At 37.2% G+C, this 144,179-nt stretch overlaps 2 protein-coding genes across 4 annotated transcripts; both read right to left on the bottom strand.

The window, feature by feature from the left end:
* Positions 1-24,293: 24,293 nt before the first annotated feature.
* On the bottom strand, positions 24,294-74,174 carry thbs4b (thrombospondin 4b). 2 transcript variants are annotated; one of them, XM_030150648.1, is made up of 22 exons: positions 73,852-74,173; positions 64,265-64,462; positions 62,019-62,269; positions 61,802-61,904; positions 61,562-61,644; positions 61,396-61,447; positions 61,158-61,309; positions 58,095-58,232; positions 50,653-50,730; positions 50,390-50,542; positions 48,222-48,326; positions 48,027-48,134; positions 45,612-45,771; positions 43,526-43,644; positions 43,392-43,444; positions 40,235-40,428; positions 29,963-30,141; positions 28,925-28,973; positions 28,090-28,286; positions 27,767-27,939; positions 27,522-27,661; positions 24,294-24,925 (listed from the first exon to the last, which is right to left on the bottom strand). In XM_030150648.1, exons 1-22 carry the CDS (start codon positions 73,928-73,930, stop codon positions 24,867-24,869), a joined length of 2,823 nt encoding a protein of 940 aa, XP_030006508.1. In that variant the 5' UTR covers positions 73,931-74,173; the 3' UTR covers positions 24,294-24,866. The 2 variants fall into 2 exon arrangements, with proteins under 2 accessions (XP_030006508.1, XP_030006507.1); XM_030150647.1 differs by having other exon boundaries at positions 48,027-48,326; positions 73,852-74,174.
* A 22,983-nt stretch (positions 74,175-97,157) lies between these two features.
* Positions 97,158-120,303, bottom strand: LOC115429956 (BCL2/adenovirus E1B 19 kDa protein-interacting protein 3). Of its 2 annotated transcripts, none has more exons than XM_030149796.1 (6): positions 120,078-120,303; positions 111,231-111,381; positions 110,894-110,975; positions 105,211-105,284; positions 101,650-101,799; positions 97,158-97,935 (listed from the first exon to the last, which is right to left on the bottom strand). In XM_030149796.1, exons 1-6 carry the CDS (start codon positions 120,118-120,120, stop codon positions 97,887-97,889), a joined length of 549 nt encoding a protein of 182 aa, XP_030005656.1. In that variant the 5' UTR covers positions 120,121-120,303; the 3' UTR covers positions 97,158-97,886. The 2 variants fall into 2 exon arrangements, with proteins under 2 accessions (XP_030005656.1, XP_030005657.1); XM_030149797.1 differs by having other exon boundaries at positions 101,650-101,796; positions 120,078-120,300.
* Between the last annotated feature and the right edge of the window lie 23,876 nt (positions 120,304-144,179).

Raw genomic sequence — 144,179 nt, 5'->3', positions numbered from 1 at the left:
TGTGTTGTTTCTGTTTTTGTTCATGTCTTTTTTTTGATTCTGTAACTCAGGGAAATGCACAGGAATTCCAGTGTACCTATACTGCAATGTATCTGTGCACATGACTATTCTATTCTATTCTATTCTATTCTATTCTAAAGGTGAAAGGCTGTCCACAAAATAAAGACACAAAGAACAGAGACAGGTGATGCCAGACTACAGAATGTGAAGGAAGGAAGATTAGACTCATAGAAGTGTTTAAACTGAGGCCGAGGCATGAAAAGAAAACTGATGATAAAAGAGGAGAGGAAACAATAGGACAGATTGGAGTACAGATTGCATTGATGGATTAGACCTGGCAGAGGAGAGGGTGTTTTGGCTGAGGGAGGCCACTTAATGAAATCTCACCTCAACCTCCCGGTCTGCACTGATGAAATGCATGGTTACATTCTACATCATCTCCCTAGCAACTGCTACAGATTCGCTGCCATGAGAGTAGAGACCGTCTCTAGTTTTTGGATTTATACGTGTAATACATGTAAGGAGCAGTTTTGCTTGGAAAATGCAACAGTTAATCAGATGCATATCATTGCTATCGGCTCTGGTGTACAAATGGTGTTCATATGTGCTCAGAGTGTTCCCTGGGTGTTAGTAGATGTACTGGCAGCAGCAGTGCTTCTGTTTATCATGGAGACTGCTGCCCTCTGCTGTGGAAGGCACAAACACTACATGCACAAGGATATACACTATATTGCCAAAAGTATTGGCTCACCCATCCAAATAATCAGAATCAGGTGTTCCAATCACTTCCATGTCCACAGGTGTGTCAAATCCAGCCCCTAGGCATGCAGACTGCTTTTACAAACATTTGTGACAGAATGGGTCGCTCTCAGGAGCTCAGTGAATTCCAGCGTGGAACTGTGATAGGATGCCACCTGTGCAACAAATCCAGTGGTGAAATTTCCCGGCTCCTAAATATTCCACAGTCAACTGTCAGCTGTATTATAAGAAAGTGGAAGTGTTTGGGAACGACAGCAACTCAGCCACGAAGTGGTAGGCCACGGAAACTGACGGAGCAGGGTCAGCGGATGCTGAGGCGCAGAGTGCTAAGAGGTCGCCAACTTTCTGCAGTCAGTCGCTACAGACCTCCAAACTTCATGTGTCCTTCAGATTAGCCCCAGAACAGTGCGCACAGAGCTTCATGGAATGGGTTTCCATGGCCGAGCAGCTGCATCCAAGCCATACATCACCAAGTGCAATGCAAAGCGCCAGATGCAGTGGTGTAAAGCACGCCGCCACTGGACTGTAGAGCAGAGGAGGAGCCTTCTCTGGAGTGACCGATCGCGCTTCTCCATCTGGCAATCTGATGGATGGGTCTGGGTTTGGCGGTCGCCAGGAGAACGATACTTGTCGGACCGCATTGTGCCGAGTGTAAAGTTTGGTGGAGGGGGGATTATGGTGTGGGGTTGTTTTTCAGGAGCTGGGCTGGGCCCCTTAGTTCCAGTGAAAGGAACTGGGAATGCTTCAGCAGACCAAGACATTTTGGACAATTCCATGCTCCCAACTTTGTGGGAACAATTTGGAGCCGGCCCCTTCCTCTTCCAACATGACTGTGCACCAGTGCACAAAGCAAGGTCCACAAAGACATGGATGACAGAGTCTGGTGTGGATGAACTGGACTGGCCTGCACACAGTCCTGACCTCAACCCCATAGAACACCTTTGGATGAATAGAGCGCAGACTGAGAGCCAGGCCTTCTGTCCAACATCAGTGTGTGACCTCACAAATGCACTTCTGGAAGAATGGTCCAAAATTCCCATGAACACACTCCTAAACCTTGTGGACAGCCTTCCCAGAAGAGTTGAAGCTGTTATAGCTGCAAAGGGTGGACCCACGTCAGATTGAACCCATAGACTAGGAATGGGATGGACCTGAAATTCATATGAGAGTCAAAGCAGGTGAGTGAATACTTTTGGCAATATAGTGTATTTGACATTTGGGATCATTATAAAAGATAAGTGAAAGTCATGTTTACTTCTCTGGGATTATAAAGGACCTGGGTTGACCCCCCCAGTGATGAACATGGAAACACCGTCCTCTGCTACAACACTGATTCGCCAGTGAAGCCCATGGAGTTGGATCAATGACAGTGAATGGAGACACTTGTTTTTACATTCAGTTATTAATATCTTTGCTGAAAAAAGTTATTTTTTCAGATTTTTTTTCTGTTTGTAATATAAAAACCTTTGAATTTACTTTTTTAGTTTCCATGAACATCTTCATCAGGGGTCTCAAACATGCAGCCCAGGGGCCAAAGGTTTCAGTCCGGCCTGTGGGTTGAATTTGCAAAGTGCTAAAATTTCACAGTCAAGGCCATTGAACTTATTTTAGTTCATGTTCCACATACAAACTAATATGATCTACAGTAAAATAATAGCATAATAACCTACAGACTATAATGACTCCATATTTTCTTCTCAGTTTTATGTGGAAAGAAAAAAAAAATCTTACACTATGCCTATAAATAATGACGTCTAATTTTTGTCTTTGTTTTACTGCAGAAAATATTTACATTTACAAACTATCCTGAAACAATAAAATGTGAATAACCTGAACAAATATGAACAACTTGAAATGTCTAAAGAAAATTAAGCACAATTGTAACAATTTTCTGCCTGTTACTAGTGTCTTTGTAGATCCGATCCATAATGCACATGTAGAAATGATAAGTTGAGGCATAATATTGTTAAAATTGCACTTATTTTTCTTAAGAAATTTGATTTTTTTCAGGTTATTCACATCTTTTTTGTTTGGATAGTTTAAAAAAGTAAGTATTTTCATAATTTAATGGGTTTTTTTTGCACTAAAACAAACTGAATATTAGAACAGTTTACCGCTCAGCATAAGACACTCACCATCATATGTCTCCTTCAAATCACAACTTAAACACTGGATGAAGGAAAAACAAACCTGTGACCATCAGCAGATTGTCCTCACTATGTTGTTCTGTGTGTTTTTATGATGTTTGGCCTTTTTGTCAACTGTCTTTCCTGTCACCTGCCTAGGGACTACAGATGGAAATTAGCACCGCTGCTACAATCTGGCATATTTACAGCTGCAATTGTTGTCGATGTTCATTAATATGCACTGTCCCTAATAAATAGATAGATAGATAGATAGATAGATAGATAGATAGATAGATAGATAGATAGATAGATAGATAGATAAACAAACACAGAAAACATTAAATAACATGGAGAATATTATTAAAATTCCATATACTTCTCTTAAGACATTTCAGATATTCACATATTCATTTCAGATATTTTTTGTTAAAGGCTACTCTGTAAATGTAAACATTCATTCATTCATTTTCTGAACCCACTTTATCCTCACTAGGGTCACGGGGGTCACTTGGAGCCTATCCCAGCTACATAGGGGCGAAGGTGGGGTACACCCTGGACAAGTCTCCAGTTCATCGCAGGGCTGAACATATAGAGACAAACAATCACTGTCACATTCACACCTATGGGCAATTTAGATGAACTAATTAACCTATTAGTGCATGTCTTTGGATGGTAGGAGGAAGCCGGAGTACTCGGAGAGAACCAACGCAGACACAGGGAGAACATGCAAACTCCACACAGAAAGGTCCCACCCCCCATCGACTGGTGTTGGAATCGAACCCAGGACCTTCTTGCTGTGAGGCACAAGTGCTAACCACTGCACCAGCGTGTTGCCCTAAATGTAAACATTTTTGTGTAATTTTACTGTTTGTTTTTTTTTTACACTAAAACAAAGACAAATTTACAGTTTTCATTATTTATAGGTTATTATGATAGTATTTGACTAGTCTTTTTTTTTTTTTTTTAATTGAAAAGTATGGCACAACAAAGACAAACTCAACAATTCAGGCAGTACAAATCTGACAGAAAAATACAATAGTCACTGTCCTGTCAAAAAAAAGAAAAATAACAAAAAAATAAATAAACCCTGAATTCAGAGCCACACAGCATTTTTCTTTTCTTTTCTTTTTTTTTTTTTTTTTAGAACAAGGTGTACAAAAATCAAACCCACAATGAAAATAAGAAAAAGAATAAATTTAAAAAAAAATTACCCTGAAAACCAGAAGTAAAATCACACATGTACAGGAAAGAAAATTCTGTAGTAAAATGGATATGTGTTCATTTATTTATTCATTTTTTGAACCTGCAGTTGGGATAGGCTCCATGCAAAGAATATATACATATAAGTATTTGACTAGTCTGATCCACTTTAGATTGAAATGACCTAAAATGATTTGAACATCCTTGATTGTTTATATCTTCAGTGTAATTTTTGCATTTCACAAATTCATCCCAGGGGTCGGATTGAACCCTTTGGCGGGCCGGTTTTGGCCCCCGGGCCGCATGTTTGACACCTGTGGCCTGAAGGATACAGATTCCCTCCAGTCCATTTTAAGGACCAGCTGGAGACATGGCTCTGTATTGTCCTTCAGCTGGGCCTCGTCTGTGTGCTGAACTTTCTCGGAGGCCTTTAACTCTCTCTGGTAGGACGCCACAGACAGAGGCGGTCTGCAGATGGCTGGGATCTCAGAGGAAATGAGGAGGAAGATAAGAGGTGACAAGCAGAAAGGCCATGTGCAGGCTGGTAATGCAAGCTGAAAGGGGATGTCATTGGAGAGGGGACTATGACACATGATATGACAGACATCTGGCTGTTCACATGACATTTATAGGGTCTGATTTGGGGAAGGAAGTGTATTACTTACCATAGTCATCAGCTGCGAGACTGCTGAAATCATGTATGCACAGACAAATGCCGCAGAGAAACATGCTTTTATAGGGAAAAAAAAAAATCTGTGTTCTATGCGATTTTGTGCAGTGTTAATGGAGCAGCTGACACGGTTATTGGTCAATAAACCATCTGCATTTTAAGCCCAGTTCATTGATTTGCCATGCTGTGCCATAAAAGACCTATTCAGTTTTAGTACAGGATGGTGCAGGATGTTAAATCCTCCAGACCTGATTAGAAGTCTATGTGAGAAGCTGCAAAAACATGTGCACCACAATATTCTACATCAATTGTATTACTGAGGAGCAAACAATTAAACACAAGTCCGTTTAGAGAGTGAAGTCAATACACGCAGACTAAACGGCCCATGGTTCATTCACCGTAATGCTGCACTGCCCTTTGAAGAGCCGAAGCCTCAGTGCACATTATGGGTATTTCTATGCAAATCAGAGAGTCCTTTCTGCCGCGCAACACACTAGAAACAGAGTTCAGAGAGTGGGTGAAGAGAGCAGCAGGGCCAGGAGGACAAGGATAAAACCTCCTGAGTCGTACAACCTGGTCACTACAAACTGGAGACAAGAAAAGCTGCAAATACAAAGCTTCAGTTAAAACCAGGATGAAAACATGTTGAATTCAGAACAGCTTAAATGTACAGAACCCATGAAAATATATATAACTTTTTTTTTTTTTTTTTTACACAATAGGGGACAGATAATGCTATTTAGTGATGGAGGAGTATTCTGTGCTGAAAGTCCAAAGTCCAATAATGTGGAAGAAAAAAACAAAACAAAACAAAAAAAAACAAGCAGATCTCATATTTCTAAGTTAATTTACAGTTCACTTATTTTTTCTAATAATAATAATAATAATAATAATAATAATAATAATAATGCTAAACTTTATTTCGAACGTAAGTAGGAATAAAATATAAAGGTGAACAAAAAAAAAGTCCAATAATACAAAAACAAAAAAAAAAACAGCAAGTAGATCTCAAATTTCTAAGTTAATTCACAGTTCACTTATTTATTATTATTATTAGAAATAATAATAATAATAATAATAATAATAATAATAATAATAATAATAATAATAATAAAAGTTTTATTTCAAACATAAGTAGGAATAAGATATAAAGGTGAACAAAAAATAAATAAATTTTAAAAATAAATAGATTACTAATTTAAACAGGACATTCCAGAATACTGAAGGCAATAAGTTAACCAAAAAAAGAAAAAAATGTAACACAATATACAACTATTTGATTGTCGTGTAATAACACTTTATGTCTGAAATGGAGTAGGAAGAAGCCCAGCTTATATTGTCTGACCTCAATTTTACATTGACTTCAATAATCAGCTAATATATACAGTCCATAAAAAAGAATAGGTCAGCAATTAAATTACTGAAAAAGACAACAAATGATTACGTCCCATCAATAACTATTACTGTTGTACTCCTGTTAATTGTTACTATATCTCTGGAAAATAAGATTTTGCCACATCTTAAATTTTGTGATGTTTTCACACTGTTTGATATTTAGTTCCGTTGTATTTCACAAAACGACTCCACAACATAAAATGCACTTGTTTTTATTTATTCTTGCAAAATGTTGTTTCATATTTAGTTTCTCTCTTTAGTTATAACCCGTCTCTCTATCTGTGAATAATGTCTGTGTTACTTGGAAGTAATATTGTTTTGTCATATGTATAGTATTTGTGCTGTTTTAAATGTATTTAAAACTTTTTTCTTTGGCTCATTTGGACGTTCAGAGGCTCCATAGTGAGTGTGAAAACATCTACAACATCATCATCAACATCATCTACAACATCGATTCACCAGTAAAACCCACGGAGTTGGATCAATGACAGTGGATGGACACCCTGGGTTTATGTTCAGTCAATGATATATTTTGTTGAAAAAGTCACTTTTTGTTCAGTTTTCTGTTTCTGATATATGAACCCCCAACTTTAATCTGAGCTTTGATGAACAATAAATTAAATATGGGAAAATACCTGATTTTCACTGAAAAATGCAAAATACAGAGGTTAATAAAATAATAGACTAAATCAGTGTATTTTCAGCCTTAGGGTCGGGACCCCACGTGGGATCGCCTGAAATTTCTAGTAATTGATAAAACAAACAAACAAACAAACAAACTGTTGTGTATAGCGAGTAATAAATGAAGAGGCAGTTCAAATTCTGAACGGTGTTTTTTATATATATATAAAGCAGGACAGGCACATGTCAAGTCTAACAACAAAAACATTTCCTGTTTACGTTTTGTGCATGATGACGTAGTTGCTACGGTGGCCTGTAGGCTCTTATCATGACATCTCCCCCCCTAAGGAAAGATTATCATTCTTGCATACATTTTTTTTTTTTTTTTTTAAACATTAGCTGTGTTCAAAACATAAATACCTTAAACCTCTGCTATGTAAACATTGACTTTTTTTTTTTTTTTTTAATCAATACATGTAGCATTACATACAGTATCACAAATTAAAATGCTTATTCCAAAATGCATCATCTTAAATCTTATGAACAAAACAATAACATTTCAGTGTAAACACATTTGTTCAACCCCTTTTTTTTTTTCTTTCAAACAACTTTGACCTTAGTTTAATCTGTGTACCTCTGAGGAACTCTTATGGCTCGACCTCTGGAGGTCACTTGCACAACTTTGCGTGGTGTTGAGTGTTGTGGCTGTTTTAAAGTCTCATCAGATTGTCCTGTGTCCAAACCATTTTGGTCATTGGGAATGATCACAAGAGGGCTACTAGACGGTTTTACTGGGGAGCCCCCTGGTGACAGTTCCTGTGGCTGTGTTGGATCTGGAACAAGTTGTAGATGTCTCCTGTTTCTGCGTGATACTGTACCATTATCCATTTTCACCAAGTAAGAACGTGGTTCATCACATTTGCTGAGGACTTTAGCTGAAGTTTTCCATGCTTTTTCTCCATCCAACTTCATTTTGACATCCTGTCCAGGCAGTAGCTCAGGCAGCTGTTGAGCTGAGTGGTGGCGATCATGGAAGAACTTGTAGGATGACTTGGTCTGAGTGTCCTTATGTAGAATGCTTTGTTTGTTTACAGGCTCACTCTGCATTTTGTTCTCCAGCATTGGTAGTGTGGTTCTGATGTGTCTGCCTGTCATTATCTTTGCTGGGCTCACACCAGTTGCAGTATTTGGAGAAGCTCTGTAGCACATTAGAGCTAAATGCGGGTCTGGTTGTTTCAGGATATGTTTTGCAGTCTGGACAGCCCGCTCTGCAGCACCATTTGCTTGTGGAAAGTGTGGGCTGGAGGTTACGTGTGTGAATCCGTACTCCGCACAAAACTGCTTGAACTCATCGGACGTGAATTGCGTGCCATTATCAGTAACTAGCTCCAGTGGTATTCCCCATTTCACAAACATGCTTTTTAGTCTACCAATGACCTGTCTACTTGAAGTGATTGACAGGTGACTTATCTCAATGTCTCTGGAATAGTAGTCAGTGACAATCAGATAGTTTTGTTTCTCAAACTCACATAGGTCAGCTGCGATACGCTGCCAGGGTCCTTCAGGTAGAGGAGTAGGGAGGAGAGGTTCATGTCTTTGTGAAGGTTTGTTCTCAATACAGAATCTGCATGTAGTAACAAGCTGTCTAATATCTGTGCTGATGCGAGGCCACCATACTGACATCCTTGCTTGGGCGCGACACTTAGTTAGTCCTTGATGGCCCTCGTGAATGCGTTTTAGAACATCAGGCCTGAGAGCTGCAGGAATGACTAGTCTGTCCTGATACAAAACCAGTCCATCTACCTCTGAGAGTTGTGAACGCGATGAATAGTAGCCATAGAGTTTAGGATGTAGTGACTGTCTGGGTGGCCAACCTTTCTGTATTAGGCTGATTACTTTTTTCAACTCTTCATCCTGTTGTGTGGCTGCTCGGATTTCTCTTAGCTTTTGTGGTGGCACGGGTGCATTTGACACAACAGATTGTAAGTAAACTTGTACCTCTTTGTCAGTGCTGTTGTCACTTGTGTTGCTCAGTGGGTTTCTGGAGAGAGCATCCGCTACAGCCAGTTGTTTCCTGGGACATGCTCTGCAACCACCTGAAACCTCTAAAGACGCATTTAAAGTCTTTGACACCTGGGAGGGGCTTTGTCCAAGTCATAAGTGTTTATTAAAGGGACCAGTGGTTCGTGATCTGTTTGCAATCGGAAACTGTCCATGCCCTGTACATACCGTGCAAATCTCACAGGCCCATACACCAGCTAGACACTCTTTCTCAATTTGTGAGTATCTTTTCTCTGAGTCAGTTAAAGTGCGGGAACAGAAAGCTACTGGCTTTAACTTACCCTCATGTACCTGTAGTAGAGTGGCTCCCAAGCCAAAGCTGCTGGCATCTGCACTAATGACTGTCTCTTTATTAGGATGATAGTACACAAGTGCTGGTGCTGATACAAGCATAGTCTTTACCTCCCTGAACGCTTGCTCTTGTGCATAGTCCCAAGTCCACTTGCTCTCCTTCCTGAGCAGTTCAGTGATCGGATGTAACTTGGTTGACAGGTCTGGGAGAAACCGTCCCACGTAGTTGACAAGGCCCAGGACCTGGCGAAGCTCTTCCACATTTCTTGGGCTTGGCATTTCGGTAATGGCCCTGACTTTGTCGGGGTCTGGTTTCATTCCCTCAGCACTGATTATGTGGCCAAAGTACTGTATTTCAGATTTTGAGAAATGACACTTCTGTTTGTTCAGTTTCAGTCCACTTTCTTTGATTGTTTTCAGAACTTTGCTCAGACGTTTGTCGTGCTCTTCTTTTGTTGTCCCAAAGACTAGTACATCGTCCATCACAACTACCACACCGTCGTGACCCTTTAATAACTCTGACATTTGTCTCTGGAATATTTCAGGGGCAGACGTAATTCCAAAAGGTAAGCGTTTGAAACAGAATCTGCCCATGGGTGTGATGAAAGTAGTTAGTTTTCTGCTGCTTTCTTCCAAAGGAATCTGCCAGAATCCACATGACGCATCCAATGTTGAGAACACTTTAGCTCCTGCCAGTTCTGGGGCTACGTCCTCCAGCGTTGGCAGAATGAACCTTTCACATTTAACTGCATTGTTTAGGCGCTTCAGGTCAACACACACCCTGACTCTTTCTCTGTTCTTCTTTTCGACTGGTACCATCAGTGGGCTCTGTGACCTCTTCGATTATCCCCAGTGTTAACATGCGCTTTAGTTCAGCTTCGACTTTTGGCAAAAGGGGAAAAGGCACTCTTCGTGGTGTTGTTAGGGAGTAGGGCTCAGCATTGGCTTTCAGTTCAATCCTCACCGGATCACATTTTAGAAGACCAATGTCCCCAAAAACGTCCTCCAATAGTCCAGAGTTTATCCCATCAACTCGTTTGACGAGACCCATTCTCTTGGCTACGCTGCCACCTAGCAGGTTGTGTGCGTAAGGGCCAGTGATAACAGTTATCCAAAACTTATACTTTTGTCCCTTGTAGTGACTAGTGGCCAGGAATTTTCCTGTGCACTGTACTTTTCCTCCTCGGCTTGTAATATGTGGTGACTTTCTCTGAGCGACCAGACGGGGGCAGTGTTGTAACTTGTTAACTTCACTCTCTGCCATGACTGTAATGTCGGCTCCTGTGTCAATTTTGAACTCGACCGTGCTGCCATTGACAGGTAAGTTCACAACCATTCCTCGTCTGTACCATGTTGCTCAATGACACTGTCCTCATTCACAGCTCCAGGAAAAACTGATCCTCTGTGTCCGACTCTTTGGTAACGACAGTTACTTCTTTCAGTGTTTTTGTGAAACAAGCCACCTCAAAATGACCAATTTTGTTGCATTTCCTGCACCTTTTATTTCTTGCTGGGCAGGGCTGTGCTTTTCCATGTTGCCTTTTCCATGTTGCAGCTAGTAGAACTCTGCTCGCGGTCCTCAGCTCTCCCTCGCTGGCTGTGCACAGTTCCCTTTTTATCATATAACTGTCGCCTGCCTTGTTTCATTGCATCCAGTGCACAGTCCGCCCGCATACTGGTGTTCTGCTGCTTTATCTGTTCACTTTGCCTTGCTATTTGAATAGCTTTCTCAAGTGTGAGGTTAGTTTCAAGCTGCAGCTTCTGTGACACATCGCTGTCTGATATGCCTATCACAATTCTGTCTCTGATTTGTTCATCTTTCATACCTCCAAACTCGCAGTACTGAGCCAATTTGTATAAACTCCTCACGAACCCCTCCACCGATTCGCCGGGCTTCTGCACTCGTTTGTAAAAGCATGCACGTTCGTGAATCACGTTGCGCTTTGGCACAAAGTGGTCGCTAAACTTTTTAATCACTTTGTCATAGTCCAACTGTGGCCTGGGTCTTTCCACATCTTCCTCTTCTTCGTTTTCATTATCAGTCTCCTCGCCATCACTAAACACAAACGAGTCAAATATGGCTTCTGCCTCTCTTCCAATGGCATAGAGAAGCGTGTTTACCTGGACCTCACCGCTGTCTTTGTTTAGCTTCGAGGCTATTCTGTAGCGGTCGAAACGGCGGCGCCACATTGTCCATTCAGCCGGTCTTGAAAAATCAAAATGTTCTGGTGGTCCGAACTTTGCCATCACTCCGTTATGCAGGCGTCCTGTCGGCCACTTCTGACACCATGTCGTGTATAGTGAGTAATAAATGAAGAGGCAGTTCAACTTCTGAACGGTGTTTTTATATATATATATATATATATATATATATATATATATATATATATATATACATATATATAAAGCAGGACAGGCACATGTCAAGTCTAACAACAAAAACATTTCCTGTTTACGTTTTGTGCGTGATGACGTAGTTGCTACGGTGGCCTGTATGCTTTTATCATGACACAAACTTACTAATAAAAAATATATGGTGAGTTGACAGAGACAATCACAATCCATAAAGACATGACAAACTGTGGTTCTGAAACTGCAGCACTGTGGTTCTGTTTATGTGTCAAATGTTCATTGTGGTCAGTTTCAGATGCTGCAGCTCTTTCATAATTCATAGTTTGAGTTCTTGTTTGTTCAGTATTAATTGTCCTCCTTGTAAATCACAGCTGGGCTGACTGTACATATCCTGACCAAGGAAAATCCAATTCTCCCTTTGTACAGTAATCTACACCTGGATTTACTGCCTCCGTCCATAATAATATACATTATATAGACTAAATGTCAACAAAAAATTAACGTTTATTTGCAACATAGTATAGCAAACTATTACATGATCAAAAATAAATTAATTTTGGCAAAAAAAAAAAAAAAAAGGCTCAATTTGGAATGTCTGGAATCACCGGAAATTCGTGATATTAAAATGGGGTCACGGGCTGAAAAAGGTTGGGAACCTCTGGACTAAATGGAGATAAATGACTTAAGAAAGATTAAATAGAGAGAATAATTTATTTGGGAACTGACACAAAAGTAGCACTGCATCTTTATGTTTTAAGGATCCTAGTATTTTCTCTGTATTTGTGACTAAACAACACAGTAAATCAGTAAATCTCCTCCCAACCCTCCCAGAGTGTTCTTGCATATGTCTCTTAACCAGAACATGCTATAACTACAATGCCATAATCAAACTAATTATCCTCATTTTAAGATAACTGCTCTTCCCACAACATGAACAGGAATGAATGTGGGAGTAAAAGCCACCGGCACCAGTTTCCTTTGGCAGTGAAAACAGCCATCAGTGCTCCATTGTAGCCATCTAAACCTGCTGATATGGCTTCCCTGAAGGGGATGTGACAGATGTAGCTGACATGTGTGCAAAATACAGTCAAATGAGGAACAAACTGTGAAAATAGCACAGAGTGAAAGCCATACAAAGTGTAGCCCCGGGGAACCACAGTGACAGACACAGTGACAACAGCTTCATGGCAGGAGGAGATTTTTTTTTCTTCCTATGATGATAAGGATAAACGACCTGTTTTATCCCAGCACGACTACAGACTCAGTAGAGATGAAGTGGAGCCATAAGACTGTTCAGACCCCACCATGGCTCCTACAGGAGGAGGCCAGATGCATTACACCTCTCTGAAACACTCTCACGACAAGACACTCATCTCATCAAAAAATCGGATCCGTGCCGCTTGTACTTCGCGGAAGTTAAGTGAAACGTAAGGCTCATTTCCCTTTTCCCTATCTCCTGAATCTGTGTAAACTTTCATTTGAGTGGGCAGGATGTTTGTCCTGGCCTATGATACAGGGGTTGGACAAAATAATGGAAACACCTTCACCTCAAGATGATAATGCCCCAATCCATACAGCTAGAATTGTTAAAGAATGGCATGAGGAACATTCTAATGAAGTTGAGCATCTCGTATGGCCGGCACAGTCCCCAGACCTCAACATTATTGAGCATTTATGGTCAGTTTTAGAGATTGAAGTAAGACGTCGATTTCCACCGCCATCATCTCTAAAAGAGTTGGAGGGTATTCTAACTGAAGAATGGCTTAAAATTCCTTTGGAAACAATTCACAAGTTGTATGAATCAATACCTCGGAGAATTGAGGCTGTAATTGCCGCAAAAGGCGGACCTACACCATATTAAATTATATTTTGTTGATTTTTTAAGGTGTTTCCATTATTTTGTCCAACCCCTGTATATTAGACTTATGTAGAATCAGTCTGGTGAGGATTTTTTTTGGATGAAATTTCTGGTGTGGTGGCAAAGATTAGTGGAAACACGAGTAGTAGACGCTCATGCTGGATCTGTCAACCCCTAGTCTGGGGGGAGGAGGAGAGGATACCACGCTCTACAGCAGGGGTGTCAAACTCATTTTGGTTCAGGGGTCATATTTAGCCCAATTTGATCTCCAGTGGGCCAGAACCGGTAAAATAATACCAGAATAGTCTATAAATAACAGCAACTCTAAATTTTTCAGTGCAAAAAAAAAAAAAAAAAAAAAAAATTATGAAAATTTTTACATTTTACAAACTATCCAAAACAAAAAAGATGTGAATAATCTAAAAAAAAAAAAAAAAACCCAGAAATTTCTGAAGAAAAATAAACAAAACTTTATCAATATTATGCCTCAACTTATGATTTCTACATGTGCATTACAGATCAGATCTACCAAGACACAAAACAGGCAGAATATTGTTAAAATTGCACTTATTTTTCTTTAGATATTTCAGGTTGTTCATATTTGTTCTGTTTATTGACATTTTATTGTTAAAGGATATCAGAATTTAATGTTCTTTGCAATAAATCAAAGACAAAAAATTGGTGTTGCTATTACGTATAGGCATAATGTCATTTTTTTTTTTCACATTAAACCAAGAAGAAAATTTATAGGTTATTATGCTATTATTTTCGAGTTTGATGCCCTTGACTGTTACAGCAGTCGCTGTACCGGTCGGTTGTGGTAAAGAAGGAGCTGAGCCGAGAGGCGAAGCTCTCGATTTACCGGTCAATCTACGTTCCTACCCTCACCTATGGTCATGAGCTTTGGGTCATGACCGAAAGGACAAGATCCCGGATACAAGCGGTCGAAATGAGTTTCCTCCGTCGGGTGGCTGGGCGCACCCTTAGGGATAGGGTGAGGAGCTCAGTCACCAGGGAGGAGCTCGGAGTAGAGCCGCTGCTCCTCCGCGTCGAGAGGGGCCAGCTGAGGTGGCTCGGGCATCTGTTTCGGATGCCTCCTGGACGCCTCCCTGGGGAGGTGTTCCGGGCATGTCCCACCGGGAGGAGACCTCGGGGAAGACCCAGGACACGTTGGAGAGACTATGTCTCTCGGCCGGCCTGGGAACGCCTCGGGATCCCCCCGGAAGAGCTGGAGGAGGTGTCTGGGGAGAGGGAAGTCTGGGCATCCCTGCTTAGACTGTTACCCCCGCGACCCGGCCCCGGATAAGCGGAAGAGAATGGATGGATGGATGACTGTTAATATCTTCAGGGTAATTTTTGCACTTTGCAAATTCATCCCGCAGGCCAAATTGAAACCTTTGGTGGGCCGGTTTTGGCCCCCGGGTCGCATGTTTGACACCTGTGCTCTACAGTATTTGGAATGTGATTGCAGTACCAGTTTGGGCCACAATCCAACATACGGCACCTTTAACATTTTCTAACTTTATTACATTATCATTTTTCCTAATTGTAAAGTCAAACTGGTTTTAATTCACTGTGGGAAAAACACGGAGGAAGGAGAAAAGGAAAAAAAAAAGTGTGTGAGATTCAGAGGCCACAGCACAGGTCAGTTCAATCAGGACCACACTGGGCTCAGGTGTGCGCTGTGTCATCATGCACACTGTGAAAGGCTACAGGTGTGTCCAATCAGACAGCAGCAGCAACTGACAAAAGGGTGGAGCAGACGCCGCTGTGGCTCCTATGCAAACTTCAGACTGCTGAGCAACAGACGTTTGGAAACTGCGGAGGGGCAGCCAGTGAGACTATTTATGAAATGTTTAGTTTATGTGCTGCACTAGAACTGCGATTATTTGATCATAATGATAGTCTCACATTAACCCTTTCATGCATAGTGGTCACTACAGTGGATAGCTGTTCAAAGGTCTTCTCTTGTATATTTATAGATTTTGTTGTTTTAATAATAATAATAATAATAATAATAATAAACTTTATTTGTATAGCACCTTTCATACAGAAATTGTAGCTCAAAGTGCTTCACATTGATTGAAAAAATACAATATTAAAATACATTAAGATTTGATTAGAAATACAATAAAATAAAAATAAATATAAAAACAGCGCACATTAAAATATTTGATTATGCATAGAATTTTTGAAGTGCAAGAAATAAGATGAAATTTGAGAGAAATACAATAAAATAAAAATAAAAATAAAAGCAGCGCACATTAAAATATTTGATTATGCATAAAATTTTTGAAGTGCAAGAAATAAGATGAAATTTGAAATACAATAAAATAAAAAATAAAAACAGAAATACAATAAAATAAAATAAAAACAAAAACCGCACATTCCTGGTTCCTGAATTGTGACCCCATTTTTATCTCCTTTCAAAGGCTAATGAGAATAAAAATGTTTTTAATTTGGTTTTAAATATATTCAGTGAACTGGCTTCTCTAATGTCTTTTGGAATTGTATTCCATAACTTTGGTGCATAGTTAGTAAAGGCTGCGTCCCCCATTTTCTTTGTAATATTTCTGGGAGTCACTAGTAACCCTGTGTTTGAAGACCTTAGTGTTCTAGTTTGTACATATCAGCAAACACAGAGGACACTTATGCATCATCCCATACACTGTAATTCATACAATTACTGTAAGTTTGCTGTTCTAGATAAACCTGACCTGCAGTTACACATTTGACATTTAAAAAATTTAAAAAAAAATTGCTAATTGTTATTAGACTGTAATTAACAAATTTTTTTTTTTTTTTTTTAAACAAAAAGGTTGTTAAAATGTGAGAAAACATCAGAATAGCAGCATTAAACATGTTTTATTTCATAATTTTCACACAGTATATCAGTAAATACATATTTCTTTGCTTCTAAAATTGAACGAATGGTGTCCAGCTGAGGGAACATTTTTGTCACTCCATGAAAAATAGGTTCATAATTTTAATTTTTTTTTCATGTGTAAAAAGGAATAAAAAGACTCAGGAAAAAAATCTTCAATAATGTTCTCATAATTCACGCATGAAAAGGTTAATGTGCTGTTGTGTGTGAGCGCAAACAGGGTTTAAAGGGTTAAACTTAAAGCTGCCTGTGTGTAACTGCAGCGGTGGGTGGTTTTTGTTAAACAGGTGGGTTATTTGTGGTTTATATTAAAAATAATCATGTATTTTAAATGTAAGTTGCCTGGGTACAGAATTTCAGTAGTCTAATTATATCAGTTAATTATAGTTAAAGTAGTGAGTGTGTTGGGTTTAAATATTGTTAATTGAGTGTAATTAATTGGATTTTCTGTTTCTGCTTATTCTATTTATTCAGATGTGTTGAATATATTATATATTATATATTTCTTGTTAATCAGTTTAAATTAAACAATTCTTGTATTGTATTTTAGCTATATGTAAATATCTATTTTTCTATATAATGGTGATTTTGTATTTATTGCATTTTGTACTTATTGGTCAATTAACTGTTGTTTGGTTCTGTGTTGTTTATTGTTAAAGGTTTTCCACCTAAAGATTAAAGACCATTACAGCATTCAGTGTATGTGCATCCAAACCACCTGTGCCTCTGAACTTTAATAAGGAAAAAAAAGAGGAAAAGATCGTCCTGGGAATCTTCTGAGTGAAGTCCCAAACCTCCTCCAGACGTTTGTGCCTTTTTCCAAGTTGGGGCAAACAGCAACAAATCCAACAAACCAGAACGACTTGACACTAACTTTACCACCTTTGTCCTGGTCCTTATGTTCGGTCCTCTACACACTGTAAATGTTATATGTCAATTTAGGGATAAGACAATATAAGCTCCGTTTCTTCCGACTCCATTTTGGACATAAAGCACTGTTAAGGAGCCACAATAGTAGTTAAACATTGTGTTCTTTTTTTGCCTTTGATACTCTGGAATGTTCTCTTTAAGTGTGTGGCTTCTCTTTGCCTTTCGTTCATCTTTGTATTATGCTTCTACTTTTGTTCGAAATAAATTTCAAATTATGGAAATGTAAGGCTCACAAGTTAAAATAATTTATGTTGAAGGAATGTAAGGTTTAATAATGGAATGAATTACAGGGAATAAGTTAATTCATGTATTTGTTAAAAAAATCTATTGACAGTGTTTACCCAAATAACTATTTACATTTATGTTTGCAGAATTATTGTTTACACATATTGCAGCATACCCCCCCCCCCGATATGGAGAGAAATTTGTTTCTTTATTCATCAATCAAAAAGAATGAATTTGCAACCAAAAAAGAGATTTGAGAGCAAAAGACAGTAAGTGGCAATCAAAAAAACACATCATTTTACTTATAAATCAGTCCTCTTTGCTTGTGAGTTAAAAACTTTTGCTTGCAACTTCAGAAGTTTTGCTTGCAAATTTAACTGCGCTTAATGGGCGGGGCCTATGCTGATGGATGAGAGAAGAGTTTCTATTGGTGGGTTTGACCTGGCTCCAGCGCCGGCTCCAGCTTCTGCCTTAAACCCACTTCTCTCTGTTCTGTTACTGGGAGGTCAGTTGGTAGTCTGTTACTCGTTGAAATTTAAATGTGTCCCATAAGTAATGAATTACACTAAATATCGTCGGTTACAACCTGTACATTCACAGCCTGAGCAGAGTACGGAATGAGTGAATGAGTTACAGGGAGGAGTTGAGAGACAGTGGGTGTTGGGTGGTTCGACAGGACACCTGGACCACAGCTGGTGCCATGGACAGAAAGAGAAATAATGACAGAGTGACATAGGAGCCCATAGGATACCCACAAACACAACTGAGAGGCAATCAGGTTAGCAGTTCTTAACGACTATCATTTTCCAGCACGACGTTTTCTGGTTTTCACTATGTCGCGTCCCGACTGGATCCAAGCTCACCTCGGACCCGGTCCGAATGCACCACGGACCGGGTCCGAGGTGAGCTCGGATCAACAAAAAACAAAAGCATAGGCTGAAAATTTTTAAGGCCTTCAGCTAATGTGGCTAATGCTAACGAAGTAACACCCTGGAAGTGGAGTTTGGTGCCTTAAAGGAAAGTCGTTCTAAAAATATATAGTGGGTAATTTTTTGGGCTGTTCTCTTTTTTTCTTGTAGTAGATAATTTTTTGGGCTGTTGCCCATACTATTCACTTCAAACCAGTTTATGGAAAATCACATAATTAGCATTTTTGTTTTTGCAGCTTTTCACACATTTGTTCCAGATTCACTTCATTATAAACTGAAACACTGTTACAGCCTCCATCCTTCCTTTTCTCCACACAGATGACAGAAGTGGCTGCTTACCTGCACACACTAAATCACTGTGACCCTGTTTGTTCCTTGAGGTGGAAATAGTTCCAGCTGAGATCTGTATGTAGCTCATATCAAACCTCACTGCCACTTTGCACATTGTTTTCTTTTCTTTGTATTTTCCAACTTTCTGGAGGAATGATCAAAGACGGCTTCCCATAGAGCTTCCCGCCGTTATCGTCAACATCCTCAGACGCAGCTCTCTGCATGAAAGCCTGGCTGTGTTTATGTTGTGCACTGAGCAGTGATCCTTGATTTTTTTTTTTTTTTCCCTTGCTACAATATTTCTTAAGCACCAACAAATAAGGCAACTACCGCAGGAACTCTTGCTGCAAATCAAACCAGCCGGATATAAAATCATCAGTACTGTTTCTTATGAACCTTTGTGTTTCAGTGAAGAGGGTCCCAGAGTCCCAGAGCTGACATCCAGCCTCCACCTTTCATGTTGTCATGGCTTTGCCACATTTGAATTTATGATTATGCTCTGAGATTTGCATCATTTGTATGAATGTTTTGATAGAGACCAGTGAATATATTTTTACCACTAAAATACAGAAGTACTCTACTCACATATTTACTGATCTTTGAATAAACAGATTCTGCTGAGAGAAAAATATGTGTGTATGTGTGTGTATGTATATGTGTGTATGAATGTATATATGTATGTATGTATATGTACATACTGTTGGTTTAGACAAAGGGGTGAGAGCTAATAAGCTATGCTTCTTGTCACTCCTTTCCGAATATGACTTTTGTTTCTTTTTCTTTTTGTGTGTATTATTATTTTTTGCTTCCTTGAATTTTCATTTCTATATTATGTTGTGCAAAGATGTCAATTAGTAGCAACCAGGAAGCTTGTATCATTTCCATATTCGAAATAAATCAATTAAAAAAACAAAAAAAAAAAAACCCAAAAAACTTCATGTTAAATGACTTGCACATTGCACGCTTAGTCCAGTTTCTGTCCTCCTACAGGTGATCAGTATGAACTCCTGGACCTGCTGTTTATCCTTCAGAGCCTTGTTTTAACAAACTCTGAACCTAATCCTAAGTTTTCCGTTCCAGAACAGCCGCACACATTCACTCAGAGTTTAGTTTGTGCCTGTGAATGGAAAAAGCTGTTATAAAATGAAGCTGAGATGATGATTCATCATGGCAATGGATCATCAAAAGGCTGTGGCGCCAGCGTAATCCTATGGAAATGAAAAACAACATGCATATGCATGTGTTTTCAGCCTATTTGTCTCAAAAAACCATTAGCAACCATGGAGAATAAAGAGCCTAAACATAGAGAAAAAAAATCAATATAGGCCTCCTGAAATCAATACCTTATTTAGACCTGGCCATTCATTTGCTGTTTACCATTCACTTCTTTAATGTATTTTTTTTTTTTTTTGCTCCAACCAAACCTTACAGGAACAGAACAGAGGACACTGAAAAACTATAGATTACATAGACTCATGAAATACAGAGGACATTATGCAACATAATTTTTAACTAATTAATCACCATTAATTAAAGCAACACTTTGTTTTTGTGAAACATACAGTACATGTCTTGAACTATTCTTCCGACTGAGATGTTTATTTATTATTCATTCATTCATTCATTGATCAAATAGATTAACAATATGTTTACTGAAAGGTTTCATGAACATCATAAGAAATCTGTCTGAATGTGTCTGATGTTAAAAATTCTATTCATGAACAGAGAATGAAAATGCATAGATTTAATTTTTAGCTGAAAATGAATCTAACACGTGAATACAGTTTCCAGTTTAAATTAACCCATAAAAACCCAAACATCCATCACCGACCAAAACCATCTACTGATCTAAAGTTTTTAATACCTGTTGATCCACTAATCCTATCAATACATGTAAAAAAATTGGTGTAAAATACAGTTTGTCACAGTTTGTTCAGAGGCTCTGTAGTTACCGTGGAAACACTGTCATCTTCTACAACATTAATTCACCAGTAAAACCCATGGAGTTGGATCAATGACAGTGGATAGAGATACTTGGTTCATGTTCAGTTATATTTGACTGAAAAAGACACTTTTTCTGCAGTTTTCTCTGTTTTTGACATAATAATCCTTAACTTTAATCTAAGATTTTATGAACATTAACATGATCAGTAAATCGAATACAGGAAAATACCTGATTTATACTGACAAAATATAAAATACAGTGGATAACATTATAAATAGATGGTGATAAATCATGTAAGAAAGGTCACGTATAGAGAAACTGTCCTTTGGGAACTGACATAAAAGCAGCGTTGGGTTTTTATGGGTTAATCTGAATGCATCTGAGTGATCAAACTGGTATTATTTTGGGATACAAACTTAAAATCAGTATTAACAAACCCCATAGAGAATCTATGGAGGACTGTCCAGAGGAAGATCAGAGACACCAGATCCACCAATGCAGATGACCTGAAAGACACTATCAAACCAACCTGGGCTTCCATTCCACCTGAGCAGTACCACAGGCTGATCACCTCCATGACACCACACACTGATGCAGTAATTCATGTGAAAGGAGAACCAACCAAGTCTTGAGTTCATAGAAATGAACACACTTTTCAGAAGCCTGACATTTCTGTTTAAAATATCCTTTTTTATTGATTTTATGCAATACTCAAATTTTCTGACACAGAATTTTGGGTTTTCATTATCTGTAAGCCATAAACATCAAAATTTCAAGAAATAAGGCTTAAAATATTTCACTCTATGTCTAATGAGTCTTTATAATATATGGGTTTCGCTTTCTGAAATGAGTGACAAAAAATATTGAACTTTTTCATGATATTCTAATTTTTTGAGCTGCACCTGTATACAAGGAGGAAACCAGTGAGTAACAGTGACGTAACACAGTTGACTGGGGGCTCGTCCGGGATTGTTGTGGTTGTTGCAGGAGAGAGAGTTTTGGAATTTTGGCATTTGTTTTTAATCAAATTGTAAATAGTTTGTTGTCACCGCAGCAAATGTTAAGGGTGAGATATTTATTTTATCACATTTTCTCCTGTTTTGAGTTCAGAGGCCAGGTTAGACCTGTGTATTTTGGTTTCTTTTTTATGATTAGGGAAGTATAGAGTGCTTGAGTTGGTTTTGTTTGTTATTTTGCCACTGATTACCCTAAAAGAAATAAATTGCTCCTTGGTTTTAATTTAACATCTACTGTCACGGTCTTCTTTGGGAGTGGGATTCGAGTGGGAGTCATTTTATGTGATGCCTTTTGTACCCCTAGACTAGGGCATAACACAGCGGATTCCAAACAAACAAGCAAAAACACAACAACTGTTATTGAATGAACTGAATGAATATGATAATCCATTCATGTGACCAGATGTTTGTAAATTGTCCATGGTAGACCTTTAACGGACCAGAGGGACCCGGTGTCCACACATATCTGTTTGTGTTCTTTGTTTGTTCTCGAGTCTATTTTTACAGCACAATAAACACACTGCAGTTCACCTTCAGCCATTTCCATCTTACATAACTGGCATTACAAACTCATCCCACTGTCTAAGAGCTGACAGTAAAACAGTCCAAATGAATAAACACAGTCATGTTTTATGGAATTACTGAAGGTTTTCAATAGACTCCTCAGTGACAGTTGACAATGATGCCATGAAAGTGATTTATACGTTTCTCGTTTCCTGTGAGTTTACTGACAACAGCACACTTTCAAATGATAATACTAATAGACAGTATTCTAAAAGTAGTGCTTTAAAGTGACATTAAATGTCTGGCCTCTTCAGTGTAAAATATCACGTCCCTTCAAGGCTGATAAAGGCCACAACGATGAAAAAAGATTTGCATAAAATCCAGATGACACTTGATAAACAGCCAAATATAAAAATATATCTGTATTATGGTATACAGCTTCTCACTTTCTACATTAGAGGTATATTAAAATTGTAACATACAGAGGGCCTGTAGTAACACGTCTATATCCATCACAGGCCTTGGTTTAACCCAGGGGTGTCCAACTCATTTTAGTTCAGTTCCACATTCAGCTAAATTTGATCTGCAGTGGACCGAACCAGTAAAATAATAACATAATAATATGTAAATAATGTCAACTCCAAATTTTTCTATATGTTTTAGAGTGAAAAAAATAAATTTACATTTTGAAAAGGTTTACATCTACAAACTATCCTTTCAAAAGATGTGAATAACATGAACAAATTGAAAAAATAAGTGTAACTTTTACAATATTCAACCTCAGTTTATCATTTACACATGTACATTATAATTTATAGATCACAGTGGATCTGCAAATACACACAACATTTAGTAACACACAGAATATTAATATTGTACTTAATTTTCTTAAGACATTTCAGGTTGTTCATATTTGTTCAGGTTATTCACATTTTTTGCAAAATTATACTTTAGTGTAAATACGTGAAAATATTTATATTTACAAAGAGAAAAATTTGGAGTTGTCATTATTTCTACGTTATTATGATAGTATTTGACTGGTCTGATCCACTTTAGATTGAATCGGTCTGAATGTGGAATCTGAACTAAAAGGACTGTTAATATCTTAGCGTAATTTTTGCATTTCACAAATTCATCCCATGGGCTGGACTGGACCCTTTGGCGGGCCGGGTTTGGCCCCCGGGCCATGTTTGACACCTATGCTTTAACCCATAAAGACCCAGTGTTATTTTTGTGTCAGTTCCCAAATACATTTTTCTTTCTATTTTAACCTTTCTTAAGTGATTTATCACCATTTATTATGACACTAACATGTTGACCTGTGGGGATCCACGGGTTCTCGATGTGGTAGTTTTTATGCTGTTGTGTATTCGTGTGTGCTATACCGTATTTGTCCTGCAGTCACCGCCAAAACATTCTGGGCATAGCAAAGTGATTGCAATGCTATTGTATTCCAAAATTACTAATATCTCCCAAAATATTGGTCCTATCAATTTGCTGTTTTTGCTACTGTGGTCCTTGACCAAAAATACATATGTATGCCAAACTGCAGCAGTCAGCTCTGTATGGATTTTGGGTGATTCCTGAGACACACACACACACAGAGGCTACTTGGCTTTTATAATATAGATTATCCTCTATATTTTGCACGTTTCACTGTAAATCATGTATTTTCCAATATTTAATTTCATATATTTAATTTAGATGTTCATGAAAACTCAAAGTAGATTCAAAGGTTATTATCAAAACAGATAAAACTGAAGAAAAAGTCACTTTTTCAGCAAAATATATTAATAACAAAACATAAACCCAGTGTGTCCATCCACTGTCATTGATCCAACTCCATGGGTTTTACTGGCGAATCAATGTTGGAGAAGATAACGCTGTTTCCACGGTAACTACGGAGCCTCTGAATGTCCAAATGGGTCATATCTGATGACCATGAAAAGATGACAAACTGCATTTTACACCAATTATTTACATGTGTTGATAGGATTAATGGATCATAAGATATTAAACATTTTATATCAGTAGATAGTGTTGGTCACCAGTGGATATTTGGGGCTTTATGGGTTAAAGATGACCTCATTAGCAAAAGGAAAAACAGAAAGGTTTTACATTCTGGTGGTTTGTTGGTGTAAAAATACTGTTACTGATAATATCACAATAAATCAATAAATCAACATTAACACAGCGGTTAATATGTTAAAGCTCTTTATTTTGACCAAATTCATCACTACACTTTTATGAAATGATCAGGGTCTGTCAAATCCAGTCACCTCCAGGATTTTATTTATGTTAGAAAAAGTCATGTCGGTTGTTATGAAGGTTGTTAGAAAAGGTTTATATGGTTTAAAAAAAAAAAAAAAAAAAAAAAAAAAAAACAGTAAATATGTGGTAAATGAGGGATGCTGGATATTGTGCTAAAAAGAAAAAAAAGCCACTGCAAATGAAAATATGATCTTTTACAGCTTTACAGTCAGCTACACCTCAGGACATACCATCTTGAGTTTGCAAAGAATCCATTATAACTTATAATTTCTTTCTTAATGCCAGTACAAAAGAATCGATTAAAAGGAAGACTGAGGGGAAAGTAGAACGAGACATGATTGTACAGTACAAAGATGGTCATATATGCACAGAAACTGTACACATCAGTACAAACAAATACACACACACACACATGCTTATTCTCATCCACACACATACACACCAACACACAGTGAAACATCCTTTGAAGGTTGGGTGTCATACTTTTTTTTTCTTGACATTAGAGTGAGTCGACGCCGTGCTGAGTACTGAACTCCTGGAAATCCTCTGGGATCGTGTCTGTGGAAGTGAGAAGTTAGACGTCAGGAGGCAACAAATCTCAAACCCAGCGGGTCGGAACTATTTCTGTTTTCACTTATCGTCTTGTTTTTGTAACGAGATGAGACGTAGTGTTGTCCCACTAATTTAAATACAGACTATAGTCGCTGTCAAAACGCCATGTTCACTTCATTACAACAATAAACACTGGACTATAATGGGATGCGGATAGGGAATTCATGTCATCTTTTGGAATTTCAAGAAATTAAAAAAAGTCGCTGGTAAAAGAGTCTTATTTTTTTCTAAATAACAGAATCCTATCAAACTAATTTGGAGTCAGATTTAATCAGTTACAATCTATAACAGATAGAGACTACTTCCCAACAACTTCTTAGGTTAAAATAACTGAGACTATTTGTGTTTCTTTGCTGATTATTGAGCACAACTTGCTTAATCCTTTATCGGGTGAGTGACTATTTTTGGTAATTTCCACATACATTACAAGACAGGGAAAGTAACAGGAAGAGTGAGTCAACAATCTCAGGTCCAGTGTGGTCTCCAGCAGGGGTCTCAAACTCAACTTACCTGGGGGCTGTTGGAGGTATAGTCTGGGTCAGGCTGGGCTGCATTAAATATTCCACAAAAAAAGAGTTTCTTTACTTTACTCTCAGCTAGTAACATGCACTTTGGGATGAACTCGCTTTCTTCCACCATCTTTCCAGCCCTAGAAATCATCTCACACACCACATAGCTAGCTTCGACTGCTGCTTCATTCTCTTTGTTTGCTTTCTTGAATAAATCTTGTTGCCTCAATAGATGTTTTTTCAGACTGGCGACCCGGTTCTTTCTCTCGTCTCCCTGGTATTTTGTAAACTCCTCAGCATGTCTAGTTGAGTAATGACGTCAGGCGGTGGCACATTTTGAGAGAGACATGACCGGAACTGGTGATGGCAGATATTTTCCGTCCATTTGGTGTCACTCCAGAATATGTTTCAACTAAGTGACTGTTAGCGTGTTCTTTTGTTGGAAGCTCCAAGAATAAGTCCGGATTTGTCTTGGTGTCATTTTTATAAATTTATTTCGACTTGATCTGATCACAAACAAATCATTACGTTCATACTTCCCCAGGTACTTCACGGTTGGCTAGCTTGACAACCGTTGACAACAAATGCCGCCGGAAGCTTTTCACGAGACTATCTATGGTAGCCCATAAGTGATAAAGTAAATAAAATAAAAGCGTGGCAAGACTCAGCAAAAAGGTGGGTTTGAGAACTACGTGTGGGCCTAAACTTTGATGTCAAGTAGAGGGCCACAAAATATCATGCTGCGGGCCACAATTGGCCCCCAGGCTGCAAGTTTGAGACCCCTGGTCTCCAGGGTCTGTAAGGTCCACCTCTGCATGAACAGTGAGTGGACCTGGGGCTTGACTAATCTGAATGACAAATGGCGACCACTAGGGTTAGGGTTAGGGGTTAAGGGTTGGGGGTTAGGGTTACGGTTAGGGTTAGGTCATTCGTTATTCAATGCCATTTGTCATTTGGATTAGGAAGGCCCGTGTACCTGCTTTGTTAGGTACCACTGGTCTACAATTTTTTAGAAATGATTTGCTTCAGAGATTAAATGTGCTAAATGTTATGTATTTTAATAAGATTAATTGGAAAATAAATGACAAAAGTGCCGGTTTGCTGATGTTTTCAAGGTATATGATTAAGTGTTATTACACATATATATTGGTTTATGTACATTTATATAATAGTTTTATAAATCTTCCACTAAATAGAACCTGTAAAGTGAATGTATTCTAATGTGCAGACAGTGTTTTGAAGTAGGTCTTGTAGCTCTGAGACAAATATTCCTTTTGAGTCAAACCCATTCTCTCGTTAATTCTTGAATTTCACATTTTGACACAAGGCTGTATCTTGGAAAGTTCAGCCAACCAGCATTTTTGACTTGATTTTTCTTTATCAGTGACTCGTGTGGTAAAATTTCATTACTTTTATTCTGGAAGCATTTTCCTTGTAGACCAGTGTACCATGAAGCAATGGTACTAATGTAAGGAATGATGTTCAAAGGGATCATGTGGATGTGGACAGGGGTCTGGACCAGCACACATGTTATTGTAATGTTGTTACATGTGTTTTTCTTGTATGTTTTATTTTTTAAAAAATCCTTTATTGTCAGTATACAGTACAATTTACCACACGCTGCTTTCAACCCATCTTGAGAACATGCAGGAACACACCACACACTGCAAACTAGGAGCAGTGGGCTTGCCATAGCAGGCGCCCAGGGAGCAAATGGGGGGTTAAGTGCCTTGCTCAAGGGCAGCAACAGCCAACAACTTTTTCTGCCAGTCTGCAGAATTGACCTGGCGACCCTTTGGTCACAAGCCAACTCTCAGCCCTCTAGGCTACGGCTGCTCCCCTTTTATATATAATTCTTGGATTTTAGTGGATTTCTAACAGCCGACAGTTGACTTAACACACTGAACATAAAAGCTGTGGAAAATCTAACGTTTTTTGAGTCTGAAAGTCAGAAGTTTGAAGTCTGAAAGGCACCTTTATAGTGCCATAGACCCTAATATGTCTTGTTTCTAAAAAGGCTGTTGTTTCCTTACCATTGCAGCGGTACTTCAAATTGGACCAGATGATATTTTCTTGAGAGAAACAGAATACACCCAGTCTTCCTCCTCTCATTGTCGTGTCAATAGTGACACCAGAGTCAGCCACCAGCTCAGTTCCCTCATAAAACCTCGCCCTTCACAAAAAGAGAAACACAAGCTTTTTTTCCACTCTCCTGTTTAACACTGTTTAAAGTATAATCTGGGTTGTAGGCGAACATGTGAAGCGTATTTTGTCGTACCTGATGTAGCCAACCTGTGGACGGTGCTGTAGGTACCAGCGGTAAGACACCTTGTCCTTCCAGCCCACGTTCCTCGGGTCTTTCCACAGCAGACGCACCTGGTCGTTGGTGTCTCCGGTGTGCCACAGTGAGTTTCTCAAATGCTCCCCGGGGCCTGTCCTGGACTTCACAGCCTGACAAAAACAGACAGAGCCACAAAAAGTGAGAGGCTGATGCTGACACAGACTGACAAGATGGATTCAAGAATGTGGAAAAATATGTCAAAGAATAAAAATAGGAGGAGGATGAATCTGCTCCTGGAAATTTAGTGACATGACGTTGACCTTAAGCTGGATGCCGGGCTCCGCCACAGCTCTGAAGGGTGTCGCCTGCCAGTAGGTCTGTTCGGTCTGCTTCCACATCACCACGTAGAACGACGACGAGTCCTGGTAGCCGAAGATGAAGCCGGCGTAGTCGTCATCTGTCACCGTGTTCACGTGAAAAGTGCCCTCGAAGTCCACTCCGCTGAAGGCAGTGTAACCTGAAGAAAGGAAAAGGAACCAGGGAGCCATTAGCACACAGTCACAGCTAATAAAGTCAGACAATAAAGTCTATTCTATTCTATTCTATTCTATTCTATTCTTCTATTATATTCTACTCTATTTCATTCTATTCTATATATTCTATTCTATTCTACTCTATTCTATTATATTCTTCTATTCTATTCTATTCTATCTATCTATCTATCTATCTATCTATCTATCTATCTATCTATCTATCTATCTATCTATCTATCTATCTATCTATCTATCTATCTATCTATCTATCTATCTATCTGTTTCATTCTATTCTATTCTATTCTATTCTATTCTATTCTATTCTATTCTGTTCTATTCTATTCTATTCTATTCTATTTCATTCTATTCTATATATTCTATATATTCTATTCTATTCTATTCTATTCTGTTTCATTCTAGTCTATCTATCTATCTATCTATCTATCTATCTATCTATCTATCTATCTATCTATCTATCTATCTATCTATCTATCTATCTATCTATCTATCTATCTATCTATCGATCCTATTCTATTCTACTGTACTCTACTTTACCCTGCTCTGTTCTGTTCTATTCTATTCTATTCTATTCTATTCTGTATGTGACTGTAGGAGACCTTACCAACAGCAAGACCTGGGTCACTGTTCATTGTCTGAACAATTTCCATTCCCTGTGTGAGACAAAAAAAAATCGTTATGTTGGTGAACTAACAGATGCATTTATTTGTAAATGTAGTGATATGCATTCATTGCTAGTTTTATATCATGACTGGAGTCTCATATACTGCATATCCAGGTTGTATCTCAATAAAGCAGAGGTGTCAAACTCATTTTAGTTCAGGGGCCACATACAGCCCAACATGATCTGAAGTGGGCCAGACCAGTAAAATAATAACATAATAAAATAGAAGTAATGTTAACTCCAAACCTTTCTATATGTTTTAGAGTGAAAATAAAAATAAAATTATATCCTGAAAATGTTTACATCTACAAATTATTGTTTAAAAAATGAGAATAACCTGAACATATTTGTACTGTTTTCGTAACAAGATAGTTTGTAAATGTGAAATTTTTTTAGGTGTTTGTACTTTTTTAAACTAAAACAAAGAGAAACATTTACAGCTGTCAGTATTTATAGGTTATTATGATAGTATTTTATTCCAAACCACTTGAGACTAAATTGGGCTAAATGTGGCCGCTGAATTAAAATGATTATTAATGTCATCAGTGCAATTTTGGCATTTAACAAATATATCCCAGGGGCTGGACTGGACTGTTTGGCGGGCCAGTTTTAGGCCACGGGCCGTATGTTTGACGCTCATGCAATAAAGAGACCGAAAAACGCATGTGTGTGGTCATTAGAACTTTAGTAAACCAACAAACCTAATGTTGGACCAGATAGACAGACAGACAGATAGATAGAGAGAGAGAGAGAGAGAGAGAGACACGGATAGATAGATAGATAGATAGATAGATAGATAGACTGTATTGAAATGTGGATGTATGTGACAATAACATATTTTCTTATACATAGCACAGAGGCGTATGAGTCATATATTACACATCTGTAAGAGACGATTGTCTAGTTTCCACACACTCTACTTTAAATCTACAACTGAATGTGAAAATGATTTGCGAGAATGTTCCTCAATAATCTCACCTGGTTCAGAACGACCCAGTTGGGGTCGATCTGAGCATCACCTTCGGGGTCCAGTACAACGGTCTGATAGGCCCTGAAGTCCGTCAAGGTAACCTCTGCATTCTCAGGGCAGTTGTCAATCCGATCAATAACTTTATCCTGGTCAAAGTCAGACTCGCACACATCTCCAACTCCATCATCTGAACAAGGAGACGGATAGAAAAAAAACAACAACAACAACTATAAGGTCATCATTTAACTCGTAAATGAGAAATCAGATTTTGTGGAATCCAACCTACAGAACTTAGCACCTTACTGTTTCCTTCTTCAGTAAAGGAAGTGATTTTTAATGGAAAATGCCATAAAGGTCAGAGTCTATAACAGAATTAGTCCAGAAGCTGCAGAGTTGCAAAGTGTGAATATAAACCTTCTAAAGAGGCTGCTAAATGCCAGTAGGGTTTATTCACAATTTATTGAACGAACAAGGCTCAATGGTGCTTTTTCCTCTGGTGATGGATTTACTCTGGAGCGCCCTGCTGTGTTTTCAGAATTAGAAATTACTTTGAGTGCATGCAGAATAAACTACTCTGTTGAAGCCTCCCAGCTCACTTAGTCACACCTATCTGCTAAGAAATACAACACTGGCTACACAGATTTCAAGGTATGTTCGCAAAAGAGTTTAGTTTTGTGTTCGAAAAATCCATCCATCCATTATCTTCCGCTTATCCGGGGCCGGGTCGCAAGGGTAACAGTCTAAGTTCGAAAAAATATATAGATAATTATACAGATAATATACAAGCATATATATATATCTATATCTATATCTATATATATATATATATATATATACTGTCATGTCGGCTTCTGGACTTTGTCTGTCTTTTCTGTTTTGTTTGTCATTTCCTGTTTTATTTTGTTAAGTTTCCCTCATGTGTCTTGTCTGTTGTCTTTACTTCCTTTTGTGTTCACCTTTCACCTGATTACCTTGCTCCTCCCTGATTATCTCCACCTGTGTCTCATTGTCTTCCCGCCCTCTTGTGTATTTAAACCCTGTGTCTTCCCCTGTTCCTTTGCCAGTTTGTGCTCTGCAACTCGTTGTATTCACTTACCAGCGTTTCTTGGATCCTGTTTGTTCGTCTGCCGTGTTTGACCTGTTTTCGTCCCTCGACCTTCGATTCAGCCTGACCTTTTCCTGCCTGCCTGTTCCCGACCTGGTTCGTACCCGACTTCGTCTCTGCCTGCTCCCTTTTTTACCTCAGCCTCCAACGTTAACCTGTGCTTCGACCTCCGCCTGGATTACTACCGTGAGTTTGCTCGTCCCCTATGTACCGTTGCTCGATTGATTGTTTTCCCGTGTATGACCTGGCTTGTCTATTGACCACCCTCTGTCTGTCCCTAGTGGGGATTCCGTGGGGGTTTTCCCGACTCGGCCGAGTCGGCCGTCTGTCTATCCCACCCGCAGCCCAGACGTTTACCCCCGGAACCGGAGGCCTCTCAGAAGACAAATATTCTCTGTGTAGAGTTTTTTCTTCTGTAAAAGTGTTTAATAAAAACACTAAATCTTATTCGGTATTTGTGGTCTTGCTTTTGGGTTCTGCCTCTGTACTCAGTCTATTACAGTACAAACTGGCCAATACCATGAACCCAGCAGACCTAGACCAGGTCCGGGAAGCAATCCGCCTACAGGGGCAACGCATGGGGGGACATGAGCAGCTCCTGCAGTCCCTTATGGATCAAATGTCTCAGCTGTCCTCCCAGATTTCCCAGCTCACCGGTAATCAGGCGTCCGCCCAGAGTCCACCGAGCAAACCTGAACCTTCTGATCCTCCTGTGAGGGCCTCGGAGGAGCCTAACATCCCTCCCCCCTCTAAATATTCTGGTAATCCGGACACATGTCGTAGTTTTTGTACCCAGATACGTCTAATTTTTGATTCCCAACCCAGACGTTTTTCTTGTGAGTCTGCTAAGATCGCTTATATAGCAAGTCTGTTAGAAGGACCTCCTTTAAGTTTTTTCAATTCCCTTATGGAACAGAATTCCCCTCTAACTCGGTCGGCGTCTAGTCTGCTGACGGAACTTAAAAGAATATATGATCATCCTGTTCGCGGTCAGCAAGCAGCACTGAGGCTCTTGAGGCTGAGGCAGGGAGACCGCCCGATCAGACAATATGTGAGTGAGTTTCGTTCTCTGGCAGTAGAGTCGGGTTGGAATGAGGCTGGATTAATTACTACTTTTCAGTCAGGACTGAACCGCACCATTGGACGAGAGATGGCGCTCCGTCGGGAGCTACATACCTTGGATGACGTTATCTCTGCTGCTATTCTGGTCTCGGACCAATGGGGCATCTGGCAGTCGGAACCGTCTGGGGTCCATCCTGCTGGTCGTGACAAGAAGGGTGTAGATCCTCCTCTACCAGTACCGGAATCTGGCCAAGCCTCGAGGGAGGAGCCGATGCAATTAGGCCGCACACGTCTGTCCGCAGAGGAGCATCGCCGTCGTTTGACTACCAGACTTTGTCTATACTGTGGTCAAGAGGGACATCGGGTCGCCAGCTGTCCGCTGAGGCCCAAAACTCCGGCAGGTGAGGGCTCTCTTTTGAGCCGGACTGTGTGTATGCTAAACTCTCCTCGGGTGCAGCCATTGGTCTGTTTGTCCTCTGATTCTGTTTCTCTACAGCACCCCGTCCTGATAGATTCCGGCTCGGACGCTAACCTTATGGATGAGAGACTGGCTAAGCGGCTTAGACTGACTCTGGTGCCAGTACAGCGTCCCCTGGAGGCACGGGCCATAGACGATCACATCATCTGTCGTGTGGTGTTGCGTACTCAACCAGTCTCTCTCAGTTTCAATGATGGCCATTCAGAAGAAGTATGTTTTCATATCTATCACTCAGACTCCCAACCCCTTATTCTGGGTCACCCGTGGCTTACCATACACAACCCGCGGGTCAATTGGAAGACAGGAGAGATTCAGTCCTGGGGTGAGGGCTGTGACACCCACAGGGTAGAGACCCGTACCCAGGATTCTTCGTCCGTTCCTGTCCAGCCAGTGGTGGCTTCAGTGGAGACCGTGAAGGAACCTGAGACTGACTTTCCTGCTCTTAATAAGGTACCTGAGTGTTATCATGATCTCAAGGAAGTGTTTAATAAGGCTCGTGCTACTTCTTTGCCTCCTCACAGACCTTATGATTGTGCCATAGACCTGCGCCCTGGTACCAATCCCCCAAAGGGACGATTGTATTCCCTGTCTGGCCCGGAAACCACCGCCATGAAGAAATACATCGATGAGTCATTGGCGGCTGGTTTAATTAGACCCTCTTCGTCCCCTGCTGGAGCAGGGTTTTTCTTTGTTGACAAGAAGGATAAGAGTCTCCGCCCCTGTATAGACTTCCGTGGTCTAAACGATATAACTGTCCGAAATAGATACCCATTACCACTCATGTCATCGGCTTTTGAACTTTTACATGGCGCCAAGGTGTTTACTAAGTTAGACCTCCGCAATGCCTATCATCTGGTCAGGATCAGAGAAGGTGATGAGTGGAAGACAGCGTTTAACACCCCCAGTGGCCATTACGAGTACTTAGTAATGCCGTTTGGTCTCACAAATGCCCCCGCTGTCTTCCAAGCATTAGTGAACGATGTACTACGTGACATGCTCAATGTCTTCGTGTTTGTCTATTTAGATGACATACTGATCTTTTCCCCGGATGAGACGTCACATGTCCAACACGTCCGTCAGGTACTCCAGAGACTCTTACAAAATCAGTTATTTGTGAAAGCAGAGAAATGTGAGTTCCACCGCCCGTCTGTGTCTTTTCTGGGGTTCATCATTGCGGAGGGAAGTGTACAGATGGACCCGGACAAGGTCAGTGCTGTGAGGGATTGGCCAACCCCTAGCTGTCGGAAGGATGTGCAAAGATTCCTTGGTTTTGCCAACTTTTACAGGAAGTTTATTAGGGGGTTCAGCAGTGTGGCTGCCCCCCTGCATGCCCTAACCTCTCCTAAGTCTGTGTTTAGATGGGGTTCTGAAGCCGAAACCGCCTTCAAGAGGTTAAAGGACATCTTCACTTCGGCCCCTGTCCTGTCGGTCCCGGATCCAGCCCTCCAGTTCGTCGTGGAAGTGGATGCCTCTAACCTGGGGGTTGGAGCGGTCATCTCGCAGCGGTCACCTAAAGATAACAGGCTCCACCCTTGTGCTTTCCTGTCCAGAAGACTAACTAAAGCGGAGAGCAACTATGACATCGGCAACAGAGAGCTGTTAGCCATTAAAGTCGCGCTGGAGGAATGGCGACACTGGCTGGAGGGAACGGAGGTGCCTTTTCTGATATGGACTGACCACAAGAACCTGGAGTACCTGCGGACCGCCAAACGTCTCAACTCTCGTCAGGCCAGGTGGGCGTTATTTTTCACCCGTTTTAATTTCTCTCTTTCCTACCGGCCCGGCTCAAAGAATGTGAAGCCTGATGCTCTGTCCAGACTATTTACTCCTGATGAAGTGAGTACTGAACCTGAAGCTATTTTGCCTAAGTCCTGTGTGGTGGGGGCGGTGCACTGGGAGATTGAAAAGGCTGTGTGTGATGCTTTAAAGGACTGTGTCATCCCGGCTGGCGTCCCGCCAGACCGTCTGTTTGTTCCCCCTAACCTCCGCCCACAGGTCATTCACTGGGCTCATTCTTCTAAGCTGTCCTGTCACCCGGGAGTCCAGCGGACCATGTTCGTCATTAAACAACGCTTCTGGTGGCCGGCCATGGAGAAGTTAGTGACGGAATACATCGCATCCTGTCCCGTCTGTGCCGCATGCAAGTCTTCCAATAAGCCCCCGGTTGGTCAGTTACTTCCTCTTTCAGTCCCTAGGAGACCTTGGTCGGATATCTCATTGGATTTTGTAACCGGCCTACCCCCGTCTGAAGGTAATACCACTGTCCTTACTATTGTGGACCGTTTTTCTAAGATGGCACATTTTGTCCCGTTACCTAAGCTCCCCTCTGCTAAGGAGACCGCAGAGGCGGTTCTGTGTCACGTTTGTCGTTTGCATGGGTTCCCTAAGGATATTGTGTCTGATAGGGGCCCTCAGTTTGTGGCACGTTTTTGGCGTGCTTTTTGTTCCCTCATTGGGGCTTCTGTCAGTTTGTCCTCGGGCTACCACCCTCAATCTAATGGTCAGACTGAGCGGCTCAATCAGGTGTTGGAGACCGGCCTTAGAGTGTTGGCCTCTCACAACCCCTCGTCCTGGAGCCGCCAGCTGATCTGGGTGGAATACGCCCACAATTCGTTACCCTGTGTCTCCTCTGGTCTGTCTCTGTTTCACGTAGTTTTTGGTTATCAACCCCCTTTGTTCCCGGCTCTGGAGAAGGACGTCAGCGTCCCGTCGGCCCTGGCTCTGATACGGCGATGCAAGAGGACCTGGATTCGTGCCAGACAGGCTCTGTTAAAGGCGTCGGGAGTCTATAAGGCAGCAGCCGATCGTAATAGGACCCCGGCTCCGGTCTACCAGCAGGACCAGCGGGTGTGGCTATCTACCCGTCATCTCCCTTTGAGGGTGGAGAGCCGGAAACTGGCACCCAGGTTCGTGGGCCCGTTCCCTATATCTAAGGTTATTAATCCTGTTTCTGTGCGACTCAGATTACCCAGGACTATGAGAATCCACCCATCTTTCCACGTCAGTCAAGTCAAACCCGCCAAGGAGAGTCCACTGGTCCCTCCCACCCAGCCACCGCCTCCACCCCGGATCATCGATGGGGATCCAGCCTACACTGTGCGCCGGCTCATGGCGGCTCGCCGGCGAGGGAGAGGGTTCCAATACCTGGTGGACTGGGAAGGATACGGCCCTGAAGAACGTTCCTGGGTGCCCGCCTCCTACATTTTGGACCCGGACCTGATTCGGGAGTTCCATCAGCGCCACCCGGAGGTTCCTGGGCCGTCCGGTGCCGTCCCCTAGAGGGGGGGGTACTGTCATGTCGGCTTCTGGACTTTGTCTGTCTTTTCTGTTTTGTTTGTCATTTCCTGTTTTATTTTGTTAAGTTTCCCTCATGTGTCTTGTCTGTTGTCTTTACTTCCTTTTGTGTTCACCTTTCACCTGATTACCTTGCTCCTCCCTGATTATCTCCACCTGTGTCTCATTGTCTTCCCGCCCTCTTGTGTATTTAAACCCTGTGTCTTCCCCTGTTCCCTTGCCAGTTTGTGCTCTGCAACTCGTTGTATTCACTTACCAGCGTTTCTTGGATCCTGTTTGTTCGTCTGCCGTGTTTGACCTGTTTTCGTCCCTCGACCTTCGATTCAGCCTGACCTCTTCCTGCCTGCCTGTTCCCGACCTGGTTCGTACCCGACTTCGTCTCTGCCTGCTCCCTTTTTTACCTCAGCCTCCAACGTTAACCTGTGCTTCGACCTCCGCCTGGATTACTACCGTGAGTTTGCTCGTCCCCTATGTACCGTTGCTCGATTGATTGTTTTCCCGTGTATGACCTGGCTTGTCTATTGACCACCCTCTGTCTGTCCCTAGTGGGGATTCCGTGGGGGTTTTCCCGACTCGGCCGAGTCGGCCGTCTGTCTATCCCACCCGCAGCCCAGACGTTTACCCCCGGAACCGGAGGCCTCTCAGAAGACAAATATTCTCTGTGTAGAGTTTTTTCTTCTGTAAAAGTGTTCAATAAAAACACTAAATCTTATTCGGTATTTGTGGTCTTGCTTTTGGGTTCTGCCTCTGTACTCAGTCTATTACATATACAGGGTGGGAAGCAAAATTTACAATGAACATTTAGTTGTTTTTTCTCAGCAGGCACTACGTCAATTGTTTTGAAACCAAACATATATTGATGTCATAATCATACCTAACACTATTATCCATACCTTTTCAGAAACTTTTGCCCATATGAGTAATCAGGAAAGCAAACATCAAAGAGTGTGTGATTTGCTGAATGCACTCGTCACACCAAAGGAGATTTCAAAAATAGTTGGAGTGTCCATAAAGACTGTTTATAATGGAAAGAAGAGAATGACTATGAGCAAAACTATTACGAGAAAGTCTGGAAGATACTATTAAAGAAGAATGGGAGAAGTTGTCACCCCAATATTTGAGGAACACTTGCTCAAGTTTCAGGAAGCGTGTGAAGGCAGTTATTGAGAAAGAAGGAGGACACATAGAATAAAAACATTTTCTATTATGTCAATTTTCTTGTGGCAAATAAATTCTCATGACTTTCAATAAACTAATTGGTCATACACTGTCTTTCAATCCCTGCCTCAAAATATTGTACATTTTGCTTCCCCACCCTGTATATATATAGATCTGAAAAAAACCCACCAACAACAACAACAAAGACATATATTAAAACACTCCATTAACCCTTTATCAGGAAAGTGACTATTTTTGGTCATTTCTGCATACATTATAAGACAGTGACAGTAACAGTTACAGTGAGTCATCAATCTCAGGTCCAGTGTGGTCTCCAGGGTCTGTAAGGTCCACCTCTATGAACAGTGAGTGGACCTGCTTTGTTCGGTACCATGCAGTAATGGTACTAATGTAAGGAATGATGTTCAAAGGGATCCTGTGGATGTGGACAGGGGTCTGGATCAGCACGCATGTTATCATTTGCTCTAAAAGTGATGTTCTAAAGTTCTAAGATATGTCGTCGGCTTCCTGATAAAACTTGCTAAGTGACATTTTTGGTTGGGAATAAAAACCTACTATCTCCCCTATTATAGCTTCAAATTTCAGTCTCCTGTGAAATTTGTTAACATTCCATCATAAGTACCAACATGAACCCTTTCATGCATAGTGGTCACCACAGTGGACAGTTCTTCTACAGCTGTTCTCTTGTATATTCATGGATTTTGTTGTTTTAGTTCCATATCAACCAACACAATGGACGCTTCTGCATCATCCCATACACTGCAATTCATACCATTACTGTAACTTTCCTGTTCTTGATAAAACTAATCTGCACTAACATGTTTGAGTGTAAATCAGTTAGACTGTTATGAACAGTTTCTTTTAAAAACAAAAATTTTTTTTTTTTTTTTTTTTTGCATATTATCTGAGTAATAGCTAGTATTATAGTATGTTAAAATGTGAGAAAATATCAGTTTAGCAGCATTTAATTTTTTTTTTTTTTTTTTTTATAGTTTTCACACAGTATAACAGTAAATATATGTTTCTTTGCTTCAAAAATTAAACAAATGGTGTTCAGCCTAGTGGACATTTTTGTAACTCCATGATAAATAAGTTCATAAAAACATTTCAATCACTTTTTTTCATGCCAAAAGAGGAATGAAAACACTCAGGGAAAAAAAAATCTTGATTAAGGTTCTCATAATTCATGCATGAAAGGGTTAAAGGAACAGATATTTTTTTTTGTCATATTTCAGCAAAGAAATATACATAAGTGTGCAGAAATATAGAATTTTTGTGGTGCATTTAGGTGGAATTTACAAAATCCAACCCACCTACACTGCACACTTTAATCATCTATCTATCTATCTATCTATCTATCTATCTATCTATCTATTAGGGCTGCACGATTTTGGCAAAAAGAAAAATCCCGATTTTTTCCTCTAAAAACTCGATTTTCGATTTTGATTTTTGGGTAAAACTACAAAAGACAACAGAAGTCAGCATGTCATTTTCGTGAGCAGCCCACAATGCAAGGCACTGCTCTGACCTCAAATCTGTGATGGTATCACGTGATGAACCCACAGAAGTTTATTTTTTCTTAATTAAATCTTTATTGAATGAAGTAGAGTATACAAACAATGTATACAACAAGAAAATAACATAAGTTTGCCAGGGGGAATACGCTATAATACAATGTCCAAATCAGAGCAAATACTTATGTTTTTTATACCTGCCGTTTTGTTTCCAGATTTATCTAACAGCTTTAAATAAAGTTCAACATCTTTCAAAAAATAAATAATATTTGGTTTTGTGTTACAGAACTTACATTTGTGAATGAAAAATTTAGCAAGAGGACAAAATTAATTATTAAAAAAAAAAAATATATATATATATATGTATATATATATATATATATATATATATATATATATATATATATATATATATATGATATTATTTTATTTATTTATTTATTTTTCCCTGGGTATCTGGGCCCACAGAAGTGATACCAGTGTAAGTCAGTGACAGGCATCAGTCGTGCGTGCGTGGACCACGTAATAAGAGTGATCCACATGCGGTTCTGTTTAAACTGGAGGATCTGTGCGTGGAACAGACCGACCCAGGACACACTGGAGGGATTCTATCTGTGGAGCTGGTGGATGTGTGTGGGCACAGGGCTGTCTGGGCTCCTCTGCTGAGGCTGCTGACCCTGAGACCCGGACCCGGTTCGGAAGAAAACAGTACAGTACGGATCTGGGACAACGTAAGATGAGTGATCTGCATGCAGTTATATTTCAGTTGCGGGATCCATGCATGAAGCCACGGCTTACACTGCTATAAGTACTGCGGGCTCATTAACACATTTAAAGTCCGGTCATTACACGGACTTCTGTGACAGACCGCTATCACAGATAGGAGGAGGAGCCTACGGGAGCCCGCAAGCACGCGGCCCAGAGGCACGAGAGAGATGAAATCGATTTTACGATTTCCCTTTTTTAAAAATCGTCCTAATTAAAAAATCCGATTTCGATTTAAAATCGATTAATCGTGCAGCCCTACTATCTATCTATCTATCTATCTATCTATCTATCTATGTCCTCCAATAACACCCTGAGGTTGACATTTTACATTTCAGACTATTTCTATAAAAGGTTAAGACACAATTTGGGCAATATGTACTTGACAATATCTTATCAATATGATATTTAAAGAAATATACATAAGTGTGCAAAAATATCGTTTTAGTGTGTAATTCTAATTATGTGATCCACAGTTATGTACCTTTAATATAACAGTGTCGGGGCGTTGCGAATGTGTTCACTTGACACAACAGCCAGACAATCAGCGCTTCTTCTGCCTGACTTGCATTAAATTGTCACTTGACTCCCATTGACTTCAGCGACAATTTTCACACAAGTTATGTCACAGTTAGTCACGGATTTTGCCGATTAGGTGGAAGCACAAAAATGTACTCTCACCCAGCAAAATGTTATGGCTTCAAGGTTTCTGTACTTGATCTGTGTGGGTGTGAAAACTGAGCCCAAACACATTAGACTGAAAGATTAGAAACGCAAGAGGGAGAGTCTAGTCATTTTCAGACTAAATCATGAAGATTTCAGCGTTAAAACGTTCCCATTCTTCTACATCTGACAGTGCTGTGTATGTTGTAACTGTACCCACTGTTGTCATCGGTCTGGTCTGGGTTCGGCACCAGACGGCAGTTGTCCGGTCCAGGTGGTATAGTGTCTGGGATGCCGTCATTGTCGTCATCGTCGTCGCACTCGTCACCGATCCCATCTTTGTCTGTGTCCAGCTGGGAGCTATTGATCACCAGTGGGCAGTTATCCTTGGTATCCTGGTGACCGTCGCCATCACTACCGGACAAAATATAGTGACGGCATCATTAGTACTGAAAAGTATATGATAGATCAGAGGTGGCAAACTCATTTAGATTCCACATTCAGCCCAATCTGAACCCAAGCGGGCCAGACCAGTAAAATAATAGCATAAATATCCCCCTTCACATGTCCGGTGGGTACGTGAGGTGCTTTACAATCTTAAGGTTGAAAAGTTGAGATTTTCTCTTAGAGGCTCAATTAAATCATTTCATACCACTTGGGATCCATTTTTACGGTATTTCAATTCTTTAAATTTTCCTCAGAATATAGATGATTAAACATCATTGAGAAAGAGGGAAAGGAGAGGAAAGGAGGGAATGAGAAATTATGTGTAGTCTTTTCCTTTCTTCTCTTATTTCTGTGTACTATACTACCTTTTTACTTTTACGATTTGAGTTCCTTTATCATTATTTATGGTTTCTGTTTTTGGTTTTCTTTTATGTTTTTCCTTATTATTTATTTATTTATTGATTGATTTTTTTATTTATTTTTTTTTGGCCTGTGGGTTGGGTGGGTGGGATGGGATGGGTGTTGACAGTCAGATATGTCAATCTTGATTGTGCATTGACTGTTACGAATTGATATGTCTGTCGTGTTCATTGAAAATGTTCAATAAATATAGTTGAAAAAAAAAATAAAAATAATAGCATAAATAAAACGATAAATAATGACAACTCTGATTTTTTCTTTTTGTTTAAAAGGGGTCATATTTTGCTAAACCCACTTTTACTAGTCTTTAGAGTCAAGGTTTGTCAAGGTTAGAATAGTTTTTGATTTTTAATTACAGTTTAGTTTTATTTAGTTTTGACTTTTTTTTTTTTTTTTTCTCTAATTCAGTTAGTTTTAATTCGTTTTTAGAGCAGGTTTGCCAGTTTTTATTAGTTGTCGTTTTTTCTGAATGCTTAGTTTTAGTTTAGTTTTAGTATTAGTTTCAGTTGTTTTCATATATTTTATCTTCCGTGCCATCCTATTCAAAGAAACTAGTGAGGTGCGGATCAGTGGGTTACCCTGGACACTTTATTTTGGGGGTGGGGTTAGGGCGGCTCTGACTGAGCACAGGCACAAACACATGTACAGTATGATGTATAAATTCCCTATAGCTGGGTGGTGGTGGTGGGGGTAATGTAGGTGGGGGTTCGATCCATACACAACATCACTTATGTGAAAACGAAACTTTCCATTCTTTCACCGTTCACCCCGACTTCTATACCTCTGTTATACCGCTGATCTTAGACGAAATTTTCACATGCTCTATCCTATATCAACACTGACAAAGACGAAAACGAAGGGAATTTTATCCATAATTTTTATTCGTTTTAGTTAGTTTTGTAAGCACACAATACACTTTCAGTTAGTTATCACAAAAATGTGTTTTCAATTTTAGCTTTCGTCATTTCGTACGTTTTCGTTAATGATAATAACCTTGAGTTGTTGGTTCATTTATTTGTGTATTTGGACCCTAATAGTTCGTACAGTTTGAATTTGAACCCTCCAGCTGCTGCAAAGCTATCTTTATATTCATTTTGGCAAAAATCAAGTGGATTTCTACAACCTGTTTTAATTCCTGCTTACTTTGTTGCATTTTATAACTAGTTACGTCATAACATTTGCACATGTAAGGTCAAGACTTCCGACGAACATTTCTCCGAATACGATATAATTGTTTGTCAGCAGCAGCGGTTGTAGTGAAAACTGGAAATATGTCCGAACTCGGAGCCGATTACCTAAAATGTTCAGTTATTGGTTGAACTGGACAGAGCAGCACGGTGAACAACCTGGAGGGGGTGGGGCCTGAAGTGGCTCATTTACATTTAAAGGGCCAGCGCTCAAAATGACTTTTCTGATGTCATTACTCAGAAAAAGGGTTGAAGATGGACCTGTGGAGTTGAATTAATGAAGAATTCAGACCCATGTAGAGCATTTACAGTTTATATAGACCACAGGGACATGTTTGAAAATGCATAATTTCATTTAAAAAGGCAAAACATCACTCCTTTAATGCAATAAATAAAATTAAATTACAAAAATATCCATATTTACAAACTGTCCTTTCACAAAAAATGGGAGTAATCTGAACAACCTGGAATTTCTTTATAAAAATACATTTATTCAACAATATTCTGTCTCAGTTTATCATTTATACTTGTTCATTAGAACTTAGATCACAATGGATCTACAAATACACGCAATATTTAGTAACAGGCAGAATATTGGTCAAATTACACTTACTTCTCTCAAGACATTTAAGGTTGTTCATATATGTTCAGGTTAGTTTGTAAATGTAAACATTTTCATGCAATTTCTTTTCTTTTTGCACTAAAATAAAGACAGTTTTGGAGTTGTTATTTATGAGTTTATATTATATTATTTTACTGGTCTGGTCCAGTTGAGATATACGGTCACGGAAAAAATTATTAGACCATCAAAAGTCATCAAAAACAATAGTTATGCAATCAAGTCCTAACTCCTGTGTGTATCATGTGACTAAAACAGACAGAAAAGAAAACATGGAATGAATAAAAGCACTGTTTTTGTCAGTACAATGCCATAGATATTGATGTAAGAACTGAAGTGATGTTGGTTATTATCAAGAAAACATGGAAAATGTCTAGATATCAGCTCTGAAATTAAATCGTTATGAGGTATTGTTGTTGTTACCATTATATTTGTCCAAACAAATGTACCAGGCATTAAAATGAACAAGAAACTGAAGAAAACAAGGGATGGTCTAATAATTTTTTTCACCACTGTATGCGTAACTTGAACTAAAATGATTTTTACACCATCGATTGTTAATATCTTCAGTGTAATATTTGGATTTCACAAATTCAATCCATGGCCCAAAGTGGACCCTTTGACGGCTCGGTTTTGGCCCACGGGCCGCATGTTTGACACCCCTGTGAAAGATTTTCTCAGTGTGCAGGATCTTTAACTGTTACCTGTCTTGGTTGGTGTCACAAGAGTCTCCTACCAGGTCATTGTCAACATCCGACTGAAATGAGAAGAGAAACTCGACTAAAAGGCTGTTTTCACACATGCATCTCCCCGTCTGTCTGTCTGAACAAACGCTGACCTGGTTTGGGTTGGGGATGTCGGGGCAGCTGTCGCAGGCGTCTCCCACGCCGTCACCATCTCGGTCCAACTGGTCTCTGTTCTGGACACGCTGGCAGTTGTCCAGGAAGTTCTTCAAGCCTGCTCTCCAAACAAGCAAGATGTTGTTGTTCAGCAATAGAATAGAACAGAATAGAACAGAATAGAATAGAACAGAATAGAACAGAATAGAATAGAACAGAATAGAATAGAACAGAACAGACGAGAATAGAATAGAATACAATAGAACAGAATAGAATAAAATAGAACAGAACAGACGAGAATAGAACAGAATAGAATAGAACAGAATAGAATACAATAGAACAGAATAGAATAGAACAGAACAGAATAGAATACCTTTATTGTCATTATACATATATACAACGAAATAAAAAGAGACAACTCTCTTGTGGTGCGTCGTGCAAAACAGTTTAAAAGAAAAAAAAGTGTAAATATATATACAGAATAAAAACAAGCATGCCAACCAACCAAAAAATGGTAGAAATACATATATATTGCACTTTTACCCTGACTGAACACTGAGGATATATGTTAAATATATATCCTTATTTGAGGTATTGTTACTGTAATGTGTTCAGTACCCATATTGCATTTGGGTAAAACGCGCTGCTATTATAATAATGATCATAAAAAAGATATGAAAAGTATGCTAAAAGAAAAACTAGAAGCACTCGGAGAGCGCAGACCTCCGCCAAGGCTGATCAGTGGCCCCCCCCGTGGGCCCCCCCACCCCCGATCACCACCAAAGTTTAATCATTTCTTCCTTATCCCATTTCCAACAAACCCTGAAAATTTCATCAAAATCTGTCCATAACTTTTTGAGTTATGTTGCACACTAACGGACAGACAAACAGACAAACAAACCCTGGCAAAAACATAACCTCCTTGGCGGAGGTAATTCTATTTATTGATATAGAGATAGATGCATTTTTTATCATTAAAAACCATGTATTTTTATACCAATCCACATGCCTCTGTTTTCAGTGTAAATCATGTATTTTCCTGTATTTATTTCATCGATCATGTGGATGTTCATACAAGCTCAGAGTAGATTTAAAGGTTATATAAAAACAGAAAAAGCTGAAGAAAAAGTGACTTTTTCAGTAAAATATATCATTAATTGAAGTGTGTCCATCCACTGTCATTGATCCAACTCCATAGGTTTTACGGGTGAATTAGTGTTGTAGAAGATGACGGTGTTTCCACGGTAACTGCGGAGCCTCTGAAGGTCCAAATGGGTCATATCTGACGACCATGAAAAGATGAAAAACTGTATTTTGTACCAATTATTTACATGTGCTGATATAATTAATAGATCAACAAGTATTAAGTATTTTAGATCAGTGGGTGGTTTTGATCCCCAGTGGCTGTTTGGGTCTTTAAGGGTTAATGTCAATGGATATTTTCTAATAAAGGTTATGAAAAAAAAAAAAAAAAGATAAAATAGCTGATCAGTACATGCAGAGAAGAACTGAGTCACCAATATGACTGTGAGTGGTTGTTTACATATCATGCTGTTTTTAATATGACCACTAGGAGGCACTGTAGCATTTTCTATGTGGCTAAACCTCAGTTTTTTCTCCTGTTTTTATTCATCACAAGGAGGCAGCAACAGCACCAGAAATGCATAAAGGTCAAATAGCAGGGATAGAAAAAAAAATATCTTCTCTCCTGTGAAGGTTTGAGGTGTAATCATACTGGAGAATGATCAAAGCTTGTGTTCGCTCTGAGGTCATAATGCTATTGGCTTTTTTCCCCATTTTCCTTTTTTTTTTTTGCTTTTCTGTAACTCATGCTTCAGCAGGCTTTAAAAAAAAACATCCACACCCTTCTTCTGTGCCACCAAACCAGACAGTGATAAATTTCCCCTTTCAGAGATGTGAAAAGCCACAATTAAAAATCTATCTGTATTTTTAATGAGGTTCATTACATTATAAATTCATTTAGCACTTGGTGGAAATGAGAGTGAAAGAGCAGAGTAATAAGGCATAACAGTGAGTGCTTGTTATGTAACGCCGGCGTCAGTGTGATGTCATGTCTCTTCGTACCGTCCCCGTCCATGTCGTCATCGCAGGCGTCCCCTTTGCCGTCGTCGTCGGTGTCCCTCTGGTCAGGGTTCTCCACCATGAGGCAGTTATCGCATGCATCGCCGTGGTTGTCCTTGTCGCTGTTCCTCTGGTCCACGTTGGGCTTTAACCAGCAGTTGTCCTGGAGCAGACAGTGGACAGAACACACCGGCCTCATTTACAGCCTGGATTTTAGGGAGAGTTTGTTTCAAGCTGGCATGTGAATAATAATATAGTTGGTTTTCTATGTATATGAGCATGTGGGACATCAGTAGGGGACAGTGGGTACAGAAACCATGCATTCACCTTTAACTCTTTATAAGGCACTCATAGAAATAGTCTGAAAAACCAAAATTTAACCTTAGTGTGTTATTGGAGGACGTAAGAAGACTTTATTACTTTTGGGAAAATTTTCTACATTTTTTATAGTAATTTAGAAAATCAAGGTGGTAATTAGGGATGTAACGATTACCGGTATAACGATAAACTGTGGTAAAATTGCAGACAGTTAGTATTACCATTTAAATTCTAATTATCATGATAACCGTGTTTGATTACCGCATTTTTAGGGGAGAAAACGCCTATGTAAAGATCTGCTTTTATGTCAAATATTTGAGTATAGTTTTAATTTATTACAATTTTAACTTTATATACCTAATATTTGGAACCAATATTCACTTTTAAAGTCTTTGAAAAGGTTCGTTAAGCATCTTTATGTTATTTATGCAATAAAGTATATACATTTTTCAAATTGGATTTAATTTTTTTTGAGAGTGTTTTCTGGCCTTTTATGTTTTTATAGTAGGTTAAAGTGAAAAAATAATAGACAGATGATATAGATGAAGTTGTGCTGGAAAAAAAGATCCCAAACATGGGTATAGTAAACATTTATGTGTATAGTATATAAAGACAAAATCAAAAGTACTGAAAAATGGCCAAAATAGGCTCAGACCACTAAGGGTTAATATTTGAATGTTTCTGCAACAGAAGGGACATTGTGCCGATTATTTTGTTGTTGTTTTTTTTTTTTCAAAATAGAACTTGGTTAAATTATTTCAGTGTGTGTATTAGTACTTTTTGAACATTTTGAGCACAATTTCAATAATACCACGATAATAATGATAACAATAATAATAATAATAATACAATAATAATGATAACAACTAAAGTCAGATGAATGAAAAAAACAGATGTTGACGGGCATTATAACAAGCGAAGAAGAAGAAGAAACATGTTGCAATATGTGTGGACACACCAGGAAACCCAATCACTTTTTAACTCTTTCATGCATGAATTATCAGAACCTTAATCAAGATTTTTTTTTCCTGAGTGTTTTTATTCCTCTTTAGGCATGAAAAAAACAATGTGATTGTTTTTTTTGTTTTTTTTTATGAACCTATTTTTCATGAAGTTACAAAAATGTCCACTTAGCTGAACACCATGCTTTTAATTTTTGAAGCAAAGAAACGTGCGTTTACTGACATGCTGTGTGAAAACTACGAAATAAAAACATTTTTATCCTCCTGAGACCAAGCAACGCATTTTTGTCTTCTCTAGGGAAAAAAGTTTGACAGTTTTACATAAAAAAATGCAGTCCATTGCAAAGGACATTCCATTAAAATAAATAAATAAAAATAATTTTAAAAAATGTATCTGGAAAAAAAAAAAAAAAACTGTTGCATTATGCAGTTTCCTATCAAGACAATTGTTTAATGGAAAGAAGCTAAAATTTTCACTTTCCTGGGTCTCAGGAGGTTAATGCTGCTAATGTGATATTTTCTCACATTTGAACACACTATAATACTAGTTATTACTCAGATAATATGCAAAAAAAGAAAAAAAAAACATTTTTGTTAAAAAAAAAACCCTGTTAATTACAGTCTAATAACAATTAGCAATTGATTTAGATAAAAGAACAGGAAAGTTACAGTAATGGTATGAATGTCAGTGTATGGGATGATGCATAAGAGTCCACGGTGTTGGTTGATATGGAACTAAAACAACAAAACCCATGAAAATACAAGAGAACAGCTGGAGAAGAACTGTCCACTGTAGTGACCACGATGCATGAAAGGATTAATTTAGTACGAGATAGAGGGGTAATATATAAGAATAATGAATATATCTGTAAATCAACACCATATTTACGTTTGTCGTCGTGTTTATGGAATGACTTCTCGTGTCATCTTGCGATAATAAATAAACAAATCATTACTTTTGTGATTTAATGGAAAAACCGACATTATGCACTTCTGTTTTTTCAACACTTAGTAAATATCGGTAAAGTTTTGCTCAGATGTCCAATGGAAAAGTGACTACTGTCTTGTAATGTGAGTGTGTGTGGAAATGATCAAAAATAGTCACTTGTCCGATAAAGGCTTAAACCTCTGAACCAACCTGCTCGTTTAGAATCCCATCACCATCTGCATCATTATCACAAGCGTCTCCATGACCGTCCCTGTCTGCATCCTCTTGACCAGAGTTAGGAACAAAGATGCAGTTATCCTGTGGAAATAGGAGGTTGCACAGAATGAAAGAGGCCGGTCTCCATTTAAAAAACTTGTACTCGTTAACAGTTGGCACCTCCGTTACCTTTCTACAGGTTGGATCCTTGCATTTGAGTTTCTCATCTGGGTATCCATCAATGTCAGTATCCTTCCCGCACAGGTATCCATTACCAGCCCAACCAATTCCACACTGGGAAGATGGGAAACAAGTCAGAAAGTCAAGTGTCTATATGAGCTACTGTCCTGCAACCAAAGAATTAATTTTAAAAAACATCCAGATAAGCAAATCTTAGATAATTAAGATGCTTAAAATAATGCACAAACTATGCAAACCCTTTTCCAATGCACAACAAGGACAAAAAAATTACCCCAAACATATTTAATTTGTTTTTGCATGCATGGCTAAAATAAAAATAAATGATTTGCAGACATCAGAAACAAGATATATAATGAATACTTGGAATATTGAATGATTTACTTTAAAAATATTACAAAGAAACCCTGAGACTGGAAATGAATATGGGTCACTCCGCAGCCAAGTTGTGTCTTAGAACTATAGTCACAAAAAAGTGCCTTTTAATCAAAAAATAAGAAAGGAATGATGAAAAAAACATCTGCGATGGCAAAGAAAAGTGAGCATAATGTCAGTGTTTTTCAACCTTGGGGTCGGGACCCCACATGGGGTCGCCTGGAATTCATATGGGGTTGCCTGAAATTTCTAGTAATTAATAAAAAAATAAAAAAAAGACAAAAAAAAAAACTTACTAAAGTGGCAAAGTTTCATTGTAAAAGGATCAATGTTATTCCAATGCAAACTTTGGTGCTGCTGGTGGATATCCACCCCAGGTGAGCCTCTAAATAAGACCCTCTTTCCTCCTCATTTCAGTTTAACCCCTTGAACACTGGTTTCAGATGTTTGTGGTGCAAGATTTTATCAGTTTGAGAAAGAACAGACTGTACCACACAACTTAAAAAGGGGATTGGGAACAGTTAATGCAGTGTTTCTTAACCTTAGGTTTGGGACCCCACTGGAATTCAAATGGGATCGCCTGAAATTTCTAGTAATTGATAAAAAAAGTTTTAAAAATTAAAATTTACTAATAAAAATTTACATTATTTAACCTAAATGTCATGTAAAATTAACGTATATTTGCAACATATAGCAAACTATAACATGATCAAAAAGAAATTAATTTTAGCAAAAAAAATTTCTCCATTTTGAATGTCTGGGGTCGCCAGAAGTTTGTGATGTTAAAATGGGGTCATGAACCAAAAAAGGTTGGGAACCACTGGTGTAGGTTCTCATTTGCATAGGTCATCATTCTTCTTGTTTAGTTCTTCTCGGTTCAACTGGACTGGTTTAGCTCTTTTGAAAACGTTTTGTCTCTCATCCAAGATGTTGGTGCTTATATTTGTAGTGATAGTATATCCACTGTTCATACTTGTGTTTGTAGTAGTATTAACTGTCATGGACATTTGTTCTGGTTGTTGGTGGTTGTGCCAGCACCAGCTGATCTACGTTTTGACAGCTCTAGTTCAGTTATCTGATCATCAACTGCATCCATGTGTGCCCCCCCCCCCCCAAGGGAAGGCTGTTCCATACACCCTGTGTGTTTAGTGTGTAACCCAGTGGTTGTCACCCTTGGGGTTGAGACCCCTCGTGGGGTCACCTGGAATTCAAATGGGGTTGCCTGAAATTTCTAGCAATCGATAACAAAAAAAAAAAAAACACAAAAAAACCCCACAAAAAAAAATATTAATAAAAATCTATGGTGAGTTGACAGAGACAATCCCAACCCATAACAGACATGACAAACTGAGTGTGAAACTGCAGCACTGTGGTTCTGTTTATCTGTCAAATGTTCATTGTGGTCGGTTTTAGATGCTGCAGCTCTTTCATAATTCATAGTTTCAGTTCTTGTTTGTTCAGTATTAATTGTCCTCCTTGTAAATCACAGCTGGACTGACTGTACATATCCTGACCAAGGGAAATCCAATTCTCCCTTTGTGCAGTAATCTACACCTGGATTTACTGCCTCTGTCCATAATAATATACATTATATAGACTAAATGTCCTCTAAAATTAATGTTTATTTACAACATAGTATAGCAAACTATTACATGATCAAAAACTAATTAATTTTAGCAAAAAACATGTCTCTGTTTTCAATGTCTGGGGTTGCCAGAAATATGTGATGTTAAAATGGGGTCACGAACCAAAAAAGGTTGGGAACCACTGGTGGAACCTCTTACCTGGCAGGTGACAGACCCGTCTCTCTCCACAGTGCACTGGGCGTTGACGTCGCAGGGGTTGGTGAGACTGTTGCTACAGCTGATCTCAGGTTTACATCCCTTCACCTGATCTCCTGTGAAGCCCGTCTTACAGCTGCCGCAGTGGTACGAACCCTGTGCATGCAGAAAGAAGCTGGTCACGAGCGCCTCTGGACAGAAATTAATGATCCACAAACATCAAGCATTCATCCCACATCAGTCCACAGATTATGTGTCAGTCTTACCATAGAGTTGTGACAAATTGAATTTGAAGTACAGCCTCCGTTGTCTGGTCCTTTGCATTCATCAATGTCGTCACAGACCTAAGTTGTGCAATATGTTAGAAGTATGTTACATGAGATATTTAAACACATTTTCCAACTTTATCGCTTAAGATTTCATTGTTAGAATAGTTAAGAATTTTTTTTCACTCTGTATAAAAACTAATTTGCACTATGTAAAATACTCTGACCAATATGCACTACAATAACATATACATAAACATATTTGTGTCTTTAATAGACCGGATCCCTGTACACATCCACTCACTGTATACAACTAAAGTTTGCACTCTGCACATCAGGGCTCTCAAACTCATTTTCTTTCAGGGGCCACATTTAGCCCGATTTGATCTCAACTGGGCTGGACCAGTAAAATAATAGCATCATAACCAATAAATAATCACAACTCTAAATTTTTCTGTTTGTTTAAGTACAAAAAATCTTATTAAATTATGAAAATACTTACTTTTATAAACTATCCAAACAAAAAAGATGTGAATAACCTTAAAAAACTGAAATTTATTAAGAAAAATAAGTGTAATTTATCAATATTATACCTCGATTTATCATTTATACATGTGCATTATGGATTGAATCTACAAAGACACAACACTTTTCTTTAGACATTTCAGGTTGTTCATATTTGTTCCGGTTATTCACGTTTTATTGTTACAGGATAGTTTGTACATGTAAATATTTTCATAATTTAATGTTATTTTTTGCACTAAAACAAAGACAAAAATTTGAAGTTGTCATTATTTATAGACATAATGTAATATTTTTTTTTGCATCAAAGCAAGAAGAAAATCTGGAGTCAGTCTTTTTTGTTGGTTATTCTGCTGTTATTATTTGACAGTAGATCATATTGGTCTGTATGTGGAACCTGAACTAAAATGAGTTCCACAGCCTTGACTGTGGAATTTTTGCACTTTGTAAATTTGTCCCACGGGCCGGGTTGGAACGTTTGGCGGATCGCATTTGGCCCCCAGGCCGCATGTTTGAGACCCCAGCTGTACATATTACAAATCCACTGTCATTCTCATCCCATTGTTGTCCTTGTCTCTGGTTGAATGTTTATCTATATTAGGTCTATGTTCAACTGTGATTGGGTTCATATTGTTTTGGGTTTATGTCGAAACGTGTGCAAAGAAAAACCGAGGCCAAATTCCTTGTATGTGTTCACATACTTGGACAATAAAGCTGATTCTGATTCTGATTCTGAATAATATCAACCCATGAAGTCCCCAAGTTACTTTTGTGGCAGTTCCCAAATAAAATTTTCTCTCTTTCTAACCTTTCTTAAGTGATTTATCACCATTTATTGTTATATTATCCTCTGTATTTTGCATTTTTCAATGAAAATCAGGTATTTTCCTAAATTTAATTCACTCATCATGTACTTTAATCATCATGGTGAGATTACAATTGATGGTTATTATCTCAAAAACAGAGAAAACCTAAAAAAAAGTGATTTTTTTCAGCAAAATATATACATAACTGAACATAAACCAAGTGTCTCCATCCACTGTCATTGAGCCAACTCCATAGGTTTCACTGGTGAATCAAAGTTGTCGAAGATGACGGTGTTTCCACTGTAACTACAGAGCCTCTGAACGTCCAAATGGGTCATATCTGATGACCATGACAAGATGACAAACTGCATTTTACACCAATTATTTACATGTATTGATATAATTAGTTGATCAACAGGTATTAAATAGTTTACATCAGTCGACGGTCTTGGTCGATGGTGGATGTTTGGGTCTTTATGGGTTAATGTCCATTATTTATCAATTATAAACCATTCACAACCAGTTTTATCATTAGTTTAAGTCATAATTCTAATAAATGTTAAATGTGCCCATGATGACACACTGACGTTATACACATTCATTCATTATTTTACATTTTCATGAGTATTTATATTATATATGACAATAATAGGATTATTGAAAGACTTAACTTTTCTCAGCATAACAAGATACACTATGTAATAACTATAAGAACTTTTCTTTTAATTATGAGATAAGGGGAATGATTTTTCTGCAGTGAACGGAATGCGTTGCCATATTTATTACCTATTATTACACTGTGAATATGAAAATGCATGCTATATTTAATTCACTGATCATGTAGATGTTCATAAAAGCTCAGATTAAAACTGAGGGTTTTTATGTCAGAAACAGAGAAAACTGAAGAAAAAGTGATTTTTTTTAGCAAAATATATCATTAACTGAACATAAACCAAGTGTCTCCTTCCGCTGTCATTTATCAAACTCCATAGGTTTTACTGGTGATTCAATGTTGTAGAAGATGACAGTGTTTCCATGGTAACTATGGAGCCTATGAACATCCAAATGGGTCATATCTGATGACCATGAAAAGACGACAAACTGTATTTTACACCAATTATTTACATGTATTGATAAGATTAATGGATCAACAGTTATTAAACAGTTTAGATCAGAAGATGGTTTTGGTCATTGGTGGATGTTTGCGTCTTTATGGGTTAATACTTTGGAAAGCTATCGCTGCAAAGTGATTCAAGACAAATGAAAGAAGGCAGAAGATAAATCAAATACATAATCACAGTAAGTTGCTTCCCACCAATTTGCATCTTAGCTAAGTGTGCAAGCTGCCTCATTTAATTACTGTGTAATGTAGTGTTAGCTTATTGAATGATTAAAGGGACAGGACATGAGGAGACAAACTGTCGTTCCTGACAATAAACTATATGAGAGAAGCAGGCAACATACAGCTATGTACATAATAAAGCTACTAATATATATCTGGTTTAAGCCTATGAAGTTACATTAACATGATTAATGTTAGCTGTGGTTCATTTACTGCAACAGTAGATGTTAGATACTGAAAAGAACATACACATCATTGTATTAACAGTGCTGTGGTATAAAGAAATGAAGTGGAAAGGCTATATCATATGATATCAGTCACTGTTTACCTATGGGCACAGATCTGTTTGGCATTAGAGCATGTGTTGTGTGTCTGCTTTGGTCTTGATCATGACTTTAGGTCAGGGGTCTCAAACATGCGACCCAGGGGCCAAATGCGGCCCGCCAAAGGTTCCAACCCGGCCTGTGGGATGAAAGTGCAAAAATTCCACAGTCAAGGCTGTGGAACTCATTTTACTAAAGCTTCCACATACAGACCAATATGATCTACAGTCAAATAATAACAGCAGAAGAACCGACAAAAAATAATGACTTCATATTTTCTTCTCGGTTTGATGTGAAAAAAATAATATTACATGATGCCTATAGTTAAATAATGACAACTTCAAATTTTTTGTCCTTGTTTTAGAGCAAAAAATAACATTAAATTATGAAAATATTTACATTTACAAACTATCCTGTAACAATAAAATGTGAATAACCTGAACAAATATGAACAACCTGAAATGTCTAAAGAAAATGAGGCACAATTTTAACTATTTTCTGCCTGTTACTAAGTGTTTAGCGTCTTTGCAGATCCGATCCATAATGCACATGTAGAAGTGACAAGTTGAGGCAGAATATTGTTAAAACTGCACTGAATTTTCTTAAGAAATGTCAGTTTTTTCAGGTTATTCACTTCTTTTTTCTTGGATAGTTTATAAAAGTAAGTATTTTCATAATTTAATGGAGTTTTTTTGCATTGAAACAAAGACAAAAACATGGAGTTGTCGTTATTTATAGGTTATTATGTTATTATTTTGCTGGTCTGGCCCACTGGAGATCCAATCGGGCTGAATGTGGCCCCTGAAAGAAAATTAGTTCGAGACCCCTGCTTTAAGTGGTTTTAACTACAACACTCGTCCAAAACCATTGACCCATAAAGACCAAATGCTACTTTTGTGTCAGTTCCAAAATGAATTTTTCTCTCTATTTAACCTTTCTTAATTGATTTATCATAATTTATTCTAACATTATCCTCTGTATTTTGCATTTTTTTAGTGTAAACCGTCTTTTTTCTTATACTTAATTTCCTATATTCAATTAAGATCTTCATAAAAACTTAGAGTAAATTTGAAGGTTATTATATAAGAATAGAGAAAACTGAAGAAAAAGGGACTTTATCAGCAAATCTATCATTAACTGAACATAAAATAAGTGTCCCCATCCACTGTCACTGATCCAACTCCTTGGGTTTTACTGGTAAATTAATGTTGTAGAAGATGACGGTGTTTCCACGGTAACTACGGAGCCTCTGAATGTCCAAATGGGTCATATCTGATGACCATGAAAAGATAATAAACTGCATTTTACACCAATTATTTACATGTATTGATAGGATTAGTGGATCAACAGGTATTAAACATTTTATCAGAACATGATTTGGGTTGCCAGACGGTGTTTGGGTCATCATGCATTAATATGACTCTTTACATCTGCTCCATTCATTTACATTGACACAATTCATCATCCTTATATGTGCTGCTAAAATATTTCCATATCGTAGAATAAACACTGTCATAATCTCATTGTAATGTGATTAGGGGTGTTAGAAAATATTGGTTCTGCAATATATCACAATATTTCATTTCACAATACTGTATCAATATTAAAAAGTACTGTATCAGCATTTTTAGGTATTTATTCAAATGCAGATATTGTGGAGGTTAATTTTTAATTTTTTTGTTTTTCTTTTTTGTTTATATTTTATTTATTATTATTTAACACTAATGGTTATTTGAATCGTCCTAAAAGCACTTTTTACTGTCTGAAAGGCAGATGGTAGTTCCTTTGTTGGGACAAAAATAATATTATGATGTTAGTTCTAAACTAATAGAATATGAACATTTGAACAGGATCTTAAACTGTAATGTCTGTAAAACATAATTTCAATTTGAACACAGGAACATTTTGTGATATAGCATTAGATCCTGTTCCGATCAAATAAAAATGTGTTTAGTATTTGTACATATTTCAGGTGTAATTCAATTCTTCCGGGAAATAATCATTAAAAAAAAGAAACAAACAAAAAATTGCCTTTTCAACAGTATCATGATATATCGTATCGTGATCCTAGTATCGTGATTTGTATTGTATCGCCAGATTCTTGCCAATACACAGCCCTAAATGTGATCATATAAGACCATCATTTCACAAGAAAATGTAATTGTAAATGTAAAAAGCTGAATCCAAATCATCTTTTGCAGTTAAGTTCTTTTTTTTTTAATCCTTAGATGCATAACTGGGTCAAAAATGATGACGGTGTTTCCATGTTCACTACGAAGCCTCTGAACGTCAAAACTATTCAAATAATGTATAAAGCAAAGAATAACTTACTGCCGGGCAATATTCAAGAAATATTTTGTGAAAGAGAGGGAGTCTATGATGTACGGGGAAAATTTAATTTAAAGATTCATAAAGTACGCACTAGGTTAAAAAGTTTCTGTATCACCATCTGTGGAGTAAAAATGTGGAACAAATTGTGTGTGGAGATAAAACAAATATCAAACATAATTCAGCTTACAAAAAGATATAAAGAACTGATTCTTACAGTATTTAATAATGACAGTGAGGCCTGTTTGCTTATGGATAATGTTGTACTGATAAATCTGCTGTAATTACTGAGGAAAACTGTTGAATTGTTGAGTCTGTTTGTATGACTGTACTGTCATGATCATTTAGTTGTGTATAATTCAGTTACTGCATCATGTATTTGTTGTGGTTTGATGCCAATATTAGGAAAATTTTATTGTTTGATTCTTGTATTAAGTTAGTGATAAAGGTGTGAAAGCAGTGAGGGGTTGGATCAAATAAGTTTATACTTCTTCCTAGTCCTTTTGCAAAATTCAGACTTGTATGTACTGGAAGATAGATTCTGTTCCTTTAAATGTTATTTTATCCATCCATCCATTATCTGCCACTTCATCTGGGGATGGGTCGCAGGGGTAACAGTCTAAGCAGGGATGCCCAGACTTCCCTCTCCCCAGACTCCTCCTCCAGCTCTTCCGGGGGGACCTCGAGGCGTTCCCAGGCCAGCCGAGAGACATAGTCTCTCCAGCGTGTCCTGGGTCTTCCCTGAGGTCTCCTCCTGGTGGGACATACCTGGAACACCTCCCCAGGGAGGCGGCCAAGAGGCATCCGAAACAGATGCCCGATCCACCTCAGCTGGCCCCTCTGGATGTGGAGGAGCAGCGGCTCTACTCCGAGCTCCTCCCTGGTGACTGAGCTCCTCACCCTATCCCTAAGGGTGCGCCCAGCCACCCTACGGAGGAAGCTCATTTCGGCCGCTTGTATCCGGGATCTTGTCCTTTCGGTCATGACCCAAAGCTCATGACCACAGGTTATATTGTTTTTGTCTTAATTTGCTTCGGTTTTTTTTATTTTGTTTCTTTGCATGTTCTAAATAAATAAATAAATTAAAAAAAAATGTCCAAATGGGTCATATCTGATGGCCATGAAAAGACAACAAACTGCATTTTACACCAATTATTTACATGTGGATCAACAGGGATTAAACATTTTATATCAATTGCTGCAGTGGTGATTTCTCACAGACTGCAAGGGAAGCCCGGCTTCCCCTAAAATTATGAAAATTAAATGGTCAAATATGTTCGGTTGTGTTGACATTTCATTGACTCCAAATGTGTAAGAACATGTTCATCTCACAGACGAGTTCGTTCAGAATCAGTTTTATCACAAATCAGTGGACTGGATGTTGTTCACTTCTCCATTCCCGTGTCTGTGTTTTCTCATTCGATCTCTGCTCAGTGCATTTGTCCGTAGACGCTCAGCGTCCATGCACTTCAATGGGACTGAGTGGAACAGGTTTTTCATTGCCTCAAAACTGGACGGTAATTGGATAAATGCCACGATGTTGTCCCGCCCCCGGATGCTCTGCGTCTCTGGGGGTGAATGGAGCTGTGGGCGGAGCTCGGCCGGACTGGACGCTCAGCTTCCATGTGCTGATTGGAGGATCGGTCGAAAGGCTGAATCCCGTTTGATTGACAGCTATTTTGTGATCTACTCCTTCACTTGACAGAGTTCAGTTTAATACCATCACGCATTCTGCTGTGAAACTGAGAGAGAAACCACTACAAAATTATTTGTTCATTTCTTGCTCTGTAAATAAAACACACTCATTGTACTTCCTTGTTTCAATTTAACATAATTTCAACGTTTTCTTGTTTACTTGGTATGATAAGGACACTGACCATTTTCTTAAAAAGGAATGGAGGGCCGAATTTATGTTTAAATGACTTGACTTTTTTTTGGATGTGAGCCAACAATGAGCTTCCCCTGTCTGAAAGACGAGCAGCCGCCACTGAGTAGCTGGTTTTCGTCTTCATAGATGTTTGGGTCTTTATGGGTTAATTCCACTACATTAAGCCCTGCTGAAGGCAATTCAAGTATTCCAGATGTTTTCTTTTCCCTTTGATTTCATTATTTGTCTTTTACCTGTTTGTTGGTCTGTGCAAACAGAACGCCCACTCCCTCCACTGCCAGGCCAGTGTAGCCCAGTGGACAGGCATCACAGCGGAAGCCCGGGGCCGTGTTCACACACTTCACTCCAGGGAAGCAGGGGTTAAACTGGCACTGAAGAAAACAAGACATGAGCTCAGATGAAGCTGCAAAATGTATGTGGTTCTCTCAGGGCTTCAACCCCCCCACCCCCACCAAAAGCTTTTAGGTTTGATGACACTTTTGCTCATGCAAAAAAAAAAAAAAAAAAAGAATGCTGAAGGGGCCGGTCCTTAGAAAAAGGGGTCACTGCAAACGCAAAAAGACAGGCAGTCTAACACACACACACACACACACACACACACACACAGCCGCATCCTGCTATTCCTTCGAGGACCTCCGCTAATGTTATTTAACTCCTCTGAAATTACTGAGCTGAACCTCAGTCTCATAAAGGTACTGGTTTCTGTAAAGTGCCTTTGGATCCCCTGTGCATGACTGCACTGTAAGCCTGGACTTTGTTTTTACTAAAATGCTTTAATGACAATGCACTTAAATGATTTCAGTTTTATTCCATTACTATAAAATGTTCAGTATATTCTACTAATTTGCAGACATAGTCGAAAGTATGAAAAAGTTTCAGTTGAATGGATTTAAATCACTAAGTTTTAGTCATGACCACACCTTTTTATCTCCACATTGCATTGTGGGTATTGGGCATGTAGTTGTAAATGTGTTCTTCTTCTGTGCAGGGGTTCAGCGGGGTTGGGCTGTTAGTGTTCATTTGGACTGAATGTGTGTATGTCAGTGTTTATTGTCCTTTTTGTGTTTGTTTTTGTATTTTTGTAGAGCTGCACCATGAGTCAGAGCCTGAGGAAGAACTATGGATTTACTGTTCATCTAGGATAGTTATGTTGCAATATAAGTTATTAAGCCTTACCAAACTAAAAGTACTTCCTGTGTTGACAAAGTGCAGTGAGCTAACTTCCTGCCTAACTTCCATCAATGTTACAATATATTAATTCAAATAATTATACAAAGCAATTTATATTGCAGAAGATTTTAGTTACAATCAACTTGGAATTGAGTCCAATGAACTGATGATATTAAGTCTAATGATTATACAAAGCAAATGACATTGCAACAGATTTTAAGTTAAATGAACTTGGCATTTAGTGTGTTGTACTTAAAATATCAATTCCATTCAAATCAAGCATTTAAGTTTAATACACTCAAGTTTTCATTACTTACATTTTTTAAGGCAACCGGTTACCTCAGAATTTTTAAGTAAACTCAACTTATCCGGTCTTACAGTGTAGATCTTACTTCTAATAAAATCAGTGTGTAATATTTCTTATATCTACATTAACCTGCATTAATTGAATTTATTTGTCCTCAGCGTGAAGTTGAGAAGACCATAACAAATAACTAATATTGGCACCTAAGTACATTCTCATTTAACTGGTTTGCCTGCAGGATAGAAGCACTTTTGTGTAAATTATATAAAATCCATGAGCAACCGCCTCAGGCTCACAGTTACCTTCTGTGAACTGAACACAATAATTGTCCTTTACCAGTGCCCTCCCACTGCTATTAATAATGTAGCTTGTCTTACATAAATTATATTGCAAATGGAAGTAAAACAACAGAGACACTGTGATTCCCTAAACCAGAGGATCTGCTATGGATGGTTTGAATAGTTGAAACCAGACTTTGTTTCCATTATTATTATTATTATTATTATTATTATTGTTATTATTATTATTATTGTTTGTTTTTTTAAATTTATTTTTATTGTTTATTTTATGTACATTACAAAATAAGACAAACATAGGGGACATATGGGATACATTGACTACAATAAACCTTGTGACTAACAATTGTTTTTAGTAATGTGATGTTGAGATGAAAATTGTCCATTTCTGCCATTTATCATGACTCTGTTCTTCTTCAGTCCTCAGTCTACGGGTCAGAATCTCCATCTCAAATATTCCATTCACAGTTTGTATTCAGTCGTTAGTCGTAGGTGGTTCTAATCGACACCATTTTTTTGGTAATAGCCTTTTTACAGGCTGCTAATAGTATTTTAAACAAATATCTATCATTTTTTTCTTACACTATTACCAATAATACATCCAAAATACATCACCAAACATGTTTTAGGAATTGCATAACCCTAATAATAATCTTAACAATTGTTGAATATACATCATCCCAGAATGATGCAAGTTTAGGACACAACCAAAAGACATGTGCATGATTTACACTGATATCTCCACATTCTATTATTATTATTATTATTATTATTTTTTTTTTTTTTCAAGTATAAGTTTTTTCAAGTAAAACATGGAACAGTTGTAAATGATTGTGCTTAAATAAAAATTATGTGCTGTGTTATATGTATTAACTCTGCACTATGTATAGCAGTGATCATAATGTCACATGATAAATACCAGAACATTTCTGTGTAAGTAAAAAGACAGCAACTTGATTAAATTTACACCATAAATTTGATTACATCTCATGTATTTTTCTTCCAGCCTTAAATGAAATCTGATTTCTGCCTTTCCTATTGTATCACTCCATACTATCCTCATATTGACAAAATGTGAACACAGCAACGTCATATTATCTATTCATTTTCTGCATGTGATTTTATGTTGCACATGGAATCTTTCATACAGAAAAGATAAGATAGGACTTTATTTATCCCATCATGGGGAAATTTCACAGTTAACAACAACAAAAATACCACTATCAAGTGCAGAGAAAAAGACAGGTAGAAAAAAACCCCACAAACGAGTGGAAAAAATGAAAATATAAAGAGAAAAATGAGAAATTTGGTATTTATATAAATAAAGAACTAGAAATAAAAACAAAATATTATTTACATTTTTACATCATCATATCTGCACATGTACAGGATGTGATGTGGGGGGTGAGGGCACCTATAAATCTAAGTCTAAATGGTAAAATATGAATGACAGTGCAATGTAGAAAAAGCTGCAGGTCTTATATTTATCATATGGGATACTGTGAAACAAACACACTTAGTCTTACCTCATCCACATCATCACAGTTAAAACCATCTCCAGTATATCCATCAGGACACGGTGCACACTCGACTCCATTCACCGTCTCTATGCACATATCGTCACGGAAACAGACACCTGGCCCACACCTTGGCTTCACCTCCTCAGTACCACCCAAACCTTTACACAACGCAATAAAAACATCTCTGAAAGTTATGCCATATAAAAATAAAATGAAAATATTCTGTTGTTGGAGATCATCTTACCACAGGCCTGACATTCTGAGATGGTGTTTCTTAGAAATGAGGTTTCTTTGACCTGAAAAGGGTCATATATAAACAAGTTTATATGCAGTCAGGGAAACAGTTAGGGAGGTCAGTGGGGAGGAAATAGGGATTAAGTGGTCCCAGAGGAACTGTTAGTGGGTTTTACCTGTTGAATAAGGACGTCTTTCAGTTCATTTATCACTTTGGTTAACTCCAACATTTGATTGGACAGCTGCTTCGTGTTGACCCCTAAAAGAAAGGGGCTGTTATGTGTTAAACTGAGGCAGTGGTGGGGGCTTCTCCAAGCCTGCTCTCTGTAAAACACTGACTGTTGTTTTCCAGCCAAAGACTGTTTATCTAGGAAACATTTGTCTATCTCCTCGGACTCCCACTGAGAGAATCTTACCCAGAGTTTGAACAGCATCTCTTTGTTGGAAATGGCAGTCCTGTATGGATGCAACATTCTCAAAAGTGTCGCCAACGACCAGCTTGAGCTCCTCTAAACTCTCCTGTGAATAAAACAGGTCAGAGTTATCAGCCGAGCCGTTTGGAAACCTCCAGCTCAGTCATTGGAACAGCAGTGTATTTACTATTGTATGGAAATTATGAAAAGGATGCTTCACCTGCTCCCTGGCTTGCATCGTCTTTAGCTCAATTATACCGTAGCCTGCTGGCAAACCCTGGAACACAGCGGGCAGATCCCTGAGTGTCTCCACCAGCCTGCAGTCCAGATGCAGCTCCACCCCCCCTGGCCCCTGCTGCTGCAGACCCCTCAGGTGAAACAACAGTTTGTGCATCTGGCCATCTGCCAGCACCAGGTTGTTGAAGGTTACAGAGCTCATCCTCTTGTCACTCCGCAGATAACGCAACACCGCTACGAGAAGCAGCGGAGGGGAGAGAAGAAGGGGGAGGTACAAGTGGAATCAGTGGATGAGATAACTGTTTTTTGTTTTTGTTTTTTTTTTATTTTACAGTAGTCAGCAGCAGCGTATTTCCCCTTCATCTCTCCATTTATTCTGGATAACTTCAGACCTCACTGTGATCACCTTGCCATCCATCTGGCGTCAGCAAAATAAGTTGTAAAAACAAATGTATTCGCATCTAAAATCAAGGAGTACGGACCGCAGCTCAACAGTGAAGCCCATGTGGAAATATGAAGTGTAATACCACTAGGGATGGGAATCAATAAGAATTTAACAATTCTGATTCCATTATCAATTTTGCTTATCGATCAAATTCCTTATTGATTCTCATTGGGTGAGAGAATAAAAGAGTACAAACGGGTGTGTTTGCATTTACTGTATTTTATATTTCCATCTCTGCACAGAAAATATAACATATACAGTATGTATGAATTATAAGAACAGATGATGCTGGGCCCTGTTCGGGGGGGGGGGGGGGGGGGGGGCACCGCACAGTGAAAGTGAAACTTAAGATGCTTTACTAATTCATCCATGTCTCCCATTGTTGTGCATCTAATTTCCTTTCCCCTCCCTTCAGAAACTTTTATTTGAGGGGGCAGGACGTTTGTTGCCCGCAGCGGAACTGGCCTGGTGTTCACTCTGCCGCTAGATTCACAAGCGTCGCTAAGTAGCGTATCAAATACGTGACATTCCTGTAAATGAATCCCATGCCGTGGACAAATGTTTGAGCATGTTGGAGGGATTCCACCCTTTTGAAGAAATGGAAGCTTTGACCGTGTTCCAGTGGACCTGGTGTGGTCTGTTTAGACCTGGTGTGGTCTGTTTAGACCTGGTGTGGTCTTTTTGGACTGTTGCTGCCTCAACACCATGTTGGCTGCGTTCTCACCAAAACAATGCAGCGCGTGTGACGTCATCACGCATGTGCAACGAAGGCGTTCTGTTCTGGTCCATCTTTAAAGTATTTATCTGTTGATAATATTTCAGCACCTGCTTTTTAGGAATTGTTGTGTTGGATGACACCTTTGATTGACATGAGTAACTGACAGCTCACCAGAATGCTGTGTCCGACTTTGGCAGCTTCTGTTCATTGAACAAAACATTTTTTTTTTTTTCGTGACAGTTGAAGTGTAAAAGAATGATCTTCAGCTATTTTACCATGTCAGCAAATTTGTATTTAACATTAGCTCATCACCCATCACCCCTTGTACTCCTGCAGCTCTGCTATTTTCTCCAAAAACGTTAACATCTGGGTTCAAAGAGCCAAGAACAGTCCCTCCAGAAAAACGTGATTATGCGAACAAACTGGAAAAAAAATTGCAGTTTTAACACTCTTATGCTTTAGTTTATCATTTCCACATGCACATTATAACTTACAGATCACAGTGGATCTACAAATACACAAAAGATTTAGTAACAGGTGGAATATTATTAAAATTGCACTTCTCTGAAGACATTTCAGGTTGTTCTTATTTGTTGAGGTTATTCAGAGTTTTTGCGAAATTATACTTTGTTTTAGTGTAAATACATGAAAACATTCACACTTACAAAGACAAAAAATTGGAGTTGTGAGTGTTTATATGCTATTATGAGATTAAATTGGTCTGAATGTGGAACCTCAACTACAAGGATTGTTAATATCTTAATGTAATTTTTGCATTTCACAAATTCATCCCAGGGGTCTGACTGGACCCTTTAGCGGGCTGGATTTGGCCCCTGAGCCGCATGTTTGACACCTGTGCTATCGATAAAGCTGCTGATACTTAACCGAAGCACTGATCAAAAACAGTAGTCCAATTCCATAGAGCTTAAGATGATGTGTGCAATAGCGAATTATCATGGGGGGTCTTTTCATGTTTCACAAGTCCATTTACATATTTTTAATGTAGAAATATTACGTGGTAGAACTTTGACAAAGTGCTGCAGCTGTAAATGTCATGCTCTTGTACCTCTGTTAAGCTTCCCCATCACTGTAAACTCAAAGTATTTGCTGTTGTCCCTGGGGTTGTACAGGCCAAACACAGTTGTTCCGGTCTTGGGCTGCAACTTAAAGGTGGTGAGGATGAAAGCCTCGTTCAGCCCCTGCTCAGCCAGGCCCCCCTGCAGCAGGTCTGGCAGGCAGTCAGGTGAGGTGAGCAGATCATAGACTGTTGACAAGGGGAAGGAAAGAGAGAAGCACCGGATGATGAGATATGAATATTTACAACCTGCAGCTCCGCTCTGATCCCAGAGTAAACACATCCTGAGTAGACAAGAAGATGATGATGATGTTGTTACTGGTGTTTGTTGCTCTTGTGAGATGCTGTGTCAATCAGTTAGCACAAACTTGGCAGGCAGACTTGGCACAGTGATATCAGAGGGATGTGGGTAGCAAATGAGTAGACTGTACATATTAAAAGTATGGTGTAATTATCTGTACAGAAAGTGTCTGGCAGAGGATACAAAGTGGTTATTTGCATCTACAATTTATCCATTGTTTGTGGTAGGACGTTTAGTTTAGTTTATTTCAGACACAAACATAATACAAAACAGGGGGAAAAGAATTATAACTAGAAGCACTCGGAGAGCGCAGACCTCTGCCAAGGCTGATCAGTGCCCCCCCCCCCGGGGGCCCCCCCACCCCCGATCACCACCAAAATTTAATAATTTCTTCCTTATCCCATTTCCAACAAACCCTGACAATTTCATCCAAATCTGTCCATAACTTTTTGAGTTATGTTGCACACTAACGGACAGACAAACAAACAAACAAACAAACAAACAAACAAACAAACAAACAAACCCTGGCAAAAACATAACCTCCTTGGCGGAGGTAATAAAAGAAAACAAAAATGAAAAATCGAAGAATTGAAGAATCTACGGCCTAAACTTCAATCAGTATCTTCTTTATCATTGTTTAAAAAGCATCTGAAAAGGACTCTAATTCATGAAAAACTGTAAGGCTGTATATCATTTGATTTGATGATTTGTAATGTGATTTGCATTTTCATTGTTTTTACTTTAGTTTATTAATTCAGTTATATTGTATTTTTAAATCTTTTTTCTTTTTTCCCCGTGTATTGCTCATTTCTGGGGAGGTATTCATATAAGCCCTTTTTGGCTTCTAACCTCTCCTGCACAATGATGTTACTTGTTTGAATGTTGTTGTTTTTTTATTTTCTCTTGCTGTTTTTTGATGTGCAAATAAATACATAAATAAATAAATAAATAATAGGAAAAAAAAACATCTACTGTAAACATCTACTGAGTGTTCCTCAGCAGTGTTGGGAGTAATGTGTTACAAACTAATGCATTACAGTAAAAGATTACTTTTTGCTGTAATGCAGTAGTGTAAGGCATTACTAATCATGTTCAATAGCACTTACATTACAACACACTTTTCATCCATGATTTAATTGCACAAATGAAAAAAAAAAAAAAAAATAGCAGGACCTTGAGGAATCCGAAATGTGTCTGTACAGTTCTATTTCGTGTTGGTGTTCAGCCAATGGGTGCAGACGCAGAAGACATTCCATTGTCCACATGGACGTATGCTCATTACTATGACTAGAGTCTGTATGTAACTCAAAAGTAATACACGAGTCATGTAATACACTACAATTTTGAGACAGTAATATTGTAAGATAAGGAATTACTTTTAAATGACAGTAACAAGTAATCTGTAATGGATTACAGTTTGGAAGTAACTTACGCAACACTGATTATGGTAGAATGTAAATATCTACTGGGCGTTCCTGAGCAGTGTTGGGAGTAACAATTTACAAAAGTAATGCATTACAGTAACGGGGGAGGGGTTCTACTGAGCATGCCCCATTTATGGCTAGAGTCTGTATGTAACTCAACAGTAATACAGGAGTCATGTAACACATTACAATTCTGAGGCAGTAATATTGTAAGGTAGGGAATTACTTTTAAATAACAGTAATAAGTAATCTGCAGTGGATTACAGTTTGGAAGTAACTTGCACAACACTGATAATGGTAGAATGTAAACATCTACTGAGTGTTCCTGAACAGTGTTGGGAGTAACCTGTTACAAAAGTACTACTGAGCACGGCCCATTTATGATGAGAGTCTGTATGTAACTCAAAAGTAATACAGGAGTCATGTAACGGATTACAATTCTGAGACAGTAATATTGTAAGGTAAAAAAATAACTTTTAAATAATAGTAATAAGTAATCTGTAATGGATTACAGTTTGGAAGTTACTTGCACAACACTGTCTATGGTAGAACATAAACATCTACTGAGTGCTCCTGAGCAGTGTTGGGAGTAACGATTTACAAAAGTAATGCATTACAGTAACGGGGGGGTCTCTACTGAGCACGCCCCATTTATGATGAGAGTCTGTATGTAACTCAACAGTAATACAAGAGTCATGTAACGCATTACCATTCTGAGACAGTAATATTGTAAGGTAGGGAATTACTTTTAAATAACAGTAATAAGTAATCTGCAATGGATTACAGTTTGGAAGTTACTTGCACAACACTGATTATGGTAGAACATAAACATCTACTGAGTGTTCCTGAGGAGTGTTGGGAGTAACCTGTTACAAAAGTACTACTGAGCACACCCCATTTATGACGAGAGTCTGTATGTAACTCAAAAGTAATACAGAAGTCATGTAACGCATTTAGTGCTGGGCAGCGACTAAAATTTTTAATTGCAATTAATTGTGTGGATTTCTGCGATTAATCGCGATTAATCACATAGTTATATTGGGGGGTTGCCGGCATCAACAGTGTGTATTTCCTTTCAGTGATATTTCAGAGTGGAAATACTACGGTGATAAAAATAATTCCACACTGCAGTGCTTATAAACAACTGTGTCCTACTCAACCCTACCATCTGAAAACATTTAAAATGAAAATGTCCATGGAAAAGATCGGTACTTTTCTCCATGTTTATGTCCACAACAGTTTATTTCCACTTGTGAGTGACTGACAGGAATCTTAAACCCACTAATAAGTACTAATACTAACAGAGCCCAATAATATGTGATGTTCAGTTGTTCAAAGCAAGCAAAGGGGGCCCTCTAGTGGTCGGAATAAGTTGCACTAACGTATGTTTTGTCCTTTCGGTGTTACCGTAGTCAGTTTGGACATAAGAATGAACTAACAGACACGTTTCTTTCACTCTGTTTGTATGGCCCCAAAAATGTTTGCCTGTGAGTATTTTATGTTCAGTTGTTGTAAGAATGAATAGTATAAAATATCTCCGATGTGAACCTTTGTTGCTGGGTGAAAAGACGTTATAAATCTTAAATTAATCTGTAAATGCTAATCGTTAGCGTGTCTATGGATTTTCCCATTCAAGTTAGCATTGAGCTAATCACATGGTAAATAAGTAAAGGTTAGTTCAAAGGCTGGCATATTATACCTAAACACAACCAATGAATTTACATAAACTTAACATGAGCCTGCATAAAGAATTAGCAACCCATCTGCGACTGCTAGCATAAACGAATTAGCTTAAACATGTTAATAACACATCATAATAAACACATCCAAAACTAGAAGCACTCGGAGAGCGCAGACCTCCGCCCCCCCCCCCCCGTGGGCCCCCCCACGCCAAGGAGGTTATGTTTTTGCCAGGGTTTGTTTGTCTGTCTGTCTGTTTGTCTGTCCGTTAGTGTGCAACATAACTCAAAAAGTTATGGACAGATTTTGATGAAATTTTCTGGTCTGCGCCCCCCCTGTGGGCCCCCCCACCCCCGATCACCACCAAAATTTAATCATTTCTTCCTTATCCCATTTCCAACAAACCCTGAAAATTTCATCCAAATCTGTCCATAACTTTTGAGTTATGTTGCAGACTAACGGACAGACAAACAAACAAACCCTGGCAAAAACACAACCTCCTTGGCGGAGGTAATAACGTCATAAACACGTTTCTAACGGCACGTTTGCATGTGAAATTATTTAGCAAACAACAGCATGATTGATACATACAGGCGTTGAACTGCAGGAGTTTAACAAAGTTTGATTCAGCATTACTCGGAAAGTTCGCTCACTTTCCTCCTCTCAGCTACACCGGCACCGGCGTTTGGTGCCTGTGGAGCGCCAAAATAAAAGCATGAGTTTCAAAATAAGAGTCCGTATGTATAAATGAACTAAGACTTGCTTGAAGGGAAGAACGGCATTAACGGGAGATTTAAAAAATTAGAAAGAAGAAGAAAAAAAAAAGGAAAAAAAAAAAAAAAATAATGCGTTAACACGGTAATAACGCGTTAACTTGCCCAGCCCTAAACGCATTACAATTTTGAGACAGTAATATTGTAAGGTAAGGAATTACTTTTAAATAACAGTAATAAGTAATCTGTAATGGATTACAGTTTGAAAGTAACTTGTACAACACTGTCTATGGTAGAATGTAAACATGTACTGAGTGTTCGTGGGAGGAATGAGTTGCCAGAGAAAGCCACTGAACTCCATAGCTCACGGTAGCACTTTTAATAAAGTGTCTTTGGATCTGTGCACACCACAGGAGTATGTGCAGTGAATGTCTAGTCCACCATCTGCACACATCATGAATACACAAGTACCCTTAAAGCAGTCAGCAAGACCCACTGTCGTGAGGGAGCAAAATTGCTCCCAAATGCTTCCAGAAATTGACTGTTGTCAGCCAAGATTGTGCAGGCTGATTCCCAGATGAGATCTGTGCTTTCTTTAGTCTCTGCCCTCTGCCTGTGTCCTCTCCTGTTTAGACGGGCATATGGTGCAATTTTCAGACAAACACAGGCCTATAATAACGCCTGCAGTTAAATAAACTAAAATGTCTGTTTACAAATCCTCAACATCACTTTCACTGACCGTCAGGAAAATCAGAAGTTTGTGTTTTAAAAAAAGAAAAAAATGTAGAAGACACACAGGGAAACGTTTTATAGCAGGGGTGTCAAACTCATTTTAGTTCAGGGGCCACATTCAGCCCGATTTAATCTCCAGTGGGCCGGACCAGTAAAATAATAGCATAATAACCAATAAATAATGCCAACTACAAATTTTTGTCTTTGTTTTAGTGAAAAAAAAAACATTAAATTATGGAAATACTTATTTATAAACTATCCAAACAAAAAAGATGTGAGTAACCTGAAAAAAAAGAAATTTCTTAAGAAAAATAAGTGCAATTTAACAATATTGTGGTTTCAACTTAAAGTTCAAGGGAAAAGTTCATGTAATATTTTTGTTTTGTTTTGATTATTTTCTTTTATTTATTTCTCCTTTTTTCTTCTGATGTTTAAAAACATATGTAAGTCTATACCAGGGGTCTCAGACTCATTTTCTTTCAGGGGCCACATTCAGCCCGATTTAATCTCAAGTGGGCCGAACCAGTAAAATAACAACATAATAACCAATAAATAATGCCAACTACAAATTTTTGTCTTTGTTTTAGTGCAAAAAAAACCCATTAAATTATGAAAATACTTATTTATAAACTATCCAAACAAAAAAGATGTGAATAACCTGAAAAAATGAAATTTCTTAAGAAAAATAAGTGCAATTTTAACAATATTATGATTTCAACTTATCATTTCTACATGTGCATTATGGATTGGATCTACAAAGACACTAAACACTTAGTAACAGGCAGAAAATAGATAAAATTGTGCTTAATTTTCTTTAGACATTTCAGGTTGTTCATATTTGTTCAGGTTACTCGCATTTTATTGTTACTGGATAGTTTGTAAATATAAATATTTTCTGCAGTAAAACAAAGACAAAAAATTGAGGTTGTTGTTATTTATAGGCATAGTGTAATATTATTTTTTTCACATCAAACCAAGAAGAAAATCTGGAGTCATTCTTTTTTGTTGGTTCTTCTGCTGTTATTATTTGACTGTAGATCATATTTGTCTGTATGTGGAACCTGAACTAAAATAACTTCGACAGCCTTGACTGTGGAATTTTTGTACTTAGTAAATTCATCCCAGGGGGCGGGTTGGAACCTTTGGCGGGCCACATTTGGCCCCCGGGCCGCATGTTTGACACCTGTGGTTTAGAGTTCCCAGGACATGCACACTAAAGCCTATAAAACACACAGTCCTGCTGTCCGTAAGTCTTCTGGACAGAGGGGCTCATAGGGGTCGGGGTCGTCTTACACCAGAGATCCTGAGAAAGTGTCTCATCTCAGCCCTCGATTAACCTCTGATTTCAAGCTTCGTAAAGTAATCCACAGTCTTGTTCTGTCCTTAACACCAGCATCACGGTTCAACACTGGGTTCTCCCTCTGTGGGTTCTTCTTGGATAACTTCCTCATTGATGTATCTCTGGTGAGTACTGTGTTGATTTATAGACATACACTACAAACAAAAAGGTAAGTATATACATATATATATATATATATATATATATATATATATATATATATATATATATATTTTTTTTTTTTTTTTTTTTTTTTTTTTTTTGTCATTTTTGCCATTTGTAAAAATGGCAAAAAAAAGAGTTGCAACAGCTCAAAAAATTATCCATATAAGAAAAAAAGAGAACAGCCCAAAAAATTATCCACTATAAGAAAAAAAAGAGAACGGTCCAAAAAATTATCCACTATAAGAAAAAAAGAGAACAGCCCAAAAAATTATCTAATATAAGAAAAAAAGAGAACAGCCCAAAAAATTATCCACTATAAGAAAAAAAAGAGAACAGCCCAAAAACTTATCCACTCTAAGAAAAAAAAAAAAACATCATCCACCTTTTCAATTAAGGGGGTGCTGTTTACCCATAAAGTTTCTTGCTTTTAAATTAAGGTGACTACAAAAAATAAAACCATAGGCTGAAAATTTTTAAGATTTTTTTTTGGGCTAGTGGATAATTTTTTAGGCTGTTCTTTTTTTTCTTAGAGTGGATAATTTTTTGAGCTGTTGCACCTCTGGGCCATGGCAAAAATGACAAAAAAAATGACAAAAAAAAAAAAAAGAAATGTCCTCAACTTTTTGTTAAAAGTAAAAAGCACTGTGCAAGAATCCCAACTGAAAAAAAAAATAGCCCAAAAATTAAAAAAATATCCTTTACTTTTTGTTTGTAGGTTATGACTGTGTACAGATGGGTGTAAGTATAAACTATGTACATAGACTGTATAGGTATATAAATGAAAGGAAACTGAGAGCCATACAAGAGTGGGAGGTGGGGGGTGGGATAGGAAAAGTTCATGCAATATTTTTGTTTTATTTTGATTTTTATTATTTTCATTTATTTATTCCTTCTTTTTTCTTCTGATGTTTAAAAATATAGTAAGTTTATACCAGGGGTCTCAAATTCATTTACTTTCAGGGGCCACATTCAGCCCCATTTAATCTCAAGTGGGCCGGACCAGTAAAATAATATAATAACCTCTAAATAATGACAACTCTTTTCAACTGATTTTTGTCTTTGTTTTAGTGCAAAAAACCCCCATTAAATTATGAAAAGACTTACTTTTCTAAACTATCCAAACAAAAAAGATGTGAATAACCTGAAAAAACTGAACTTTCTTAAGAAAAGTAAGTGCAATTTTAACAATTGTGCTTTCATCTTATCATTTTCTCCATGTGCATTATGGATCAGATCTACAAAGACACTAAACACTGAGGAACAGGCAGGAAATTGTTAAAATTGTGCTTAATTTTCTTTAGACATTTCAGGTTGTTCATATTTGTTCAGGTTATTCACATTTTATTGTTACAGGATAGTTTGTAAATGTAAATATTTTCATAATTTATTGTTATTTTTTGCACTAAAACAAAGACAAAAAATTTGAAGTTGTCATTATTTATAGGCATATTGTGATATTTTTTTCACATCAAACTGGAAGAAAATCTGGAGTCATTCTTTTTTGTCGGTTCTTCTGCTGTTATTATTTGACTGTAGATCATATTGGTCTGTATGTGGAACCTGAACTAAAATGAGTTCCACAGCCTTGACTGTGGAATTTTTGTACTTTGCAAATTCATCCCACGGGCCGGATTGGAACCATTGGCGGGACACATTTGGCCCCCAGGCCACATGTTTGAGACCCCTGGTTTATACATTTATGTGTGTTCCTTCTGTAAAATATGCCTTATCTCACTGTAACGAACTGTAGACGTTTGTTAAACACCATAAACATCCTGTAAAAGCTTCTTTGAATGAAAACAAATCTTTAAAAATAAAACACTGGGTTCTTCATCTGAGATCCTCACAAATACTTCTGAAGTGCATGCTTTATTTTGGTCCAATGCTGCTGATAATAGAAATTATATCACTGACATCAGCTTGTAATTACCCTAAACCCAAGGACACATTGTTCACAATATTCATGAATAACACAGGAAAGACTAAACAATTATAATAGATGCTGTGATAAATACTTCACGATGTAAAATTGTGCAATTTCCAGACAGTGAGACAGTGTTTCAAGATGTGGATATCATTAGACAATGATTAAAGAGTGAGGGTTGAATTCCAGAGAAATCATCCTCCAAAAACTAATATTGATAAACAACCCCAAAAAATTTTACAGAGGTCGAAGTGGATGATGTGTGCTTCCAAACAGCAGAATCCCACTTACTGCAGCTTTAATATTTTTTTCCTTTTTCCTATTACAGGTAGTGGATCCCAGACATGCAATCAGTCATTTCCAGTCGACATGAAAAACGATACACTTCATTAATTTGGGTTTGTTTTATAGACAAATCATCAGCCATCTATTCCCAAAAGGATCATAGAGGATTAATGGGTTCATGTAAAGTATATACCATCAGTCACTGGAGTCATTTGTACGACGCTGATAGATTGTAAACACCAATATTTCTGCACGTCGTCTGATTTGTGTGTCAACCTATTTGTCTCAGAGTGTGTGTGCATATGTGGGACTTCAAGTTCAGTATTGAGTCCAGATTATTCCTGATTATTCCCATGTGTGTGACCTCTCTAAGACTTTGGTGAAGACGAGCCCAGAGAGCCGAACCTGAACAGAAGTAATCAAGCAAATATGCTGGATGGATGGATGTGAGTAGCAGGATGATTACTTTAGCAAGAAAAAAAAAAAAACTTAAAAAAAAAAAAAGAGTTCTGGCTTTAAAGCTGTGTCTGTTTGTCTATTTTATGCCACCAACACTAAAATGATCCTTCTCCATTACAGCTATTTAACATTTTATTCATACCTCACTGACTATCCCACACCATCTCTAATGCTTTGTGTTCTTTGGTTCTGCATAGAATATTCTCTTTTTCACAAGGTCTGCTTTATACATTATGCAGTGAACTCATACATAGTGTGTTAAAAGACCCAGTGGTGGAGCCATTAAATCTTTTTTGACAGGTAATGAAATCAGAGATGGTTACATCACAGGCAGGTTGTGAGAAAATGCAATATTCAAATAAATCAAAGGTGAATTTACTTTGTTTGTTCCTAAACACTGAAACCATGAGAATTTGTTATTTTTCAGCACAACTCAAACCTTCTGGAATTTTTTATTAGCAATAAATATGGCCCTTTCTTTCTTGCTTTTTCTTTTTTTTTGTACAGATCAGAACATTTAAATAATAGATGTGAAAAGAAAATGAAAATGACTTACCCAAAGCCTGGGCTTCCACGTGTATGCACAGTTTTAATAGCAGCTGCGAGGCCAGAATCAGGGCTGTCCAAAGACCCATTTTGTCCTTCCAGCTGGTCCCAGATCAGCAGGTCCTCTGTACAGACTTATCAGTAATGACACAGTGGCAGTTTCCTGTATATCTGTGCCTGCTGTGACCGGTGGCACTCGTGTCCTTGTGCCGTCTTTTTGATTCAAAAATAAGACAAAACTGTCATGATAAGTCTAGGCTGCTGACAGTTTGTGTGTGTGTCTGAATTGGTGTGTTGTGTGAGGACTGCAGGAGTCTCACTAAGGGAGGAGCATCAAGGCCAGAACCTGCTTTTAAAACCTTCCATAGACGGCCCCATATGGAGAAGGAGTGACCTGGGAAAACTCTCATGCATTGGTTCCTATAACAGCAAATACGGAGGGTCTGTTATACAAACGTACTGTATGACGGCCCCTCACCCAGTCTGAGGAAGTCCGGTTTGAACCTAAGATGGTCCTGGGTTGTTTTAGACTCTGTTAATGCTTCTCCAAATATGTTCCACTTCCAGCAGAGTAACATTTCATGTCAAAGTATCACATATTCAACACTGCTGGTTGCTTCTAAACATTCATACATTTTAATAGGCTTTTAATGAAACACTTATTAATGCTGTATAATACGACGGCGTATTAGGGCCACATAAGAAAAAAAACACTTATCACCACGAGAATAAAGTTGTTATTTAACGAGAATAAAGTCTGTAATTAATGAGAATAAAGTCGTTGATTAATGAGAATAAAGTAAATATTTAACAAGAATAAAGTTGTTAATTAATGAGAATAAAGTCATTGATTAATGAGAATAAAGTCATTATTTAATGAGAATAAAGTTGTTAATTAATGAGAATAAAGTCGTTGATTAATGAGATTAAAGTCATTATTTAACGAGAATAAAGTTGTACTTTTATGAGATTAAACTTGTAATATTTTGAAAATTTGACAGAGTTTCTGGTTTTACGGCGAAGGCAATAAGCGAAGCAACAACTTTCCCTTCTGTTGGACTCATAAACTCACAGTCGAATCCCCACAGTTTGTTCAGAAACACCAGAGCCTCTCTGTATAGTTCTCTGGTGTTATCACTGATAACCCTAGAGCTGAACACTTCATCAGTTTCTCCTCCACAAAAGAAGTAATTTGCTACAAATCAGTTCGGTTCTTACAGCAAACCCAAATGTGTGCAAACTCTTCAAAGTCCTCAGACTAATGTGTTGATGGAGGATAGACTAATGAAAGCAGAACTTCACAAAATGTTCCAAGTTCTACATCAATGATTAGGTACAACTTCTCATTATATTATGACTTTATTCTCGAAATATAATGACTTTATTCTCGTTAAATAACGACTTTATTCTCGTTAAAGCTATACCTACCGATGTGGCATTTCTCACAGCACTTAGTAAAAGTTTGAACATGAACAACCCACCTCCCTCCAAAGCCCCGCCCCCTTCCCTCTGCCTGAGCACTGAGGCTCCTCCTCCTCTCTCCTCCTCTCACCTGATGCGCGATGGAAATGGAGGAGGAAGCAGAGGTGGAGGTCCGGTCCATTTTGGCGTGTCCACGGACCCCTCCCTCAGTAATCAGATGCATCATCCACCTGCCGCGGGCCCGCGGCCCCTGTTCCATCAGTAGACCTGGTCTGTGCAGTACTGGGTCAGTGTCTTCACTGCAGTGCCCAGGGGATGGGCACGCGCACTGTTAACGCGCGGCCTCCGCGAATTTTCCGTGGACATTTGAAGTTTCATAGTCCATACAATTATCATCCTACATCATCATACATTGTGTGACACCATGTACATGTACCTGTATGAGTCCCACCGTCATAAAAGCTGAGCTTTATGCAGACCTGTTCAGTCCAGTACAGCTGACTTCCGGACTTTTATCTCCATCCTTCATTCATCAGACTCCCGTTTGTTCCCCTCAGTTGTCGTTTCTGTTCATAAATCCGTTTTTTCCCTTCCACATGTGCATGTCAGTTCTATCCAAACACATCCTAGACAGTAGACTGTGGTCAGTGACAGGAGAAGCAGCGCCAGTGAAGCGTCAGATTCAGATGGACACATATCGGATGCGGAGACGGCGATAATGGATCAGATGCTGGACGGCCATAATGGATGATTGACAGGAGACTCAGTCAGGTTCGGCCAATTATTTCACTCGGACCGACTAAAATGATTGGTCAGACTTTTATTAGAAATATATGAGAATTAAACATTTTTGAGTTTCAATACCTGGTGGATTTCTTTTACATTTTAGTTTGACACACACTTATTAGGAGCATTTTAAGATGACAAAAGAAAAGTGTAAAAATGCCACATCATACGGTATAGCTTTGATTAATGAGTTTTTTTTAAAACTACAACTTGATTCTAGTTAAATGATGACTTTATTCTCGTTAAATAATGACTTTATTCTCGTAATGACAAGCGTTTTGTTTTTTTTTGTTTTTTCTTATGTGGCCCTAATACGCCGTCGTAGTATAACCACATTCTACAACTAAAATTTTCACTTGTACATGAATCATGATCAACCACTGGGATGTCTTCAGGTCAAAGATATAACTTATTTCATAAGTTGTATAAATTACTTTCATAAGTTACTATAAGTAAATAATAAATTTTAAAAAAAGTTAAATCTATGTTAAAATATTTTAAAATGCAGCTGGCTTAAGAATTAATAGGAGTGACATGGCACCTCCTTAAGGATCTTTGTGTTCGCTGTGCGCTAAGGTTGTATACAGAGTGAGCGCTCTTTCGCTAGAGATGATCTTTGACGTATTTTTCCCGTTCGCTATTTTGTCTGCAGTTAAAGTTCACAAAAACTCATGTACACGCTAAGTGTGCTCTACTACTTGTGTGCCTTGGAAAAATTTCGTCTTTGTAAGTGTGTATGTCCGAAAACAATATTAAGCTTTAGGTGTTGGTTGAATAATACCTTGAAACTGTTCTGTGAACGTGTAATGAAGCTAACGTTTATACTATTCAAGCTAGCGGTGTGAGTGCATTACATGTGTAGCGTAATTAATAATAACTGTCTGTTAACTGAAGTTGCATGAATTTTGTATGTTGCAGTTAGAAAAAGTCAAGTCAAGTAGAACCTCCAAATCGGAAAAGAAAGCCTTGTTTGGACTCTGCTTTATTTTTGTTAGCTGGCTGTCTAGCTGCACAGTGAGGACAGCACTGTTGTGTCGAATTCTACTCCCTGCCGAAAACTGCTCCCACTTCCTAAATCAGCCATGAAGAGGACAATATTGCCATTATGTTTTTTGTCTGTTAAATATTAAAGAATGTGCCAACTGTAAGGTATATAAAACTTTCAAAAGTTAAATCTTAGACACACAACACACAAAATATATAACAATAAAAACAGATATTAACGAAAACTGTATCTTCCACAGCTGGGGATGCAGTTTTCGGCTGGGAGCAGAATTCGGCGCCGGGTACTGCCGAAAACTGCATCCCCCATCAGAATTAGCTTGCAAAGCTAAAGGAGTGAAATTACTTTAGCAGCTCACATTTGGAGCTATTCTGGTGTGGCAGGGTGAATTTGGTGCACATTGTCCTCTTTATGGCTGACTTAGGAAGGGGGAGCAGTTTTCGGCAGCTGCTGCGCAATGCAATTTTCGGCAGGGAGCAGAGTTCGGCACAACAAGCACAACCACCATATAACACCTACTGAGCAAACTCAACAAGTGGTTCCAGGCACAACAAACCCCGCCCCTTGCACGTATTGTAGGTTATTTTGGCATCAATCCAGCTGATGTCATCATGTCTATGTGTGTGCTGATGTCAGCATATCACTTGTCTCTCTCTCTCTCTCTCTCTCTCTCTCTCTATATATATATATATATATATATATATATGTGTGTGTGTGTGTGTGTGTGTGTGTGTGTGTGTATATATATATATATATATAAAATGTCAAGTTTGAAGTAAACTGAAACAAAACTGATGTTTTTATAGACATTTAAAATTTCGCCGATTAGCAGTAAATGGGAGGAAAAAAAAAGATTTTAAAATTCATAAAAAATTTGAACTTTGACCTTCTTTTCCCAAAATGTTACCACATTTTTTCTGGGTCACTGGCAGTCTGTAAACCAAATTTGGTATGAATTCAACCCATAGTTTTGCTGCTAGAGTGTTAACAAAGAAACAAGCCAAACCAAAAACAATACCCCTTGCCTCCTCTTCGGGGGGTGGGGTCATGAACATACATGAACAAGCAGGAACTTGACTCTCCTTCTTCCCTGGAGTCTCTGTGCTTTATGTCCTCTCAGGTTTTCCCTGGATCATCTCTGGACCTCCTGCTGTGGTCCTGCCTCCATCGTCATCACTCATGTATCCATATAGTTGTGATAATATTTATTATATAGTTACGTGGATAGTAGAGGTTTCTATTATTGGTTCTAACAGCTGCAGTAGTAGTATATCCACTGGTAGTATTTATATTTGGAGTAGTAGTATTAACAGTTATGGATATTTGTTCTAATTATTGGTAATTATAAAACAGCAGTTCTGATTTTTAACAGTTGTAGTTCAGTTTACTGTGAATCCATGTATCCTCTCTCTCTCTCTCTCTCTCTCTCTCTCTCTCTCTCTCTCTCTCTCTCTCTCTCTCTCTTTCTTCCTTTAACCTTCTCTCTTTGACCCCAACTGGTCAAGGTAGATGACCATCATCCAGTCAGGGTCTTCTCCAGGTGAGTGTTTGCTCCTGGAGGATTCTGTTGATGTCTGTAAACTGGCTTAAGAGTCTGGTTTAGAGCAGATCTAAATGTAAAGTGACATGAGATAACTTTTGTTATGATATGGCGCTATATAAATAAAATTTGACTGATTGATTGATTAATAAGAAGGTTATTAGGTTCAAAAACCTATAGGTGTAGAATATGGTCCTGCAGAATAAGTGCTTTATGATGACTAATAAGGACCTATGTTATTAATGTTATAAATCCATAGGCAATAAGCAGCTAATAAATAGTAAATACTGGTGCGTGTACTTTTATATAAAGTGTTACTGCAATCCTCGATGCAGAGTCATTTTTATGAGTTTCACACTCTCAGTGAAAAACCAGAAATTCTTTCACTTTCCTTCCAGCGATCAGATGTGACACCTTTCCCATGTGCCCTTGCTGCCCTCCCCCTTCATCCCAGGGCAAAGTCAGGAAATGAGTACTCTGGACCCTGCGCCTTAACAAGGCGTGTTAACCGACCAACAGAGCTTCAGACAGACTGGCTCACACGGCCTCCGGGTTGTCAGCATGTCTGGCACCAAAACGATTTGCCACATTTGGCAGAGACGAAGAGCCTCGAGTCTTAATGATGTTTGTTTTTCCTCTTTCTCATTTGCCTGTTGCATCTTATTTTCTAAGACAGCTAAGCCCCGTTCAATGACTACAGTGAGGAAAAAGAAAATACCAAATCTTCATTAAGGCTGGACTAAATCCATCATGAACTCAATAAAATCCAGTGCCTAGTTCCTGCAAGGTGATGTTCCCTCTTTAAAGGAAAAACACAAGTTTCTATAGCCACAAACAGCCACAAATGACTCATAGTTTCCATGCGTCTACCACAGGTGTTCGTAGTGGTGGTCTAGCTGTTGTTGCTCCAGTCGTTTGGTGTCGGCTGATATGGACTCGATCCAGAAACTTTACTTACTAACAGCAAACCCCAGAGTTTTATCTGCCCTCTGATTGGTCTTTAGAATGATCCTGCGCAGACTTTTGGGTTGTGGATCAGAGGAAGCCCTGCAGACCTCCATGGTTGGCAGCTGCTGCCAGAAGCTGAATAGACCACATCATGGATCCCATCGTGGTGCGGTGGATGAGGTCAGACAGTGAACGCTGCAGCTGGCTCAAAGATAAACCAAACCCCAAAAGTCTCTGACACCATCTCCTGACTATTTTTATTTGTGATACTGATCTGACTGTGATATTCATGCTCATAACTCAGCTTTGCTTTATACAGTTAGTTTGGTTATAGACATTAAAGTTTATGGCTTTCCTTTTGCCACAATGCAGTAAACTGCCCTGCGTAATGTTGTGAGTCACACACTGAAAGGAAATACAGTAGGGATTTTATGCTGCATAAAAAGCCAGTACGGGCTGTTTATACTCACTGGGGAGGTCTGACAATTATCATTTTTCAAAACTTATGAACCGAAAAAACTAAACAAGTCAGACTGGTCAGAAACAAGAAATGATTAAGCATATCTAATGGAAAGCAGGTGGTGCATTCATAACAAAACGAAGGGAAACGCTTTAGCCAGCACACAAAAAGAAGAAAGAGGCATAAACTGCATATTTATATTAATTGTATTTATTCCACCCACACGAGAAATTTGTCTTTATGTTTTTGCTTCCAAGCATGCCTCCGTTTAATAAAAAAACACTGTATCATAAATCAATTCAAGTGGTCTGACTTATTCTACTGCAGGTAGGTTACCGTAAGATCATTTATCAAACTAATTGTATTTATGTACTGCCAGTGATCTACAACGTGAACTTCCATATGTACAAGTCAGTAGTTGCTAATAAACTGTATCAGGTTTTAGTGTAATTCAGCAGATCATGACATGAATTTTTTCAGTATTACTCAAGTTGTTTCTTTTTATTTTAAAAGGTTGAAAAGTGAATCCAAAGTTATTTTATGCCACGTAAATCATATGTGAAACAAATGCAACTCGTAAATTGTTTTCCTCAAGACATTTTTTTTCTGGCATAATTAAAATAAAATGAATGTTGACTATAGGAAAAGAGTCTGAAAGTCAAGGAAGTTACAGTATTAAAGAAAACAATAATTACATTTCCCATATTAAGCTGCCTCCTCACAAGTAGCTCTTTCATAAAAACAGTTCCATCAGCACTGGGCTCTCTTAAGTTTAACGAATGGACACAGGATTTTACAACGTAACAAACCACAGCTGGAGGTGACCATAAGTCTCTGAGTGGTAGAAGCTCATTACACTGTAGGATGCAACGTCTTACAAAAATCTGCACTGTCTTACCTGATGAAGTTATGTAACAGACGCCAGTCAGCGAGTCACAGCATCCTGATCCAACACCTCATTAAATCTGCAACATCTATCAAAACTTTACCCGGCTCTGGTAGAAGGGACTCGCTCCAAACCCGAAAATTACAGCATTAAATTGCCTGAATTTCTGGTATTAGACAGACTGTAACTCTGAACCCAAGGCACAGGCTTAATAAATGGACCCACATCCTGCAGCATATTTAGACTGCAAACTCTCAAGCCAAATTGGTATGTCATGGTGGATAAAGCTGTCGAGTTTCCTGGAATCATCTAACACAGCATAGAGGGCATGAATACAAATTACACATCAAATGTTATAGGTCCAAAATTAATCAGGAAATATGTTCAGAGTTAATATGGAACAGTAAGACGTTGAGGAATAGTGCGAGACTCATTGCAGTCATACGTTTTCTTTTCTTTTTTTTTTTGTAGTATTTTACCCTACGATCGTCAAACTGAACTTGCCAATGAATTTGTCTGAGCTCGATGTACGTTAAAACTATTCATCTTGGTCTAAAAGGATTTTTTTTTTTAAAAAGTCTTAAAAACTAACCAAAGAAAATGACTAATACAGTATTTCTTCAGTTCCATTTACCTGACTGATATCACCTACTTTCATTTCTCTGTAAAATCACTCCAAACTGTCTCAGTTGTAGACACTGTAACATAAACTTTCCGTTTATTCATATTTGTTCAGGTTATTCACATTTTTTGTAAAAGTATAGTTTGGTAATGTAAACATTTTCATGTAATTTTACTTTTTTTACATAAAAAAAACAAAGAGAAAATGTGGGGTTGTCATTATTTATAGGTTATTATGATAATATTTTACTGGTTCCGACCCACTTGAAATCTAATTGGACTGTATGTGTCTGTATGTAGAACCTGAAATAAAATGACTTTGACACCATTAATTGTTAATATCTTCAGTGTAATTTTTGCATTTCACAAATTCGTCCTGCGGGCCGGACTGGACCCTTTGGCGGACCGGATTTGGCCCCCGGGCCGCATGTTTGACACCTGTGCTTTAAAACATCTGAAATCATGTTACACATCAAATGTTATAGGTCCAAAATTAATCAGGAAATATGTTCAGAGTTAATATGGAACAGTAAGACGTTGAGGAATAGCACTAGACTCATTTCAGTCGTACGTTTGTTTTTTTTTTGTTTCTTTTTTAGTATTTTACCCTACGATCGTCAAACTGAACTTGCAAATTAATTTGTCTGAGCTCGATGTACATTAAAACTATTCGTCTTGGTCTGAAAGGATTTTATTTTTTTTAAGTCTTGAAAACTAACCAAAGAAAATGACTATTGCTGTATTTCTTCAGTTCCATTCACCTGACTGATATCACCCACAAAATCACTCCAGACTGTCTCAGTTGTAGACACTATGACATAAACTTTCCGTTTGATCATATTTGTTCAGGTTATTCACATTTTTTGTAAAAGTATAGTTTGGTAATGTAAACATTTTCATGTAATTTTACTTTTTTTTTTTACACCAAAAAAACAGAGAAAATGTGGGGTTGTTGTTATTTATAGGTCATTATGATCATATTTTACTGGTTCTGACCCACTTGAAATCTAATTGGACTGAATTAAAATGACTTTGACACCATTATTTGTTAATATCTTCAGTGTAATTTTTGCATTTCACAGATTCGTCCTGCGGGCCAGACTAGACCCTTTGGCAGACCGGATTTGGCCCCTGGGCCGCATGTTTGACACCTGTGCTTTAAAACATCTGAAATCATGTTACACATCAAATGTTATAGGTCCAAAATTAATCAGGAAATATGTTCAGAGTTAATATGGAACAGTAAGACGTTGAGGAATAGCGCTAGACTCATTTCAGTCGTACGTTTTTATTTTTTTTTAATTTTTTTTTTAGTATTTTACCCTACGATTGTCAAACTGAACTTGCAAATGAATTTGTCTGAGCTCGATGTACATTAAACTATTCGTCTTGGTCTAAAAGGATTTTATTTTTTTTTAAAGTCTTAAAAACTAACCAAAGAAAATGACTATTGCTGTATTTCTTCAGTTCCATTTACCTGACTGATATCACCCACTTTCATTTCTCTGTAAAATCACTCCAATCTGTCTCAGTTGTAGACACTATAACATAAACTTTCTGTTTATTCATATTTGTTCAGGTTATTCACATTTTTTGTAAAAGTATAGTTTGGTAATGTAAACATTTTCATGTAATTTTACTTTTTTTACACCAAAAAAACAAAGAGAAAATGTGGGGTTGTCATTATTTTTAGGTTATTATGATCATATTTTACTGGTTCTGACCCTCTTGAAATCTAATTGGACTGAAATAAAATGACTTTGACACCATTAATTGTTAATATCTTCAGTGTAATTTTTGCATTTCACAAATTCATCCTGCGGGCCGGACTGGACCCTTTGGCGGACCGGATTTGGCCCCTGGGCCGCATGTTTGACACCTGTGCTTTAAAACATCTGAAATCATGTTACACATCAAATGTTATCGGTCCAAAATTAATCAGGAAATATGTTCAGAGTTAATATGGAACAGTAAGACGTTGAGGAATAGCGCTAGACTCATTTCAGTCGTACGTTTTTTTGGGTTTTTTTTTTTTAGTATTTTACCCTACGATCGTCAAACTGAACTTGCAAGTTAATTTGTCTGAGCTTGATGTACGTTAAACTATTCGTCTTGGTCTAAAAGGATTTTATTTTTTTTTAAGTCTTAAAAACTAACCAAAGAAAATGACAGGAAGTGTCTGAAGCTATTGCTGTATTTCTTCAGTTCCATTTACCTGACTGATATCACCCACTTTCATTTCTCTGTAAAATCACTCCAATCTGTCTCAGTTGTAGACACTATAACATAAACTTCAACGCCGTTCTTGGAAAAAACACGGCTGTTTCTCTAGAAGATTGATGATGTATGTGCGTAACTATTCTCAGAACAGCCTCAGTGTGATGAGGGATGGTATCGTTTCTAAAACAACAGTGTGGTTTCTGTGTCTCACTGAATTTCTCAGTATTATGCAAAGGGTACTGAATGTTAGGCCCCCACAAAGCCGCCGCTGCGAGACGCTTGGGTGATGGCTTTTCCATGTGTAAACTGTGAGTTCATTCTCAGACCATCTCAGTCTATCCAGCTGCTCGCTCAGTCACACCAACTGGGTGCGTTCACACCCACTCACTCCATCTCAGCCGTCAGAGCTTGTCTCACCTACACCTACACACCTCGGACTGTAGATGGAGACGGCTGTAAATCATCAGGGTTCATACGTGACGCTAAGCCGGTCAAGCATCTCTGTAAATCTGTTTTTTTTGCACGGATACGCACTCAACACCCCTCAATACAACCTTGTCCTATTTTCCTGAACTTTCATGTTTTCCACTCTCCCCTGTTCAGGTCGAACCTGTTACACACTGACTTTTCTGTCCTTGTGATTTAATGATTGATATTTTCTCTAAAAGGAGCCACATATTTATAGCAAATGTCAAAAGTCATATATTTAGGTCTTCTTTATCAATTATATGAAGGTAGTAGACACAGCAATAGTATTTTATTTTATTTTTTATTTAACACACTTTTTTTTACCTTCGCCAGGAGGTAGGTAGGTAGGTAGGTAGGTAGATAGATAGATAGATAGATAGATAGATAGATAGATAGATAGATAGATAGATAGATAGATAGACAGACAGATAGATAGATAGATAGATAGATAGATAGATAGATAGATAGATAGATAGATACTTTATTGATCCCCGGGGGGAAATTCAAGTATTCAGCAGCTTACATACAACACATAACACAAAAGTGGGTTAGTACCAGGTTGACAAAATGGTTAGTATACACACTCTAAGAGACAATTGCTAAAGAAACTACTCTAAAAGTGCTTCCTGTACAGTACCGTACATAAAGACTTCTGATTGTATTCACATTTCAGGGCATTGATTAAAAAAAAAAAAAAAAGTGATACAGTTATATAAAGTGACACAGTGATTTAAGTGTTGTATTGTGATCACGTTGCTTTTTGACTTTCAGAGCATTTCTATAAGTGCTCTATGAAGGGTTAAACATACTTCTATTCTGATAAAATGATATTGTTAAAACTAGTTTTCTCCCCAGAACGAGGTCAAAATGCTACTGCACTGCAAAAAAAGTGCGTCTGAAAACAAGATAAAAACCTCTAAGTCAGAGGGAAAAGGTACTCAAAACAAGTGAAATATCTGTCCATGCAGCAAAATAATTTCACTTGGCAAGATTTCTTGAATTAAGATTGTTTAATCTAGAAATAAGCATGTCTACAGCTGTACGAACACTTAAAATAAGAAATTAAGTCTTAAAACACAGACTGATCTCATGAAATTGCGTTGTATGTGACACCAGTTTATTGCATTCTGTGTGCTATACGTACACATTTCCATCCTTACACGTGTTATTTAACGTCATTTGATGGCATGTCAAAGCGCTAGCCACTAATCGCTAACCCTAAACCTAATGGCGTGCTACTTTACGCAGCGTAAATACACACACTGAAAGTTTATAATGCGCACAGATAACACGCCAATTAAAAGTGTCATGTTATCTGTACACGATCCATGATACCACGTTGAAATCAAGGTTCTAATAGTTTGCGATTCTTCATTATAATTTAGTTTTACTTAGTTGTGACTTTTTTTCTCTAATTCAGTTAGTTTTAAATAGTTCTTAGAGCAGGTTTGCTAGTTTTTATTAGTTTTCATTTTCTTCTAAATGCTTAGTTTTAGTTCAGTTTTATTTTTTTCATAACTTCGCTGTCGTATTCTGATAAATCCCAGACAGGACTCTGCTGCTTTCTTCCAACTTTAGTCTCCATGTTTCCAGGTAGAGTGGGGATGAGAAGATGACTCTAAACAAAAAGTGACGGGAAGTGATGGATCGTGAAGTGTCATACAGTGCCACTAACTAAAATTGCTCAAGCGAAATAAATCAATTTCGTATCAATCTGACATTGACAAAGACAAAAACTAAGAGCATTTTATTCATCATTTTTATACGTTTTAGTTTTGTAAGCACACAATACAGTTTCAGTTAGTTATTGTTTTTTTCTTTTAATTATAGTTTTTATTTATTTCAGTGAACGAAAATGTTTTTTCAATTCTAGTTTTCGTCATTTCGTTAGTTTTCGTTAATAACCTTGGTTGAAATCGAAGTTTTTTGATTTTGTTGTTTTTTTAATCTTAGTAAGAACAAAATAATTTCCAGTGTGGGCGTTTTCTTCTTCTCATCCGCTGACGACGTCCTTATCATTAATCTTCTAGTGAATAAATAATGTAGATTTACTTTAAAATTTATGGTTCTACTTTAATATGTACCCAGCTGAAGGTATTTATAAAGCATTCTTTGCGGCTAAACATGTCCCAAACAGTTTCTTCAGGATGAGAGAACAAAGTGCACCACCAGTTTATTATATTGAGCTGCTTGTTTACACAGTCTGTACTGTGCTTCTTTGAGCTCCACTGACTCTAATTCCAGGTACTCTTAATAATCCTTCATACCTCCGGCACACTGAGCCCTAACATGTCTGGACCGGAGAGGTCCACCGAAACAATACAAAGGAGAAACAGCTCAAATAAGCAGAGAACACTGCGTGGTTTGTTCAGATGGAGCCCACGTCCATGCTTTTCTAGGTTCACATAGCATGATTGACTACTGCGAGGTAGAAAAGAAGGAGGTGAGAGAAGAAAGAACGTGGAAGCAATTATTGCCCCTTTTCCTGAAGTGTGATCTGGCACGGCATAAGCACAGAAGATATTCATGTGTTTGGGTACATGACAGGGAGGAAAAAAAAGAACTCACCAAGGTTCTAATAGTTTTTGGTTTTTCATTATAGTTTAGCTTTATTTAGTTTTGACTTTTTTCTTCTCCAATTCAGTTAGTTTTAATTTGTTTTTAGAGCAGGTTTGCTAGTTTTTATTCGTTTTCATTTTTTACCTCTGCCAAGGAGGTTATGTTTTTGCCAGGGTTTGTTGTTGTTAGCAACGTAACTGAAAAAGTTATGGATGGATTTTCATGAAATTTTCAGAAAATGTTGATTCTGGCACAAGGAACAAATAATAAAATTTTGGTGGTGATGGGGAGCGGGTTTGTTTGTCTGTCTGTTAGCAAGATAACTCGAGGAGTTAAGTACGGATTTGGATGAAATTTTCAGGAAATGATACTGGAACAAGGAACAAATGATTAAATTATGGTGGTGATCGGGGGGGTTTTGTTGTGTTCTCTTTCCCTCCAAACAGGTAGCAGTTGATTGAGGATGAGCTGCAGGAGTGGCGTTGCTCTGCTGGCTGCTTCTGATTGGTGCTTCACAGATGAACTGGGAAATTTAAAGCCAGATCTTCCTTCCTCCCAGGAGACTCCTCTCATTCCATCCCCCCCTCTGTGCAGACCAGCCTTTTGTAATTTTTGTTAGAACTTTGTGAAATCAGCTACACAAGGAGGGAATCTTTTTCTTTAAGTTTTGTTAGGTAGGATTGATGTATTTTGGTTTCCTTCGTTTGTGTTTGTAGATTATTATGATTCCGTACCTGATTTAATTTTTCTTTTTTTTGTAAATAAATTTCTCATATTGCAGTGGCGTGGTTGCTGGTCATTTGTTTAATTTACTCCTGTTTGTTAAGGGACATGGAGGGAGGGGAGTCTCACACCATGTTGTGTCTCAGCAACCCCTAGACCGAGTGTAACTGGGGGGTTTGTTTGTCTGTCTGTTAGCAAGATAACTCAAGAAGTTATGTACGGATTTGGATGAAATTTTCAGGAAATGATACTGGAACAAGGAACAAATGATTAAATTATGGTGGTGATCGGGTGGTGGTGGTGGTGGTATTTGTTTGTTTGTCTGTTAGCAAGATAACTCAAAAAGTTATCGAAGGATTTTGGGGAAATTTTCAGGAAATGTTGATACTGGCACAAGGAACAAACAATAAAATTTTGGTGGTGATCCAGGGGGAGGGGGGGGTCTGCCTTTGTGGAAGTCTGCGCTTTCCAAGTGCTTTTCTAGTTTGTAAATGCTTAGTTTAGTTTAGTTTTAGTATTAATTTTAGTTTTGTCGTATATTTTCTCTTCTTCTCTGTCGTCGTATTCAAATAAATCCCAGACAGGACTCTGCTGCTTTCTCCCAACTTTAGTCTCCATGTTTCCAGGTAGAGTGGGGACCAGAAGACGACTGGAAACCACAAGTGAACACAAGTGACGGACCAAAAAGTGTCGTATGATGCCGCTAGCTAAAATTGCTAGAGCAAAATAAACTGATTTTGTATCAATCCGACATTGACAAAGACGAAAACTAAGGGAATTGTATCCAGAATTTTTAGACGTTTTAGTTAGTTTTGTAAGCACACAATACAGTTTCAGTTAGTTATCGTTTTTTTCTTTTAATTATAGTTTCTTTTTATTTCAGTTAATGAAAATGTTTTTTCAATTCTAGTTTTCGTTAACGATAATAACCTTGCGAGGGATCCACCACACAGTCCATGTACAGTGTCACTCACACTGGTGTATGAATGTGTATGAGTGTTCGGTGGTGGTCGGAGGGGCCGTTTGGTGCGAATTGGTAGCCACGCTCCAGTTTGTCCCAGGACAGCTGTGGATCCAAACATAGTTTAGCACCTCCAGAGTGAGAATGTGAAAGTGAATGAATAATGGATCAATAATGTCTATAAGCCTTCATCGTCATTGCTCACTTATCCATATACAGGGTGTCCCAAAAAATGTATACACACTTTAAATATTTGAAAAGTAGATGTTTATTAAAATCCAGTTAATTTTCAAAATGTAATAGAATTTGCAAACATCATTTTACTGTTTTGTCTGTTCCGCCTGTTCTCAAACGGATGTCCGTTCTGGTCCAGACTCTGCTGACAACGCCAAGAGCTGAAACGATTAATCGACTCAAAGTGATCAAAAAAAAATCATTCAACCAAAATTTTCCTGAATCAAAGCTTTGTTTCCTTCATTTCTCCGTTGTTAAACATTGGTTCCACTGTTGTGTTTCACACGGACGCTTATTGTGACGCACAAAGAAGCTTCAGTTCAGGAAAACTGCAGTAGAATATTTCCCTTCAATCAGTTCGAGTCGATTAATCGAATCATGAATTTTTGTTTGGTTAGAATTTTTGTTAGTTTTGTAAGCACACAATACAGTTTCAGTTAGTTTTCGTTTTTTCTTTTAATTATAGTTTTTGTATATATATATATATATGTTAACGAAAATGTTTTTTTCAATACTAGTTATCGTCATTTCGTTAGTTTTCGTTAACGATAATAACCTTGGAACTCACCAAATTATTCTTGTACACAAAGCAACTCCTTTCACCCTCCCTGTTCCACCTCAATGTCTCGTTAGATGTGAGAATGATTAATCAGACGGTTACTGTGTTCTCAAAGGCAACAGAGAGTGTAAAAAATGCAAGAACCTCTGAAAACATTACAGACGGGGCTCTCATTGTGCATACTCGATGTCAACTCACATTTGCAGTGATCTCAGATAACTTTGCACATATTAGGTTTTGCATTCATTGATGCAAATGTTGAAACATTGTGGATTAATGCAGTCGTTGTGCATTAAAATACTGCTGTGTGCTGCTTTGGTAAGATGGTAGCCTATTATGTTTCTGGTGTTTGAGTGGGAGTAGGTCATTCTGTGGGGTGAAATTATAACCTACTATTCTTCATAATAAATGGTTCACTAGGGGGAAGTGGATCACATGTGGTAAAGTGAAGTTACTGGAGATGGAGGCTGAATTAGTGCCCTTGTTTGAATGTAGAGGCTCGGACGCCGTGCCAATTGAACAGAATTCCTTTGTTACATCCAGACTCTTTGAAACTGGACTCTCTATTTCCTGTCTAGCAGTATAGGAACGGGAAGATAATGCTTTTCCCAGAGAGACAGATGTCCGATCTCTAAAGTACAGTCCAGGAAATGAACAGATTTCTTCCACATTGACCAGGCCTTAGTGTTTTGCCTTCAACAGAATCATTCGACTTTGTTTCGTAACACAGAATGTACCGTACACCACATGTATCCAAAAAGTCAGCCAGTTTTTTTTTTTTTTGTTTTTTTACACATGGAAAATCCCATATGGCATTTAAGGCTGTGTACTGCAGTAACTGCCATCATTTCAAGGAAGATATTAAAGGGTCAACCGAACTTAACTCAGTCCCCTGCTATGAAGAAGTCACTAGGGCTCACAGCATGAAGGCCAATAACAGTGTGTGAACGCAGGGATTTACAGCAGCTTTTTGCACCTGTGACGGCCTGTTTGCCCCCAGCTTGGGATAAAGCGGGGGTTAAATCAGGGACAGGTCTTTTATAACACCGTACTGACAGACAGTTGCACAGACCTGAGTCACTTGTGTTGTCTATCATGTCAAGAAATAGGATATGTTGTAGACAAACACCATGCAGGTTAATACAGTTGGGTTAAAAATAAATGACATTTTAGCCAGAATTGTGATTAAAAAATAATAATAATTAATAATATTACAATAAAATAATTTTTTTTTTTTCTCCCAAAATTGCAAGGTTATGCCTAGAAAGCAATAGCTAGCTTGTGGGAAAATTGTCAGTCAAGTTGGCTTTAATAAAAGTTATATAATATAATATAATATAATATAATACAAATTTTTTTTTATAAAATTGTAATATTTTTTTTCTCACGAAATTGCAAGGTTATGCCCAGACAGCAATAGCTAGCTTGTGGGAAAATTGTCAGTCAAGCTAGCTAGTTGGCTTTAATAAAAATTATAGAATATTAAATAAATAAAAATAAATAAATAAAATGATACAAAAAAAATATAATAAAATATATATATATATATTTTTTTTTTTTCTCCCAAAATTGCAAGGTTATGCCCAGACAGCAATAGCTAGCTTGTGGGAAAATTGTCAGTCAAGCTAGCTAGTTGGCTTTAATAAAAGTTATAGAATAATAAATAAATAAATAAATAAATAAAATGATACAAAAAATTACAATAAAATAATAATATTTTTTTTCTCCCAAAATTGCAAGGTCATGCCCAGACAGCAATAGCTAACTTGTGGGAAAATTGTCGGTCAAGCTAGCCAGTTGGCTTTAATAAAAGTTATAGAATATAATAAATAAATAATAATATAATTAAAAAAAAATATATAATAAAATAATAATTATTATTTCTACCAAAATTGCAAGGTCCTGGTTAGACAGCAATAGCTAGCATGTGGGAAAATTGTCAGTCAAGCTAGCTAGTTGGCTTAAATAAAAGTTATAGAATAGAATAGAATAGAATAGAATAGAATAGAATAGAATGGAATAGAATAGAATAGAATAGAATAATCTGGTCATGATGTGTAATGTAGGCTGAGTTTGTATCACACATATATTACATATAAGCTAATGCTAGCAAACATGAGTTAGCTTGGTGTCTTGCATGTTCTTGGTAATAATGATTTTCTGTTTTATTAGGTTGGTGTTATTCAAGTTGAGTTGGTTAAGTTACAGTCTGTATAAATATGAAAAATGAGGATCTTAAATTTCACTTTGTGTCTATGCATTGTCATTTTAACCTAATATTTGGTAAAACTGACCAGGCCAATGATTCAGAAACCTACCACCAAATGTGATTAAAACTGCATTTCTATTGTGTGGACAGTTATCTAAATTAGAGGCCAGAAGTTCACATACAACTAAATTCACAAAGGTTTTTCATAATTCTGAACATTAATTTGCAATAGGGTATATTCCCTCTGTTACATCAGATACTGAAACTCCAGGAAATGAACAGATTTCGTCCATGGTGCAGATGTTAGGATCCTGTCTTCATCTGAAGCATTCAACTACAGAGACAAATTTTAACTTCAGCTTTCCTTTGTTACATCATATTTTCAAAGAGTCAGATTTACATAGATTTTGTCAATATTTGCGCAAGTTGTCCTCAATTAAATATACTGAGTCGCCCTCCACAAGCTTCTCTCCGCAGGATATTTGGTCTGTTTCTGTTCTGGTTTGTGGACCTCTTGAATGAATCTGCTTTTTCAGTTCAACCCCCCATTATGTAGGGGAGACCGGGGATGGTTGTAACTGCATCGCTTTCACCAATAAGGGATGGCATTAGTGTCGTGATCAATTTCATGTGTAACCACTTGCTCCCTGCCCTTGCATGGGAATTTGCATGCCTGTGGAAAGAAGTATGTGGGTTTTAAAGCCAACAAAAAAATTTTTCAGGAAAGAAACAAATCTTTTGGACCAAGTTTTTATTTTGATTAATACTGACACTGTTGAAGTTTGAATTAGGGAAACTTCTATTAGATTCAAGAGTAGGCTCTAAGATAAAATACGAATCATTTCATCAACACTAATTTTAAGCTATCATGCTAGCAGAGCTCGCTAAACCATGGCTGACAGGGGTGGGGAGGGTCGTAACACCTTCATAAAAATGTTACAACCATCCTCCCCGGGTACTGGGGTAGATTGTAGCAATAGCACTCCTTGCCTTTGACATTAAATAATTAATTCTGTGATACAGTTGGAGAAGTTGTAGGCATTTCTATTTGTAGCAGACAAATGAGGGTACTTTGTGTCAAAATTTGAGAGCTCTACCATGAAGACTCTGCAAGTTATAGGACAGGGCTGTCAAACTCATTTTCTTTCAGGTTCCACATTCAGCCCAATTTGATCTAAAGTGGTGGGACCAGTAAAATAATAACATAATAACCTATAGATAATGACAAGTCCAAATTTTGGCCTTTGTTTTAGTGCAAAAAACCCCATTAAATTATAAAAAATACTTACTTTTATAAACTATCCAAACAAAAAAGATGTGAATAACCTGAAAAAAGTGAAATTTCTAAAGAAAAATAAGTGCAATTTTAACAAATATTATGCCTCACCTTATCATTTATACATGTGCATTATGGATCGGATCTACAAAGACACTAAACACTCAGTAACAGGCACAAAATAGTTGAAATTGCGCTTAATTTTCTTCAGACATTTCAGGTTGTTCATATTTGTTCTGGTTATTCACATTTTATTGTTACAGGATAGTTTGTAAATATAAATATTTTCATAAATTACTGTTATTTTTTGCACTAAAACAAAGACAAAAATTTGAAGTTGTCATTATTTATAGACATAATGTAATAATTTTTTTCACATCAAACCGAGAAGAAAATATGGAGTTGTTATTTTTTGTAGGTTCTTCTGCTGTTATTATTTGACTGTAGATCATATTGGTCTGTATGTGGAACCTGAACTAAAATGAGTTCCACAGCCTTGACTGTGGAATTTTTGCACTTTGTAAATTCATCCCACGGGCCGGATTGGAACCTTTGGCCCCATTTGGCCCCATTTGGCCCCATTTGGCCCCCGGGCCACATGTTTGAGACCCCTGTCATAGGAGCTGAGACAAAGTGTTTCAACCATCCCCAGTCTCCCCTACTGGATTAAGGACACACTTTGTATTGGCTGCTTGAAAATGAGCCAGGGGACATGTTGTTGCCATTTTAGGATTACTGTCAAAACTTTTAACTTCCTGCCTGATGTTTGATGACAAAATCTCCACATTTTCTCTTCCCATGCGTAAGGGCACCAGTTTCTTTCACAGACCTCACATGATGCTCCGCCCCTACGTGTCACACATGGGATGGTGTTGTTTATGTTTCATAGCTTTGCCCTTTTTTCCACTGAATGTAACATTTACCAAGATGCCACTTCCATTTTTGTCTCATCTGACTGAAGAATTTCCAAAAGCTCAGATCTGTTTTGCAGTTCTTATCGTTAAACTTCACGTTTTCTATACAGTTTTCTGGAGTTGTGGCTCCTGAAGGAACATGCAGTTGTACAAGCTTTATGGTAGAGGGAATGTATTTGTACCAGGACAGTATTTTTATAAAGACATTATGTTTACCAGTTCGAACACCATTATCCTGAGATGTTTTCAACCTGATGCACAAAATACCTTCATCTCTGTGAGTTGACAACAACGTGACAGCTATGTGGTCCCTTTGAATATATTTATACTTGTCTATATTTGTATGATAATGGTGTTTGTATATTTAATATTTAGTAGGATATTCATACATTAATAAGACAGTAATTCATTGATTCATTTTCTTTGTCATTACTTTGTTTATCGACAAAAACTAAATTCCCAATAGTCTTTTTAATCTACGCACTTTTCATAATGTTGTCATAGTGGGAAAAATATATATGTATGTTTGGTTTGTAAAACTAAGAGTAAACCAACAGAAATGTTAATAACCTCTCACTGTAACTGTGCATGTGTCTGTGATGAATAAAATAAATGACATTTTTATCTGTAAATAGTGATATTTATCACAAACAGCAGAGTAACCATCTATTTTTTTTTTTTTTTTTACTGTCGTGACATTATGCATGGTGTATGTGTAATACATTTATCATCACCTGGGTACTATATTTTAATGCCAAATTGAATGTCATTTTGGTAAAACTACCTTTATATTTCTGAGTAATGAAAAAAAAAAAAAAGCTTTCTTCTGTATGTTATGTAAAAGCAAAGTCAAAGCATGTATTAACTATAGTTCATATGTGTCAATATGATGGCTATGTGGTCCCTTTGAGTATATATATTTATATGCTACTGATGTTTGTATATTTAATATTTAGTAGGTTATTCATACATTAATAAGACATTAATTCATTGATTAATCCTCTTTCTCATTATTATGTAAGTTGTGTTTGTTGACCAAAACTAAATTCCTAATAGTCTTTTTAATCTACATGGCTTTCATTATGTTGTCAGAGTGGGAAAAATATATATGTATGTTTGGTTTGTGAAACTAAGAGTAAACCAACAGAAATGTTAATAACCTCTCACTGCAACTGTGCATGTGTCAGTGATAAGTAAAATAAATGACATTTTTATCTGTATAGTGATATTTACCACAAACAGCTGAGTAGCTGTCTATGTTTTTTTTTTTTTTTTTACTGTTGTGACATTATGCATGGTGTATCACGTGGGTACTAAATTTTAATGCCAAACTGAATGTCATTTTGGCAAACTACCTTTATATTTCTGAGTAACGAACAAAGAACTTTCTTTTGTATGTTATGTAAAAGCAAAGTCAAAGCATGTATTAACTATAGTTCATGTGTCAATATGACGATTATGTGGTCCCTTTGAGTATATATATTTATATGTTACTGATGTTTGTATGTTTAATATTTGGTAGGTTATTCATACATTAATAAGACAGGAACTCAGTAATTCATTGATTCATCCTCTTTCTCATTATTATGTAAGTTGTGTTCCAAAAGTCTTTTGAATCTACAGTTTTCATAAAGTTGTCATGGAGGGGAAAAAAATAACTAAGAGTAAACCAACAGAAATGTTAATAACCTCTCACTATAACTGTGCATGTGTCTGTGATGAATAAAATAAATGACATTTTTATCTGTAAATAGCGATATTTAGTGATATGGAGTAGCTATCTATGTTTTTCTACTGTTGTGGCATTATGTATGGTGTATGTGTAAATTTAAGTAAGTAAGTAAATTTTATTTATGGAGCACTTTTCACAGACAGAGTCACAAAGTGCTTTATCAAGTCAAGTCAGAATCAAATCAAGTTTACAGAGGCCCAACAGAATCCTCCAGGAGCAAACACTTGTGATTGGTGACAGTGTAATACATTTATCATCACCTGGGTACTTGTTTTTAATGTAATTTTGGTAAAACTACCTTTATATTACTGATTAACAGAGAACTTTCTTCTGTATGTTGTAAAAGCAAAGTCAAAGCATGTATTAACTATAGTTCATATGAGTCAGTATGACAGCTATGTGGTCCCTTTGAGTATATATATTTATATGTTACTGATGTTTGTATATTTAATATTTAGTGGGTTATTCATACATTAATAAGACAGTAACTCAGCAATTCATTGATTCATCTTCTTTCTCATTATTATGTAGGTTGTGTTTGTTGACAAAAACTAAATTCCCAATAGTCTTTTGAATCTACACACTTTTCATAATGTTGTCATGGTAAGAAAATATGTTTAGTTTGTAAAACTAAGAGTAAACCAACAGAAATGTTAATAACCTCTCACTATAACTGCGCATGTCTCTGTGATAAGTTAAATAAATGACATTTTCATCTGTAAATTGTGGTATTTAGTCATACTGAGTAACTATGTTTTTTTCTACTGTTGTGACATTATGTATGGTGTATGTGTAATACATTTATCATCACCTGGGTACTTGTTTTTAATGTAATTTTGGTAAAACTACCTTTATATTTCTGATTAACAAAGAGCTTTCTTCTGTATGTTTTGTAAAAGCAAAGTCAAAGCATGTATTAAGTGTAGTTCATACTGTATGTGTCCATGCGGGTGTGTTCCATGTCAGTGTGTGAATGGAAACCAGGTGCTTTTGTGCAGGCTTGTTGCTGCATCGTCAGCTCGGTGCGTGTAGAAGTAGCTTAACAAGCTCAGCGGGAGCCCTCACATCAAACACTCCACTAATGGCTGATAAAGCCATTGGGCTTGGTAAGGCAGGACGACAAATAAGGCACGTTTACTCCCACGGCAGCTCAGGCCAAAACCTCAGCGTGCCTCTCAGACCCTTCATTCAAAACGCAGACCAGCTATTTTCATGAGATGTTAAGAGGAAACGGGTCCCCACTTTACGGGAAAGCAATAAAATGTCAAATCCTTGACTGGTCAAAGCAGGAGCTTGTTAAAAAAAAAAATAGAAAAGGAGGACTTATGTGAGGTAAGGAATGACAAAGGCAGATGGTATGAAACAAGCCGCCGTGATGTCATAACATTTCTGCATGAATTTGGTCAGACGAGACGATGAGTAATCACCAGTTGAGTCTGGTCAGAGAGAAAAAACACACACAACACATGCAAAGAGCTTATCGGGACAAATCTAAAGGGGATTTGCCTCACATGGAAAAGTGGATAAATTTTAAACAGATGCTGTGGTTCATTTGCAGGTTGTTAACAGCACAGTAGGCAGTAAAAACCTCCTTGTTTTTTTGCGATTACATACAAATAATCACAAAACTAAACATGTACAGCGGAGGACATGGAACACATAAAGTATGAGCTGACTTCAGCAGATCTTTGTGCTTGGCTGGCTGAAAGTGATTCCCTTCCACTGCATTTATTAAACGATGTGAGTAAGAGACATTGTCATGATGGGTGAAGAAAAAGGAGACCCAAAAGTCACATTAAGGTTTTGAGGAGTGAAGTTTAATGGGATCGTGATTGTCTTTGCCGGAGGTCAAATATTTAATTGGTTTTTGGGACAAAAAGCACAACCAGAGCCGCTCGTATGTTCGCTCAGCTGGCAGAATCTGTCTAAGTTCGATACACCATCAGGGCAGGAAGACTCAAGGAGCTGCTTTTAGGAGCTCAGTCTTACACGAGGTCATTACTTTTGACAAATGACAGATGTTTTTCTTCTGTAAGGTTGGGCGAAAGGCTACCACATATCATCTTCCTCGTTTCATCCGAATGCTCCAGTTTCCAGCTAACCATCTTCATCTCCTCCTACCGAGGGGATTATTCTTCTAGCTGAGTAAAACTTTTTTCTCTTTCCCTTGCATCTCGGCGATCTCTTCTCCCTTTCTGATTATGCTTTCGCTGGTTGAGATCAGTGCTACTCTGTGGAAGAGTAAAAGTGACCTCAGTCTGACTCAGTGGTTGGCATCCGTCCCTCCCCGGGCCCTACGACGTGCACCGACTGACAGAGAGGCTGACACAGAGACAGACTGGCAGAGCGCTGCTGGGTAGACAGACGGACGGACGAATACAGAGACAGAGGTACAGACGGGCAGGGTCCTATGGTTTCCTCTTGACCAAGAAGAGAAGGAGGTGGATTAGTGCAGTACAGAGGGTCGACTGTCGCCTTATTGGACAGATCTGTAGTGTATGGGGCCGTGGCCCTGAAGCCCTGGTCACAGTGTACTAGTGGTGGAAGCAGCCAAACGCTTTCCTATGTAGATCCTAAAAAGAAAAAAAGAATAAGAGAGGAACTGGTGAACAAAGGGTTTTCATCTTGTACAAATACATACTAACCCTTTGCTAAGCTCCTCCCTGAAGCAGCTACTGTCCAATCCTACGATAGCAACCGTAACTAGGCATGGGATGCCTGTCAGGCTTTTGGAACAAGTGAATGTCGTAGTGGTGTGTGAATGGAGCTCAAAGATTATTACCTCTGCCGAGGAGGATGTGTTTTTGCCAGGGTTTGTTTGTCTGTTTGTTTGTTTGTTTGTTGGTTAGTTAGCAACATAACTGAAAAAGTTTTGGGCGGATTTTGATGAAATTTTCGGGAAATGTCTGAAATGGGGCGAGTAACAAATGATTAGATTTTGGGAATGATCCGGATCACTGTCTGGATCCAGGAATTTTTAAAAGGATTCTTTATCATTGGGAGATAGGGATATTTTCAACATATGTATGTGTAACTCCACAATGAATGGTCAGAGTGCTTGGTAAAAAAAAATACAAAATAAGTTCCCAACAGGTTCTACAAGATATTGAAGACTGAGGATTCAGATCAATCTTTGGGGGGGTGATTTTTTGTTTATTTGTCTGTCTGTTAGCGAGATAACTAAAAAAGTTACAGATGGATTTGGATGACATTTTCAGGAAATGTTGATACTGGCACAAGTAAGAAATAATAACATTTTGGTGGTGATAGGGGAGGACTGATCTGCCTCAGTGGAAGTCGGCGCTCTCTGAGTGCTTTTCTTGTTGATATTGAGATATTCAGTCATTTAATGTGAACCAATGATTAACCCATAAAGACCCAGTGTTACTTTTATGGCAGTTTCCAAATAAAATTTTTTGGCAATGGCTACTGCCACAGTACTGTGGCACAAAATATAGGTTTGTCTATTGCCACAGACCGATCAAATGTTAGCATTTGTACTAGAGCCAATCAGGGACACTGTTACATGAACTCATTTGCCTCTTGTTTTTTTTTTTTTTTTTTACTTATTATCCTCTTGTTGCCACAGTACTGTGGTGATATATGGCATGTAGTTCAGTGCATTCTTTTGTCCATTTTGCTACCACAGTACTGAGAGAACTGATGGAAGAAATGACAAATTAGTGATAATATATAGTATAGAATAGGAATTGGTGTTCTAAATACTCTATATGTTGTTTTATGATGTTCTTTGCTCTGAAGGCTGGAGAAGGTGGGCAGAGCTACATGTTAAACAGATGCAGTAGTGTGCAGTGTGACTTCTCAGTTCTGTTTGCAAATCCTAAGAAAAAAAAAAGAAACTAGAAAAGCACTCGGAGAGCACAGACCTCTACCAAGGCAGATCTGCCCCCCCCCCCCCCCCTTGTTTATTGGATTGACCTATCCACCATATGATTGCCTTGGTCCTTTTCAGGATGTACATGACAGTCTAGACATGATATAACGAGGGTGTTGATTGGCTCTGTGGTAATAGACAAACCGATAATTTGTGCCACAGTACTGTGTCAATAGCCACTTCGTAATTTTTTTCTCTATTTAACCTTTCTTATGTGATTCATCAGCATTTATTATAATATAATTGTCTGTATTTTGCATTTTTTTCAGTAAAATTCACATATTTTCCTATATTTATTTTACTGAACATGTAGATGTTCATTAAAGCTCTGATTAAAGTTGATTGTTATGATATTAAAAACAGAGAAAGGTGAAAAAAGTGAATTTTTCTGCAAAATCTATCATTAACAGAACATAAACCCAGTGTGTCCATCCATGGTCATTGATCCATCTCCATGGGTTTTACTGGTGAATTAATGTTGTAGAAGATGACGGTGTTTCCATGGTAACTACGGAGCCTCTGAACGTCCAAATGGGTCATATCTGATGACCACGAAGAGATGACAAACTGTATTTTACACCAATTATTTACATGTATTTATATAATTAGTTGATCAGCAGGTATTAAATAGTTTACATCAGTTGATGAATTTGGTCGATGGTGGATGTTTGGGTCTGTATGGATTAACGTCTGCTATTTATCAATTATAAACCATTCACAACCATTTTTATCATTAGTTTAAGTCATAATTGTAATAAATGTTAAATGTGTCCATGATGACACACTGACGTTATACACATTCATTCATTATTTTACATTTTCATGAGTATTTATTTTATATATGACAATAGTAGGATTATTGAAAGACTTAACTTTTCTCAGCGTAACAAGATACACTATCTAATAATTATAAGAGCTTTTCTTTAAATTATGAGATAAGGGGGTCTAAAAAGATTTTTCTTCAGTGAATGGAATGCGTTGCAAGGTTGTAATAGTTTTGGATTTTTCATTATAGCTTAGTTTTATTTAGTTTTGACTTTTTTTTTTTCTCTAATTCAGTTAGTTTTGATTCGTTTTTAGAGCAGGTTTGCTAGTTTTTATTAGTTTTCATTTTCTTCTAAATGCTTAGTTTTAGTTTAGTTTTAGTTTTTTCATATCTTTTCTCTTCTTCTCCGTCGTATTCACATAAATCCCAGACGGGACTCTGCTGATTTCTCCCAACTTTAGTCTCTATGTTTCCAGGTAGAGTGGGGACCAGAAGACGACTCTAAACTACAAATGATGAGAAGTGCCCGTTTGGCGCCGCAAGCTAAAATTGCAAGAGTGAAATAAATCAATTTCGAATCAATCCGACATTGACAAAGATGAAAACAAAGGGAATTTTATCCATAATTTTTATACGTTTTAGTTAATTTTGTAAGCACACAATACAGTTTCAGTTAGTTATCGTTTTTTCTTTTAATTATAGTTTTTATTTATTTCAGTTAACGAAAATGTTTTTTCAATTCTAGTTTTTGTCATTTTGTTAGTTATTGTTAACAATCATAACCTTGATGCATTGCCATATTTATTACCTATTATTACACTGTGAATATGAAAATGCAGGTCTGGGTTGAAATTCAGAAGTTAACAGATACTTTTCAGACTCTACTTCAGTAAATATGGCTAGTGATCATTATGGGAAAGAAAATACACTGATCACACTGGGTTACAAAAAATGTTTTTTGCAAGTTGTCTAGGTTTTTTCAACTGAATTAGGACCATTTTGGACCGCTAAATCCAAAAATGACATCTGTTTTTCTCAATCAGGTCAGGTTTTTTTGCTAATTTGATTTTGAACAATTTGATCTTCTCACAAAATTGATTACATTTTTGTGACTTTATCAGTTGATTTTTTTTATATAGTTCTCACCCAAAATAGGTTTTAAGAGAAAAAAAATCATTTGATCACTTGATTCCTGTTAGGTACAATGGTGTATTCACCGCAGATGTAGCAGAATACGTCAGGCTTATTTTTGCAAGATCTTCTAGTCGAAGCCATTTCATTCACCTGTAATATTAAAAAACCATTAATCATAAATTGGCAAAAGTAAAATCTTCAGAACTCGTTTATTGCAAGAAATATGAAAGAATTTTCTATCATATGATGTGAAAATGCCCATAAATGTAAGCAAAAATGTTAAAAAGCCAATATGTAGCATAGTTCAGAAAGTTGACCTGACTGAGCAAAATGAATGTGATTTTTGGATTCAGCACACCAAAATGATCCTAAATCAGCTCAAAAAACTTCAACAATAAATTTGTTGTTGACCAGTGTCATCTTTTTATCGCTGAGTTGTAGGAATAATACGTTTATATTTGTTGAAGGAATCATAAAGTGTGTGAGCCTCACCCTACTCCGAGTGTGAGCAGGTGTGACGCCAGCAGCGACGGAACGAGGATGAGGAGAACATCGGACGAGAAGATCCCCCTCTTCATCACCTCCGTCTTCCGAACACTGAGGGAGCCCTGCTGCTTTGGGTGCTGAAACACAAACTCCCTGCTTGGCAGTGGACAAAAACATTGAGAGTGGAGAGAAAAACGAAAGCAGAGATGAGACATGAAGGAGAGAGGGAAGGAAGACAGACAGAAAATAAAAACATCCAGATAATGAGAACACAGGAGAGAAGAATATGAATGAACTAAAGCACATAGAGCTCTGTGTACAGACAGACCGCGAGGACCTTAAAGCTGTCAAACAGACTTATTGTCGAGCAGAAAATTAAATGTCAAGACTTGCAGGTTAAATATATACTACAGTGATTCACATGTCTTGTACGAATCACTGGTATTTTCCTGAAACCAACTTCAAAACACTGAATGGGCTGTCATCCTCCTGCTGTCAATGAGCCTGTTTACATGCACACCAATACTAAGATTATGAGCCCATTTCTGGAGTTATCAGACGATTCAAGTGATCATATAAAGAGTATAATCTGATATGTTTTATCAGATAACAGCAGTAATCTGATTGTGAGAAATCTGATTACCACACCTAGATTTTTCCCATGTCTTTACTCATGTGTACAGGTTAATCTGATTTCTTTTGGTTTTTTACATCTGCGCCTGTGTAAAAAAAAAAAAAAAAACTAAAAAAAACAATATAAATGGAAGTTAAGCAGCGACATTGTGAGCCTAAGGAAAAAGCTAAACAACCAATGAAATGAAATGAAGGATAGCAAAAGAAAAAAAAGAGAAAAAGAAAAAGAAAGAAAAAATGAAATGAAGCATAGCAAAAGAAAAAAGGAAAAAAAATAGAAAAAGAAAAAAAATGAAACGAAGGATAGCAAAAGAGAAAAGGAAAAAAATAGAAAAAGAAAAAAATGAAATGGAGAGCAAAAGAAAAAAAGGAAAAAATAGAAAAAGAAAAAAAAATGAAATGAAGGATAGCAAAAGAAAAAAGGAAAAAAATAGAAAAAGAAAAAAAATTAAATGGAGAGCAAAAGAAAATAAGGAAAAAAATAGGAAAAGAAAAAACCAAAATGAAAGATAGCAAAAGAGAAAAATAAAAAATAAATAAGTGAAGGATAGCAAAAGAAAAAAAAGAAATAATAGAAAAAGAAAAAAATGAAATGAAAGATAGCAAAAGAAAAAAAGAAAAAAAATAGGAAAAGAAAAAACCGAAATGAAGGATAGCAAAAGAGAAAAATAAATAAATAAATAAATGGATAGCAAAAGAAAAAAAAGAAAAAGAAAAAAATGAAAGGAAAGATAGCAAAAGAAAAAAAGGAAACAATAGAAAAAGAAAAAAAAGAAGAATAGCAAAAGAAAAAAGAAAAAATAGAAAAGAAAAAAATGAAATGATAGCAAAAGAAAAAAAGAAAAAAATAGAAAAAGAAAAAAATGAAATGAAGGATAGCAAAAGAAAAAAGAAAAAATATGAAATGGATAGCAAAAGAGGAAAAAGAAAAAATAGAAAAAGGAAACAAAAAAATAAATGAAGGATAGCAAAAGAAAAAAAAGGAAAAAAATAGAAAGAAAAAAAGGGAAAACAAAAAAAATGAACATGTGACCTATTTTGTAGTCTTATTAGCTCCTCCCACATTAGGACGGCTAATGCTGACACTGTAGGCGTTGCCATGGTCACCAAAACAAGACCAGATGTTTTGAAAATGACAGTATACGTCTTACGTCATAACTTACGTACATCCTCCAAAAGAAATCAAATAATGGACTAAAACATGAAAACCAGTTTTTTAACGATTATCACACTTCTGAAGTGCATGTAAACGCATCACATCTGATTACAGCAATTATCGGATTACTCCCTTTTATCGGATTTTCATGGTCATGTAAACGGGTTCAATAACAGGAAGTTTAACTCTATCGTCACTATGTACGCACTTACTCCAAAAGAAATCCCATAATGGACTGGAGCGTGTAAACCTGGGTTTTTCAATGACCGCATTTCTGAAGTGCATGTAAATGTGTCACATCTGATTATTACATTTATCAGATTACTCCCAGTTATTGGACTTTTATGCTCATGCAATCTCTGTATCTCTCAAACAGTCATATATTGTTTAATAAAATCAGCAGGATAAAATGGAATGGAAATATGAACTAATCTGTATTATCAATACTAAAAAAAAAAAATCCAAATCAGGCTCTAAAAATAAATCCTTATTCAATGAAAGTACTCTGACGAATATGGGAAGGATGCTTCACAACTAAATTAAATAGAAAAATATAAAAAAACACACAAACAAACTAACTAGCTAACTAAACAAAATAAATACATACAGTCACGGAAGAAAAAAAAAAAAAAAGATTATTAGACCATCCTTGTTTTCTTGTTCATTTTAATGCCTGGTACAACTAAAGGAACAATCGCGGAAAAATTATTTGACCGTCAACAGTCATCAGAAACAGTAGTTATGCATTCAAGTCCTAACTCCTGTGTGTATCATGTGTCTAAAACAGACAGAAAAGAAAACATGGAATGTCTAAAAGCACTGTTTTTGTCAGTACAATGACATAGATATTGATGTAAGAACTGAAGTGATTTTGGTTATTATCAAGAAAAGACGGAAAATGGACAGATGTCAGCTCTGAAATCAGCCTTTAAAACCAAAATCACTTCAGTTCTTACATTAATATCTATGGCATTGTACTGAAAAACAGTGCTTTTATTCATTCCATGTTTTCTTTTCTGTCTGTTTTAGTCACATGATACATACTGGAGTTAGGACTGGATTGCAGAACCATTTCTTTTTTTCTTTTTTTTTTTTTTTAATAATTTTTATTTCTCATTTTTATCAGTACAATACAACCTCCTCAAATTGAGGAGCAGGGAAAGAACAGAAGAACAGAAAAAAACAAATGAAAAGAACAGCCTGTGTTGGTGTCAGAATATTTAAGGTCTAATAGACACATTTGTCTCTGAATGTCAGCCATTTGCCCCAGTTTTTCATAAAGAGATTTTCTTTGAACTTCAGTTTATATGTAAGATGTTCCATGACAAGTCTGTCATCTATGACTGAAAGCCATTGTTTATCAGACGGAGCATCAGTCTGAAGCCAGTTCTTTGTTATGGCCTTCTTCCCGGCCACCAGGAGGATCTTGACAAGATATCTGTCTTCTTTATGTACCGTTTCTTCCAAATGTCCGAGGTAAAGAACAAGACAAGAATTTGGGATTGCATGTCCCAACACATCACAGAGAGCTGAGTGAACCTTCCCCCAGAAGGGTTGGATATTTGAGCATTTCCCATAACCACTGTTTTTGATGACTTTTGATGGTCTAATAATTTTTTCCATGACTGTAAGTAAGTAAGTAAGTAAGTAAATACATAAATAAATAAAAAAACATGTATATATATATATATATATATATATATATATATATATATATATATACATACATACATGAATAAATGAATAAATGAATGGATTTCGATGATCTGGAGACTTACTTTGGTGGCATATTTTCAGGTCTGCTGGACCAATCCCAAACCCAGTCGGTGTCCACCCGTCGCTCCGCTTCCTCCTGATAATCATGCAACATGAGGATTAAATTGGGTGCAACATTTAGAAGGAAACGCAAACAAGAATAAATCATTATAGAGACAGTGCTGGTCATTAGTGCATGTATACCGGCTGTAAACCTACAGAGGAATCCAACAGAATACCAAAAACAACTCATTTAACTCTCTCAGGTCACAGTATTATTTAATGGAACCCTGTTCTTTGACTGTGATTCTGTAATTCGTGATTATCATTTGACCCTTAACTGTTTTGTTAACACAATAAGAACAATGTCCAGATTACGGATCATTTTGAAACAGGTTCTTTTTTTCACTTTAAACATAAAAACTTAAACTAGTTTAACTCATCAGGACCCATTATTACTTTTGTAGCAGTTCCCAAACGAATTTTTCTCTATATTTAACCTTCCTTAAGGGATTTATCACCATTTATTGCAATATTATCTTCTGTATTTTGTTTTGTTTTTTCAGTGAAAATTAGGTATTTTCCTACATTAAATTTATTAATCATGTAGATGTTCATAAAAGCTCTGATTAAAGTTAACAGTTATTATATCAAAAACTGAGAAAACTGAAGAAAAAGTGACTTTTTCAGTAAAATCTGTCTATAATTGAACATAAACCAACTGTCTCCATCCACTGTCACTGATCCAAGTCCATGGGTTTTACTGGTGAATCAATGTTGTAGAAGATGACAGTGTTCCCATGGTAACTACAGAGCCTCTGAACGTCCAAATGGGTCATATCTGATGACCATGAAAAGATGAAGAACTGCATTTTACACCAATTATTTACATGTATTGATAGGATTAGTGGATCAACAGGTATTAAATAGTTTAGATCAGTAGATACATTTGGTCATAGATGGACGTTTGGGTCTTCATGGATTAAAAATAGTATTAAAGAATATAGTGATTTTCATTTTACATTTTTTAGATGGGACATTTCTTGGCTCATAGAGACAATTACTCTTAAAATTGTAGCCTTCAGCGATTATATAATGGCACTGAAGTATGGTTAATTGTATGGATGTACTAATTTCTTTGCATACATTTGATTAGTGACAGACTTATGTTGAATTGTCCATTTCAACAGAAGCTTCTTAACTGGAAATGCTGACTGTGGGAAAAATATTTCTTAATAGATAAAAGTCTCCAACCTAGGTTTTTATGGTCATTTCCATATTTTTGACGAATTCCTTTGACGTTCACATTCTTCCTTTGGGTATTCATTACTTTGACGTGGATGTGACGCTGAAGGTCCTTCATTTCAGACATAAATAATGTGTCTTCAGTGTCAAAGGGTGGGAGGTTTTGAGTTGACATCTTTTCAGCTGATTAATCTGTTTTATCCTGTTCCAATGTGTAATTATGATATCAGCCTTATTTGGTTCCTCCTTCTATCACAGGGGTCGGCAACCTGCGGCTCCAGAGCCTCATGCGTCTCTTCATACTCCTTGTAGTGGCTCCTCCCTTTACTACAGTCAAGCCAGCCGCCATTCTCCTCTGCATGGTCAAACCAGCCGCTAGCGTTTTTCTTGTGCGCTACTCATTCGACAGTTACGGTAGATGAGCTGCATGGAGCGAATGTGCCTTCAACCAAAGTAAGGGCTCATTTATGCTCTACGTTAAAGACGCAGATGGATACAGACGGAGGGTTCTGTCCGTCCTTTGTATAGTACTCAGGTAATTCTGTCCGTTTTCCTTCCGGATGTGAACCCAGACGGAGAATATGGAGCAGTACAACTAGGAACTGCAGAGGAAGTGTTGAGTTTTGAAGAGAATCATTTCCATAAATAGTGATACTTTTCATAGAGCGACTGTATGAGTATGAGTACTGTGTACTTTTGGAGTAATCCTACAACAGATTCCCTTCCAAGCTCCAAAAGTGTTTGTTTTTTCATCTGAAATAGGCTTTAAGACTAAATTCAATGATGAACAAAACTATGATTTCCAAAAAGTACCTCATGAATTTGGCATTTGTGGTATTAGTACTTCATATACTATCAGCACAAATACTATGAACTACTTTTACTGTGTACTTTTAGAGTAATCATACTCAAAAATCCTTCCAAGCTTCAAAAGTGTTTGTTTTCGTCTGAAATAGGCTTTAAGACTAAATTCAATGATGAATAAAATAATTTTTTCCCATAAGTATCTCATGAATTCAGTATATTTGGTATTAGTACTTCATATACTATTAGCACAAATTCTATGAACTACTTTTACTGTTTACTTTTGGAGTAATCATACTCCAGATTCCCTTCCAAGCTTCAAAAGTGTTTGTTTTTTCATCTGAAATAGGCTTTAAGACTAAATTCAATGATGAACAAAACTATGATTTCCAAAAAGTACCTCATGAATTTGGCATTTGTGGTATTAGTACTTCATATACTATTAGCACAAATACTATGAACTACTTTTGCTGTGTACTTTTGGAGTAATCATACTCAAAAATCCCTTCCAAGCCTCAAAAGTGTTTGTTTTCATCTGAAATAGGCTTTAAGACTAAATTCAATGATGAACAAAACTATGATTTCCAAAAAGTACCTCATGAATTTGGCATTTGTGGTATTAGTACTTCATATACTATCAGCACAAATACTATGAACTACTTTTACTGTGTACTTTTAGAGTAATCATACTCAAAAATCCTTCCAAGCTTCAAAAGTGTTTGTTTTCGTCTGAAATAGGCTTTAAGACTAAATTCAATGATGAATAAAATAATTTTTTCCCATAAGTATCTCATGAATTCAGTATATTTGGTATTAGTACTTCATATACTATTAGCACAAATTCTATGAACTACTTTTACTGTTTACTTTTGGAGTAATCATACTCCAGATTCCCTTCCAAGCCTCAAAAGTGTTTGTTTTCATCTGAAATTGGCTTTAAGACTAAATTCAATGATGAACAAAACTATGATTTCCAAAAAGTACCTCATGAATTTGGCATTTGTGGTATTAGTACTTCATATACTATCAGCACAAATACTATGAACTACTTTTACTGTGTACTTTTGGAGTAATCATACTCAAAAATCCTTCCAAGCTTCAAAAGTGTTTGTTTTCATCTGAAATAGGCTTTAAGACTAAATTCAATGATGAATAAAATAATTTTTTCCACTAAGTATCTCATGAATTCAGTATATTTGGTATTAGTACTTCATATACTATTAGCACAAATTCTATGAACTACTTTTACTGTTTACTTTTGGAGTAATCATACTCCAGATTCCCTTCCAAGCCTCAAAAGTGTTTGTTTTCATCTGAAATTGGCTTTAAGACTAAATTCAATGATGAACAAAACTATGATTTCCAAAAAGTACCTCATGAATTTGGCATTTGTGGTATTAGTACTTCATATACTATCAGCACAAATACTATGAACTACTTTTACTGTGTACTTTTGGAGTAATCATACTCAAAAATCCTTCCAAGCTTCAAAAGTGTTTGTTTTCGTCTGAAATAGGCTTTAAGACTAAATTCAATGATGAATAAAATAATTTTTTCCACTAAGTATCTCATGAATTCAGTATATTTGGTATTAGTACTTCATATACTATTAGCACAAATTCTATGAACTACTTTTACTGTTTACTTTTGGAGTAATCATACTCCAGATTCCCTTCCAAGCCTCAAAAGTGTTTGTTTTCATCTGAAATTGGCTTTAAGACTAAATTCAATGATGAACAAAATTATGATTTCCAAAAAGTACCTCATGAATTTGGCATTTGTGGTATTAGTACTTCATATACTATCAGCACAAATACTATGAACTACTTTTACTGTGTACTTTTGGAGTAATCATACTCAAAAATCCTTCCAAGCTTCAAAAGTGTTTGTTTTCGTCTGAAATAGGCTTTAAGACTAAATTCAATGATGAATAAAATAATTTTTTCCAATAAGTATCTCATGAATTCAGTATATTTGGTATTAGTACTTCATATACTATTAGCACAAATTCTATGAACTACTTTTACTGTTTACTTTTGGAGTAATCATACTCCAGATTCCCTTCCAAGCTTCAAAAGTGTTTGTTTTCATCTGAAATAGGCTTTAAGACTAAATTCAATGATGAACAAAACTATGATTTCCAAAAAGTACCTCATGAATTTGGCATTTGTGGTATTAGTACTTCATATACTATCAGCACAAATACTATGAACTACTTTTACTGTGTACTTTTAGAGTAATCATACTCAAAAATCCTTCCAAGCTTCAAAAGTGTTTGTTTTCGTCTGAAATAGGCTTTAAGACTAAATTCAATGATGAATAAAATAATTTTTTCCAATAAGTATCTCATGAATTCAGTATATTTGGTATTAGTACTTCATATACTATTAGCACAAATTCTATGAACTACTTTTACTGTTTACTTTTGGAGTAATCATACTCCAGATTCCCTTCCAAGCCTCAAAAGTGTTTGTTTTCATCTGAAATTGGCTTTAAGACTAAATTCAGTGATGAACAAAATTATGATTTCCAAAAAGTACCTCATGAATTTGGCATTTGTGGTATTAGTACTTCATATACTATCAGCACAAATACTATGAACTACTTTTACTGTGTACTTTTGGAGTAATCATACTCAAAAATCCTTCCAAGCTTCAAAAGTGTTTGTTTTCGTCTGAAATAGGCTTTAAGACTAAATTCAATGATGAATAAAATAATTTTTTCCAATAAGTATCTCATGAATTCAGTATATTTGGTATTAGTACTTCATATACTATTAGCACAAATTCTATGAACTACTTTTACTGTTTACTTTTGGAGTAATCATACTCCAGATTCCCTTCCAAGCTTCAAAAGTGTTTGTTTTTTCATCTGAAATAGGCTTTAAGACTAAATTCAACGATGAACAAAACTATGATTTCCAAAAAGTATCTCATGAATTTGGCATTTGTGGTATTAGTACTTCATATACGATCAGCACAAATACTATGAACTACTTTTGCTGTGTACTTTTGGAGTAATCATACTCAAAAATCCCTTCCAAGCCTCAAAAGTGTTTGTTTTCATCTGAAATAGGCTTTAAGACTAAATTCAATAATGAATAAAATTATTTTTTCCAATAAGTACCTCATGAATTCAGTATATTTGGTATTAGTACTTCATATACTATTAGCACAAATACTATGAACTACTTTTACTTTGTACTTTTGGAGTAATCATACTCAAAAATCCTTCCAAGCTTCAAAAGTGTTTGTTTTCGTCTGAAATAGGCTTTAAGACTAAATTCAATGATGAATAAAATTATTTTTTCCAAAAAGTACCTCATGAATTTGGTATATGTGGTATTAGTACTTCATGTACTACTAGCACAAATACTATGAACTACTTTTACTGTGTACTTTTAGAGTAATCATACTCCAGAATCCATTCCACACTGCACTTCTGTTTGCTGTATTCAGTGGTTGTAACAGATAAAATGTAAAAAAAAAAAAAAAAAAAGATTAAAACTTTTAAAAGTTTATGAGCTCTGTTTCTTTTTGCGGCTCCAGACTATTTTTTTCGGCGGAAGAGGGGGCAAAATGTCTCTTGATAATAAAGGTTGCAGACCCCTGTTCTAGCATTTTAGAAGCCTGCTGTGTTTATTTTGTAAACATGTACCTGTATGGTGATGCAGTCACTGTCCTGTTCACTGGACGGTCTGGGGGAACCAGTGGACCGTGGAGAACCCACCTGTGGAGGGCTGTACACAGCAGAGACATTAACAGTGCTTTTACTTTAAGAGATACACGCCAACTGTGACTGAATAAACATTTACATTTCCCATAAAACAAACACTGAGAGAGTAAACACATTTTATGAAAAACCACCATTGCTCCACTGAGCCTGGGATGTAACTCATTACTGTACAAATGATTATTTACAGCTCGGCGCGCAGCTCGACGCCCCAAAACGCACACCAAAACAAAAACTGCACCCAAACAAACTGCATCATTACCTGTCTCTACTCCTCTCACACTCCAGCTGTGCCTCCAGAAGGATCCTCTCCAGCTCCCCCTGCAGGGCGGAGGAGACGCTGTCCTGCGGCCCTGGCACACTGTCCCTGCGGCCCACGGCTGCGATCAGCTCCTCCAGCTCCACCCATGAGCCTGACGGGGAAACAGGGGAACAGCACGGCTTACAACAGGGGTGTCACAGTCTTTGTCTGTCAGGGGCCACATTCAGCCCAACTGGATCTAAAGTGGGCAGGACCAGTAAAATAATCACATGATAACCTATAAATAATGACAGCTCCATGAAAGTACTTACTTTTATAAACTATCCAAAAAAATGTGAATATCCTGAAAAAACTGAAATTTAAATTTTAAAATTAAGAAAATTTAGTGCAATTTTAACAATATTCTACCTCAACTCATCATTTCTACATGTGCGTTATGGATCAGATCTACAAAGACACTAAACACTTATTTACTCTGTTTACAAATCCTGAACATCACTTTCACTGACCATCAGGAAAATCAGAAGTTTGTGTTTAAAATTAAAAAAAACAACAACAATTTGAAGACACACAGGGAAATTCACACCTTATGGTTTGGAGCACGGCTCTCAAACTCATTTTCTTTCAGAGGCCACATTCAGCCCGATTTGATCTGAGGTGGGCCAGACTAGTAAAATAATAGCATAATAACCTATAAATAAATGACATCTCCAAATTGTTGTCTTTGTTTAAGTGCACTAAAAACCCCATTAAATACTTACTTTTATAAACTATCCAAACAAAAAAGATGTGAATAACCTGAAAAAAATGAAATTTCTTAAGAAAAATAAGTACAATTTTAACAATATTGTCCTTTCAACTTATCATTTCTACATGTGCATTATGGATCAGATCTACACAGACACTAAACACTGAGGAACAGGCAGAAAATAGTTCAAATTGTGCTTAATTTTCTTCAGACATTTCAGGTTGTTCATATTTGTTCAGGTTATTCACATTTTATTGTTAGAGGATAGTTTGTGAATGTAAATATTTCCAAAATTTAATGTTATTTTTACACTAAAACAAAGACATAAATTTCAAGTTTGTATTATTTATAGGCATAATGTAATATTATTTTTTTCACATCAAACCCAGAAGAAAATCTGGAGTCATTCTTTTTTGTCGGTTCTTCTGCTGTTATTATTTGACTATAGATCATATTGGTCTGTATGTGGAACCTGAACTAAAATGAGTTCCACAGCCTTGACTGTGGAATATTTGCACTTTGCAAATTCATCCCATGGGCCAGATTGGAACCTCTGGTGGGACGCATTTGGCCCGCGGGCCTCATGTTTGAGACCCCTGGCTTAGAAGGATGCTGAGGCAGTCAGCAAGAACAAACACCAAAACATAACTCTGATAGGCTTTTTAGTCTGTAATTCAGAGGGTTACAACCTTTTAGTCCCAACCAAGGTTATTATTGTTAACAAAAACTAACGGAATGACGAAAACTAGAATTGAAAAAACATTTTCGTTAACTGAAATAAATAAAAACTATAATTAAAAGAAAAAACGATAACTAACTGAAACTGTAACTAAAACATATAAAAATTATGGATAAAATTCCCTTAGTTTTTGTCTTTGTCAATGTCGGATTGATATGAAATCGATTTATTTCACTTGAGCAATTTTAGCTAGAGGCACCATACGACACTGCACGGTCCGTCACTTGTGTTCACGTGTGGTTTCCAGTCGTCTTCTGGTCCCCACTCTACCTGGAAACATGGAGACTAAAGTTGGAAGAAAGCAGCAGAGTCCTGTCTGGGATTTATTTGAATACGACGACAGAGAAGAAGAGAAAAGATATGATGAAACTGAAATGAATACTAAAACTAAACTAAAACTAAACATTTAGAAGAAAATGAAAACTAATAAAAACTAGCAAACCTGCTCTAAAAACAAATTAAAACTAACTGAATTAGAGAAAAAAAAGCCAAAACTAAATAAAACTAAACTATAATGAAAAATCCCAAACTATTGTAACCTTGGCTCCAAATTTTTTTTTTTTTTTTTTTTTTTTTGAAATCCAAGTTTTGATTGAACTTTTCAAAGGCTTGGTACATGGCAAACTTAATATGTTTCTCCATACAAGAACAGGAAGTATATCGTTAACAATTAACTCAGGTGACAGACTCAACATACTTTTTATCTCATAAACATAAAAGATCAAAAATAAAATAAATAAATAAAAGACAGGCAACAGATACAAAAGAAGGTGGGTACATAATGATATCAACTAATAAATATCTGTATACACACACACACACATACACACACACACACACACACACACACACACACACACACACACACGTACATGTGCACTCATACCTTCATACATGCAGACCTATCTACCTTTATGTAATCCCAAAACCTGTCCCAAAGGGTCATCCCCCTCTCCCCTCTGTCATCACTTAATCTACTATGACTCATTGAGGTTGTTTTCTTACAATATCTTTGTAATAAAAAGCTGTTCTAATTTCATATTCCAGATGTTCCTCAAAAAAATATGTCATTGATGTCATGTCATTTAAATTTTCCATTAACCTTTTATAGATTTCATGAAATTGTAGTTTTTGTATTACAACCCCAAAAATGACCCACATTCATTTTCATCTGAACCTGTGATTCATTCGACAGCAAAAACCAACTCACTCACTCACTCACTCACTCACTCACTCACTCACTCACTCACTCACTCACTCACTCACTCACTCACAATTAAAAAATAATCCAAACATGAAATTGCTGTAATTGCTGTTGTAAATCATATATTATATAGTATTTATACTTTGCTTTTCACTGTCTGATAATAATCTCCAGAAATATTGTCAAACTGATGCTGATTTGAGCCTTGACAGGAGTCTCCAGTGTGAGTGGACAGGTGTGTGTGTGTGTGTGTGTGTGTGTGTGTGTGTGTGTGTGTGTGTGTGTGTGTGTGCTGCTGGCTGCTGACATATGGTGACTTAACCCACTAAGTTGTCCTGACATGACATGAGAGGAGCTCACATAAGCTGGTGGAAACAAACGCACCCAGGCTTAATGCTGCCTTCAGGTGCAATCGGGAAGATGAGCCTTTCCACTTGTGAAGCTGAAATTACCAGTGCGTTGGGTTCAATTGCTTTTGTTGTTGTATCCAAAAAAAAAAAAGAAAAAAGGCTGACACACAATTTATTTGTGACCTGCTACTTGGGTAAAACAGTTTTGGACATGTTAATTTATCTGCTAAAACCTTTTTTATTATCATTATTATTACTCCACCCCTGAAGGGGAGGCAAGGGGTATTGTTTTTGGTTCGGTTTGTTTGTTTGTTAACACTCTAGCCGCAAAACTATTGGTTCAATTCATACCAAATTGGGTTTATAGATTGCCAGTGACCCAGAATAGATGTGATTACATTTTGGAAAAAGTCGGTCAAAGTTCAAATTTTTTAATGAATTTTTAAATCTTCTTTTTTTCCCCCCATTTACTTACTGTATAGTGGGCAAAATTTTACATGTCTGTAGCGGCAAAACTATTGGCTGAATTCATACCAAATTGGGTTTATAGACTGCTAGTGACCCAAAATAGATATGATTACACATTTGGGAAAAGTATGTCAAAGTTAAAATTTTTAATGAATTTTTTAAATCTTCTTTTTTTCCCCTTTAGTTTCAATGGGCGAAATTTTACATGTCTGTAGCGGCAAAACTGTTGGTTGAATTCATACCAAACTGGGTTTATATATTGCCAGTGACACGGAATAGATGTGAGTACATTTTGGGAAAAGTAGGTCAAAGTTCCAATTTTTCATGAATTTTTAAAATCTGTTTTTTTTCCCCATTTAGTTATAATGAGTGAAAATTTACATGTCTGTAGTGGCAAACCATTGGCTGAATTCATACCAAACCCAGCCAAAATAGATGACCTAAAACAGATGTGATTACATTTTGGGAAAAGTAGGTCAAAGTTCCATTTTGTCATGAATTTTTAAAATCTTTTTTGTTTCCCCATTTACTTATAATGGGGAAATTTTCCAATGTCTATAAAAGCATCATTTTGTTTCAATTTACTTCAAACTTGGCAATTGATATGCTGACATCAGCACATGCATAAGCAGGATGACATCAGCTGGATCGATGCCAAAATAAGCTACAATACTAATGAGGGCGTTCATTAATTTCTTCATCTTTTGAACTTTATCCGTGGTCGCAGGGACATGTTTACACTGACAAATATAGAGATGAACAACAAATCACCCTCACATTCACATATATGGGAAATTTAGCTTCACCAATTGACCTGTTAATGCATGTCTTGATGCATGAAGCCAGAGTGAACCTACACACACACAAACATCAATTTTTTCATAATTTTTTGTAAAATTGTTCTTTTTTTTGCAAATTGCGTATACTATAAATGTACAAAATCATCAGCTAACAGCAGCAGAACATTAATAAAAGCATTATTAATCATCATTTGCTACGTATCTCTCATTGCTCTCCACCATGTTGAAAAGTTTAAAGGTTATTATCATCTTTTTCCCAGTTCCAAAGTGGATACTTCATGATTAGGGATGTAATGATTACCGGTATAACGATAAACCGTGGTAAAATTGCAGACGGTTAGTATTACCGTTTAAATTCTAATTACCATGAATACCGTGTGTGATTACCGCACTTTTCCGGAGAAAATGCCTATGTAAAGATCTGCTTTTATGTCAAATATCTGAGAATAGTTTTAATTTATTACAATTTTAATTTTCTATACCTAATATTTGGAACCAATATTCACTTTTAAAGTCTTTGAAAAGGTACGTTAAACATCTTTGTGTTATTTATACAATAAATTATATACATTTTTCAAATCAGATTTTATATAGTTTTGTGTTTTCTGGCCTTTTATGTTGATACAGTAGGTTAAAGTGAAAAAAATAATAGACAGATGATATAGATGAAGTTGTGCTGACAAAAAAAATCCCAAACATGGGTATAGTAAACATTTGTTTATATAGTATATAAGGCAAAATCAAAAGGACTAAAAACAGACAAAATAGGCTCAGACCACTAAGGGTTAATACTTAAATGTTTCTGCCAACAGTAGGTATATTGTGCCAATTATTAAATTTTTTTTTTTTTTTTTTCCAAAATACACCTTGGTTAAATTATTTCAGTGTGTGTATTAGTACTTTTTGAACATTTGGAGCACAGTTTCAACAATACCGCGATAATAATGATAACCGTGATAATTTTGGTCACAATAACCATGATATGAAATTTTCATATCGTAACATCCCTTGTCATGATACATCATGAGGGGGCGTTCAGGTGCAATTTTTGAGTTGGTAAGTAATATTTCCCATAATCCTTATAGCACACGAAGGCAGCCACACACAGATGACTTCTTCACGGCCCTTATTCTTTCATAATGAAGGATATGAATGAATGAGAGCATGAATGGACACGCAGGTTTGCTGAGTCTATGAGCAGGAAGGGATTTATGCACACGAACGTACGCACGCACGCCGCTGTTGTTCATGATGCGCGTTCATGACCAACAGCCAAACAGTAGGGCCGGGCTAACTGAGGCCCACAGCATGTCTGCTTACGTAAGATCTTATTTCTGTTTGAGATTAGCCAGTCATCCTCTCCCTCCTTACCCTGGTTGTTATTCTCTGTCTCTCCTGTCATGCTGTTTGCGCCACGCTCCGTCACAGGCAGCGCTTACAAAAATATCAACACCTCATCTGCCTGTACCAAAAGGATCCTTGGCTCTCATCTGATCTCTCTAATCTCCACTTTAGATGGGTTTATGACACAGTGCATAAACTGCAGCAGAGAGAGGGAGATATGAGTGGGTACAGAGCTGGAGGCATGGAGGCATGGAGGCATGGAGGGAGGGCAGGAGCTGGAAAACTGTGCCATTGCCCTAGTTATTTGTCCAACAGAGGGGAGTTATGACATAACTGCCTTGGTGTTTGGCCTGTCTATGTGTCGCCATCCTGCAGCACTAAATCAGTTCCTGTGCACTGCTGTACACATCCATCCGGGGCACTGCCAAATCAGCTTTATGTAACATGGACAAGAGCTGGATGTGAAAAGACTCAATGAACTGCATCACAACAGATTTATTTCCTTTATGAATGCCTGCTCTCTGCTTAGTGTTAGTCAGTGCTCCTCCTCCACCACATGTTTGGTTTCCTGTTTCTACCCAGAATATTATGTGTGCACAAAACGCACCGGAGCTATATAAGTGTCAGGAAATCCCAACGGTTTAATTGGCTTACAGAGATACAAACAGGTGAGTCATGGAATCCGTTTACACAATGACAGTGGCAGTGGCGACAACAATGACCAGTGTAACCTGGCAGTTCTGTGTGTGCATCCTCTAACACCTGCTCTGAGTCGGACAGCCTGCTGGTGTTATGTCCTCATGGATGGATGGAACTGAGACCTGAGCTTTACACAGGGGTCACTGATCACCTTTGTTTACTGATGTGAATTTATCCGAATCGGAATACTTTATTAATGGCAGAGGGAAATTATTGGGTGTTACAGTCGCTCCATTCAAGTATAATTAACCTCCTACGACCCATATCGCCATGGAGAGCAAAACATGTTCAGTTAGGAAATATTTTAATGCTCTGGGCGTATTTTTTATTTTGACTGAAAATTACATTTAAAAAAATCACTTGAGAAATATCAGATAGGAAGAGAAAAATATGTATTACATGTTATATTATTTAATTGGAAGTTACTAAAAAGATACGTAGCTAAATATATAAATAATGAATGAATAATGGAATAAAAATCTATTTTATTTTTCTGCGTCGCCATGGAGGCAGTGCATAAATCACGTGATTAACAAACCAAATAATGGTGTCTTCGTTGAAACTCAACTATTATTATTATTTTTATTTTTTTTATTTTTTAAAAGATACAATAAGATAAGACAGACTTTAGCAATCCCACTATGGGGAAATTTCTCAGTTGACAGCAGCAAATAAAAAAATAAAGTGCAGGAAATACAGAAAACAGAAAATATACACTTGTGAAATATAAAATACAAAGAGAAAAATATATATGACTTTGTTATTTAACATTGTTAAACAGATATGTAACTAAATTTGTATATATAACCTTTTAACCTCCTCAGACCCAGCTATGGGTTTTCTGTTCACATTTGTGGACAAGAGTTTCACAACTTTACACAAAAAAAGAAAAAAAGAAAACTGTCCACCACAGAGGACATTCCATAAAAATTGTAAAAACTGCATCTAAAAAACTGTTGCATCATGATGTTTCCAATATAGGCACTTATTTAATAAAAAAACAAAAAAGCTGGTACTTTGCTGACATTTCCAGGGTCTTAGGAGGTTAAAGCAATAATAAAATAATTAAAGTCAAAGTAAAAAGTAGCAGGAAGAAATTATCAATATGTCAGAAAAGAAAAAAAAATCTCTATCTATGTATAATGTGTTTGTTTTTGTGTTCCATTTTTTATTCTTCTATTTTTAGTGTTTGTGCTGCTGCACTATCTATCTATCTATCTATCTATCTATCTATCTATCTATCTATCTATCTATCTATCTATCTATCTATCTATCTATCTATCTATCTATCTATCTATCTATCTATCTATCTATCTATCTATCTATCTATCTATCTATCTATCTATCTATCTATCTATCTATCTATCTATCTATCTATAATAGATTTTATATGTAATATGCCAAATATAGTTGTATCACCCATCAGTGGAATCATATGAACATTTCAGTTTTTTTTAATCACTTCATGTCTGAACTACTGTGGCCCAGAGGCGCAATAGCCCCAAAAAATTATCCACTATAAGAAAAAAAAGGATAGAAATACACTTGCATGATACACGCATGAAAAAAAAAAAAAAAATCTAAACTAAAACTATTCTTAAAAAAAACTTAAAAAAAAAAAAAAAAAAATTCTACACAGAAATAAAATAAACTTGAATGATTTTTAAAAAAGAATTATCTCCTCAAAAAAAAAAAAAAAAATAGACTTCTACAAAAAAAAGTGTCTCAAAATTAAATTGAGCAACATCAAAAATGAAACATTTATCAAGAAAAAACAAAACAAAACAGTGTTTGAAAACATAATATTTCATATGCCTAAAAAAGAAAACCCCTTCACTTTTTAAATCAGGTTCATCAAACCCCCCCCCCCCCCCCCAAAAAAAAAAAAAAAAAACCATCATCCACTTTTTCAATATAAACTGGGGCACTGTGTTTGTATTTGTCTGTTTGCTTTTTAATGTGGACCATGAGTCTGTAATAAAGTCTATCTATCTATCTATCTATCTATCTATCTATCTATCTATCTATCTATCTATCTATCTATCTATCTATCTATCTATCTATCTATCTATCTATCTATCTATCTATCTATCTATCTATCTATCTATCTATCTATCTATCTATCTATCTATCTATCTATCTATCTATCTATCTATCTATCTATCTATCTATCTATCTATCTATCCACAGACCCCAAACATACATATTAAAACACTCTATTAAGACACAAAACAGCCATTTGTACAATATGTACTGGACAATATATTATCAATATGATAATTAAAGAAATATACATAGTAAGTGTGCAGAAATATAGACTTTTGTGGTGCATTTAGGTGGAATTTACATAATCCAACCCACCTACACTGCACACTTTAATCATCATGTATGTTTGATACACGCGTGTGCGCACCAAACACAGCCCATAAACCCACGTCATGACACAAAAACAGCCCACCGGCCTGGTCCGTGTTCTCCCACCAGCCCTCACTCACCGTACAGTCCCTCCTCTGGTGTCTGCGAGCCGGACAGAGACATGCTGGAGCGGCGGAAGAGGAGGAGGAGGAGGGGTTGGTGTGTTTTTTCTGGCTGGAGCTCGGAGAGATGCTGACACTGAAGCGTGGAGGACGAACGCGTGGAAATGGGTTTGTGCCCTGTGCGCTTTTCTCTCAGTCACTCCTGTTGTGTTTGTTGTAGTCTACAGAGGACACCGGGCACTGACGCTGCGATAATCCGCCTCCCTCCCTCCCGCCCTCCATCCCATCCTCCTCCTCCCTCCACCATCCCATCCTCCCCACGTGTCAGGAATGAAGAGGTAAACAAAACAAGGAGAGGTGAAATGCACCAAACTGAAAGACTGAAACCATAACCTAAAGCAAGGCTCTCAAACTCATTTTCTTTCAGGTTCCACATTCAGCCCGATTCAATCTCCAGTGGGCCGGACCAGTAAAATAATTACATAATAACCTATAAATAATGTGAAAAAAAAAACACTAAATTATGAAAATACTTACTTTAATAAACTATCCAAGCAAAAAAGATGTGAAAAACCTGAAAAAGCTGAAATTTCTCAAGAAAAATAAGTGCAATATTAACAATATTCTGCCTCAACTTATCATTTCTACATGTACATTATGGATCAGATCTACAAAGATACTAAAGACTGGCAGAAAGTAACAGGCGGAAAATAGTTAAAATTGTGCTTAATTTTCTTTAGACATTTCAGGTTGTTCGTATTTGTTCAGGTTATTCATATTTTATTGTTAGAGGATAGTTTGTACATGTAAATATTGTCATAATTTAAAGTTATTTTTTTGCATTCAAACAAAGACAAAAATTTGAAGTTGTCATTATTTACAGGCAAAATGTGATATTGTTTTTTTTTTTCACATCAAACTGAGAAAAAAATATAGTCATTATTTTTTGCAGGTTATTATTATTTTACTTGAGATCAAATTGAAATTGAACTAAAATCAGTTCCACAGCCTTGACTGTGGAATTTTTGCACTTTGTAAATTCATCCCACGGGCCACATTGGAACCTTCGGCGGGCCGCATTTGGCCCCCAGGTCGTATGTTTGAGACCCCTGACCTAAAGCTTTTAAGGCAGGGGTAAAAATATTATAAAATATTTGACCAGGCACCTGTGTGGGCAGCATTTGAAGTTCAATAAATGTTAAAAGAGTACTATGTGTACGTGTATTAATAATTTAATTTATATTGCTGGATCAAAATCTTAATTATCTAAGTGTTTCAATTGTATTTTATGGTTTATGTACTTAAAAAAAAATAAAATAAAAAAATTGTCCTTAAATATCAGCCTCAAAAATTGGCTGTAGATATCAGTCGTCGGCTGACCAAATTTTTAACAATTGGCATCAGCCTTAGAAAAACCCACATCGGTCAACCTGTAATTTCAAGCTAACAAAGTACATTTTCCTCCCAATACTCCTCCATGATATCACTTCCTGTTTGTGTGCAGTACTGTGTCCATGAGTCCAACAGACACATCCAGTGTCATCCTACCACTTTAAAGCTGCGGGAGACTTACGTGACCAACTTTTCATCTAATCTGTCCATCCTCAGTCATATCCTCAGTATCATGAATCTGTTCGTCTGTCTGTCATTACTCACCTGAATCTCTTGCATTACGGTGAACAGTTTCTTAGTTCCATCCACCAGAAACAAACCATGTGTTTACAAACAGAGCTGGGAGGGAACTTGGGCATCTGAGGAATTTTGTTGCGGCATGCATTGTGGGAAACGCCGGTTCGCGCTGCTGTCTGACAACAGCAGCTGGAACAGACACGACGCGGAAACGGCAGGAGCTCCCTTCCCCTCTATGCATATTCCTCCAGCTGTTTCTGCGTTTCAGCCGTTTCCACGTCGTGTTTGTTTCATCCATATAAGATCATATGGTGGGAAGCGCCATCTGACAGCAACAGCGGCAGCACGAGCCTTTGCTTCCCACAATACACGTCATGACAGAATTCCTCAGATGCCCAAGTTCCCCCCCGGCTCTGTTTGTAAACACATGGACTGTTTGTGGTGGATGGAACTAAGAAACTGTTCACCGTAATGCAAGAGATTCAGGTGAGTAATGACAGACAGACGAACAGATTCATGAAACTGAGGATATGACTGAGGTTTGACAGATTTGATGAAAAATTGGTCACGAAAGTCTCCCGCAGTTTTAAACATGATGGAAAAGAGAAGAGGAAGGGAATGGAGTTGTCAAGTTACAAATCACCAATAAAGGCAGAAAAAACAGAGTTTGGTGAAAAGCTAACACATGTACATAACCTAACTAACTTATTCCCACTACAGCTGCCACAGTAGATCACATCTTTACTCCTTGTGTCCAGGCGATGCTTAATCTGTGCTCTGGTTCAGGTAAAAGTAAATAAAGTTATATTTTGTGTCAACATGAGCCACCATGTCACGTCTTCTGGCAATGGACACTTCTGAGCGTGATGTACAGCAATGAGCTGTTGTAAACAAACCAGGAGTAAGGGCATTTTACACACTCAAAAAATTACAAATAAAAAAAAAGTTGAACACTATTTTCAAATAACTTCCATGGTTTTATCCAACAGTAATGCTGCGGTGTCCTTCACTGAAATGTGTCCCTCTACACCACAGGTGTCAAACATACGGCCTGTGGGATGAATTTTTGAAATGCAAAAATTACACTGAAGATATATAGATACAGGGTGGGGAAGCAAAATTTACAATATTTTGAGGCAGGGATTGAAAGACAGTGTATGACCAATTAGTTTATTGAAAGTCATGAAAATGTATTTGCCACAAGAAAATTGACATAATAGAAAATGTTTTTATTCTATGTGTCCTCCTTCTTTCTCAATAACTGCCTTCACACGCTTCCTGAAACTTGCGCAAGTGTTCCTCAAATATTGGGGTGACAACTTCTCCCATTCTTCTTTAATAGTATCTTCCAGACTTTCTGGTAATAGTTTTGCTCATAGTCATTCTCTTCTTTCCATTATAAACAGTCTTTATGGACACTCCAACTATTTTTGAAATCTCCTTTGGTGTGACGAGTGCATTCAGCAAATCACACACTCTTTGACGTTTGCTTTCCTGATTACTCATATGGGCAAAAGTTTCTGAAAAGGTATGGATAATAGTGTTAGGTATGATTATGACATCAATATATGTTTGGTTTCAAAACAATTGACGTAGTGCCTGTGTTGCGCTCTCCGCCCGGACGTTTGAGGGAGATGACTGCGTTGAATGTGGTGTTGAAATAACAACGATCACGCTGCGTTTTTCTCACTCGTACGCTGTTTATTTAACAGCCGCCATTACAACACTCACCTTCACAGTGCACATGCGCACAACTACTTCCTTCCAGACAACACGAATCGATCAGGCATGAAACATTAAACAAACTGTATTTTACTTGTTTTAAATAAAACCTTTTCTAAATGCATTTAATTTTTTAAACAAAATATGTAACGATTTTAATTACTATTTTAAACATAAAATTTAATTTATATAAACCTATATATTCCCTTATTAATTAAATATAAATGTAATTATACAGTATCTGTGTACTTCAGTAACGACACATATAAATCTATAATACCTGAAAACAAATAAATGTATTAATGACCAATGAAGAACATTTAAAAAAAAATAATGCGCCAAGGCATTTTAACCTGTCACACCTGCTGAGAAAAAACAACTAAATGTTCATTGTAAATTTTGCTTCCCCACCCTGTATATATATCCTTTATTTAACCGGGTTAAAAAGCCTCATTTTTCAAGAGTGACCCGGCCAAGAAAAGCGGCATAACACACAGTTTCTGACAAGACAAGACATTATCAACACATTATACAAAACTTACAATCGATAGTGGCAAAACAATCATTTGTACACATCTAAAAACATTTACATTGACCAAGCTCATTGATTTCACGCTCCTCTAAAACAGCTTTAAATTCAGCTTTAGAGGGTATGCACGTGACGTCACTGCTAGCAGAAGTCACCATGAACGATTAATGGTGTTAAAGTCTTTTTAGTTCCAGTTCCACATACAGACCAATAGGATCTAAAGTGGGTCAGACCAGTGAAATACTATCATAATAGCCTATAAATAATGACAACTCCAAATTTTCTCTATTGTGTTAGTGTAAAAAGGAAAATTCCATAAAAAATATTGATATTTACAAACGATCCTTTCACACAAAATGTGAATAACTTGGACAAATATATATAACCTGACATGTCTTAAGAGAGGTAATAGTAATTTTATCAATATTCTGCCTGTTACTAAATGTTTTATGTGTTAGTAGATTCACCGTGACCTGTAAGTTGTAATGATCATGTGTAAATTATAAACTGAGGCTAAACATTGTTAAAATTAAAATTTCAGGATGTTCATGTGTTTCAGATTTTTAAGGACACTTTGTAGATGAAACATTTTCATATTGTAATTTTACTTTTATCACTGTTATTTTACTGGTCTGGCCCACTTCAGATCATACTGGGTTGAATGTGGCCCCTAAGACACCCCATGATTCGTTACAAAAAGAGGTAGCTGAAGTACAGTTACTTTTATTTAGAAACCATCTTTGTCAGTAATAAGTCTTCAATAATATCAATATAACATCAATATAACACTAATTCAAAGACTTCATTGTGCATAAAAACTATCGTTGAAATTAAATTCTTAGTTTGCTCTTTTTTGTCCCTGTATTAACATGCACTAAAACTGCTGCCAAATGATAAACTCTGTATACTTCCACTTATATTTATGCATACATGCAACAAAAGCTGCCACATCCGATGATACAACACACAATAGTTTATGAAAATGTAGGTTTTAGTTTCCACATCATGAGGATTTAATTACATAAATTCATTATATGACCTGAAGTTGTCCAGTAAATCTCTCAGGCTCTGCTCCATAGCATCATATTGTTTTAGTGATGACAGGTGTGTGCAGACAAGTACTGAAAGAACAGTGATGAAAAACAGAGAGAGGGAAATGACATTCAGCAAAGATCACATAGACTGGGCATCAAATCTGGGACACCGCAGCTCACAATCTGCACCTTTAACCACTCCACTACCACTGGAACAGACCTGGGCACAATGACAGTACAGCTGTTCTATTCTATTCTATTCTATTCTATTCTATTCTATTCTATTCTATTCTATTCTATTTGATTCGATTCGATTCTATGTTATTTTATTTTATTCTATTCCATTCTATTTTATTCTATTCTATATTATTTTATTCTATTTTATTATATTCTACATTATTTTATTCTATTCTATTGTACTCTATTGTATTCTATATTATTTTATTCTATTTTATTATATTCTATATTATTCTATTATATATTATTTTATTCTATTCTATTCTATTCTGTTCTATATTATTTTATTCTATTCTATATTATTTTATTCTATTCTATTCTATTTTATTCTATTCTGTTCTATATTTTTCTATTCTATTCTATTCTATTCTATTCTATTCTATTCTATTCTATTCTATTCTATTCTATTCTATTCTATTATTTCATTCTATTGTATTTTATTTTATTCTATTCTATATTATTTTATTCTATTGTATTATATTCTATGTCATTTTATTCTATTCTACTGTATTCTATTCTATTCTATTCTATTTCATTCTATTCTATTGTATTTTATTCTATTCTATATTATTTTATTATGTTTTATTATATTCTATGTTATTTTATTGTACTCTTGTATTCTATTGTATTCTCTTCTATATTATTCTCTTCTTTTCTATATTCTCTTCTATATTATCTATTCTATTCTATTCTATTCTATTCTATTCTATTCTATTCTATTCTATTCTATGTTGTTATCAGTGTTTAACTTTGAACATTTATATTGTATTAAGGACTAGTCTCAGAATTTGAAGTTTCAGGACTTTTATTATATAATGAACAGTCAAATGAATTGAACATTACGTTCCAGTTGTATTATAGTGTTTTGTTTTTGACGTGTTTTTATTTGAATCTGTAAAAACAACTTAGCGGTGTGTTAATCTTTGATTTTTGTGGAAGTCTAAATTTTTTTTTGACTGATTAAGTTTTTTCTGGTTGAAGTAATAAAAGTCATTTAAAGTTTGAAGATCTGAGTCAGCTAGTTTTCTCACTTAACTTACCTGACAAAGCTGAACCTCTCCAGTCCATTTTCTGCTTTCTTGGTCTCGTCTTGGACTTGACCCTTCAAGGACTCGGTCTTGACTTGGTCTTGGACCACAGTGGGAGGAGAAGAACTTGGAATTTCAGAGAGAGTCCTCGAGACCAACAGATTTTTTCTTATGTTCATGTTAACAAAAAAAAACAATTATCCACCATTACAAATAGATTTAAATAATAAAAAAAACATATGGAATGATAATAAAAAGTCCATATGAAGAGGTTAAGTAGACAGGAGTGTGCCAGACTGCTCCTATAAACAGTTCCCAGTCCGGTTTAGTCTGTAGGCCTAACTGTTGATTATTAACAAGGCTGATATTGAACCATGGTTATGAAAACTGACTTGTTTTTATGGTCTCGGTCTCGACATAGGCGGTCTTGTCCTCATCACTGGCTGAACCCCAATAAAATGTTGAAAAACTAAATAATTCCTTTTTGTTTGATTCATATTTTTATTGATGTGTATGCAAGAGAATTAAAGGTACATACCAATACCATGGCACACTGATGTCAACATTAACCAGGTTTGTAAACACCATTACTTTTAGACTTGCATATTTTTTTGGAACAAATAACAATGAAACCCGACAAACAATACAATGAAAAGAATACTAAGACACAGTCTGAATAAAATTATTAAACTGATGACATAAACATAAGAAAATGAATAGATAAAAAAAAAAAAAAAAAAAAAAAGAAAGAAAGAAAAAATTAAATAATTCTTGTGTAAATCACTCAACACTACTGATATCACAGAGGTATAAACTGGCCTAGGCTGCTTTAACCTGTTACACTGGGACAGTCCTATCTGTGGAAGCCTAAGGCAGAAATGAATACTGTTTCATGTCAGTGAAGGACACTGGTTTCCAATGCTTTTTGACTCATGACCCCATTTTAACATCACAAATTTCTGATGACCCCGGACATTCAAAACAGACATTTTTTTTTTTGCTAAAATTAATTTGTTTTTGATCATGTAATAGTTTAATGTTTGTGATTCTCTCTCTCAACTCACCATATATCTTTTATTAGATAGATAGATAGATAGATAGATAGATAGATAGATAGATAGATAGATAGATAGATAGATAGATAGATAGATAGATAGATAGATAGATAGATAGATAGATAGATAGATAGATAGATAGATAGATAGATAGATAGATAGGCTTTATTACAGACTCATGGTCCACATTAAAAAGCAAACAGACAAATACAAACACAATAAAAAAAAAAAAAACACAATTAAAAAAACTCTATACTTTCAAGAGGCAGTCATACGAGTGTTTCCAGAACAGAGATGTGTAACGTACAGCACTATATGCAAGATTCGTCAGCAATAAAATTGCAGTATTTTCTGAGTGATTCAGGCGACACATAAATTTAAACATCAGATTTCTCAAAGCAGCATGCAATGAATTTACATGATTATGTGATAGGTTGTAGTAGCATTATATGCCTTACATAGGATTGCAGCGATTCAGTTTATTACAAGTTTAAGATGTAAAAACAGTAAAACAGCTAAAATGTTTGCAATAAATATTAATTCATATTAATTCACATACGCCTTAAAACAATAGGAATATAGTTAAAATGTTCATGTTACAATAATATCTTTGCCATTTCAGATAAGGTAATCTGATCCACTAGCATGCCTGAAACTATCTGGGGTTGATTAGTTGTTTCTTTATTCACCACTAGAGGGATCGTGCCGTTTCTCCTCATTGAATTAAAGTGCACACTGAGGAAAACAATGATAAATCACCCGTGTGACTCTGTCTCCCCTGTTTTCAGGTAATTATGGTCAACTGTGATTATATTGTGAAATGTACTTTGTTGAAGCATAAACCCGTTTCTTTGTTATAGTTTTTGCAATGCCAAGATAAGTTTTATTGTTGTCAACTGTAACTGAACATTATCATACAATGTGTCGTGAGTGCACTCCGCCATCTTATGTCCGTACACGTTTGTGGTGCTAATATATAAGGCTAAAGCTACACAAGTTTTGATGTTGTATTACGTAACCGTAATTTTATTTGTTATATGTCACTATTGTGATTGTATTAAAGTGCACACTGAGGAAAACAACGATAAATCACTCGTGTGATTCTGTCTCCCCTGTTTTCAGGGGTGCAACAATTAGACAGTAAGTTTTTTTAATTTTATTTTTATCAATTATTAGAAATTTCCTCATTTGAATTCCTGGTGGCCCCATGAGGGGTCCCAACCCTAAGGTTGAAAAACACTGGTGTAGGAACTAAAGGATGTTACAAATTCCCATGTCAACTTTTACCACAATAACTTTACTGTTGAGCTGTACTTCACATACTGGATACATGGATGGATTATAAAACACCGGGCTCCCATTCGTCCCTTCTTTTAATGGATAAAACCAGTCTAAAAGAAGCCATAAATATGCAAATATTTATCCATTTGTCTATTTAATGTGTTTACTGCTGCATCTTAAATAAATAGTGTCTGTTGTGTGATTTAGAAGTGAAATCTGTGGTTCTTTTTGTGTAAAACTATAACAGTGGTTTGTAATTTAGACGCACCATAAAGAACCCGTGCAGGTTGTTGATGCAAAATTAATTTGCATCAAAGACATGACATTTTCTGCGTTTGGCTTTCACAGCTAAGCATGTAACTCGTAACGACATGCATACGGCATTTGACATTTATTTAATTAATGTTACAATAAAAAAAACAGTGGCTGCTACTCATTTATCTTCATAACATCATTTTCTGATTATGCTCCGTACGCAACATTAGTAACAGTAAATAATGGTATGTAATTAACTTATAGCTGAATTGTTTTATCAGTGTGGGTTTTATTGGGTTTGGTTGTTGCCAAGCTCCAGAACCTATTTTAAAAACCTCTCCTTTTTTTAATCTTTGGCAGACTGGAGAATATGCTTTGATGTGTGCTTCAAAAACATCACATGAAACGGACTCAGTGGAGCCAAAGCAGATCGGGATGTTCATGGTCACTGCGTCATCACTTTATCAACATCATATACCTGGTAAACACGTGTGATCTCAGTGCTATCTTTAAATATTCTTAATCAATTATCTGAAGATTGGACTTTTTGTTGTTGTACTTCTGTGTTTATGTACAACTAATGAGCCCTATGGCCAATGACTCATCGATTTCTGTGACATTACCTTTAAGAGGCTTTGGCATCAGCGACATCAGCGGCGCTCACACTCAGTGCTGGATTTCATTCATGTAGCCCAGAGCAAATACAGACTTAACACAGGAGGATGCACAGCACTTTGATACAAGAACATTCTCATAATGTGTTTATTTGTTAATAATGAACTGTTCAGCATGCACCAAACAAATGAGGGCAACTTGAAAAAAAAAAAAATAATAACATGTTAAAAAGTGATTTGCTATAGAACATTGACCAGTTCCTCCAGAACAACATCACCACCTGCTGGAGAAATCCACCACAAGGCACAAAGTCCTCAGGCAATTTTATTTACAACCCGTAAAATTACAAGTGTCCCATGCTCTGCAGCTCCACAGCCATTGAACTATATCTCATTTAACTCTCAGCTTTCCAGTAAATCACTTTTAACTTATGTTTTAACCCATAAAGACCCAAACAGCCACTGGTGACCAAAGTCATCTACTGATCTAAAATGTTTAATCACTTCTGAACCACTAAACCTATCAATATGTTGAAATATTTCAGGTAAAATGCAGTTTGTCATCTTTTCATGGTCATCAGATATGACCCATTTGGATGTTCAGAGGCTCTGTAGTTACCGTGGAAACGCTGTCATCTTCTGCCACATTGATTCACTAATAAAACCTATGGAGTTGGATCAATGACAGTGGATGGACACACTAGAGTTATGTTCAGTTACTGGTATATTAGCTGAAAAAAAAATCACTTTTTCATCACTTTTCTCTGTTTCTGATATAATAACCCTCAACTTTAATTGGTGCTTTTACTAACATCTACATGATCAGTGAATTAAACATAGGAAAATAGGAAAATACCTGATTCTCAGACTCAGAATCAGCTTTATCAGCCAAGTATGTGAACACATACAAGGAATTTGGCTTCGTTTTTTTCTTTGCTCACGATGTAGAATTCCAACATAAACCCAAACACACTTAACCCTAACCCTAACTGTGGAAACACTGTCATCTTCTGTAACATTGATTCACCAGTAAAACCCATGGAGTTGGATCAATGACAGTGGATGGAAACACTAGAGTTATGTTCAGTTACTGATACATTTGCTGAAAAAAGTCACTTTTTCTACAGTTTTCTCTGTTTTGATATAATAACCTTTGAATTTACTCTGACAACTTGGGAAAATATTGGGATATGAATTACCAAGGACATGTTCTGTGTTATATTTGGGTCATTTAACAGGAAAACACACACCAAGTAAGGATAAATATTTGATTAAAATCCTGTTGGTAGTGTCTAAAAAACTCATCACACAAAAATGGTGTAAAGAGGACCCTCCTACCCTAAATAATTGGAGAGACATTGTGGATGAAATTCACAACATGGAGAGACTTACTTATATCATATGACTACAGCAAGCAACATGCGAAGATGGATGGAAAAAAGGGAGAATATACAGGATGACAACTGACACTATGTTCTAAATGTTTGCGTTGTGAAATTTCAAAAATGAAACATTAAAATAAAAGTAAAAAAAAAAGAATTTACTCTGTGCTTTAATGAACATCCACATGATCAGCGAATTAAATACAGGAAAATACCAGATTTTCACAGAAAAAATGCTGAATTGCAGAAGATAATATTATAATAAATGGGGATTAATTGCTCAAGAAAAGTTAAAGGTGCTGTATGTAGGATTGTGGCCAAAACTGGTACTGCAATCACATTCCAAATACTGTAGAGCGTGGTATCCTCTGCTCCTCCCCTCAGACTAGGGGTTGCCAGATCCAGCATGTACGTCTACTACTAGTGTTTCCACTAATCCTGTCCACCACACCATAAATTTCATACAAAAAAATCATCACCAGACTTATTCTACAGAAGTATAATATTGAGGACTTGCAGCTGACGTCTCTGGTCATGTGATTGTTGTTTACACCACCATATTGGTAGGCACGCTATCTGGATCCAGAAAGTCAGAACTGTTGCTTTATATTGTGTTTTTCTTTGGACTCGTGTTAGCGTGTTTTGTTATTTGCGAGTATGTCTGCTTGTGATAAAGGCACCATAGATGAGTTTACATGTTCACTAACGACAGTGATGCGTGGGTAACTCGGAGGCAAAAACACCAGTACCAGCTCCAGCCGGCTCACATCAGCCACGTACACCTGCAGGCTCGCTCCCAGAACTGGTGAACGAGCCGATATGTTAGCTCTAAAACGGTCCATTAACTGTCTGTGTCCAAAAGCCGATCCCATCTTCTCTTTCACGGCTGCATAATTTGACTTGACCGCATCGGGAAGGCTGTCCCATAGTTAAAGCAGACTGGCACAGACGGGTGGGGAGTATTGTCACCAGCTCCCCACTGAACTCACCGGTGTCGCCCGCTGTAGCTCCGACTGCCGCTTCCATCTGCCTCACCCAGCTGAGGAAACTCTGGCTGCCATCGGCGGCAAAGGGAGCAGGTAGATCCACAGTCACTCTCTCTCTATAGGTGATAGTGCAGGGGAAGCCCTCCTGGTAGGTTTAAAGGGGTCTGCATCACCGTACCACATGATGACAATTCTTTCTTTCCACGCCGCTAAGCGCAACAGACACGCAGGCTAACTATACAGAGAAGCTACGCTAACCACGGTAATAACTATAAACGGCGGTCGGCAGAACAGAACCACCGCTGCCACCAATGGAACCCAGCGGTCTGTATGCCGAACTTATACTTGGTGAAAGCTGAGTAATAAACGGCACACAGGAGTTTAGCAGGTCCATCGTTTAACACGTTGTACGATCCAAGGAAAGCTTGCCTACTGTGATGACTGTCAGGTGGTGAGGTCAGCCTGTCCAGCTGGTGACTGAGTTTGAGCTCATTGGTAATGCTGCACACCTGGGCCCGGTGTGCAGATATTATTTAAGTTCCTCTAGTCACATTCATTTGCTGGCTGACTCTCCCTGACCTGATCTCCTCCCAGGTAGTCACAGTTTTGTTGGGTTATGTTTGATTAAGTTAATTCATTTCTTTCTCTGCAACTTACAACACTTTCACACACACTATTCCACTCATGCACATCCTACACCACTGATTGAACTGACTTCCACACTTCATCTAATTGGATCTTTAATTTGGCTTAATTGATTTATTTAAGATTTGTTTGATTACTTAATTTGGTTCAATATTTTTCAATAAAGATAATTTTGTAAAGTTAACATGGTGTTGTCTCCCCTTTTTTTTGTTGTGACCTCTTGAGCCAGGTCATGACACTACCAATATGACGTCGTAAACAGAAAACCACGTGATCATGTGACATGTGCAAAACCTCAATATAATAGAACAGAGCAAACGTCCTGCCCACTCAAATGAAAGTTTGAGAAGATTCAGTGGTCACTTCCACAGAAACCACTGAACTGCAAGGAGCTACCATGGCAAGAGACAAGTCCTACACCTGTACCCGGTCTCTTCACCAGTCCTGGACCGACAGTCTCTTCACCAGGGCCAGGAGGAGAGACTGCAGCCCAGCCCCGGGAGAAGACACCAATGGTCTGGGACCGGGTGCAGAGACTGTTTCCCCGGCTCTCAGTGGTTCTTACGGTGGTCAGACTAAGGCAGAGCCGGCGTCAGTCTTCAAATTCTTCTCTGCTTTCATCCGTCTCTATGTTTCTAAATCATCTCCTATACAGATCCTTGTTTTGTTTCTCACTTTGTCTCTTTGACGTATTTGGAATAATCAGAGTCCTTTTAGGTTTATTAACGTCAGACTTTTGTGATCAGAAATGTTCCAGCTGCAGCTCAGTGGAACTGCCAACCTGGATGAACAAAGGCTACTGACTCTGTGATTGGCAGACGGGTGATGGGTGGGGCATCAGACCAAAACACACAATGACAACATAAACATCATTTCAGGGCTGACACTGAGCTTTTCAAATGCAAATATTCTGTCTGGACTACTACTGTCAGTGAGATCAGGATTTGAAATGAACAGGATTCCTTAATGTCTGCTGACAGTCAGGGCCATTTTAGAATGACTGAGGACAGAATTCCTACACACTGCACCTTTAAATTGAGAGACAAATTCATTTCAGAGTTGCCCCAGAACTAGCACTGGGTCTTTATGGGTTAAGGTAGACAAGAAGCCCCTGCATCAGGGAGTGATGCGATGGATGCTATCTGCTACAAAGTTCTCTTCTCTCACAGTCCATCTCCGAGCCCATTTATTATGTGGCCAAGCAGCATTTCTCTCCTGACCTCCCAGCCTTGTTTCTAGACAAGAGGACAGACGCAGAAAGCCATTATTCGACCCAGAAACAAAGCAGGAAAAGTTCCCTCATCCATCAAAGGAACTTAAGATCTTTGACAATGTCCTGAGCTGGGCTGAGATCAAAGCTGGAGATGCCAGCTCCACTCAGGTCCAGCAAATGACTGGCCCGCTCTGTTCATCCATCATGCTTCAAACTGAGATAGCGAAATAATAAAACCTTTTCAGGTAATGGCCACAGTTAGATCTCACCATTAGACACGTCCACCTATCCCACAGCCTTGTATTAGGCTATGATTGATGACTTGATCTGAGTCTACATTAAAGGATCTGCTTAAAATTCACTTTTTGTAGCCGGGCAGACACAGAGGCTGATTAATGAGTGTCAGTGAAACTAATGGTGTTCTTTTGGTGGCTCTGTGGAAACATGATCCAATTGACTATATGCAGGAAGCCTTTTGGATTAGTTTGATAAATAAAAATTACAGTTCCTGTTCTCACGTCAGGATGATGATAAGCAGAGAGCAAGCGGCGATAAGATGTTAAAAACAACCATAATGTGTGAAATACAAACTAATGTTGACTCAGCTTCATGCTTAACCCATAAAGACCCAAACACCCACTGGCAACCAAAATCATTTACTGATATAAAAAGTTAAATCCCTGTTGATCCACTAATCCTATCAATACATGTAAATAATTGGTGTAAAATACAGTTATTCATCTTTTCGTGGTCATCAGATATGACCCATTTGGACATTCAGAGGCTCTGTGGTTACCATAGAAACACTGTTATCTTCAACACTGCTTCATCAGTAAACCCCATGGAGTTGGATCAATGACAGTGAATGGAAACATTTGATTTATGTTCAGTTAATGATATATTTTACTACTATATATTTTATCGTTTTTGATATGATAACCCTCAACTTTAATTTGAGCTTTTATGAACATTACATGATTAGTTAATTAAACACAGGAAAACACCTGATTTTAACTTTTTTTTTTTTTTTTTAAAGCAAAATATAGCAGATGTTATTATAATAAATGGTGATGAATTACATAAGAAAGGTTAAAAATAGAGGAAAAAAAAATAAAAAATTAGGAACTAGCAGAAAACTAGCTCTGGGTCTTTATGGGTTAACCCTTTATCGGGCAAGTGACTATTTTTGGTCATTTCTGCATACATTACAAGACAGTGACAGCAACATTTCCAGTGAGTCACCAATCTCAGGTCCAATGTGGTCTCCAGGGTCTGTAAGGTCCACCTGTGCATGAACAGTGAGTGGACCTGCTTTGTTAGGTACCATGCAGTAATGGTACTAATGCACACGTGTCAAACATGCGGCCCGGGGGCCAAATCCGGCCCGCCAAAGGGTCCAATCCGGCCCGCGGGATGAATTTGTGAGATGGAAAAATTACAGTCAAGATATTAACAATCAATAGTGTCAAAATCATTTTAATTTAGGTTCCACATACAGACACATACAGTCAAATTAGATTTTAAGTGGGTCAGAACCAGTAAAATATTATCATAATCTATAAATAATGACAACCCCAAATTTTCTCTTTGTTTTTTTGGTGTAAAAAAGTAAAATTACATGAAAATGTTTACATTACCAAACTATACTTTTATAAAAACATGAATAACCTGAACAAATATGAACAAATGGAAATGTCTTTAGAAGAGTAAATGCAATTTTACCAATATTCTGCCTGATACTAAATGTTCTGTGTGATTGTTATGCACATGTGTAAATGATAAACTGATAAAATGAGGCAGAATATTGTTAAAATGTTAAAATTGCACTTGTTTTTCTTACGACAGTTCAAGTTGTTCATGTTATTCAGATTTTTAAGGAAACTTTGGAGATGTAAACCTGATCATAATATAATTTTACTTTTTTCACTGTTATTATTTTACTGGTCCGGCCCACTTAAGATCAAATCGGGCTGAATGTGGCCCCTGAAAGGAAATGAGTTTGACACCCCTGTACTAATGTAAGGAATGATGTTCAAGGGGATCATGTGGATGTGGACAGGGGTCTGGACCAGCACGCATGTTGGTCTAATGTTCTAAAATACATGTTTTTCTTGTATTTTTTTCATGTATGCTTCTTGGATTTATTCATTTATTTGCCACATATGGGCAAGGAACCAAATATGGTAACTTCATTCACCTCGATTTTTTACATGACAATAACAATTTTGGAAAAATTTCCCAAAAGTAATACAGTCTTGTTATGTCCTCCAATAACACAGTGAGGATTACAGTTTACCAGTTTACACGACAACACTCTTGGGTGAAAACGACAGAATATTTTATCAGACGTGCCTTCTGTTTAAACGGCAACAGCGTTTTTGGGGGTTGAAAATGCAAAAAGGGAGTGTACCTGCTTTGTTTGGTACCATGAAGTAATGGTACTAATGTAAGGAATGATGTTCAAAGGGATCATGTGGATGTGGACAGGGGTCTGGACCAGCGCGCATGTTGGTCTAATGCTCTAAAAGTGATGTTCTACTGTTCTAAAATACATGTTCCTAGCACCTTGAATGTGTTTTTCTTGTATTTTTTATATCTACTTCTTGTATTTATTTATTTATTCAAGATTAAAGATTCTTTTATTGTTATTGATTTTTATTTATTTATTTATTTATTTTCACTTTTTTGCCACTTTGTAAGGAACCAAATATGGTAACTTCATTGATCTTGATTTTTAATAAAATTTTCTGTCAAATCTCACTAAAAGTTCACTGAAGTCTTGTTATGTCTTCCAGTAACACACTAAAGTTGGCATTTTAAATTTCAGACTACTTCTATAAGTGCCCTATAAAGGGTTAAGACACAAATTACAACAGCAGCCTAATCAGATTTAACCCTCCAGTATCTGGTTGCCCTTTTAGGCACACTTTGCACTTTGTGTTAAAAAACTTCATATTATTTTTCACAACTTAAATAAGGTTAGAATTCAAAAGTTGTTCATTTTTGCATGATCTTTAAAATTCTGGCACAAACTAAAATTTGCACATTGTAAACAAAAGAAAATTACAAGACTAGCATCTATCTCCCAAGTGTGCCTAAAACACACTATTTCTTCCATTTGATCTGTATGATTAGGGCTGACCTTGATTTACAAAGATAAAATCAAATTAGAGAAGAAAAATAAATCAATATATAATATTTAATAGTTTGATTTATAGGTGTGCCATTTTGGCACACTTGGTGACAGATGCTAGTATTTTTGAACATTTGACCTAGCGCCAAAAATAATAATGTAAACTAGAAGCACTCGGAGAGCGCAGACCTCCGCCAAGGCTGATCAGTGGGCCCCCCCGTGGGCCCCCCCGCCCCCGAATACCACCAAAATTTCATCATTTCTTCCTTATCCCATTTCCAACAAACCCTGAAAATTTCATCCAAATCTGTCCATAACTTTTTGAGTTATGTTGCACACTAACGATCAGTGGCCCCCCACCCCCCCGTGGGCCCCCCCCACCCCCGATCACCACCAAAATTTAATCATTTCTTCCTTATCCCATTTCCAACAAACCCTGAAAATTTCATCCAAATCTGTCCATAACTTTTTGAGTTATGTTGCACACTAACGGACAGACAAACAAACAGACAGACAAACAAACAAACAAACAAACCCTGGCAAAAACATAACCTCCTTGGCGGAGGTAATTAACCAGTGTTGCTGTTAATCATTGACATATGCCAGGCTACAAAAATCAAATAATATGTGATCCACTTTTTATGTAGTATATTGAAAAAATATTTTTTTTGTGTGTTTTTTGCATCCAAAAAAATGGTTTGTTTACATTACAAACCCGGCATTTAAAGGGTTAAAAAAAATGTGACAATCATTGAGTATTTGGTATTTTTATTTATGGCTCAAGTTGATGAAATAGAAAAAAAAGTGTAAAAGAATTAAAAACAAATAGTATGAACATTTTGACATTATTCCACAAGTGTGCCAAAAAGGCACACTTGGTGCTTCGTAAGGGCCTTGCTGGACGGGATACCGGAGGGTTAATCAGTAACAATCGATAACAGATAGAGACTACTTCCCAACAACTTCTTAGGTTAAGAAAACTGAGACTATTTGTGCTTCTTTGCTGATTATTGAGCACCACTTGCTTAGCCCTTTATCGGGTAAGTGACTATTTTTGGTCATTTCTGCATACATTACAAGACAGTGACAGCAAAAGTTCCAGTGAGGACAGTGAGTCACCAATCTCAGGTCCAATGTGGTCTCCAGGGTCTGTAAGGTCCACTTCTGCATGAACAGTGAGTGGACCTGCTTTATTCGGTACCAGGCAGTAATGGTACTAATGTAAGGAATGATGTTCAAATGGATCATGTGGATGTGGACAGGTAGGGATGGGAATCTTTTTGAGAACTGGTTCCCAGTAGCTTGATTCCTTGGAATTGTTTGCCCTGCCTGCTTAAAGGTGCGGGAGACTTTCGTGACCAATTTTTCATCAAATCTGTCCATCCTCAGTCATATCCTCAGTTTCATGAATCTGTAAGTCTGTCTGTCATTACTCACCTGAGTCTCTTGCATTACGGTGAACAGTTTCTTAGTTCCATCCACCAGAAACAAACCATGTGTTTACAGAGCCGGGAGGGAACTCGGGCATCTTCTGGATTTTGTCGTGACATGCAATGTGGGAAATGGAAGTTTGTGCAGCTGCCTAGCAGCGGCAGCGCAACCATATGGTATTATATGGATGAAACAAACACGACATGGAAACGGTTGAAATGCGGACACGGCTGGAGGAACATGCATAGAGGGAAGGGAGCTCCTGCCGTTTCCGCGTTGTGTCTGTTCCAGGTGCCGCTGTCAGGTGGCTGTGGTTTGGGCTTTTCTTTTTCTTTTTTTACCTCCTTCTTGTTTTCTGTTTTTACGGTTATTTGCAGTGTTGTCATGATTTTCCTTTTATTTTATTTTATTTTATTTATTTATTTATTTATTTTTTTCTGTGTTTTTACGAAGTTTTAACTGTGTAACTGCTTTTTGGAGTTCAACCAGGTGCCAAAAAGCAGCTGAACTGATTTAGAAAAAAGACTCCAAAACAAAAACTACTGGGCCTAAATTCAAATCCTTGTTGTTGTTCGGTGTGTTCCAGTTCACAGTTCATGTTCAACATCCTAAATCTCTCATTGATGTACATTCTGAGTGCCTAATTTAGTAAAAACCTGTCAAACTTCAATTCCTCTCTTTGTCTTTTTCTGTTATTCCACCTGTTTTGGCCCTAAAACACACAGTAAAACAAAACCACTGAAGAAAAGGAACACAAACACATAATCACAGCAGCTTTAATGAACAGAAACAGACACAAATTCACAGCAGTACATTTATCTGGAATAATGTCTCAGGGGTTAAAGAGTTAAAAACAAGCATTTCATAAAAACCAAATGTATTTAGAGTGACCTGTCTTTGTGTTCACCTCTGTTTGGGTAGAAAATATGAGATTTTCTGCATTAATCTTGTGGTTTCATTCACCATAAATCAGACATTTCTTATTATTCCAGTACTTTCTGTTATGAGAACAGAGGTCACACTAAATGCTTTTGACTGTAGAGGACACTGAGCTCAGATTTGGTCTGTGTTTTTAATACAATGTGAATAAATCCTGCGTTTCTTTGTTGTATTATAATAAACAGATGTACTCTCTCTCCCCTCGTGGCACTAATTAAGACATGTCTTATCTTATCTTATCTTATCTTATCTTACCTCATCTTATTTTATCTTATCTTGTCTTATTTTATATTACCTTGTCTTATCTTGTCTTATCTAATTCAATTTAATTTACCTTATCTTATCTTACCTCATCTTATTTTATCTTGTCTTATCTTATCTTACCTTACCTTATCTTTTCTCATCTTATTTTATCTTATCTTGTCTTATCTTATCTTACATTACCTTATCTTATCTTACCTTTCCTTACCTCATCTTATTTTATCTTATCTTATCTAATTTCATCTTATCTTACCTCATCTTACTTTATCTTATCTTGCCTTATCTAATTTAATTTACCTTATCTTATCTTATCTTATCTTACCTCATCTTATTTTATCTTGTCTTATCTTATCTTGCCTTACCTTATTTTATCTTATCTTGTCTTATCTTACATCACCTTATCGTATTTTACCTTACCTCATCTCATTTTATCTTATCTTGTCTTTTCTTATCTTTCCTTATCTCATTTTATTTACCTTTCTTATGTTATCTTACCTTATCTTATCTTACCTTACCTTACCTCACCTTATTTTATCTTATCTTACCTCATCGTATTTCATCTTATCTTATATTACCTTATATTACCTTACCTTATCTTATTTTATCTTATCTTGTCTTATCTTATCTCATCTTATTTTATCTTACCTTATGTTATCTTACATTATCTTATCTTATCTTATTTGATCTTATCTTACCTTACTTTATCTTATCTTATTACATTACAGCCCAGCACATGCAACAAAGCTAAAGGCGGCTTAAAGATTCTGAACTGTACTGTCATTTTTTTTTTTTTTTAATTTTGTCGGGGAAAAACAGCAAAACAAATAAATCAACAGTACAAGTCTATTGTGCCTTATTAGTATTCTCAGTTCACAAACTAATTCAGTAAGTTCGTGAAGACAAGTACTTTATCTGTTCCTAAAGGTGTCGGTAACCATAAATAATGTCTTTTCGGCCCTCAGATGATGTGTTGGCCTTCATTTAATTCCACTACAATCATCCGTTGGACAGTTAAGACGGTGGAGAGTTCAAACATCGTCAAAATATCATGGCCAGTAAACTCTAAAAACTAAATCCCATCTATTCACTCTGCCGGCAGAAGCCCTTTGTCATGTCTAAACTCAAGGTCCTCTCTGTAGCACAAACATACAGAGGGCCGTTCTTAGTGTTTGGAGACTTCATAGGGTCCGTCCTCCTTTTATTTTCCTCCACTCCTCCATCTGCTATTTCGGCCACGCTGACAGTCTCCAGCAGAACACAAACGCATGACGCTTCTTTCAACTCTCACAAACATCACAGTCACTACGAGAAGCAAAGCAACACATGGGCCTTAAGAACTGGGGTAACTTTGTAATTTAGCCGAAGATCTTATTATAGTAGACCGAGCATCCATAATACATGAAAGACACTCATTACCATTCCATCATCACACAAAGAAGACGGAGCAGACCTGAGCAACATTTGGTGCTTTGTTGTGGAGTTGTTTGTCTGACACTCAATAAGTTCTAGAAATATTCTCTGTCCCCGTTGCTCTGTTTCGGTCTCCATCAGCCCCTACCGCACGAAACTGCCAAATATCAACTATTACACTGGGTTACAAAAAAATGTTTTTTGCAAGTTGTCTAGGTTTTTTCAACTGAATTCAGACCATTTTGCACCGCTAAATCCAAAAATGACATCTGTTTTTCTCAATCAGGTCAGGTCTCAATTTGATTTGGAAAAATTTGATCTTCTCACAAAATTGATTGCATTTTTGTGACTTTATCAGTTGATTTTTTATATAGTTCTCACCCAAAATAGGTTTTAAGAGAAAAAAAATCATTTTCTAACAGGATTCCTGTTAGGTACAATGGTGTATTCACCGCAGATGTAGCAGAATACGTCAGGCTTATTTTTGCAAGATCTTCTAGTCGAAGCCATTTCATTCACCTGTAATATTAAAATCATAAATTGGCAAAAGTAAAATCTTCAGAACTCGTTTATTGCAAGAAATATGAAAGAATTTTGTATCATATGATGTGAAAATGCCCATAAATGTAAGCAAAAATGTTAAAAAGCCAAAATGTAGCATAGTTCAGAAAGTTGACCTGATTGAGCAAAATGTATGTGATTTTTGGATTCAGCACACCAAAATTATCCTAAATCAGGTCAAAAAACTTAAACAATAAATTTGTTGTTGACCAGTGTTATCTATATTCTCCTGTGTGGGTAGGATACAGTCGTTTTGTCCGTTTTGTTTTTTTTTTTTTACCTCCCCCAAGGAACGGCGGAAGTTATGTTTGTCTGTTAGCAAGATAACTAGGAATGGGAATCAAGAACCAGTTCTTTTTGAGAACCGGTTCCCAGAAGCTCGACTCCTTGGAATCGTTTGCCTGCCTGCTTAACGATTCTGCTTATCGATTCCACCTTCGTTGTGCATGCGCGATGACGTCACACGTACACTGCATTGTTTTGGTCAGATCGTAGCCAAAATGGCATTGAGGCAGAAACGGTCTAAAAAGTTGACACCAGGTCCACAGGAACACTGTCAAAGCATCCATGTCTTCAAAAGGGTGGAATCCCTCCAATATCCTCAAACATTTGTCCACAGCATGTGAACCATTTACAGGAATGTCACGTATTTGATACTCAGTGGTGCTAGTGAATGTAGCGGCAGAGTGAGCGCCGGGCCGGTTCCGGTGTGGGCAACAAACGTCGTAACTCCTCGAATACAAGTTTCCGAAGGTAAGAAGGGAAAGGAAATGAGGAGCACAATAACAGGAGACAAGCCGAGCCGAGCCGAGTCGAACCGGTTTCACGTAGTAGAAATGTGGCAATAGAGGAATTAGGAAAGGGTCTTTAGTTTCACTTTCACTGCACCCCCCCCTAACCGCCCATTGTCATCATGTTCTTATTATTTGTTCATACTGTATATGTTATATTTTCTGTGCAGATGGAAATATAAAGACAGTTAATACAAACACACCCATTTGTATTCTTTTATTCCCTCCCCCAATGAGAATCGATAAGGAATCGGATCAATAAGCAATATCGATAATGGAATTGGAATCGTTAAACTCTTAACGATTCCCATCCCTAAAGATAACTCAAAAAGTTATGGACAGATTTGGATGAAATTTTCAAGAAATGTTGATACTGGAACAAACAACAAATGATTAAATTATGGTGGTGATCGGGGGATGGGGTGGGGTGGGGGTGGTGGGGGTGGGGGTGGGGTTGCCTGTTAGCAAGATAACTCACAAAGTTATCGAATGATTTTGATGAAATTTTCAGGAAATGTTGATACTGGCACAAGGAATAAATAATAAAATTTTGGTGGTGATCGGGGGGTTTGATCTGCCTTGGCAGAGGTCTGTGCTCTCCAAGTGCTTTTGTAGTTAAGCATTTTTTTTTTTTTAGAAAATCTGGTATTTTTACCTCCGCCAAGTGTAACGGCGGCGGTTATTACCTTCACCAAGGAGGTTATGTCTTTGCTAGGGTTTGTTTGTTTGTTGGTTACTTAGCAACATAACTGAAAAAGTTATGGATGGATTTGGATGAAATTTTCAGGAAATGTTGATACTGGCACAAGGAACAAATGATTAAATTTTGGTGGTGATTGGGGGGAGGGGGGGTTGATCTGCCTTGGCAGAGGTCTGCGCTCTCCAAGTGCTTTTCTAGTTCAGCATTTTTTCATTGAAAATCTGGTATTTTTACCTCCACCAACTGTAACGGCGGAGGTTATGTTTCCATCGGGGTTTGTCTGTCTGTCTGTTAGCAACAAATGATTAAATAAATTATGGTGGTGATCAGGGGATGGGGGACGGGGGGACGGGGGACGGGGGGGGGTGTTGTCTGCGTCTGTCTGTTAGCAAGATAACTCAAAAAGTTATAGAGGGATTTGGATGAAATTTTCAAGAAAAGTTGATACTGGCACAAGGAACAAATGATTAAATTATGGTGGTGATCAGGGGGTGGAACGGATCTACCTTGGCAGAGGTCTGCGCTCTGTGTGTGCTTTTCTAGTTTAGCATTTTTTCAGTGAAAATCTGGTATTTTCCTGTATTTAATTCACTGATCATGTGGATGTTCATTAAAGCATAGAGTAAATGCTTTTTTTTTTTTAACTTATTACCTCCGCCAAGGAACAGCGGAGGTTATGTTTTCATCCGGGTTCGTCTGTCTGTCTGTTTGTTAGCAAGATAACTCAAGAAGTTTTGGACAGATTTCCATGACATTTTCAGGAAATGTTGATACTGGCACAAGGAACAAATGATTAAATTTTGGTGGTGATTTGGGGGGGGGGGGGGGGACTGATCTGCCTTGGTGGAGGCCTGCGCTCTCTGAGTGCTTTTCTAGTTCAGCATTTTTTCAGTGAAAATCTGGTGTTTCCCTATATTTAATTCACTGATCATATGGATGTTCATTAATTTTTCAAACTTATATTTTATTGTTTCATTTTTGACATTATACAACACAAACATTTAGAACACAGTGTCAGTTGTCATCCTGTATTTTGTCCATTTTTTTCCATTAATCTTCACATGTTGCTTCCTGTAGTCATATGATATAAGTAAGTCTCTCCATGTTGTGTATTTCTTCCACAGTGTCTCTCCAATTGTTTAGGGTGGGGGGGGGGTCCTCTTTACACCATTTTAATGTGATGGCTTTTTTAGACACTACCAAGAGGATTTTAATCACATATTTATCCTTACTTGGTGTGTCTTTTCCTGTTAAATGACCCAAATATAGCACAGAACATGTCCT

The sequence above is a fragment of the Sphaeramia orbicularis genome, chromosome 12, assembly GCF_902148855.1.
Source record: "Sphaeramia orbicularis chromosome 12, fSphaOr1.1, whole genome shotgun sequence".
NCBI lineage: Eukaryota > Metazoa > Chordata > Actinopteri > Kurtiformes > Apogonidae > Sphaeramia > Sphaeramia orbicularis.
The sequence above is the reverse complement of the archived record's forward strand: the minus strand, read 5'-3'. Positions and strand labels throughout refer to the sequence as shown.

What these genes read in the sequence shown, in the direction of transcription:
- thbs4b (XM_030150647.1), bottom strand. Translation starts at nt 73,930, where the DNA reads ATGGGTCTTTGGACAGCCCTGATTCTGGCCTCGCAGCTGCTATTAAAA. An exon ending in TGACGACATGGACGGGGACG is followed by an intron (nt 43,645 to 45,611) that starts GTACGAAGAGAC and finishes TTTGGAGAGCAG; the next exon opens with GCTTGAAGAACTTCCTGGAC. An exon ending in TTTGAAGTACCGCTGCAATG is followed by an intron (nt 24,926 to 27,521) that starts GTAAGGAAACAA and finishes TCACTTCCACAG; the next exon opens with ACACGATCCCAGAGGATTTC.
- LOC115429956 (XM_030149796.1), bottom strand. Translation starts at nt 120,120, where the DNA reads ATGTCTCTGTCCGGCTCGCAGACACCAGAGGAGGGACTGTACG. An exon ending in TGTGAGAGGAGTAGAGACAG is followed by an intron (nt 110,976 to 111,230) that starts GTAATGATGCAG and finishes TGCTGTGTACAG; the next exon opens with CCCTCCACAGGTGGGTTCTC. An exon ending in CCTGAAAATATGCCACCAAA is followed by an intron (nt 101,800 to 105,210) that starts GTAAGTCTCCAG and finishes TCCACTGCCAAG; the next exon opens with CAGGGAGTTTGTGTTTCAGC.